A 144,179-nucleotide genomic window follows, 5' to 3' on the forward strand; every position below is an offset into this window, starting at 1 on the left:
ACACTTATAGATACCACTGCAATTGTGCAGCCTCAGGGAATTTAGGTTGATTCCCCTGCAGTTAGCAATGATCGACTCTGGCACTGCCAACAATTTTTGGAGCCTGGGGCAAAGACCCCATATGGACAAATATACACCATGTCCAAACGAGAGCTGGAAGCACTGCACACCAATATCTAAGAAAATCTTGAGAAGAGCTTCATCTATCAATCTACCTCCCCAGCAGGAAGCCAAGTCCTTTTTGTGTGGAAGAAGGATCAGTCGCTGTGCCTTTGTGTGGACTATTGAGCCCTAAATCAGGTCACAATCTGCAACCAGTGTCCTCTGTCTCTGAACACAAAATTACTAGATCACGTGCAAACAGCCAGGATCTTCATGAAGCTAGACCTTTGGGGAATTTAAGAACCAGGCACAAGTGGAAAAAAACACCTTTTGTATCCAGTGCAGACATTCTGAATGCTTAGTAATGCCATTTGGCTTAACCAATGTCCCCACAAATTTCTGTGAATGACATGGTCAGGGACATATTGGATCAATGTGTTATCAGTCGTCTCAATGATATCCCAGTGTTCTCAGAGAACCCAGAAAAACACTGTTGTCATGGCCAACCTATTCTAGAAAGGCTGTGGAAGCATGGGCTGTTTGCCACATTGGAAAAATGCCTCTTTGCCCAGTCTTCATCGAATTTTTGGGCTACATCATCTCCTAAATAATTCTCTTATTGGAGCAACTTATCAAGATCTTATTCCATTCATCTTGAAGGAGGACCCCCTCACCTGGAGACCACTTTCCAAGTGCTCAGCTAAACCACTCCAATCATGATGGATTAGTGTATTTCAATGTCTGTCCCTCCAGGCCCCCCCGCCTTGAGATACAACATCTTTGTCATGATGCCCCAGTAGCAGGACATTTTGGTCATCGTAACACTTCACACACAGTCTCCCACTTTTTCTACTGGCCCTGCCTGAAGGCTGACATTCAAGCCTATCCAGCCTATCCAGCATACCTTAAGGAACTTAAGGACCAGCTAGAGAACATGACGAGAGCTTAAAAGTAGTATGCCAACAAGGGGTGCCAGAAGGCTCTGGCCCTCTCCATAAGCCAGAAAATCAGGCTCACTTTGAAGCTTCTTCTGTCCAGTAGACCCTCCCACAAACTGGACGAGCTGTGCCAGAAAGTCAGCTCAGTTGCTTTCAGATTACAGCTTCCCCAATACATTGAGCCTAAAACCCTACACTGAGAAACACTTCTCTGCCCAGACTAACTCCTCCACTCTTAGATTGTGAAGACTATGGGGTGCATGCCATCCTCTATTCCAAATGCACGCAAGGATGCCTGTACTACCTTGTAGATGGGGATGCATATAGACCCAAAAAGCGTACTTGGGAACCTGCCTCCCATGTGCATGCCCCCAACTTGGTAGGAGAGATTTGTGAGAGTCATCCGGACAAGCCTGGCCCAGTTCCATCCTGAAAAGGAAGGACCTGAAGAGGGGGTGATGTAAGAATCTATAAAGCAGGGTCTGTAGTGGTTGAGGCAGGCATCATTTCCTCATTGCCATGAAGCACCCATGGAAGTTGCCACCAAGAGGTACTGAGAGGTACTGCAGGAAGTTGCGCCCTAAGGGGCATGTGTGACAGCCCTCCATGATTCCCTTAGTAGCTGGTACTCGCCATATAAACCAGGAAGACATTTCTGGGATGCAGACATTAAGCAATGCAGACCTCCAGTGTGCACTTACACACCACACACTGCTCCTCACTGTGACTTGCCTGGTGTCCAGACTTCTGGCTCTCAACCTAGGCTTGGCTCCTGATCCTGATCCTGGTTTACTTACTACTGACTCCGGTGAAAGACCCTGGCCCAGCCTGACCCTGATTCTTGCTGCACGCTCTTAAATTGGTAACAGTCTCTGACTTTGCAGTTTTGAGCTGGCCTGATCCCGGATTGATTTCGGATCTTCGGCTCCAATACTGAGCAACTCACTCTGTGCTCACAGGTTTCCCACAAGCTAGCCCTGAAAATGATTAGCTTTAATCATATTAGCAGTTCCATGCAGAAAGTTCTTTGCTGGAGTGGGACCTGTTTTTTAACAGCATTTCCCCCCCGGGTGACTTCAAGGCCAGCAGAATCAAACCTTGTGTCTTTATGGGATAATAAACTACCCACTTGCTTATGTAATGTTACTGTCCCCTCTTCGTGGGGTCTCTGGCATGCTGTGGTCACCAACCTTAAAACAGCACATTCTGTACCTCTACTCAGGCTGGAGGTGCTTCAGGTTAGGCCTTCAGGCTCTAGCACCTGCTGAGTCCCAAATAGCGTTCAACCAACTGTCATGCTCCTCCCAGAGCCCCCAAACACCATATTGCTGTGACCCACTCCTTGTCAACTGTCCTTCCAGCAGCCACAGAACTTCCCCCCCCCCCCCCCCCCCTTCAGGCAAACTATCTCCCTCCTGAGCAGAAGAAAGAAAGCAGCAGCAGGTTTGCCCCAAGCAGATTCATTACACTCGCCTTTGCTGATCTACTATTGAGCAAATTCATCCCACACAATAACAGGAAGGGCTGAATTCTGCATTTGGATTCACACACACACACATATCCAATTGGAGTCAAAGGGGCCTCTCTCTGGACCCACAACAGTCAGTCTGATTCAATGCGTTATGTGACCAGATGTGGAAGTTCATCCCTAAATCACAGCAATAAAAATAGTCATAATTAATCATTGAGAAATGAAACTAATCCTCAGTGTTTAATGCAATAAATTTTCAAAATGTCACTCTAATGTTAACTGAAAAATGACTATGAAATTTAAAGTAAAAATTAAACTCCACTCTACTTGTGAACAGATTAGGGTGGGGGTTGTTTTGGTGGGTTAAGTGTTTAATAAGATTTTTGTGGTTACAGAACATCAGGAGGTCTGGTGTGACCCATGGTTATTATTGGCATTACACAGGTACCTTCTCCCACTGTGTTAATATACACAATGTGTGGGGCAGGATTCCTGCATATATCTATATTAAACTATAGGTTACCAGAATCCCTATGATTGGCAACCACAAAACCCTCTCCACATGATTCCACACATCCATTATTCCTGCTTCATCATTCAAGTCACAATGTGTGTGGCTGAAGAAGGCTGACTGACTCTGAATAGTGCACAAATGTACCAAGAGAAATAGATATTGCTAACTATGTCATCTTTCCAAAATGGTAGAATATTTCTTCCAGAATCCATAAGGGACTGAAATCATCTGGTGAATACTGATAATTACTTTCAGAAGGGAGTTCTCAGCACTAGTACCAAGTTCTTCAGTTCAGCTATGTCTGTAAGACAAACTGTCATTGCAATAGATTAGCAGAGCCACTGACGTGCCACAAAGTAGTATGTTCAGACTCAAAAGTTGGAAAGTTACTTCCACTTGAAATTCTGACTGGGTTTATCCTGTCCCAGTTAGCATTTTCCCCAAACCCACTCATTCCTTTTCCATGAAATAAAGAGGACACAAGAGCCGGACCTTGAATGCACCAGAAAGCGCACAGAGATTCTCTCTCTTAACCCTGAGTAGTCTGGGGTCCCCCTTCCATATTCCTCTGGGGGTGTACAAACAGGATGGGAAGGAGGCAGAGCCACAGCTCCACAGCCCTTCCCCTGCCCCCCCGCCCCAACATAACTGGCCTCAGAGATGCGGAAGTAAGCGGTGTGTAAAAGAAGCATCTGTGGGCACACGTGCTTTGCCTGGGCCAGCCCAGTTCTGTACCAGCCCTTACTACTGTCTGTGCCTAAACAGCTCAATCAAACCCTTATTCTGCACATGGTCTATTTTTTTCTCCCTGAATGGAACAGAGAGACAATGTAATCTGATAACTCTGTTCATTTCCTTTGGGAGCTCCCCACTGCTGGCCCCCAATCTGCCACTCCTGCTTTCTTGCCTCTCTTTGCTCCCTCAAGCTATCAAGGGTGGGATTTTAGGCATATTGGAAAATCCAGTCCTTAATGCAATATAATAATTGATATTAAAAAAAACAATGCACAATTCAACATGCACAATTCAAATAAAGAAAACAGGAACTAACAGGGTGTGTCTACATTAGCTTAGGTCATGAATATTTACTGTGGTTAACCCCCACCCTTCTCCTGACACCATCACCCTTCTGCACCCTTTGTTCAATATCTTTTGGTGTCCTAGACCTAATTTAGGGCCTGTTCCTGCAGACCTTACTCACTGTGTGCATTCTTACTCATCTGAGTAGTTCTACTGATGTCATTGGGACTGTTCATATAAGTAAGTGTTTGTGGGCTTGGACCCTTAGGGTATGTCTACACTGCATTGTAAACCCAGGTGTGTGGGTCTTGTGCTTGTGGACTTGTTGTTTCCAAGCCCACCCAGACCTGGGTTTACAATTGCTAGACCCAAGTCTCACCACTCTGCTAATGCATCCATACTGCACTACACAGACATATTGATTCAGGTCTGTGGCTTGCATCATTCACACTGCAGAATGACAGGGCTTGGACAGGAGTCTCAGCAGGACTCAGGCTCAGATGGATGGGTCCTAGGACCTCAGTCCTGAGTGCTTGCAGACCCACGTCAAATAGATCTATGTATGGATGGTGGGGAGGTTAAGCTCCAACCCGAGTCTGAGCTTGGGTTCAGAATGCAGTATAGACATATCCTAAGGGTATATCTACAAAGCAACTAGACACCCGTGGCTGGCCCATGTCAGCCAACTTGGGCTCATGGGGCTTGGGCTGCTGGGATCAGTGGCACATTAGCCACTGGCCCATGGGGCCCGACCCAGGGGCCCCAGCCAACTGGGGGACCCTGCAGCACCCCCCCCACACACCCCCCTTTCCCAGCAGAAGCTGTGGGACAGGGGAAGCTCCCCCAGCAACCCTTGACACTGTCCCAAGCAAAAGCTGCAGGGAAGGGGAAGCCCTCCAAGCAGCCTCCCACCCCCTTCTCCAGCAAAGGAATCCCCCAACGCCCCGACCCATACAGGTCCCTGGCAGAAGCCATGGGGTGGCAGGGCAAGCCCCTGCACCCAACCCCGCTTTCCGGCAGAAGGGCCAGGCAGGGTGGGAGAAGCTCCAGTCCCCTGACCCTGGTCCCCTGCAGAAGCATGGGGGTGGTGGGGGAAGCCCCAGCACCTGGACCCCCACCGCAGCCTTGGGACTGGAGAAGCTCTCACTCTGAACTGCAGCCCCGGGGCCATGGCACAGGGACAGAGCTTCTCCGGTCTTGGGGCCACCATGGAGTGGGGGAGAGAAAGGAAGATACAGGTTGTGGGGTGAATGGGAGGGGAACCTGGATGGAACAGGGGCGGGGCCCTCAGGAAGGGGCAGAAAGGGGTGGGGTGTAGGTGGAGCCATGGGCCTAGGGCCCCAGGAAACCTTAAACCGCCTCTGGCTGGGATGTTTCATTGCTGTGTAGACATCAGGGGTTGGGCTGCAGCCCAAACTCTGGGACCCTCCCACTTCTCAAAGTCCTAGAGCCCAGGCTCCAGCCCGAGCCCAGAAGTCTCCACAGCAATTAAACAGCCTGCAGCTTGAGCCCCGGGAGCCTGAGCTGGCTAGCACAGGCCAGTCATGAGTGTCTGGTTGCTGTATAGACAAACCCTCAGATTCCAAGTTCCTGGGTGTAGTCTGACAAGTAAAGCTGGAGAAAGAGGGTCAGGCTTCAGAAAGGAGGACACTGAAGGCTCAGAACACAAGCTGGCATGAAACTTCTAAAACACACTGTAGAGCCTGATCATTTAACACAGACCTCTCAGCTTGCTTAAAGACCTCTTTCCTACAACTCTGCCAGCCAACAGTAGCACTTGTTGCTAATGAAAAGCCGGGGAAGGGGGCTCCCATTTTCACTGTGACTTGCAGGGCATAGCAGATTTTTTTTTTAAAAAAAAATCAAATAAAGAAGATAGTGACTTTCAATTTTTCTTTTTTTTTTTCATTTAAAAATTTGCATCTAACAACGTGATGAAACTTTATCAACTGAGCAGTGTGTCCTTCCATTGATGAACGTTAAATCTAGCTAACTGCATCAATCCCTTAGGAACTAAAGGGAGACTACTCTACAGCAGCAGCAGGGCAGGAGCTGATAAACCACAGCATCTTTGCCTCAGCTTGTCCGCATCCTCATTAGGGCTCTTAGCACCAAAGAGGGATATGTCTCTTTAAGAGGACGTCCCTTTGCATCAGTCAGGACAAACCACATCAGGTTTAGGGCTAGAGGGTCCTCACCCTGCACTAATGCCTGTGGAGTGAACTGGCTGCAGGCTTTGGTATGAAATGTGTATTTATATATTTCTCAAGACACCTACTTGCTAAGACAGGCATTTTTGCTATGAAACAAATAAAAAGCATTTTGTTTGCACTAGAACTTTCATATGCCTTGACCTTTATATTGTAAATCTTTTATGCAAAGTTATGGAGAAGAATTGGATCGTTTTCTTCCATTACAAAGTCATACATTTTTAAACTCACAGCACGTAGGCAGCCACTGTCATGTAACAATGGGAAACTGATACTATATCCACTGATGCATAAATCTCCAGAGTGCACACAGCAGAAAGAAAGCCGTAGACCCTGAAATAAAAAGTATATCCCAAATCCTACAAAAGAGCACTTGGGAAAACATGTCCGTAAACTTCTTTCTTATCCCTTCCTACTTCCTGTCCTACAACTTCACCTAATTCCTCCTAAAACATTGCTTTTGTCCAACAGGCATTACCCATGGAATCACCAAAGTTCACCGACCCTGTTTCAAAAGGCAGGAAGGCTTCCAGGGAGTGCAAACTCCATCCTCCCTTGTGATTAAATGGCCATCTTCTCCCACTTCCTCACCTGATGGCTTTGTTTACCTTACTTGTAAATGTGCTTTCCTTTATCTTTGGGTCTCATCTTGGTTAGTTTACATTGGAGACACAGTCAAGCCAGTGAAACATGCTTTTCTCTAGTTCAGCCTGGGCTTAGGCACTGCCTGCCAAGCACACTTTAGGAACGTATTTCCAGCACACACCAAAATTCTTTATACATCACCCATACATACGTCACTCAATAGTATTCTTGACCAGCCTGTTACCAGTTTGCATATTACACCTAACATGACATCTGTAAGATACAGATTATGACAAGAATGAGTTGGGGCAATGAGTGTGTCAGGTCTGATGAGAGTTACGGTATGGTGTAGCCTCTGCCAGTTGGCACTGAGGGGCTCCCTGGGTCAGACTAGAGGGCCATTTTCACAGCTGGCACAAATGGACGTAACTCCAGTGGTGAATTTGGCCTCTCGTCTTGATGCAGGAAAAGAGAATAAGGAAGCCAGTCTGTAAAACTGTGAATGTTCTAAACAAACCAACAAACAAAAATAGACATAAATATGACCATGTAAACCAGTGGTTCCCAAACTTGCTCCGCCGCTTGTGCAGGGAAAGCCCCTGGTGGGCCGGCCAGTTTGTTTCCCTGTTGCGTCTGCAGGTTCGGCGGATCGCGGCTCCCAGTAGCTCCCACTGGCCTGGAGCACCGAACTGCGGCCACTGGGAGCTGCGACTGGCCGAACCACTGAGGTAAACCAATAGATCTAACCACTTTCCAACTGAGCAACACAAATATATAGTAATCATAGTTGGAAGTTTTCTCCAGTATTATAGATCCATCCTTAGCAATAACATTTTGGTGTTATTCGTCAGTTTCTAGTCCTAACTAGTTACCATAGAAGTTTGGTAGAACACAGCTGTATCAGTACCAGGAGATCTTTTTCATTGTTAATTGGGAAATACAGAGAACCTGACCAATCCAGTTTACAAAAAGCAGGTACATTCTAATATTTTCTTGCTGGTCCAAATTCGGCAGTACTATATTTCCTGCTGATTTCAATAGGAGCTGCACCCTAAGGCTAAATGTGATCTCCATGGTCCAGTTCTGATCTGACCAAATAATCATTTTACAGCAGTGTAACTCCACTGAATCCAGTATAACCCCAGTTGAATTACTCCTGATTTACCACAGTATTATTGAGAACAGAATCAGGATCACTGTATCCAAGCATGCTGAAATGCACTGATTCATTCACTGACTCATAGAGTTTAAGGCCTGTAGGGACCATTAGATCATCTAATCAGATCTGTATAGTACAGGCCCTTAAATTTTACCCAGTTACATCTGTTTTGAGCCCAATTATTTGCGTTTGGCTAAAGCATTTCCTTCAGACCCCTGACAACTTTTTGTGGCTCTTTTCTGTAACCTCTCCAATTTTTCAACATGTTTTTTAAAATGTTGACACGAGAGCCATATGAAGTATTCTAGTGTTAGTCTCACCAATGCCTTAGACAAAGGGGAAAACGTCACCTCCCAACTCCTACTTATCAGTCCCTTGTTTTTCCATCCAAAGGATCCCTTTTTGCCACAGCATGACAATGGGAGCTCTTGCTGAGTTGCTTGTTCACTATGACCTCTCAAACCCTTTTCAGAGTCACAAAGAGGGGCGCTATCTCCTAGAAAGCAGTGGGAATAGTTTGCCTGATTCTTTTTGTCTTGTAGTGTTTTGTATTCCCTGAGGTTAATACACCACCCTACATCACCCCTAGTCATGAAAATGGTTTTAGAAAGAAATTTCCCAGTGCACTAAAGTATGATTGGCCTTTTTGGACCAGATGTAATTAATATTTTTTGCGGAAATTTTTTTAAAAAATTGTTTGTATTTTACATTTATCCAAATTTCACACCAAAACTGTGTGCGTTTTGTGTGTAAAACTAATGAAAAACTGGGGGAAACATAGTTACTGTATTTTAAAACCATTTTTGGTTAAAATTTTCAATTTGCAGTTTTTATTGAAAGAGTCATTTTTTCCTGAAAACTGAAAAGGTCACTGATGATGATTTTTTTTTCTGTGAAAATCTGTACACAGAATATGCAAGAGAGGTACACACTGTGAGTAGCAAACATCCAATCCAGAGCAAAGAGGAGAATTTTTCTCATTGACAGAAAAAATCTAGGAAAAGAGTGAACATTTCAAGGATACCAACCCATTTATATCCATTTTACAGTGCTTTCCATTTTCTTTCTTGTAAGCAGAGCTCATCCTTCCATCTCACATTCCCTTGTTTAACGTGCTCAAACAATTTAAGTTACTCATATACACTGATGGGTTCTGAATTGTTTGCAGCCACTTCGGCAATAAGATCTAGGCAGCACTGCGGGCAGCTCAATGAAGGCTTCTGTGCAGTGTGTCACAGCAGTCAAAAAGGCAAATAAGCTGTTCCCTTATTAATGTTGATGTGACCAAACAGAATATAATATGGAAAATCTCCTTAGAAAACCCTCCCAAAATCTATTCATGAAGCTACCTCCTTTACTTTCATATCCTCCCTAAAATCTCTCTTCTGCTGTCTTGCCTATGAGACATAGGAGAGGAAAGATAACAATTTCCCCTCTCTTTCCACAAGAACAATACTAAGAGGATGTTCACATGCCATGCTGAGTAAGTGTGTGATATTCTACCCCAATCATTTGTCTGTTAGTGACCCTCTCTTGGTGCCTGATTAAAACCCCATTGAAATCAGTGGGAATCTGATAGCAGTTCTATGGTAGGTACATACAGCTTGCATGCCATCCACTGTATAAAGGTCTAATTACCAGTTTTGGGTCAGGATGTGGCTCTAGACTATGTCACCAGGACAATCTCCTCCAATAATACCTGTAAAGTTACAGAGTTATGGAAAAAGAAAAGGAGTACTTGTGGCACCTTAGAGACTAACAAATTTATTTGAGCATGAGCTTTCGTGAGCTACAGCTCACTTCATCAGATGCATTCAGTGGAAAATACAGTGGGGAGATTTATATACACAGAGAACACGAAACAATGGGTGTTACCATACACACTGTAAGGAGAGTGATCAGGTGAGCTATTACCAGCAGGAGAGTGGGGTTGGGGCGGGAACCTTTTGTAGTGATAATCAAGGTGGGCCACTTCCAGCAGTTGACAAGAACATGTGAGGAACAGTGTGTGTGTGGGGGGGGGGGAATAAACATGGGGAAATAGTTTGACTTTGTGTAATGACACATCCACTCCCAGTCTTTATTCAAGCCTAATTTAATGGTGTCCAGTTTGCAAATTAATTCCAATTCAGAAGTCTCTTGTTGGAGTCTGTTTTTGAAGTTTTTTTGTTGAAGAATTGCCACTTTTAGGTCTGTAATCAAGTGAACAAAGAGACTGAAGTGTTCTCCGACTGGTTTTTGAATGTTATAATTCTTGACATCTGATTTGTGTTCATTTATTCTTTTACGTAGAGACTGTCCAATTTGGCCAATGTACATGGCAGAGGGGCATTGCTGACACTAGATGGCATATATCACATTGGTAGATGTGCAGGTGAACGAGCCTCTGATAGTGTGGCTGATGTGATTAGGCCTTATGATGGTGTCCCCTGAGATATGTGGACACAGTTGGCAACGTACTTTGTTGCAAGGATAGGTTCCTGGGTTAGTGGTTTTGTTGTGTGGTGTGTGGTTGCTGGTGAGTATTTGCTTCAGGTTGGGGGGCTGTCTGTAGGCAAGGACTGGCCTGTCCTGAGTGATGGGTTGTCCTTCAGGATAGGTTGTAGATCCTTGATGATGCATTGCAGAGGTTTTAGTTGGGGGCTGAAGGTGATGGCTAGTGGCATTCTGTTATTTTCTGTGTTGGGCCTGTCCTGTAGTAGGTAACTTCTGGGTACTCTTCTGGCTCTGTCAATCTGTTTCTTCACTTCAGCAGGTGGGTATTGTAGTTGTAAGAACGCTTGATAGAGATCTTGTAGGTGTTTGTCTCTGTCTGAGGGGTTGGAGCAAATGCGGTTGTATTGTAGAGCTTGGCTGTAGACAATGGATTGTGTGGTGTGGTCTGGATGAAAGCTGGAGGCATGTAGGTAAGCACAGCGGTCAGTAAGTTTCCAGTATAGGGTGGTGTTTATGTGACCATTGCTTATTAGCACCGTATTGTCCAGGAAGTGGATCTCTTGTGTGGACTGGTCCAGGCAGAGGTTGATGGTGGGATGGAAATTGTTGAAATCATGGTGGAATTCCTCAAGGGCTTCTTTTCCAGGGGTCCAGAGGATGAAGATGTCATCAGTGTAGCGCAAGTAGAGTAGGGGCATTAGGGGACGAGAGCTGAGGAAGCGTTGTTCTAAGTCAGCCATAAAAATGTTGGCATACTGTGGGGCCATGCGGGTACCCATAGCAGTGCCGCTGATTTGAAGGTATACATTGTCCCCAAAAGTGAAATAGTTGTGGGTGAGGACAAAGTCACAAAGTTCAGCCACCAGGTTTGCCGTGACATTATCGGGGATACTGTTCCTGATGGCTTGTAGTCCATTTTTGTGTGGAATGTTGGTGTAGAGGGCTTCTATATCCATAGTGGCTAGGATGGTGTTTTCACGAAGATCACCGATGGATTGTAGTTTCCACAGGAAGTCAGTGGTGCCTCGAAGATAGCTGGGAGTGCTGGTAGCGTAGGGCCTGAGGAGAGAGTCCACATAGCCAGACAATCCTGCTGTCAGGGTGCCAATGCCTGAGATGATGGGGTGTCCAGGATTTCCAGGTTTATGGATCTTGGGTAGTAGATAGAATACATCTGGTCAGGGTTCTATTTCACATTTGGAGACAATGTACATTAGAAAGAGTTGCTACCTCTGAGGATGTTTTTTTCTCTCTGGCCTTGTTCTTGGGAATAGAACAGGATGAAGTGCAGAATGGATCACTTAATTTATTTCAAGGTGCTGGTAGTGGAGATGAGTGTGTGTGGAAGACAGTACTTTTTTTGTAGCAGATTCTTCTCCATTTCCCCCCCCCCTTTTTTTCATACTTCCCACGCTCCTTCTTTTAGAGATCACATATAAGGGCACTACCTTACCAGTCACTTTTCTATTTTCACCAGTCCAATGAAAGAGATATTAAGTGTATTTCCACTTCTGTCCCATGACTCTTCCCTTGATGAAGCACAACAATAATATCATGGCAAATGGAACAAAAGAGAAGCAGTGGGGTCACGATACTTGCAGGAATGGAACTAAAGGTAAGACAGCTGAAGGATGGGTAGGAGCAGATAGGGGCAGCAGTAGCTAGGAGGTGCTAGCTGCATTACTGCAGTAATTACAGTAGCTGCATCTTTGGAGGTGCTACGGCTGCTATTACTTTCTCTGAAGAGGAGGTAATCCTCCCACAAGTGCTACTACCTCATAAAAAAAATTGTATTACCCAATTCACAGTGGTCATGTCCCATGACTTTTTTTTATGTCTTGCTGTCACACATCCCACCCACACCTGGCAGCTGGTTCTCAAAGTTATATACAGTAAACCCTGTGTAACCACATTGACACTTTGGACCCAGAATCCTGAGCCCAGTACTACAGTGTATCTTCCTGAGAGGCTGTTGTCTTCACCGCAGAGTTAACTGGAGTTATTGACACTCAAGTGAGTGTTGCCACACTGCAAAACAATATTCACTGCACAGAGTGACAGTATTTGCAACTCTGACTAGGTGTGCTGACACTGTAGTTTATACCTCAAGCCATCCAACAAAGAAAATAAAACATAGTAGCCCCACCCTAACCTTCAAGTGACTAAAATCACACATTAATTTAAATTAACAAGTTCAAAATGAGTGCAGCACCTAACTAGTCTTGCAACTTGAACTTGGGTTAACTAGGGGAAAAGTACAGTCATCAGCAAGTGCAGTGCTGAGCACAGGTTCAGTTAAATCTGGCCACACTGCCTGCAAAGCAAATTTTTTGCATCTAACGTAGCCCTTTTGAACTCTTCACAAATCATTAGTGATAGCTGCTTTCAACTACCTGAAAGGGGGTTCCAAAGAGGATGGCTCTAGACTGTTCTCAGTGGTAGCAGATGACAGAACGAGGAGTAATGGTCTCAAGTTGCAGTGGGGGAGGTTTAGATTGGATATTAGGAAAAACTTTTTCACTATGAGGGTGGTGAAACACTGGAATGCGTTACCTAGGGAGGTGGTAGAATCTCCTTCCTTAGAGGTTTTTAAGGTCAGGCTTGACAAAGCCCTTGCTGGGATGATTTAACTGGGAATTGGTCCTGCTTCGAGCAGGGGGTTGGACTGGATGGCCTTCTGGGGTCCCTTCCAACCCTGATATTCTATGATTCTATGATTGAACAGTTCAAGTTTCCACAAGCCAGGTTTCTGGTTTGAATACTTGTAGTTACACTTAAAAATCACTTTCAGGGAACATACTGTGATCATTGCCCTAAAAAGTCATTGTTTTGGCAAACATTCCTGCCAGTCAGCTCCTGTGCTAAAATTTCTGCAGAAAGCAAAGGCAAGGGGTCTCATAAAACAGACAGATAAACTGACCCTGCTTGGAACCTACTCATGCTTACGCCCTAATGGGATCCTCAAAGTAGGTGTTCTCTCACCTATCTCCCCTGTGGGGCTACACTTTCTTAGAGGTTAGCTACAGATTGCTGCCCCAAAACACAGCGAAGGAGAAGGTGCCACTTGGTTTTACCCAAAAGCCTAGTGGTTAGCGCACTCTTGGTGCTAAACTGCTGCTTCCCTAGATTACTTCTTACCAGCTCACTTCTCCTATAGAGAAAAGTAAAGACATTAAACAAAATAAATCAAAAGTACATGTCAGAACTACTGAGTGTCAAGAGTGCCTTTTCTCAGCAGGTCTGGTAGAGCCACAATAGGCAGAGATCCCAGGCAGCTGGACCTCCAGAACTGCTCCCTCCAACCAGCTAAGAGAGTAGATCTATTCATCTCCACTGGCTGCCTGCTACTAAGCTGGTCTGGTCTCTTTTGGAGCTCCTCCTTCAGGCCATACTTGGTTTGCAGGTGTGCCAGGGGTTGGGGTAGGGGTTACTTGGGCTCAGTGTCACTCCTTAACCCCTTGCTTTCACTGCTAAATTCAGAAGCAGCCACATAAACAACATGTTCAGGCCTCTCCCTTTAAAGCTGGGGGGAAGGAGAAGTAGGGAAGGACATCTCCATGTTACAAGCCAAAGGACTGTCCCATCTCTCCAACCTCTGCTAAATCTTGGGAGCCCCTATTCATCCAAACCCATATTCTAAGCAGGGTCCAACAACCCCAAGCTTACAACCTCTCCTCAAAGCAAGGCCCAGCAACTCATCACCACCCAGCCCTCATCAGAGCAGACCAGTAGGCTTCCAGACTAATACCCAAAGAAGGGCCCAACCATTTGAGGCTTCTCTAAGCTTGGAAATAATAAGCAGACTCATCATCCAGCAGGACAATGAGTGCTTTGGTTTAGCTCAAAGATGTCCTGATGATTTCCAGTTATCTTCTTCTCGTGTTGCCTTATAGAGTTATGAGGGCACTGACAGGCCAATTTAAAAAACAAACAGCAGGTCAGGATCACATTGTGAAAATAACATTACTAAGTGAACAATTGTTTAAATTTGTTTAATGAGCCCATTTCAAAGAATTCCCAGTTAACATGTCACAGATTTAATGAAGTGATTTGGTTAACACTTCAGACAGTTGGTTCCTTCTTATTTTCATTTTTCCCAAAAGCACAATAATACCTTTTTATCTTTCTGGTGCTAACACTTTTGCTTAGCACACATTTGTTGCCAGGCATAAAAGGTTTTAATCAAGAAATGATTGATAACCATGGTTAAACACATCATTAGCCTAATGACACACAAAACTATAGAGGAGAGTTGCTAATTTATGTACAAGTTTATTCCTTAAAGAGGAGCAGACGTTTTAAGTCCAAATCAGTTTGTCACCCTCTTTATGGATTTATTCTTCTGACGGACGCGCTAACACAAACCACTGAACTGCTCATGACTCTGCATAGCTAAAGAAACAATCAATGGTGTAGCAGCAAACTAAGACCAGGACAGGCGTCGCTGAATGCAAAGAGTGTCATGCAAACATTTCACCCACAACAAGTTTGCCCATGTGTTAGGTCAAGTGTGGAATAGACCAATAACAGCATCCGTGACTGAGACTCTGAGGTGCTATGATAACACAAATAAATAATAATTCATAGACTATCCAATAAGCATGATGTAGCATAAGCTGTGACATTTGTAGTAACAACAATACATTTTATTACTGGCGTTTCAAAGCTTATGGTTCACAGTCAAGATGTATTTCTATTGAGAACTGCAGAATTCTAGGCGCCCGGGGGGTATTCACTTCCTCCACTTGCCCCTATGGCACTGGAACCCAGATTAATTCCAGTTTGGCTAACTATGTCTATTAGTATATTTTTTAAGGTCATCGAAGATGACCAGAGCATTTGATGATGACCTTTTATGGTGGTTTAACAGTCACATAAATATAAACTTCAGCATGAAAAGGACATTTTTAAAAGCCCCTTCTAATGTATTGGACCATTTTTTCATGTTGTATATGGCTTTTGCAAATTTAAAAATAGATCAAAACTTTAGATTGGCCTCAATCTTCAAGTGAAATAGAGTGAGGTTAAATATGGCAGAAATATGTTTGGACAAAGAAAGGTCAGGACTGAGCATGTCCTGAATTTTCTAACAGAAGAAATGGCCAAGAGATCTCTCACCAAATTTCAAACCAGAGAACCTTGTAGCTGGATTAAGCGAAAGTCTATTTTTGGCCATTCAGGACTACATCTCATGCGGACCCTTCAGACAAAAAGAGACAGCAATGACAGAATCTAAAAAAAAAGGGAAAAAAAGCGAACAAACATGGGTGGAATAAGAAAAGAAGTCAAAAGCATAATGTCTCTTAATGTCTCCTGCCATCAACATTTAGGTAACACTTTGCTCTTCTCAAGCATTCCAGTTGTGGATCTCAAAGAATTTTACAAACATAACATTCACTAAGGACCAGTTTGTGGGTGGCCTTCATACTGGTTTACAAGTGGAGGAAGAGGAAAGGAATCTTCTTCCTCTGCCAAGACCACCTCAAATAAGGGAGATCACAATTCCAGTCCTTTTGTTCCCTTAGCACAAAGACTGCCCCACTGGCTTTAGCCACCCCGAAGAAGTGGAAAGGAATGGGGAAGAGGTAGGACCATTTACTCCATCAGATAAGAGGTAAAAAGCAGAGTAATAGAGTAAGAGAATAATACAGTAATAATAAAAAGATAAAAGTATCGTTCTGATTCCCTATTTGAAATATTTTACACTTCCTACAAACAAAAGAAAAAATAAAAGGAAGATTGGGCTTGCCATTCCTGATGTTACTAATAAAGTCAAGTGGGGAGAAATTCCTCAAAAATCACAAGAGATATCCACAGATATTCAGACTTTCCTCATACATCATAAAGACGCAAAATAGGCACCAGTAACAATTAAAAATCTGGAAGTTGCTATTTTATCCTTTCCTGAAGAATAATTCTTTAGACAAGAATAGTCACAGTCATTGCAGTCTAGTAATGATACAGAATATTCCTGCATTTAAAGTAATTCTTCTGAAGGGTGAGTATTTGATATCCTAACCTGGGCTTTTGAATCCACAACGGCACACATGGTTGAATAATATATGGTTACCTCTTTCTTAGCTGCAAGGTAGGATCTATGGAAACAAAGTAACTATGATAGAAAACAAAAAGCCGAGTAATAGAGTAAGAGAATAATACAATAATAATAAAAAATAGAAAAGTACAGTTCAGATTCACAGTCGACTCACCAGGGGAAAAACATCAGAACAAATACACCACCCATATAAATATGGAAAATAATGGTAAAATTATCTGAATATGTCACTAGTGCCTATTATCATGGCAGCTAAGTGCTTTAATTACAGAAAAATGATACATAAAACCAAACAGAATCAGCTAATCAAATGTTAAACAAAATAAATGCATCTTGCATCAAGCCCCAAAGGTCACTAGCCTTAAGCTTGAAGATTGCAAGTGGGGTGAGTTCCAAAAAGAAGTGACTTTTTGAAAGAAAAAACCCTGCCATTAGCTATGGAGGGTTCAAATTTAGGACCCAGTCCTGCAAACACTTATTACCTGCCAGGCATCGTAATCTATTACATGAGTAATCCCACTGAAGTCAATGAGTTCCAGTGAAGAATCCAATAGGAATCTAACTCCATCTTTGTTACTTTTAGACTTAAATATGCTCTACTTAGGGCTATGTCTTAAACAGCACTGCAAAATTCTACTCACCCACTTGGCCATGGGAAGAAGTTCATTTTCACAGGTGAGTAAAACATAATTATTTTCTTTTTCTATTTCTAGCCCATAAGTATCAATAACAAACACTCCCCAGCCAGCCTTAACTGGTAAAGGAAAGCACTCAGAAGTAGGCAGGCAGATGGGGCAGGTACATTAGGCCAGGCTTCTAAGATGACATTAGGGAAGCATTTAAAAATACTTATGAAAACTTTCTCATCCACCCTTTACAATGATGCCTGGAGATAATGAAAAAACTAAATGATATTTTACTCACTCATCAACGTAAACTGCTTGTTCTGGGTAACTGGGCAAGTAGAATTTTGCAGGGCTACTATAGGGGTAGCCTAAGTAGAGGGCACACTGCTACACTCCAGAACTGAGCTAAAACAGCTTCAGGGCTGTGTAAACCATGAAACCTGATTTTTGTAGTAACTAAGCCTGAAGGTAATAAAGATGGTATTAGTTCACCACACATAAAAATGGCGAAAGTATCTTGGTCATCTGTAGATGGTGAAAAGCATGTGCCATAGTTATGGGGCTAGCTGCACCTCTGGCCCCTTTTTGGTCTCTTCACGTAATAGGCTTCTTGTCCTTACCTGCCTTAGAGTGGAATCACTCAGCTCTTTCACTGAGACTGGGGTCTGGCTACTCCCTGTGTATCCCAACTGCTTATTACCCTGAAGGTCCAGCTGGGTTTTAGCAACTGTGTGTCTTCTCTTTAGGAACCTGTGACCAGTGATATAGCGACCAGCAGCCTTTTTAAAACAAAGTTGTTGTTTTATTTAGCAGTTGGAACAAAGCTTTCAAGGTTTAAAAACAACCAGCAGCTGCCTGCACACATACTCAGTCTCATCTAAGTTTAGACTTCGGTACGGCTCGTTTAGATGGGCTTTCCTTTAAAGTTACAGGAAGAGAACAGAACGAAATGTTGGGAAACTGTAATGAATTGTGTCAGTCAAATATATATATTAAACAATGTTGGAGAAATGAATTCGATAGATAGATAATAGCGAGATATAAAGGGATTTTTGCTTTTGTGCGTGTCCCTGCTGATGCTACACTCCAGAACTGAGCTAAAACAGCTTCAGGGCTGTGTAAACCATGAAACCTGATTTTTGTACCTTACTTTGTAAAACCTGGGCCTGTGTAAATAGCAGGGTGAAAGAGAGGGTCATGAGGGAATTATCAACTTCAGGTGCCCCCCATGACAAGCTAACAAGCAAAAACCCCAGGCCACAAGTAAGATAAGAGCAACTGGATGGATCCAGGGGAATTAACAGCAGAGAATAGATGATAGAAGTAGACAGATAAAAGTATATTTCAGTAGGCAAAGCAAAGTTAGCTTAGGTTAGTTATTGTGATTTACACATAAAAATGTTTAGTCGGGGGTTTAGAATGGGTAAGTACACAAATGAGGATGGGTAACTGAGTCTGCGCAAAGTTACAAAACAAAGTATAAAAGGCAACAAGACTGTGATTGACAACAAGAGAGTGGAGAAGGCACAGGGGAAGAACATATCACAGACCAGAGCTTTGAAAAAAGTCTTCCTGTCCCCAGGAGAGGTAATTTAATCAATTACTTTTCTTGTCTTACCTGTTTTTGCATGTACATGTAATTTATAGGCGGTAACAGCATTGTCTTAAAACATACAAAATAAAGGCTACAAGAAACTGTTTAAGCTGAAACTGGTGCGGATTTCATTTGTCAACCAACACAACTTACAGTCTTTAAAGAGGCCACGCTTCTTTTGGGACCAAACCTGGTCTCAGTTTGTCTCCCAGAATCTGGCTCTTCTTTCTCAGGGAAACTAGGTTTTCTGAAAGTCCCCACCTACAGTGGGTGTGTCTGGGCCCAATTACATTAGTGCTAAATGGTCTTTGTTACAAGTCTTCCTTCTGCCTCAGAATGTTTTTTCCCAATCTGCCAGCCAGGCCACCTAGGTGAATGCCCCATGATTGTTGTTTCATTGTTCATTGTTAGTTAGACCATCCAGCTTTATGATCACTGTTCTTGTAAATGAAACACACTGTGGGCGAGGATGTTGAAACTGTCTGCTCCCCACTGAGAGTCTAAGGCCTTAGTCTCCACTGTCACTTTACAGCACTGAAACTTTCTCGCCTGGGGTGTGAAAAAAACACACCCCTGTGCTATGCAAGTTTCAGTGCTGTAAAGTGGCAGTGGAGACAGTGCACCAGCCCTGGGAGCGTGGGGTGGGTTTTTTACAAGAGCTCTCTCCCAGCGCTGGTGCCGTGACTACACAGCAACGGTAAAGCGCTGCCGCAGCACCAAATCCAATACATAAACCACATTTTGCGATGCCCTTCAATAATCCTTACTGCACATCCCTACATTTTTCACAGCAGACCTATCACTGGTGCACTCTGGGGATTCAGGAGCAATGAATGGATCCAATAAGAGACCTTCTCAGGCCCAGCCATGTTGTGAACCATTTTGGCAAAAAATGGCCAAACACTTAAAAATTCACACTCAACAACGGCACCGACATAGCCTCTTCCTGTTCCTCCACTAAACATCGCATCCAACAGCCACGTCCCTTTCACCCAGATCGCTATCTCAACCAGACAGTGGTTTCAGTCTGTTCTTTGGTTTGCAAGACATTGGACCCTAAAAAAACGTTGTAAATGTAGGACTTATAAAACACGCCAGAGCTAAACCTCCCATTAAGTGTAACATTCAATCTCTGCTTTTACAAGATCCACATTTGGAGGAAGAGAGGGAAACATTTTTGTGGTAGGTTCTTAAGAAGAAAAGGTCAGTTGACAGCTCTTCAGAGGTTTGAAATGTTAGAAGCAGATCCCGTGAAAATTAGTGGGCAGAGTTCAGGTGAGGAGCATGTCAAAGGTAGAAAATAAATGCAGTTTATTTCATGGTTTCACAGTTTATACGGAGAGAGAGAGACATACTACATGTATATCACATACTGTTCAGCTCTCAATGTTTCACCATGAATGGGAAATGAAATATATAGGCTCTTTGCTGTGCTAAGGAATTTTTTTCCCCTTTTTTTCTTTTTGCCATTAAATAACTTATTTTTACATTAATAGTAAATGGAAATGGAAATTTTTATTCTTGTGCTGGTTCAATCTACTTTAATCCATTTATTTTTCTAAACTATACTTCCAGAGAAAAGTATATGGAGCTTATTGAGATTTGTGAGTCTGGAAAGAAAATGTGGCTCTTAAAGAAATTATGATTTTCATCAGCCCCATCAAGCTTTTTTATTTGGTTTTTGGAGCAATGAGGGTAGAAGGAAATTATTTGCCAGCTGGCCTCTTTCCTCTTCCTGAATTACACACCCTACTCACAGCACAAACGTTTTCTTTTAGTTTCAAAAATGGTGTCTTCTTCAGTGCTACAATAGTTGTTTCATAAAAAGATCTACTAGGGTAAGTGCTGTTTTTGTTTTATTTTTGCTACTGAACTTTACCAACAGATGGCGCAGAAATGTACACTTCTGGAGAACTAGCTGGTCAATACACCAGTGAGAAGAATTTGGTTCAGACACCCAGACTTGTTAATGGCTGAAGAGGGAGCTTAAAATGTGGTTCAGTTTTTTGTGATTTTTGGCATGTTGGCTGGATAATGTCAGGCTATGCTGCCTCAGGTTTCAAATCAGTAGTGATATTTGTCATAGGTGGGATCTGAACATGTACAGGATGCCAGATGTCTACAGCCACAGGTAGCTTGGTAAGCACTATTTTCTTAATTTTACATAAGAGTAAGTGAGGCCCAGAAAGGTTAAGTACCTTGACTTTGGAGGACCATGGTCTGGTGGATTAAGCAGAGTACTAAGAATTGAGACTCTGGACCTCACATGATGTAAAACAGCATAGCTGGGAGGTACAGTCATTTACACAAGGTAAGGATATGGCCCAGAGGTGCTAATCCTGGTTCTGAAACTCATTTGATGTGTCCCCTTGAGTATATCACTTAATCTCTACGATCCTTAGCTTTCTGCATCAGCAAAATGAAATCAATGATCATTTAACTGTGTTGTGAGTCCCACCTAAATATTATTTATGAAGTGTTTTATACATGCAAAGTACTTTAAAGTGAGTTAGTGGTAGATATGAGACTAGATCCTCCTAGCTCCTGTACTTGTAATCATTTGTCTTGGGCAGGTATAGCCCCCTCCTCTGGCTCCTTTTTTTCAAAATGTGGTTGTGAACTTCCATGCTTTCGGGGTTCTCACTAGTGTGATTGTGGAAAATATTCTATATGCAACTTTGTCCAGAAGTTAGGTAAAATTGACCCAATGGCGCATAAGTTTTGTGAACTTGAAAGTAGTTAAATTGTATAAAAAATGACTAACAATTCACTCAGCTCCACGTGAAAGGTCAGAATACAAATCTATCTTGCTTTCTCCTCATTTCACCAAATGCGATTTTATCAAGAGTGGGATTGATCAAAGTGAGAAGAATGTTCAGTAAATAGATGTCTTAATCTTCTTTTTTCAGACTGTAGATTATAGCTGACCTGTACTTACTGGCATGCTTTATTCAATTAAGGGTATTCAAGGGTAAGTTTATTGAATTCCCCAATTGTTTTTTAACTTGCTGTTTAAGATGCCTAAGAAGAGACATTATGATCTGTGTAAAATATTCAGAGTATGACTTCCTACTGAGACAGGCCTAGACAGCTCCTAACTGTCCAGGCAAAGCAAAGCATCAATAATTCTTAGAGGAAGTAAGAAGAGGATTACTACGGGGCAATTGCTTCAAGAAGAATTCTAAAGGGACTTTTTGTGGAGAAAAAGCAATCCCCAAAACAGAGCTAAGCATCCCAAAACTCAGTTGTCAGGAATTAACTCAAAACTAAACATTCTGCTATTCACGCCTCATATCTTCGGGGGGATATGAAATGAAGAAATGGTACAAACATTTGGTTTTATACTCCCCCTCTCTTCACTAAAATAGGTTACTGTGCCTTGTCTCATGGAGACATTGACCTGACTCTAGCCTTCACTAAAACTATACACTGTTTTAGCGCTTCACATATGTGATTCCCCAGGAGAGGTTTATAACGTTGAAGTGTGTACTTTATATATAGGGTTATAGGAATAGCTGCAAGTATACCTGTTACATTTCTAGCTTTAAAATGTTCGGAGGACCCCTGAGTGTACTCCAGATAAAGCCTAGGGTGTAGTTTTAAACATTGCTGATCTAATTATGAATTGTTTTTTCATGCAGTTGAGCAAGAGCTGGAATACAGAACTGAGCCATCTGCACAGCTGGCCAGGTGGGGGGAGGCAAAGACAATGAGGATTCCATATGACCTTCTGCATAGCTGACTTGCAAATGCTCTGGGACCCTCAGCAAGACCCACCCTGCTATAGAAAAAAATCTAGAGGGCTGTCTTCCTACTTCTCACCACCAGTTATGTAGTTCAAATCCCAGTGGCCACAATGGCAGAGAATTGTGGACAAAAGCAAAAGATGAGGAGGATACAACATGGAGTGGATGAGAGAGAAATGGTACAATTGGAAATTGTATAATTTCTCTGTAATGTTATGTTTCTCTTTTGGCCAACACCTCATCCAAAGAAATCTGATCTCATAGTGTCTTAAACAAAGATTTATTGGCTGATAGCAGAATCTGTGGGTGTGTGAAAAACCTGACAAATATCTTAAGAATTTATTTATGGCTGCAAATATCATATCCATATGGGAAAGTTCATTTGCCTTGAACTTTATACAGACATTGAAGAAGCTGTTACTGATTTAATAGTCTGCGGGAATAAAAAGCAAAACTAAAAAAAACCAACCACACATAACGGGAGAAAAGCTAATTACGATAATAAGAACAGGACATGAATAATTCCATCAAAAACCATTATTTACTTCTCTTCCTATATCATGATTTTTCCCCAGCCACAATACCCTGTTCATTAGGAGATAATTATCTTTAGTGTGGAGCAGACTATAAATGCACTGTTTAAACCAAGAGCAGAAGAAATTAGTGTTACATTTCTTGTCAAAAATATTATTTTACTGATATAGTATTACTGTATTACATCTAACAGGTTGCTAGACACAGAAGTAAGACTGCACATTTGGTAATAATTCAAAATGATTTCATTAAGTAATTGATAGATTCAGCTAAGTGGATTTTTCTGTTTAGGCTTTGCATTCCAGGCTATTTATTGGGTCATCTCTACACTACAAACTTCGGGTGATGCAAGTTAGATGCAGTAAAGCTGCTGCAGTTAATATATTGCTTGTGCACACGCATACTAGGCTGCTTGTGCTTTGCATACTCACCAGGAGTGCTTGTGTCGATGCAAAATGTGGTACACCATGAGTAGGAATCCCAGTGTACCATGCATTGCCCTCTGGTGCAATGCCTTTTGGTGGATTTTTGCAATATTTTGTGGGCTACAAATGAGTCATGCTGGGAACTAGGGGTCAGGTTCCCCTCATGCAACTTTCCTCATCCCATAATATGATCCATATCCAATAATTTTCATTTCTTTTTTAAAATTCTCTCAAACCCACACAGCACTTGTTACTGCCCACCATCTCTGACCGAAGCATGGAGCCTGCATAGCTCTGCACTATTGTCATGAATCTTGCAAACACAGGACAAATGATCCTCTGGTATTTGCAGAGTCGCAGGAAGCACCACCATAACGGGGCACATGACGATGTCTTCAAGGAGAGATTGCTAAGGTACATAGTGAAAACCAATTCAAGGTTGTTGGTGGTATTCATGGAGCTGTTGCAGACAGTGCAGACAGAAGACAGTCTCTTCTGGCCTCAAGAAATGAGCACTGATGAGTGGAATTGCATCACAATGCAGATTTGGGACAACGAGCAGTGGAGGCAGAACTTTTGGATGCAACAAGCCACACTCCTGGATCTCTGTGCTGAGCTTGCCCCAGCCCTCCAGAGCACAGACACCATAATGAGTGCTGCATTGGCAGTTGAGAAGTGAGCGGCAAGCATACTGTAGAAGCTTGTAACATCAGATTGGGACCAGTCAGTGGGAAATCAATTTGGAGTTAGAAAATCCATGCTTGGGGCCATTGTCATGCAAGTGTCCAGGGCCATTAATCATATCCTGCTATGCAGGACTGTGACTCTTGGCAGTGTGGATAGATTTGCAGCTATGGGGTTCCTCAACTGTGGTTGGGTGATAGATGGTCATCCACATCCCTATTTTGGTCCCAGCCCACCTTGCAACAGAGTACATCACCAATGTGGGCTGGTCAGGGAAGTTTCATGATGTTTGTGTTTTTAAAAACACAGGACTGTTCAGAAAGCTGCAAGCAGGGACATTCTTTCCTGGTCAGTGGATTATCATTGGTGATGTTGAAATGCCAGTAGTGATCCTGGGGACCCAGGCTCTCCCTTGCTCCCCTGGCTCATGAAGCTAGACAGTGGCCATCTCTACAGCATCAGAGTGCAGAACTACAGCTGAATGTGCTTTCAGCAAACTAAAGGGATGCTGGCAGTGTTTACTCACTAAATTAAATCTCATTGAGAAAAACATCTTAATGGTTATAGCTGCCTGTTGTACCCTGCATAATATCTGTGAGGCTGCCAGGGTGGAGAGCAGAGGTGGAGCAGCCAGCCAGACACAAAGGCTATTAGAAAGGTTCAATGCAGAGCTATGCAGCTGAGGGAAGCCTTGAAAGAGCTCCTGAACAGTCAGCCACAGTAATAAGAACAGAAGTGCTTGTGACACCTTAGAGACTAACAACTTTATTAGAGCATAAGCTTTCATGGGCTACAGCCCACTTCATTGGATGCATAGAATGGAACATATAGTAAGAAGAAATATATATTCTATGCATCTGATGAAGTGAGCTGTAGCTCACGAAAGCTTATGCTCTAATAAATGTGTTAGTCTCTAAGGTGCCACAAGTACTCCTGTTCTTTTTGCGGATACAGACTGACACGGCTGCTACTCTGAAGCCACAGTAATGTGCTGTGCTGGGCAATGCTTTAGCTGGCTCTGAAGTTTTAGGGGTTGTTAGGAACTGCATAATGCTTTCTGTACATTTATGAATATCACAGACTTTTAATGAACCTATATATTTATGTGTGCTTACTGTACATTTATGATTATTACAATATGTGTTGCATTGAACCTATGAGTTCTGTGGTCCTGTTCAATTACAATTGCTGTGTGCTTTTGGTAGTGCTAGGCATTCTGCAGTATATGTTATGAAGTAATAAAGATGAAATTATTTGCAAAAAAATGTATTGCGTAACAAAAACTGCAAAGAATAATGTGCAATTAAAAACCAATATAGTGCCAAGTTATAAAATAAATGGATGGAACAGAACTGTTAAATTAGAACACCAGTAAACATTTGTGTCCATTTCAGTGCATTTCTGCCAAACGTACACCAACAGAGGGTCTCATAGGTCAGTGTATGTGACTCTGTGGTTTTCCTTACAGTCCCCTAGGGAGGAATGGGAGGGGTAGGGATGCAGCTTCTGATGACACATAGAATGTTGGGTGCTGTAGCAAGCTGCTGAAATGGAGTCTCCATTGAGTGCAAGGGGAGGCAAACTTATGACTGTTGGATCTGCAGGTCAACAAGAGTCTGCAGTATTTGTGTTTGCTACCTGAAAAGTCCCAAAATGTCCTGGTGCATCTTCCTCTCCTTTTTCTGCTGGCACACCTGCGCCTTTCTACTATCCGCTTTTGCCTTCTCCAAGCTGTTTGCTATATTCACTCTCCAAGCCCTCTGTTCAAGGTCCAATGAAGTACTGGCTTGCAGAATCTCACTGAACATGTCCGCCCTAGCCTGCTTCTTTCTCCTCCACGTCAGGGTCAGGTGTTCTGCAGGTGTAGCAAGAGCACCCCTCAAGGCCACAATGGCACCAGCTACAGATAAAACAGACAGATGTAGCACTGTGTTTACAGTCACAGCAGAGAGAGAAAGATAAGTTTCAGAACTCTCTTCCCTTACTCCCATAAAAATGTAAAATCAGACATGCTTATTGAAACTTGAGCTTTGGAGTGCCTGTGCACAGCACCTCTCTCCAGCCCCAGCCATAGTGAGTAAGGCACACCAGGGGCACGGGTGGGAAGGGAACTGTTTGGTTGCACAAAAAAATTGGGCCCTATTTCCATGGACACAAGTACAGGGCAATGGCACTGAGTGCTGGCATTTTTTCCGACAGGATGTGGTAATTTTAGCTGATATCTTGCTTCTGAGAGTAATGAAAGCACAGAGCACAGCTGCTACTGGTGTCCCAAAGCTGCCCAGGCATGTATGCTTCTAGCTTGTTTTACTGCAACAGTGTCTGCTGAAGTCATCACAGAATAACATGGAAATGTGTCCTATTGCATAGTAAGAAATAGGGCAGCAATCCCCAGAAACCTTTGGGAGGGGTTTGCAGAGTATCACCATGAAGGTTTCACTGAGATCTCTCAGGAGGATACAAGGGACAATCCTATGAACATAAACAAGCTGCTCTGCATAGCCCCCGCCCCCATGCCCCCGAGCACCTAATCATACAGGGGAATGAAAAAGCAGATAACAGCTCTACCTCTGTTTGTTGTACCTCTACCTCTTCTTACAAGTAAATCCACGAAAGGCAGATACCTGTGCACTGCTAACTTGCAGCTGAGCCAGATGCCATCTTCACATTTGAACTTTTTTAAGAGAGAATACATGCACACACTTATCCAAAGTGCCTTCCCCTGGATCGGGCTTGTCTGTGCTCAACTGGTGGGACTGGCTAGACTGTGGTGGAGTCTCAAAAAGACCCAGACTTGCAGCAAAGACCCATACTCCACCCCCTACATGACCCTCCTCCTCTTCTTCCTCCTCACTGCTCATGGCGGTGATCTCTGTCTCAAGGCTCCATCACAGTATCCATGGTGTTCTGTGAGATGCTGGTGAGGTCTTCACAAAGTTTGGCACACAGCTTGTAAAAGCGGTAAGTCTGCAGATCGGCACCAGCCTCCCTGGCTTTCTGGTATGCCTCCTGCAGTTCCTTATTGTCATGCGGCACTGCTGCACTCTGTCATACTCCTTCACCTGCATCTCTTATGCAATCTTGATATAAGTATCCATGTTTTCATGACTGGTCTGTAGCTGTGCCTGCAGAGTCCTCTCTCCTCACAGGCCCAGGAGATCCAATATCTCCTGTCTAATCCAGGTAGGTGCACATCTAGACCCTGTAGCCAGCACGGTCAATTGGGGAATTGTGCACAAGGGAGAGTTGCTAGGTGTGCTCATCAAGCTGGGTAATCAGGGAAAGGCCTTTCAAAAATATGGGTGGGGCTTAAAGGGGAGGGTGGCTTCTGATCTCACTGACCCCTGGGCTGTGGAATTCACAACTGTGACCAGAGAAGTCATTGTTGGGTATTGTGGAGACTATTAAGGTCAACACAGGACACACAGTGTCTATACTCACAGTGTCAATCCCAATATGTTGACCACAGCTCAACACTGTTCAAGGAGGTGGGGTTACTGCATCACAGTAATGGGGTGCTTACATCATCAGGAGACAAATTTGAGTGTAGACACATGCATAAATAGTAGTAGACCAGGCCTTACTGTTAACATACCGAAAGCAGCACCAACAAGAACCATGTTTTTTCTTACTTCACCTTCACTGCTCTCTCTCCCTTTGCACATACTGGGAGCATCGAAGTAACACGCCTTGCTTCTCACTTGAGATTAAAAGATAAAATTCACAATAATTAATACTAAGCTATCTTCTTAGCAATTAGAACTGGACAAACATTAATTAATCCTCATAAAACCTGTGCAAGGCAGGTAATTAATGATCATGGTCCCCATTTTACTGATGAGGAAATTCAAAGGGAGGTAAGGTGACATTCCCAAACAGCAAAGTCAGTGCCAAAATCCCAATTGTCCGCTCTGTGGTAATTCCTCTATTTCAGGCTCTCTCTCTGTATTATAATTCTAGGCTGCCACATGTCCTTGCAAATATTGTGTGCTCCCATAAAGGAGACCAAACTTCAGTTCTTGTGTTCTGGGCTACAATCAGCATGGCTCAGATACTGGCATGGAAGGAAAAACCGTACATTAGTCACTGGTGACCCTCTGCCAAACAAAGCGTCTGACCATGGTGGACTCTAAAGAGCATTGTGTCTGCTGGATTGATGTTAGCCGTAATATGTGTAGTGTTTTGGGACTGAGTAGCATTCCCTTAAATTGGAGCAGATTCAGAGAAGAGCCACGAGAATGATTCATAGATTCATAGATACTAAGGTCAGAAGGGACCATTATGGTCATCTAGTCTGACCTCCTGCACAACGCAGGCCACAGAATCTCACCCACCCACTCCTGCGAAAAACTTCACCTATGTCTGAGCTACTGAAGTCCTCAAATCGTGGTTTAAAGACTTCAAGGAGCAGAGAATCCTCCAGCAAGTGACCCATGCCCAATGCTACAGAGGAAGGCAAAAAACCTCCAGGGCCTCTTCCAATCTGCCCTGGAGGAAAATTCCTTCCTGACCCCAAATATGGCGATCAGCTAAACCCTGAGCATATGGGCAAGATTCACCAGCTATGGGCAATGATTAAAGGATTAGAAAACATCCCTTATAATAACACACTCAAAGAGCTCAACCTATTAACTTAAGATGATTAAGAGGTGACTTGATTGTAGTCTATAAGTATCTACACAAATTTTTAATTCAATCAAGCAGAGAAAGGTATAAGACGATCCAATGGCTGGAAGTTGAAACTAGACAAATTCAGACTGGAAACAAGGTGTACATTTTTAATGGTGAGAATAATTAACCAATGGAACAATTTACCAAGGGAGACTCCTGGTGGATTCTCCATCACTGACAATGTTTAAATCAAGACTGGATGTATTTCTAAAAAGCTATGCTTTAGGAATTATTTTGGGGAAGTTCTGTGGCCTATGCTATACAGGAGGTCAGACTAGATGATCACAATGGTTCCTTCTGGCCTTGGAATCTATGAAGTAGTTTGTGAGCCTGCTAGTGGCCCTCACTGTGTTCTATGTTTCAGAAGCCCCTATAAACATCTCTCTCTCAGGATAAAGTTAGCTTACAGCACAAGATTCTAAATTTTCTATTGGTCTATAGGAGTGCAGTGAATGCTACCATAAATCAGATGCCAGCAATGTTGTGCAGGACATGATTTAAGGTCTTTCCTGGTCTTGTTAAAACCTAATCTAATGAAGCACATTCTTAAGAAATATATGCTCCAATGGCTACAAACTGATGCATCCAACTGCACAGTTTTCACAGAGGAGGAAAAGTCTGAATAAAAGGCTTTCAAAATAATTCATGGAAACCTGGAGTGATTATAACACAGACCAGAGTCCTCTGTCTGATAGGATAGAAGTGGCACCAAACATGTCCTGAAGACAATGTGTAAACCAGCTTTTAAGAACAAGTTCTGCAGGATGTTCTACACCATTGATGCTTATTGAAAATATGGAGGCTACAGTACAGCCACAGACCATGACATGTGATAGTACCAGGGAGCCTCAGGTCCCCATTTCTACTGCAAGTGACCCTAACTCTATAGAGCTGGAACATATAGCTGATTCAGCTACACCAGAAAGTACAGTTACTATTGTGATGCCTATGAGACATTATCCAGAGAGAAGGCATAACCCACTGCTCAGACAATTTGTACCATGTTGCATATTTAACTATAATAATACATTGTAACTTTTTAAAAATTGATTTCATTTTACAGCCAGGAGAATGTAGTGTATAGGAATTGGGTAGTGTCCCTTTAAATAGTTTGAGTCCTCTTGTTGCCCTCCCTGTCTTCTATGTTGAAGCCACCAGTTCCCTGCCAGGACTGCAATCAGTGTTTGTAGTTAGGCCTTGCACATTGCATATAGTTAGTAAACATGGTTATTTTGACCGCACCAGTCCTGTGTGGTTCCTGCATATTATGTTGGCAGTCTATGAGCAAAAGACAACAATATGGAACCTTTCAGTTTTAAAGAGAAAAATGGAGGAAAGCACTGTTAATGCATTTTAGGCCAAACTCCTTGGAACTACTGGTTTAGTTGTTAACAGAGTGTTCTCAAGTCAGTTTTGCAGCATGGCTTAAGAGTGTGTAACACACACACACACGTTATAAATCTACTTATACATAAGTTAGATTTTAAAATATTCAAAATATTATTTTAAAAAATCCCTATCCCTAATTTCAGCTCTCTGTTTTGTCTCTTTCCCACCCACTTGCAAATTTGCTGTTTTCACACTGGCATTTGAATTTAGAAATAGTAATAGTCATTAAGCAAAAGTAATGTGTAGTAATCCCTTTACCATAGACTTTCTAAATCCTTTATTCCCACAGGTTCGCAGAAGCCCAGTGCTGTAAAGTTAGGATATGCTCCTTATTTGAAGGATTAAAGGATTTGAAAGATGTGTCTTTTTTCTCAACAGCACAGTATGTAAAACGTCCTAGATATTTTTGCAGAACTGCTTTCTTCTCTCTCTTGCACAGTAAAGGATGACAGACCTACAGAAAGTTCCCTATAAAACAGAACAATGAGAAGGACAATGTAAACTGTTGCATCATTTCTCTGCCTGTCTCAAGTTATTTTTAATGGGAAACATCCTGAAGTGCTTAGGACACCTTCTGAGTTTTAATGCAGACAAAATTCCCACTGAAGCCAGTGGAAGTCTGCCTAAGTAAGTACTGAGTAAAAAGAGGGGTAAAATCATCCCCACCCTCTTGAAAGAGGACTAGGTGGAGGGAGGGGGCGGGGAATCTGTTAGAGTCTACTAATGCTGATTTCCACAGATTGTTCTGTTAGGGAGGTGGAGTTTGTCCCAACCCTTTGGGGAATGAGTAAGGAATGAGGAGTTGTTCTGTAGAATTAATGGACCTTGGGAATCCAGTGGCGATCAGAGCCCTCCATGTGGAGTCACTATGCCTCAGCATTGGTTCGGTCAGCCAGGCCTGGCACTACTGGGGGTGGGGGGAAGGGGTGCAAAAGAGACATTTCCTCCCTCGGCAATCTTCAAGGGCCCTCAAATTATTATCAGAAAGGCCAAAATATGTACCGTGTTAACCTGTGGAACAGCAGCAGATTGGAGAGTCTTCATCCTTTATCTACATTACAAATAGAATCATAGAATCATAGAATATCAGGGTTGGAAGGGACCTCAGGAGGTCATCTAGTCCAACCCCCTGCTCAAAAGCAGGACCCATACCCAATTAAATCATCCCAGCCAGGGCTTTGTCAAGCCTGACCTTAAAAACTTCTAAGGAAGGAGATTCCACCACCTCCCTAGGCAACGCATTCCAGTGTTTCACCACCCTCCTAGTGAAAAAGTTTTTCCTAATATCCAACCTAAATCTCCCCCACTGCAACTTGAGACCATTACTCCTTGTCCTGTCCTCTTCCACCACTGAGAATAGTCTAGAACCATCCTCTCTGGAACTACCTCTCAGGTAGTTGAAAGCAGCTATCAAATCCCCCCTCATTCTTCTCTTCTGCAGACTAAACAATCCCAGTTCCCTCAGCCTCTCCTCATAACTCATGTGTTCCAGACCCCTAATCATTTTTGTTGCCCTTCGCTGGACTCTCTCCAATTTATCCACATCCTTCTTGTAGTGTGGGGCCCAAAACTGGACACAGTACTCCAGATGAGGCCTCACCAATGTCGAATAGAGGGGGACGATCACGTCCCTCGATCTGCTCGCTATGCCCCTACTTATACATCCCAAAATGCCATTGGCCTTCTTGGCAACAAGGGCACACTGTTGGCTCATATCCAGCTTCTCGTCCACTGTCACCCCTAGGTCCTTTTCCGCAGAACTGCTGCCTAGCCATTCGGTCCCTAGTCTGTAGCTGTGCATTGGGTTCTTCCATCCTAAGTGCAGGACCCTGCACTTATCCTTATTGAACCTCATCAGATTTCTTTTGGCCCAATCCTCCAATTTGTCTAGGTCCTTCTGTATCCTATCCCTCCCCTCCAGCGTATCTACCACTCCTCCCAGTTTAGTATCATCCGCAAATTTGCTGAGAGTGCAATCCACACCATCCTCCAGATCATTTATGAAGATATTGAACAAAACCGGCCCCAGGACCAACCCCTGGGGCACTCCACTTGACACCGGCTGCCAACTAGACATGGAGCCATTGATCACTACCCGTGGAGCCCGACAATCTAGCCAACTTTCTACCCACCTTATAGTGCATTCATCCAGCCCATACTTCCTTAACTTGCTGACAAGAATACTGTGGGAGACTGTGTCAAAAGCTTTGCTAAAGTCAAGATACAATATATCCACTGCTTTCCCTTCATCCACAGAACCAGTAATCTCATCATAGAAGGCGATTAAATTAGTCAGGCATGACCTTCCCTTGGTGAATCCATGCTGACTGTTCCTGATCACTTTCCTCTCATGTAAGTGCTTCAGGATTGATTCTTTGAGGACCTGCTCCATGATTTTTCCGGGGACTGAAGTGAGGCTTACTGGCCTGTAGTTCCCAGGATCCTCCTTCTTCACTTTTTTAAAGATGGGCACTACATTAGCCTTTTTCCAGTCATCCGGGACTTCTCCCGTTCGCCACGAGTTTTCAAAGATAATGCCAATGGCTCTGCAATCACAGCCGCCAGTTCCTTTAGCACTCTTGGATGCAGCTCATCCGGCCCCCTGGACTTGTGCACGTCCAGTTTTTCTAAATAGTCCCTAACCACCTCTTTCTCCACAGAGGGCTGGCCATCTATTCCTCATGTTGTGATGCCCAGCACAGCAGTCTGGGAGCTGACCTTATTCGTGAAGACAGAGGCAAAAAAAGCATTGAGTACATTAGCTTTTTCCACATCCTCCGTCACTAGGTTGCCTCCCTCATTCATTAAGGGGCCCACACTTTCCTTGGCTTTCTTCTTGTTGCCAACATACCGAAGAAACCCTTCTTGTTACTCTTAACATCTCTCGCTAGCTGCAGCTCCAGGTGCGATTTGGCCCTCCTAATTTCATTCCTACATGCCCGAGCAATATTTTTATACTGTTCCCTGGTCATATGTCCAACCTTCCACTTCTTGTGAGCTTCTTTTTTATGCTTAAGATCTGCTAGGATTTCACCGTTAAGCCAAGCTGGTCGCCTGCCATACTTACTATTCTTTCGACACATCGAGATGGTTTGTCCCTGTAACCTCAACAGGGATTCCTTGAAATACAGCCAGCTCTCCTGGACTCCTTTCCCCTTCATGTTAGTCCCCCAGGGGATCCTACCCATCCGTTCCCTGAGGGAGTCGAAGTCTGCTTTCCTGAAGTCCAGGGTCCGTATCCTGCTGCTTACCTTTCTTCCCTGTGTCAGGATCCTGAACTCAACCAACTCATGGTCACTCATGGCCTCCCAGATTCCCATCCACTTTTGCTTCCCCTACTAATTCTTCCCGGTTTGTGAGCAGCAGGTCAAGAAAAGCTCCCCCCCTACTTGGCTCCTCTAGCACTTGCACCAGGAAATTGTCCCCTACGCTTTCCAAAAACTTCCTGGATTGTCTATGCACCTCTATACTGCTCTCCCAGCAGATATCAGGAAAATTAAAGTCACCCGTGAGAACCAGGGCATGCGATCTAGTAGCTTCCGCGAGCTGCCGGAAGAAAGCCTCATCCACCTCATCCCCCTGGTCCGGTGGTCTATAGCAGACTCCCACCACTACATCACACCTGTTGCTCACACTTCTAAACTTAATCCAGAGACACTCAGGTTTTTCTGCAGTATCATACCGGAGCTCTGAGCAATCATACTGCTCCCTTACATACAGTGCTACTCCCCCACCTTTTCTGCCCTGCCTGTCCTTCCTGAACAGTTTATAACCATCCATGACAGTACTCCAGTCATGTGAGTTATCCCACCAAGTCTCTGTTATTCCAATCACGTCATAATTCCTTGACATCACCAGGACCTCCAGTTCTCCCTGCTTGTTTCCAAGGCTTTGTGCATTCGTATATAAGCACTTGAGATAACCTGCTGATCGCCCCTCAAATCACAGCAAAACGCTGCCACAGTAGCCAAATTTGACTTTTTAAAAGATTTTCCAGGGGTATAACTAGCCTCTGGACTCCTGGAAGCGTGTTTGTTTTCTAAATAGTGACATCCAGGGGCCCCAAAATTGCCCCACTAGTAATGGGACCCTATAACCAGCCCTGCTGGTGGCCCTTGCTTAGCTATTCCCCTGCCAGGGCTGCTCATTGGATCCAGAGTTCTGCCATGCCCACTGGAAACCCAGTTTCACCTCACAGTGTGGGCTCTGTGGAAAAATGAATTCTGCATTATGTTGTATTAATCTTTTGAGCAATTCCCAGTTGGCTGCTGTGCACCCTGCACAAATTCACTCCTTGCACACACGCACTCTCTCAACCCCGCAGAGGTCCTCCAAGCAAACTGGAAATGTGTGAATGGGTAAGGGAGGAAATACAAGGTGGCCTTAATCCATCTTTGCATTTCCTTAATCTTGCACTGTCAAACCCCTAGACTGGTCCTCAGCATAAATTAGAGCAGCCTGAAGGCTACTGTAATCTATACTAGCTGCCAACAACACTCAAGGACCATTCTGGCAGCCAGGGATCACCAGGGCACAAAAGTGCCTCAATCATACCGCTTTCCGTCAGTCTCACCACCATATCGACACTCATGATGTGAAGGCTTTCAGAGCTGCTATACCACCTGAGGATTCCCCTATACAGGGGGATCCATCCAGCAACCTGCTAGGCCAGACTTACGTCCAGTTGGTGCCATCAGAGTGGCAAAAAATGTCTGGAGTGCAGGGCAGGGTCTGGCCCATAAAGCCACATTCTGCCGTAAGAAGCATAGACATGGCTCCCCCTGAATGTAATGGGAGCTAGTCATACATATTTCAGGTCAGAATCTATTCCCTCCAGTTCGCAACAGAACCTTCTCCATGTGTTTTGTCATTTGTTCCTATTTTGTCCTCTGTGACTTGAATAGCAATTCTGATTCTGATGTGAATATTAATGGTGTGAAATTTGTCTAGCTACCTGTCTCTATATTTGATGACAATAGTCTTTTTAGAGGTAGCTGATTCCGAATTTGGAACAGAATCTGGAAAAGAATTTTGTTCCCATTTAAGCACATACCTGCTACAGGTGCTGTTAGCTGTTCAAAATATTGAAACATCTTCAGGTAATTATTTTCCTCTTTGCTGTGATTCTGGCTTGTTAAACTTAAGTCCCCGAGATTGTTAGGTTCCTGCCCCCGCAATTCTGATATCAGAGGTTTACGGTTGCTTTTCTGAGGGAAGGACACATCCCAAAGCTCTTGAGAGGAGGGATGGTCTTGTGGTTAAGGCAGTGGACATAGATCAAATCATGGCTCTGCCACAGATTTCCCAAAGTTCCCATGTGACCACAGGCAAATTTTTTAGGGCCAGATTTTCAAAGTTAATTAGGTACCTAAAGATGCACATAGGCACTTAGTGGGATTTTCAAAAGCATCCAGGCTGGTTAGGCACCTAACTCCCATGATTTCAGTAGGAGCATAAAAGAAAATACTCACCTCTGGAGCACCCTTTGGTGGCCTGGTATGGAGAGGCAGTTATATCTCTGCCTCAGTCTCCCCTCATGGACTTTCAGTAAGTTCAATGAGGCTAGTATACAGGTTAACAATGCCCCTTTAGGGGTCCAGTTTATTTAATCAACTGCCAGATATAAACAAGCCTTCTCCTTCTGTGGTAAATCCTTAGGCTTCTCCACTGCCTGGAGCTCGGCAGCATCTCCACTGACTCAGGGTATCACCCAGTCTTCCCTGCCTGAACAGCTTTGTAGTGTATCTCAAGTTTTCTCTCTTTGTGTTCTGGGAGATGTTGCTCTCTCCAGGAGCTCTTGCTCTGCAGGGAGGCACCAGTGGAAGTAGCTTATTAGCCAGCTCCCCTGAGGAGTTCTTTCCCCAGGAGCTTCCTCTCTGTACTCTGGGCTTCTGCCTAAGCCCTCATAACCCTTTATAAAGCTCAGATGTTCCTTAACTAAACTTAACTACTCCTATGTTCCGATACAAGTTCTGACACTGAAAGATCACATCCAGAAATATATAAACCTTAACTGCCCAGGCAGTCTCTGGTGACTTTCAGCTAGCAGCCATGGTAGCAAGTTTGAAGAGCAATAAGTTATAACCTTGCAGGTGGCCAGTGTCACACATGATGTCATTTAACAATAGTACAGCCATTTCCAGCTGGAAACTAGAAAATGAAAAGATTAGTCAAAAAAAATTTTGTTTGCAGTACAACAGAGCTTACATATGTTGAAAGACATATTTCTCATCATGTTTCAGAGTAGCAGCTGGGTTAGTCTGTATCCGCAAAAAGAAAAGGAGGACTTGTGGCACCTTAGAGATGAACAAATTTATTTGAGCATAAGCTTTTGTGGGCTACAGCCCACTTCATAGGATGCACAGAATGGAACATATAGTAAGAAGATATATATATATACACACAGACACACACACACACTCACACATACAGAGAATATGAAAAGGTGGAGTAAGAGGCTAATTAATTAAGATGAGCTAATATCAGCAGGAGAAAAAAACTTTTGTAGTGTGTGACGGGGCAAGGCCAGCTGGCTATAGAAAAGTAGTGGGAGATAGATGTATTAGCTCCAAGCTAAACAAATCCCTGCTACCAGGATAAGTGAAATGGCAGCTGCTCCAGGTCAATTAAGACACCTGGGGCCAATTAAGAACTTTCCAGAAGGCAGGGAGAAGGCTTGGGTTGATTGGGACACCTGAAGTCAATCAAGGGCTGGCTGAAACTAGTTAAAAGCCTCCCAGTTAGTCAGGTGGGTGTGCATGTCAGGAGCTGTGGGAGGAAGTTGTGCTGTTGGAGAGGCTGAGTAGTACACACCATATCAGGCACAAGGAAGGAAGCCCTGAGGTAAAGGTGAAGTGGAGCCTGAGGAAGTGAGGGCTGCTGTGGGGGACGTAGCCCAGGGAATTGTACATATTATGTTTCTAAAAGGTCAGCTACCATAGCTGATACTATTAGGGTCCCTGGGCTGGAGCCCGAAGTAGAGGGAGGGCCCGTGCTCCCCCCCCACCTTTGCCCCCTGATTCATCACTGAGACTGGGAGACAACAGAAACTGTGCAAGGAAGGATAACTTCTTCTCACCTCCCTTGCTGGCTTATGATGAAAATGGCTCAGTAGACTGTGACCCTTGTCTCTAGAGAGAGAAGGGTTACGTGCAGGGTCACAGTGAGCCTCTGAGGCTAGTGAAATCCACCAGGAAACGCAGGACCCACAGAGGCAAGGACAGAGCTTTGTCACAAGTGATAATCAAGATAATCATTTTTGAATGTTATGATTCCTGATATCAGTTTATGTCCAAACCACACAACAAAAACACTAACCAAGGAACCTATCCTCGTAACAAAGCCCGATGCCAACTCTGTCCACATATTTATTCAAGTGACACCATCATAGGACCTAATCACATTCAACATGCCATCAGGGGCTCATTCACCTGCACATCTACCAATGTGATATATGCCATCATGTGCCAACAATGCCCCTCTGCCATGTACATTGGCCAAACCGGACAGTCTCTATGCAAAAGAATAAATGGACACAAATCTGACATCAGGAATCATAACATTCAAAAACCAGTAGGAGAACACTTCAACCGCTCTGGCCACTCAGTAAAAGATTTAAGGGTAGCAATTTTGAAACAAAAAAGCTTCAGAAACAGACTCCAATGAGAAACTGCTGAGCTTGAATTAATATGGAAACTAGATACCATTAACTTGGGTCTGAATAGAGACTGGAAGTGGCTGAGTCATTACACATATTGAATCTATTTCCCCATGTTAAGTATCCTCACACCTTCTTGTCAATTGTCTAAATGGGCCATCTTGATTATCACTACTAAAGTTTTTTTTCTCCTGCTGATAATAGCGCATCTTAATGAATTAACCTCTGACTCCACCTTTTCATATTCTCTGTATGTATATATATATCTTCTTACTATATGTTCCATTCTATGCATCCGATGAAGTGAGCTGTAGCCCACAAAAGCTTATGCTCAAATAAATTTGTTAGTCTCTAAGGTGCCACAAGTCCTCCTGTTCTTCTCACCATGTGAGCTTTTGAAAGGTTATGCCAACCAAAATCAGAGCAGCTTTCTATTAATGGAGTTGGTATTCCTAGATGGAACTGTCTAACTTAGTCACAAAACCTGACATTTCAAAATGAAATTCCGCCATTAAAAAGATTTTCAATGAAAAATTCCATCAAAAATTTGAAATTTGTGAAAATTTTCACCAGCTCTAATGACTTTGCACTTATGAGCATTTCTCAGCTCTACATTTTTTACACCTTTTACAGGAGAGGTTAAGTATTATTCCCATTATACAGATGAGGAACCTGAAAGAAAAGTGCCCAGAAGTTATTTCACCCATCCCACTCATATAGTTTCCTGGTTTACAAAAGCTAGTGCTAGGCTTGTATTTGAACATAGAGTCCCTTGCTTTCAGTCCCACTTTTAGTCAACTGGAAAACACTGCCTGTTGACACAATGTCACAGAGTAAGACAGAAGCAGAGCAACAGATACAACTCTTAACTTCAAGTCCAGCTCTCTGATCATTGGACCACGATGTCTCCTGTTCCTATGTCTCTGTTTGCAACAAGAGGCAAGATCCAGTCTAATTTTATTTAACTATTTGTGGGCAAATTAAATATTATTTTCACGTGTTCAGCTTTATGTAGGAGGCAGACAACATTTAAAAACGTGTTTCTCCCTAGTACAGTACTCAGGTTTGCAGTTTCCAGTTTGCTCTTCCTGCAGTTGACTGGCAGGCTTATTCCTTTTACTGATTTGAAAACGTTATTAAACTCGAGAGAGCTGCACACTTCATAGCTTCTGTAAAATGAATGCATTGCACCAGGATTGGTTCTAGGGGTGAAAGAGCAAGGCAGATGCACAAGGCAGATGCGCAAGGTGGGGTGCGCAGCCCTAACCTCCCCAGCATCAGCAGGGTGGGCTGTGCGGCCCCAACCTCCCCAGTCCCAGAGCATGGGTAGGGCAGGCTGTGTGTCTGTAGCTTCCCCAGCCGCAGAGTGCCAAGAGGGTGGGCTGTGCAGCCCTAGCAGCCCCAGAGCAACGGAAGGGTGGGTGGCATACGGCCCCAGCTTTCCCAGCCCCAGAGCGTGAGGAGGGTGGGAGGTGCAGCTCAAGCCTGGGTCCCCCCGGGAGACTGGAGCTGTGCCAAGTGGAAGCAGGATGGGGCAGGGCATGGGCAGGGCTATACCTGGCTGTTTGAGGAGGCACTGCCTACCTCAGCCTATGATACCCGCCGTCCATGCAGCTGGATACAGACTTCATACCCAGCTGGGGAACAGCAACAACACAATGTATTTTGGCCACTCACTGTCCTTGACCCCCACACACCCCATCCCTGTACCCAACACACCTTCTACACCAGACTGAGTGGAAGGAAGTGTATGCTGAGGTCTTCCCAAAATGAAGGAATTACCATCAGGGGATTTGCATCTAGTTTCCAACCCCTTTGCGTTGGAAAGGGACAAAAATCTGTCCCACAAAGTCTTAATTTAAGGTGACTCAGTGTACCCTGTCACTTGCTACATTTATTTGAATACTAATTTATTTGAAATTTTTAATGCCATCAAGATTAAACATCTGTATTTTCATAGTCTTTGTATCTTGGCCCCACAAGCTTTTCTGTTCTGATAGAGTGAAGATCTGATTTCACAGCTGTCAGTAACTTACAGACTCTGTTATTTAAGTCTTTCTCCTCCCCACCCCACCCTGAGAAACTGTTCATTACAGTCTTAACAAGCACTCGCTTAGTAACACAAAGCTAAGGACAAGTTAATGTTGTTATAAATTAGTCGTTATGTTAAATGATCAGTTTTCACAGTACAGTATTATTGCTTTATCGACTCCTACTTAAAGATTTATCTCCATATTGTGCTTACAGGCCACACAGGTGTTGTCATAAATATAAAGGGAAGGGTAAACCCCTTTGAAATCCCTCCTGGCCAGGGGAAAGCTCCTCTCACCTGTAAAGGGTTAAGAAGCTAAAGGTAACCTCGCTGGCACCTGACCAAAATGACCAATGAGGAGACAAGATACTTTCAAAAGCTGGGAGGAGGGAGAGAAACAAAGGGTCTGTGTGTCTGTCTATATGCTGGTTTCTGCCAGGGATAGACCAGGAATGTAGTCTTAGAACTTTTAGTAAGTAAGCTAGCTAGGTACGTGTTAGATTATGATTTCTTTAAATGGCTGAGAAAAGAATTGTGCTGAATAGAATAACTATTTCTGTCTGTGTATCTTTTTTGTAACTTAAGGTTTTGCCTAGAGGGATTCTCTATGTTTTTGAATCTAATTACCCTGTAAGATATCTACCATCCTGATTTTACAGGGGGGATTTCTTTATTTCTATTTACTTCTATTTTTTATTAAAAGTCTTCTTGTAAAAAACTGAATGTTTTTTCATTGTTCTCAGATCCAAGGGTTTGGGTCTGTGGTCACCTATGCAAATTGGTGAGGCTTTTTATCCAACATTTCCCAGGAAAAGGGGGGTGCAAGTGTTGGGAGGATTGTTCATTGTTCTTAAGATCCAAGGGTCTGGGTCTGTAGTCACCTAGGCAAATTGGTGAGGCTTTTTACCAAACCTTGTCCAGGAAGTGGGGTGCAAGGTTTTGGGAAGTATTTTGGGGGGAAGGATGCGTCCAAACAGCTCTTCCCCAGTAACCAGTATTAGTTTGGTGGTGGTAGCGGCCAGTCCAAGGATAACGGGTGTAATATTTTGTACCGTGGGGAAGTTTTGACCTAAGCTGGTAAAGATAAGCTTAGGAGGTTTTTCATGCAGGTCCCCACATCTGTACCCTAGAGTTCAGAGTGGGGGAGGAACCTTGACAGGTGTAATGCAGGTGGGTGTAGTTCAGTTTATGCTTCTTTTTATGTTTAACTGTATTACAAACCTGTCGTGAACAGAAGAGAAAAAAAGCTGGGGCCACATGAATGAGAATGCAAGAGCCCAGCTACTGTATGGAGGTGATCAGCAGGATAGTATCAAGTTGGCTGTGGAGGGAGGAGAACACACATCCTCCTCTTCCCCCTCCCATGGTTTCCTCTGTGTTATTGTTCTGCAAGTCAGTTATATTACTGCCACTTGACAGCTCATTTTCCTGCATGAGAGCCAGTTTCAGTTCTCACTACACCAGCATGCATGCTAGAGGAGCTCCGAATTATATACTGGTGTGACTGAGAACAGCCTCAGAGTTTTAAATCCCCAAACTCACCCTGGGAACATAGTCAAATTGTGCTACCCTGATCCATGCAGCGAGGGGCCACTTCATGTGCAGATCTCTTCCCTTCTGTGTGGAAGAGGAGTGATTCATCCTCCCCTGTGACAGCACTGTCCCTTCCCCTGAATCCTGCAGAGGGAGCTCCATAGGCTGGGATCTGGGGGGGGAGGAAGGAGATTGAACAGGCAGGGAAGGTAGCGCACTGTCTTGCAGTGATTGGAGGTGGGGCAATGGATGTACATTGTCCCTCCATTAATTCTGCAGAGATGATTTGGGAAAGGAATAGAGCCCGGGGGAGGAGAGGGCAAGTCCCAAAGGCAGCCAAGTCCAGAGGAGTTCCGGAAAGTGCAGTGGTGCAGAATAGTTTGCTCCAGAGCCAGTGTAGAGGCACAGAACCTTTTCAGAGATGTCTCTGGCCTCCTATGGATCCTCTAGGATATGCAAAGGTGCCAGAGGATCTGCAGGGTTGGGTCCTGATGATCATTTTGGGAAAGGAGAGCAAACCATATTTTCCCAGCTAATGGAAGGTGAAAGAAATTGGACAGGGAAATCATCACTAAGTTTTCCTCCCATTAGCCCACTCCTGTGGGTTTCACTATGTGAGAGGATGGTCCAGACCTTGCCTTCTTCTTCTTTTCATCCCAGAGTACTTTTACATGCAGGGGGAGCTATACAGCATTGCCATTCATTCCTGTCCATGGCTTATTTCTCCATTAAGCCCAGCCTAGTTATTGTCCCTGCATACAATGTCCTGCCATCTAGTCAGTGGCCGACACTTCAGAGTAGCACCCTGAAACCGGCATATTGTCATACTGTCATATAATTATAATATGGTTTCTACAAAGTATCGCTTGTGACATATCATTTTAAAAGTCTTGATCTGTTGAACATTAATATCCTGTTGGATTGTATGTGCTATCATCATATGTGAAGTTATGAAGTATTTCTGTATGTGTCACTAAAATATGTTGTGAGATAGGGAACACCCACAACCAGCTTTTCAGGTACAACAATGGAGTAGCCAGGCAGCAGTTAATGGATCATCAACATCCATTAAGGAAAGAATACACTATCCCAGAAACTGTATACAATGGAGACTTCTCAGAAAGAATATGTATGCAGTGGAGACTGCTTGACCAGTGGGGACTGACTGACCTGCATGTCACAGCATTGACCTTTCCAGCAAGCTGGAAGAAAGTATAAAGGAGGAGAAGTGACATCATCACTTGGCCTCTACCCCTGCCTCCCAAACTCAACACCTGGAAGAAATCTCTGGAGGACAAAGACTTTGAACTGGGGAAGGGTGGTCCTGAGCTGGAATGCAGTGTCAGCCTGTCTATTGAGGATCTGTGACCTGTTTGTACCATCTGTCAGGGTGAGACACTGTTTGATTCAAATCCTGTTAAGTTTGTAGAACTTAGACTGAGAACTTATTTTTATTTCTTAGGTAACCAACTTTGATTTCTATGCTTGCTACTTATAATCATTTAAAATCTATCTTTCTATAGTTAAAAACACATTTTATATTTTACCTAAAACAGTGTGTTTTGACTGAAATGCTTGGGAAATCTCAGCTCAGTTTACAAAGGCTAGTATGTGTCCACTCATACTGAGGGAGTGGCAAACTGGATAATGAATTTACATTTGCCAGGCTTCTTACCAGTGCAAGACGGTACATTTCTGGGGTGCAAGACTGGTGAGCTGGGGGGAATTGGTTGGAGCCTCTCTATTGTTGGTTGATGAGGGCTAGGAGATCATTCATGTAACTAAATTGGGTGCGTCTCTGCCTGTGGATGGCTGTGTAAGTGCATTAGCTACCAGAGGTTTGGAACTTGACATCAGCATCTAAGTGTGAGAGGCAACCCAGGTTGTTGGGTTTGAGGGTCTCAGGAATCCCACAGTCAAGGTTGCACCACATGGACCCTGTCATAGGCCTCTAGTTCAGACTGACCTTGCTTGTGTTTGCATTATTTTCTTTGGCATCCTATCCTCTGCGTTCTGCAGTGTCCCCACCATCAAAATTTTTTTGATTGTAGCAAATCCTGTACTCCAGTGATTTTATGTAATACATTCCTTCTAACTTCCTTATTTGTCTTGAAATTATTCCACTTAACACTTGTTATCTTTCAAAGAATTCTCATCTCTACTGTCTTCACCCTTCTGATATCTGTTTCATTCAATGCAGTGGTTTTCAGGTCAGAGAGTAATGGCTGTAAGTACACTGGTTTAGTTAGTACATTTTCACTTTGGTACCAAACAATGTTTTTAATCAGCCCATAATTTCTTCAATTTCTGTGCAGAACTTGTAAGGCACATCTCCATTTAACCTCATCCTTGATGGAACTGTCGGTACTGGTCAAGCTTCCGAGGTATACATAAGATCATACTTGTTCTATGACTTCATTGCTGCTGCATTTCAACACTTTGTCCATTATGCCTTTTCAAGATGCAACCACTTCAAGTTCTTGGCATTATTTGTAAGGCCAAGTTGTCTACCCCAATTTTTCCAAGGTAGCAAAGGGTATCATCATTAATTCAAACATGCCTGCCAGTTGTACAATGTCATCTACATAAGTTTATGAGCTTAGCTCTAGATCACCCAAAGTCATACCCTCCAACTCATCTAAAAGTCCTAATGTCCAATTTAAGAGCATGATGAAAAGTGACTGCCATTCCCCTTTGTCTCACACCAAATTTCAACTTGAAGCAGTTGATTAATTTTCCACCAATTTTTATGGCATTGCAGGAATCTTCAATTTTTATAATTGCAAATATCTTATTTGGAACTCCAAATAATTTTGCTTCTTTCAAACCAAATCAAATATCTTTGTGAAGTCGATGAAAACAGCAAACATCTTTAATGCCCATTTTTGCTTTCCACCCCACCCCTCATCAACTGTCGGAGTGTGAACATTTGATCAGTGCAACTTTGGCCTGGCCTCAAGCCACACTGTTCCTTGCCTACTAGTTCCTCTAAAACTGGCCATAATTTGTTGACAATTACTTTTATCATGATTTTCCTGGATATGACAATAAGCTTATACCTCTATAATTATATGGATTGGCAGGATCTTCCCTTCCCTTCCCATCCCATCCCATCCCATTAAGCTTTTAGCATTTTAGAAGCCAAATGTGAACAAAATAAGTTGGGAGAATATGTGAACTTCATGAAATGCTGGTTTTTCAGGGTACTGTATCTTGGGAACCCCTTGGTTGAATGACCCCAAATGTGGCTCAAATTGCTAGACAGCCTCTCACTGAGACACAACAGATTTCAAAGCAATCGAAGTACCTGTGATGATATTAGAGCACTTGGAAGAACTGAGCTTTAAACAGAATAATATTGTAGACCTTTACTATAGTAGACCTGACTGTCCACTATAATGCTGAAAGGGGAGATATTTTAGCAGGGACAGAGGAAGGATGGAGAGAAGGGGCTCTACATATCCACCACAGGAGACTCAGAGATGTGTGAAGTTACCCATTCATCTTAATGAGATGTTGTCCGCTGAATGAGAACACCTAGTGGAGATCAAGAGCGATAAGGTGGCTGAGGTAATATATTGTATAGGACCAACTTCTGTTGGTGAGAGAGACAAACTTTCGAGCTAATATCCTGGGGCCGACATGGCTACAACACTGCATACAATGGAGATGAATACAGCCTGACAGCTGCTTACCCCATTGCAAAAAAAGAGACCCATAGCAGCAAGTTTCAGAGCATGACTCAACTTTGCCAAGTTCATGTATTGAACACTGGAACTGAGGCTCTGAAACCTGGTGAGGCAAGAGAGTCTCAGAGCCCAAGTTCCAGCCTGAGGGGGAATGTCTACACTGACATTTTTAGCCCCATAGGGTGAGCCCCGTAAGCCTGAATCAGCTGAGCCAGACTCTGAGACTCTATGCTGCAGGTCTTTCTTTTCTTTTCTTTTCTTTTCTTTTCTTTTCCAAGGTAGCCATAACCAGAGTGTTCATAGTGCATGCTCCCAGTATGCCTGTTCTCAGCTTCACTCCCAGAGGGGTAGGGCTTCCCCAGATCTCATCTCCCATGAGAAGGGTAGGGAGATGAGCTGACGCACCACTCCATCAGGCAGAGAACCCCAGATATCACAAAAGGGTGTGGGGACAAGGGTTCAGAAAACTCTTGAGGGACTAGGCCCCCATATCTTAGCTGACATGACAGAGAAGGGAGAGGGGCTCTGATCTCCCCTACACATGCAGGGCTTCCAGATCCTAGCATATATGCAAAGGTAGAGAGAGTAGGCTCAGAATCACCAAGAGAGGCAGCTTCTCCAGATCCTGGCACAAACATGGGAGGGAAGACTGTAAGGCTGACAGGTGTCCCTGCCCCTATTCTTCCTGCCATGCACCTCCATGTCCCCCTCCCAATGGCCCACCTCTTTCCTTCCCTCCCCCAAACCACCCTCCCACCCATTCCCATTTATCCCCTTCCTCATAATGTCCCACTTGCTGCAGCCCCAAACCTCTCTAGTCCCCACTCCTCTGCTTCCTAATTCCCACTCTCCACTTAGCGAAGGGATAGTGGGTGCCATGCACTCCCCGGGGGTAATCCTTAAACAAGTGAGACCTTTTTGTCAGGATCAGACCCATTGTTCAATCCATAGATCTGGGCAAAAATACGTTGGTAGAATATGTCAACTTTAAGAAAAGCTGGGGCTGTGGGGGTCAGGGAGATGTCTCTCAGGATCCCTTGGTCAAATGATCCCATATTTGGCTCACTAACCATACCCCATACTCCTATGAGGCACACCAAATTTCAAGGCAATCCGAGTAACCATGAAGATTTTAGAGAGTTGAGCTTTAAACAGAAAGCTCATTTAAACCTTAACTAAACTAAACCTGATGGTCCATTATCATGAGGCTGCTTTAAAGAGCAAAAAGAAAAGGCCAACTGAATAGGGAAGGTGGACTATGTAGCCAACAGGCAAGAGAGTTTGAGCAGCAGGCCTGGTCCTCATCTCACTTACACCAGCATAAACAAGGAGTAACTCTGCTGGAGCCAATGGTGTACACTTGTGTATACAAGTGGACAACTAGACCCTTTATAGCTATTTTAAGGAAGTCTGAAAAATGGGTATTTTGGACATAAATGCAGTTACACACCCAATTACGGTGGTATTTACATCAGGAAATGCATAAGTGATAGCCAGCAGATCAAAGCAGATTACATAGTAAATAAACAAAAATGCAAACTAAGCCTAAGATATTAGAATGATAGAATATAAATTAGCAAATTCTCACCCTGGCTGATGATACAAGCAGGCTTGCAGATTCTCAAGGCCCAAGCTGCACTTGTGTTGCAGCTTGAGATCCCCAAGTTTTCATACACTGGATAGAAAACCCTTTAGCCTGGGTCCAGCACTTCCCCCAGTTCAGTCTTTTTGTTCCTTAGGTGTTTCCAGGAGTTTTCTTGTGTTGGGAGTGACGAACCACCGATGATGTCACTCCCTGCCTTATATAGCTTTAGCATATGGTGGGAACCCTTTGTTCCAAACTTGGTTCCCAGATCAGTTTGTGAAAAAATACAGACATCACAAAATGGAATCCAGAGTCATATCTTGCTGAGTCATAGTAGCCATTATTTACAGGCTGTCTGGAGCATTCTCAGGAAGGCTTAAGAAGTGGGGGATTCTCCTAAGGCTTATTGTTTTTCCTAATGCTCCATTACCTTGAATAGGCCCTTCACAGCTGGCTATCTAGACTGGGAGCATTTTGCCTAGTGCGTGTCGCCCAGGTGTAACTACATTTGAAATACAGATACATAATCAATATTCATAACTTCAGATTCAAAAACGATATGTGCATAATTTTTTCAATGACATCTTACATGCCCCGCCTTGTACAAAATGCATTATAATTATGGCATAATCATATCATAATAATTTCACTATGAAGAATATGGAGTGCAGTGTCATACATACCACTTCTGGATGTATATGAAGATTTTGAATCAAGTTATCACAAGGTCAAGAGTTGTGGTATTATTAAAATGTCATGGTAGTCAGGACAAAAGACATAGCAATCATTCTTTAAGTAAGGATGAAATTAGCTCCACTGAACTGGCTCCTTCTTTCCTAGGCAGAGCTACTGTTCATATTCATTTTGTGGTTGTTTCTTTTTCCATTGATGCATTTAATCCTAGCCACAGGGGAAGAAATCATAAAGAGGAGAGAAAAAACAAATATTGTTAAACTTTATTTAAATTGATGCTTCAAAGTGTTTCAAAGGATGACGGTATCTTCAGTAACAAACCTCCATTGTGATGCTAAAACCATACCCCAGCCATGAAAATTGTGGATACTGTCTTAAATCAGGATGAATTAAAAAGTTCCAAAGAATAGAAGATAAAAAATAACTTATAGCAGTTTGTATACATTCTTATGTCAACAACATATAAAAGATCACTTACAAAAAAACAATAGCCTGATTGATTAATGAAGTTACAGTGGTTTATTCTGTTCTCACTCAGTTGTTTATCAGATTCGTGACCAGAATATGCCTTGTGTCTGGCTGGGATAAGCCAAGTGACCGACTTGTTGGTTGGCAGATGTTGTTCCTAGTTAGGCTGTTTCATTCTTTAGACTGCCAGCAAGACAAAATTTATACATTCAAGCTAGACTTAGTCTCAATATTCACATCTCTGAACCTGAATATGGCAGACTAACAATATCCTGTAATATCCTGAACCAACCTTATGAAAATAAGATAAACTTTATTGAATGAAGTTAAATCTTATTGAATTAGGGTTGATACCTTTGGGGTACATTGTATTAAAAATGCAATTGTGTATCTTATCATGTCATTGTATGTTCCTTCTTTAGTAGGAGATGGATGCTAATGTAGTTATCAGCCCTTTGAAGTCACCCCCTGAAGATGTTGGCATGTACTAATTCAAACTGCATTCTCTAGGGACCAACAGACAAAGAAAGGATTCTTGGATAAATAGCCTGGTTTTAAACAGGCTCAGGGCCTTCTTCCTGATCCAGCAAATTGGGGCCCTTTTGGAAGGGTTGGAAGGACTGGGCCTACTGAGGCCTCCTAGGAGTGAATGCTTGTTCTGAACTAAATATGTGATAAACTTGTAACCATAAGGAATCCCCTTGGGTGGGCATTTGAGGGACTGTTCCTGCCAGAGCCCATGATAGGGTTGGGATGATGTCTGTAAGCTTATTAGCATATGTGTGGGCTCTTTTATTGTTTTTAAATCTGTTTTCTCTCTACTGTTTTTTTAACTTTAAGAATAAAATAGGCTTGCATAGAAAGAATTGTGTGGTAACTTACAACCGTGGGCAATCGCTCTTATCGGTCTCTGAAGAGAAAGCAAGAAAGAATTGTGTGGTAACTTACAACCGTGGGCAATCGCTCTTATCGGTCTCTGAAGAGAAAGCAAGCAGGTGTGCTTGGGCAGCCTGTCTCTGCTGGGAATAACACAGTGAAGGCAGCAGGCAGGGAACTGTGCAGCCTGAAAGGCCTTGGTCAGAAGCTGTGTCAGACACAGGTCTCCAACCAAGCGAGGCAACAGCTTGGGAGCTGGAAGGCAAGAGCAGATGCCCTTGCTGGACCACTGAGGGGAAATACAGTGCAGTTGTCCTGAACTGTGACACTGAGCATCACAAGCAGCAATGTACGATGACAAGATGGAAGCTACAGCTCAGTACAATAGAAACATCTCTCTCTGTGGCAGTTAATTGGCTTGTGTCTGAAAGTAAAACCAAACACTTGCTACCCTTTCTGTATTACAATATATACAGTGAAAGTGCTTAACTATATTCAATTTGCAGTTAACCAACTTCAGTATACGCAATATTTAAACTATTTCCTACAGTATGGAAAAGTACAAGGATTTAAGATAAAGGATGTACATGCCTAAGCTGAGTAGCTATGTAATCAAGTTGCTCTAGCTCTCTTCTTTCATCAACCCATTCTTTACCCCGCCCCCCATCACATTTTGTCAACCTCATTCATGTCAAGTCCCATAGATTTTAAGATCAGAAGGGACCATCATGATCACCTAGTCTGACCTCCTGCACATTGCAGGCCACAGAACCTCACCCACCAACTCCTGTAACAGACCCATAACCTCCAGCTAGATACTGAAGTCATCAAATCATAATTTAAATAAGTTACAGAGAATCCATCATTTACACTAGTTTAAACCTGCAAAAATACCAGGGTCTCTGCCAATCTGACCAGGAGGAAAATTCCTTCCTGAACCCAAATATGGTGATCAGTTGGACCCTTAGCATGTGTGTAAGACCCACCAGCAAGACACCTGGACAGAATTCTCTGAAGTAACGCAGAGCCCTCCCCATCTATATTCCATCACTGACAGGTGAAGATATTACCAGACACAGATCGGCTACATGCCATTGTAGGCAGACGCATCATACCATCCCCTTCATAAATGTATCAAGCTCAGTCTTGAAGCCAGTTAGGTTTTTTGCCCCCATTACTGTGCTTGGAGGGCTGTTCCAAAACTTCACTTCTCTGATGGTTAGAAATCTTCATCTAATTTCAAGCATAAACATGTTGATGGCCAGTTTATATCCATTTGTTCTGGTGCCTGTAGTAAAGAAAGAGAGCCTGGAGCATTGGGCATGTTGCAAGATTTGAGGCCTGAGCCAGAGGCTCTGAACCAAAGTCAGGCCATGTAGTAAAACAGATACTTACAAATCCACTGTCCGGTACATGAAGTTGACATAGTTGTTGTTAAATTACTAGGAATTAGATATTGATGTAAATATATTCCAGTTAGTATAGATACATTTTAATCTAATACAAGATCAGATGGTTTGACAAGATGATGCATAGGGAAGTTTTGTCCAAAATATCAGGAAGAAGGGGAGGTAACAAGCAGATGTCATGAAATAAATAAGGTGGTGTGTAACTTGTGTATTCTAGTTGTTTGCCTCAGCCTATAAATGTCAGGGTACTTCACCTTAACCCTTTGTCCAGCCTAAGGGGTAGTGGAAAGTCCTGCTGCCGGCTGAGCTGAGTCCATTGTAATGAGCATACATGTGTTAGTGTAGACATTGACCCCAGGAGCTAGTACTGTGGTTCACTGACAATAAACCTGGCCAAGCACCTTCACCACTGAACCGTGCCCTGTGGTCTTCCTTTATAAGTAGCATTGAGGTCTGCCGAATTAATGTGCCACACTATCTACCAATAACATCGGAGCCCCAAGGAGAAAAGCTGTGGGCAGCTTAAACAGCACTTCCAAGGCAACAATATTCCAGCCTCCAGCACTTAACCACATTGGGTAGTACTATCGAGGTCTGCTGAACCAGCTATCTACACAGAGCTGGGACAGCATAGGGAAAGAACACACACACACACACAATTTACAACAGAATCCACACTGACACTTAACTTAAATAACTCCTTTCTCTCCCTGTTATTTATCCCTCTGATGTGTTTATAGAGAGCAATCATATCTCCCCTCAGCCTTCCTTTGGTTAGGCTTAACAAGCCAAACTCTTTGAGTCTTTTCTCATAAGGTAGGTTTTCCATTCCTCTGATCATTCTAGTAGCCCTTCTCTACACCTGTTCAGTGTGATTCATCTTTCTTAAAGATGGGAGACCAGAATTGCACACACTAATCCAGATGAGGTCTCACCAATGCCTTGTATACAGGTACTAACACTTCCCTATCTCTACTGGAAATACTTCTCCTCATACATCTTAGGACTGCATTAGCTTTTTCACAACTGCAACACACTGGTGGCTCAGTCATCCAGTGGTCAACCAATACACTCAGATCTTTCTCCTCCTCTGTCACTTTCAACTGATAATTCCCCATTTTACAGCAAAATTTCTTGTTGTTAGTCCCTAAGTACATGACCTTGATTTTGCACTATTACATTTCTAGCATTATCTTCTAGAACGTTCTTCTGGCAGCCTGGCTCCTCATATTATAGTGTACCTCACCTAGGGCTATTTTTTATGTTTTACACCATTGTTCACTGAATATGAGTTTGAAATTATATGCTGTATCTCCAGGAGCCCAGGGGAAGAGAACAAAAGGGTATCTTTATGTCACCTTTGTGCCCTCAGGATTCTGGAGGCTTCTCATTGCTCTAATCTACAACCTGAGCCTTAGGAAATCGCCACAGATCCCCAAGTTACAGTCCTTCCCCTAGAGTCCCCTGTGCTGGGATTTGCAGGGGCTAGGAAGAATCCCACCATGGGGCTGCCTTGCATGTGGCATCTAGAGGCCAGATTGGGGGACAGAATCTGTCCCAGAAACACTGGTAAAGACACAGAATGTGAGCCTGCAAGCTGACAAAAATTAAATAAAATAATAAATAACGAAAAAGAATGGGAAGGTTCACATGGACTAGTTTCTCACAGGCATGTGCCCTAGACTTGCTCAGCCTTTTGACCCTATAACAGGTTTCAGAGTAACAGCCGTGTTAGTCTGTATTCGCAAAAAGAAAAGGAGTACTTGTGGCACCTTAGAGACTAACCAATTTATTAGAGCATAAGCTTTCGTGAGCTACAGCTCACTTCATCAGATGCATAGCGTGGAAACTGCAGCAGACTTAATATATACACAGAGAATATGAAACAATACCTCCTCCCACCCCACTGTCCTGCTGGTAATAGCTTATCTAAAGTGATCATCAGGTGGGCCATTTCCAGCACAAATCCAGGTTTTCTCACCCTCCACCCCCCCACACAAATTCACTCTCCTGCTGGTGATAGCCCATCCAAAGTGACAACTCTTTACACAATGTGCATGACAATCAAGTTGGGCTATTTCCTGCACAAATCCAGGTTTTCTCACATCCCCCCCACCCCCATACACACACAAATAGCTGCTGTAATCTGAAAGGGAAATGCTGTGAGAGAGAGAGAGAGAGAGAGTCCATGTTGAGATGGCAGCTGATCCTGAACAAAGTCTTGAAACACCAGGGGCTAAAGCTTTCACAGACTAAAAGAGTTTCATACATTTTTAAAAAAAAGAGTTGTTTTTTCCCCTTCAACCCCCTTCACAATTGCTTTTGCAGGGGGTAGGGAAACTCTAGCTCTGCATTATTTTTATGGCAATGAATTTTCCATGATGTCATGTTCTCAAAGCAATGGGGGGATTTTTCCACCACTCTGCTGCAGCTCTTATTCTACCTGTATGTAGAGAAATATTTTTCTCTGCTCTTTTGGCCAGTAAAGTCACCCACTACTCTCCTGCATTGAATAGATTGGGTGTTAAATTACCCACTGCAGATGATTTAATAGCTATGGCTTATTCTGGAGGACTTCTAAATTGATTTAAAAAGTCATCCAAAGGCATTTTTCACCTGTAAATTTCTATATTAACCTAGCCAAAGGCTTGTGGGTCTGCTGAAATTTCTGAGGTACATGGCCTCTAACATCCCCTTGCAAAGAGAAAAATAAAACCTCATCCACTATATTAGATAGGAGTAGAAACTTGGGAGCCTATCCTTCATCTCCTAAGACCTGTCAAATAAGGAGCCTCTTGGTGAAACCTTGGAAATGCAGAGTTTGAGGAAAGTTGTTTTTAATAGACTGATCCAACACAAACTACATACAATCATTCACAGTGATAACTAATGACAATCACTCCTCTGGCTACACCTTGGTTTATAAGAGCTGTGACAGGGTGGGGACACCCAATCCAGTAAGTTTACCCTGTCCTTTGAGCTGCCCTCTGTCTCTAGGCAGTGAGACCTAAGGGCTAAAGTCAATAGGGTTTGCAGGGCAGCAAGGCCTAGCAACCAGAGTCAAGAGAGTTTTCCTCCAGGTTGGACTGTATGGCCTAGTGGCCAGTTGGGGTATGTGGGCTGCAAACTGGGGAAAGGGGTGGCAGCCAGAGTAGGGGGACTCAGGCTTTCCTTGCTCCACCGGATCCCAGCCCAGAGTGCCTGCCACTGAGTCAGCAGGGATCCATCTGCAACACGCTGACTATCATCGGGACAATGGCTAGAGTCCCCAGGCTGCTTCCTCCTGTGATACTCATGGTGGTGGTCTGTGCATCTTTGGGGTCTCCGGGTTCCTCTGCCAGTGCCACTCCCTATAGCTCAGACCTCCCTAGGGCATCCACAGGTAGCTGGATGCCTTCTTGGGTCTCGGTGCATTTGACTTCCTCGGTCTGGAATTCCAGCTGCTCCCAGGCAGGAGCCAACAAGGAGTATCCTTCCTCTCTGGCAGTCAGCCCAGACTGAGCTGGGCTGCTCACTCTTATACTGGTGCTACATCTTCAGCGTTCCCAGTAGGAACCTGGAAGTGTGGCTTCTTCAGCCCACAGTGAGGAGTTAACCCTTCCCCATCCAGTGAAGAGTGAGTTCACCCCATCACAAGAGAGCATATTGATTAATAACTGTCTCAATTTGAGTTCACCCTAAAAATATCAACTGAAAAGGCCAGATCATCTGTTGGTCTAAATCAGGGTAGCCAGTTTACACCAGATGAAGAGCTAAGATAAAATCTCTTTATACTTGTCTTAGAACCCATCAAAGCCCAGTCTTTGAACTAGAGTGAATTGAAAAATAGGGTTTCTTCCCCTTCCCAAAAAGATTTGACAAAAGCATGTTTTTCTCATTTTCATTGCAATTTTCCATGGCAAATATTAACTTTTCAGTGATATATTGAAAATCAAACACATTTTGGCTGAAAACCAAAAATGTTTTGGTTTTGGGGTGTTTGGTTTTTTGACAAAACATCAAAATTTCCCCTAAGAAGCAGACACCTTTAATGAAAAATTTTCTTTAGTTGAAAACCCAATTTTCTGTTGAAAAACAGTTTATACAAAAAAGTCCGAAAAACCTTAGTTTAGACTCTACCATACAAACTGCACTTTAATAGTCCACCAAATCAAAAATTATGTGTAAGTAAGTCCTTTGCTTTTAAACTGTCACCTGTTTCTTCAAATAGTTAACTCATAGTTACAGTGGGGATGCAAAATATAATAGTTAAGTCTGGTGTGTGAGCTTTCTTTTCTTACTTTCAAATATCAATAGTATTTTTTAAAAATATTTTAAGACTACATGGAAAAGAATGAGGGTGTGCTGAGTAGAGTTGGAAATTCTGATATTAGAAGTGCTCTAAATGTATCATTCAAATCATTTTTGTATGAAAAAATGGCCTTTATTGAGATTTTGTTTAACAGAAAATTTTCATTTCTTTCAAAATTTTCTAGTTTTTTTGTAGAAAAAAGCAAACATTTCAGTTTTTAAAAAATTGAATCATTTCTAGCTTTTAATACAAAAACAGGTAAATTTCTATGAAGATTTGAAAACACTCACACACACACACATTTTTCTTCTTTGGAAATTCTTTGCATAGAATCTATTTTCCTATGAGCTGTAGTTTATGTACAGATTGTTCTTTTTAAATGAACTGTATGAATTGGTATGTGTCAGAACTGCATTTTTTGTTGTATTAATATATTTATTTGGATTGAGGGGAAATGTAGAGAGTAAAAACAATGATAGAGTGAAGATATTTGGGCAGATTCTGTGCCCCATTCCATTCATTTTGTGCTGCTCACCTGTGATTGCCCTGCCAATTCTCTGTCCCCCTATCTGCAGCCCCAGAGCAGGGAGTACATCAGGGCAGAGAGGGGGTGTGGTTGGAACCATCCCCAGCTGGTGTTCGGTCCCTTGGGGACCTTTGCCAGCTGGCTCCAGTTAGAGTAGCATCCTGGCTGTTCTAACCCAGGGCAGAGAGTCAGGACTGGTGGTAGAGAATCAGGGAGATGTAACTGGCTCCCGGATAGCACCCTGGATGCAGTAAGAGATGTGGCCCTTTGTCTCAGTAAGATGCTGTTTTATACCCTCTTCTCAAGTATTGTTTCCAGGTTCTATGATACTTTAATATTTTGGATACTTGCTATAATTGTCACCATATCTATGAACCACTAACATTTATTTTTTATTTTTTTTAAAAAAGCTGTCTTCTGTTTGCCGCTACAATTTATGCCATTTGGGCATGTAACTTTCTGATAGGAACAAAGAACGTAGGGCATAATTACAGAGTGGGAGACGCTGTCCTGGGAAACAGTGACTCTGAAAAAGTTGTGGGGTCATAGTGGATAATACAGCATTGTCACATAAATTTCACAATAATATTATTGAGCAGTGTGTTATTTGTTTTCAAATGATATCTTACAAGACATATGTTGTACAAATATCATTATAGTACCAAGTAGGGTGTGTATATGAGGTATCTTGGGTCACAGATGCATAAATAGGAGAATATCAACAAGGAATAAAGAGGTTATTTTATCTCTGTATTTGTCACTGGTGCAACTGCTGCTGGAATGCTGTGTCTGGTTCTGGTGTCCACAATTCAAGAAGAATGTTGATAAATTAGAGAGGGTTCAGAGAAGAGCCACAAGAATGATTAAAGGATTAGAAAACATGCTTTACATTCATAGGCTCAAAAAGTTTAATCTATTTAGTTTAACAAAGAGATGGTTAAGGGGAGACAATTACAGTCTATAAATACCTACATGAGGAACAAATATCTAATAATGGGCTCTTCAATCTAGCAGAGAAAGATATAACAGAATCCAGTGGCTGGAAGTTGAAGCTAGACAAATTCAGACTAGAAATGAAGTGTAAATTGACAGTGATAGTAATTAACCATTGGAGCAACTTACCAAGGGTCATAGTAGATTTTCCACCACTGATAATTTTTTAAAATCAAGATTGGATGTTTTTTTTTCTAAAAGATCTGCTCTAGGAATTATTCTGGGAAGTTCTATGGCCTATGCTATGCAGGAGGTTAGAGTAGATGAACACAGTGGTCTCTTCTGGCCTTTGATTCTATGATATTCAGGTGCAGTCAGGTGAGCAAACATATGAGACATTCATTGTTAATTCTTCCCACAAAAATGAGGATGCAAAAAAGGGGAAGGAGGGAAAGAGATGAGTTAAGGCTGAAAATCATACCTTACATATAGTTTTCCTTATATATAGTTTTATATATACCATTTGAGTGATAGTGATTGTGACATAAATGGCAATATCCTGCAATAAATTTAAATCAATAAACATTTTCAAGGGTAAATAACTTTGGAGTCCATTGTATTAAATATATTGAATTATGGTTATGTATTATTGAGGGCCTGGATGATCAAAGGACTAAATTGAACAATGTGGCAGAAAAGAATGATCTTTTGGGACAATATCTATGAAGTGGAATTCCTTGGAAACATCTCAGGGGAGGTGAATGCAAACCCCTTCCACTGGTTATTGATAAATGCAACCTTTTGAAACTGTACCCAGAGAAGAGAAGAATTGTCTGTAATCACCTGTTCCTAAAGTTTGGAGCTTAAAGGCCCAAGCTATGTAAGGAAACAGGCAGATTTATGCAGTCTGGGTGCTTGTTCTGAGCTGAGGCTGCTATGAACTTGTAACCACAGAAAAACCCCTTGGGTGTTCTGACACTGGCAAACCAGCTGACCTGTATATGGCCCATAACAATTTAACAAGAGCTATTACAATTGTATCAGGACAATTCACTTGTATGTGAATTTCAAAGGGATATATTAGACCAGAAATCACTAACCCATTCATTTGTAGTAATAGAAATCAACGGTAGATGTTTGTCTGTGTATCTGTATCCCAGCGATCGGCAACCTTTGGCATGCGGCCCATCAGGGAAAGCTGCTGGCGGGCCAGGACAGTTTGTTTACCTGCAACATCCGCAGGTTGGGCCAATTGCAGCTCCCACTGGCTGCGATTCACTGTTCCAGGCCAATGGGGGCTGCAGGAAGCGGCGTGGGCCAGGCCACCTCTTCCCAGCCAAAGGTTGCAGATTCCTGCTGTATCCAGTTAGAAGTTTACCAATGTAACCAAATTAACTTTTAGATACTAAATCCTTTTCATGTCTTAATTGTCTTACATTATGTATGTGACTGTGCTCAGTTAATCTTAGGATCAAAGATGTGAGACACAGCGGGAAACTAATAATATCTACATTATCTTCAGCTTATCTATCCCTGTTATAATGAATGACCGGCTGTTGCCTTATGTAGATGAGTGTAATTAAATTACCTATGTATGCTTAAAGAACAGGAGTACTTGTGGCACCTTAGAGGCTAACAAATTTATTAGAGCATAAGCTTTCGTGTGCTACAGCCCACTTCATCAGATGCATAGAATGGAACATATAGTAAAATATATATATATATATATACACACACACACACACATACAGATAAGTTGGAAGTTACCATACAAACTGTGAGAGGCTAATTAAATAAGATGAGCTATTATCAGCAGGAGAAAAAAACTTTTGTAGTGATAATCAAGATGGCCCATTTAGATAATTGACAAGAAGGTGTGGGGATACTTAACTTAAGGAAATAGCTTCAATATGTGTAGTGACCCAGCCACTCCCAGTCTCTATTCAAATCCAAGTTAATGGTATCTAGTTTGCATATTAACTCAAGCTCAGCAGTTTCTCATTGGAGTGTGTTTTTGAAGTTTTTTGTTTCAGAATTGCTACCCTTAAATCTTTTACTGAGTGGCCAGAGCTGTTGAAGTGTTCTCCTACTGGTTTTTGAATGTTATGATTCCTGATGTCAGATTTGTGTCCATTTATTCTTTTGCGTAGAGACTGTCCGGTTTGGCCAATGTGCATGGCAGAGGGGCATTGTTGGCAGATGATGGCATATATCACATTGGTAGATGTGCAGGTGATGGTGTGGCTAATGTGATTAGGTCCTATTATGGTGTCACTTGAATAAATATGTGAACAGAGTTGGCATCGGGCTTTGTTACGAGGATAGGTTCCTGGGTTAGTGGTTTTATTGTGGTTGCTAGTGAGTATTTGCTTCAGGTTGCGGGGCTGTCTGTAAGCAAGGACTGGTCTGTCTCCCAAGATCTGTGAGAGTGATGGGTCGTCCTTCAGGATAGGTTGTAGATCTTTGATGATGCGTTGGAGAGGTTTTAGTTGGGGGCTGAAGGTGACGGCTAGTGGCGTTCTGTTATTTTCTTTGTTGGGCCTGTCCTGTAGTAGGTGACTATTCGGTACTCTTCTGGCTCTGTCAATCTGTTTTTTCACTTCAGCAGGTGCGATTGTAGTTTTAAGAATGCTTGATAGAGATCTTGTAGGTGTTTGTCTCTGTCTGAGGGATTGGAGCAAATGCGGTTGTATCGCAGAGCTTGGCTGTAGATGATGGATCGTGTGGTGTGTCCTGGATGGAAGCTGGAGGCATGTAGGTAAGTATAGTGGTCAGTAGGTTTCCAGTATAGGATAGTGTTTATGTGACCATTGCTTATTAGCACAGTAGTGTCCAGGAAATGGACCGCTTGTGTGGATTGGTCTAGGCTGAGGTTGATCGTGGGATGGAAATTGTTGAAATCACGGTGGAATTCCTCAAGGGCTTCTTTTCCAGGGGTCCAGAGGATGAAGATGTCATTGATGTAGCGCAAGTAGAGTAGGGGCATTAGGGAACGAGAGCTAAGGAAGCGTTGTCTAAGTCAGCCATAAAAATATTAGCATACTGTGGAGCCATGCGGGTATCCATAGCAGTGCCACTGACTTGAAGGTATATATTGTCCCCAAATGTGAAATAGTTGTGGGTGAGGACAAAGTCACAAAGGTCAGCCACCGGGTTTGCTGTGACATTATCGGGGACACTGTTCCTGACAGCTTACAGTCCATCTTTGTGTGGAATGTTGGTGTAAAGGGCTTCTATATCCATAGTGGCCAGGAGGGTGTTTTCTGTAAGATCACCGATGGATTGTAGTTTCCTCAGGAAGTCACTGGTGCCTCGAAGATAGCTGGGAGTGCTGGTAGCATAGGGCCTGAGGAGAGAGTCCACATAGCCAGACAATCCTGCTGTCAGGGTGCCAATGCCTGAGATGATGGGGCGTCCAGGATTCCCAGGTTTATGGATCTTGGGAAGCAGATAGAATACCCCTGGTTGGGGTTCTAAGCATGTGTCTGCACAAATCTGTTCCTGTGCTTTTTTAGGGAGTTTCTTGAGCAGATGGTGTAGTTTCTTTTGGTAATCCTCAGTGGCATCAGAAGATAATGGCCTGTAGAATTTGGAGTTAGAGAGCTGCCTAGCAGCCTCTTGTTCATATTCCAACTTATTCATGATGACGACAGCACCTCCTTTATCAGCCTTTTTGATTATGATGTCAGAGTTGTTCCTAAGGCTGTTGATGGTGTTGTGTTCAGTACGGCTGAGGTTATGGGGCAAGTAATGCTGCTTTTCCAAAATTTCAGCCCGTGCACGTTGACGGAAGCAATCTATGTAGAAGTCCAGCCTGTTGTTTCAACCTTCAGGAGGAGTCCACGCAGAATCCTTCTTTTTGTAGTGTTGGTAGGAAGGATTCTGTGGATTAGTATGTTGTTCAGAGGTGTGTTGGAAATATTCTTTGAGTCTGAGATGTAGAAAGTAGGATTCTAGGTCACCACAGAACTGTATCATGTTCGTGGGCCTGGAGGGACAAAAGGAGAGGCCCCAAGATAGGACAGACTCTTCTGCCAGGCTAAGAGTATAGCTGGAAAGATTAACAATATTGTTGGGTGGGTTAAAGGAACCACTGTTACGGCCCCTTGTGGCATGTAGTAGTTTAGATAGTTTAGTGTCCTTTTTCCTTTGTAGAGAAGCAAAGTTTGTGTTGTAAATGGCTTGTCTAGTTTTTGTAAAACCTATCCATGAGGAAGTTTGTGTGGAAGGTAGGTTTTTTATGAGAGTATCCAGTTTTGAGCTTGAATTAATATGCAAATTAGATACCATTAACTTGGGTTTGAATAGAGACTGGGAGGTGCTGGGTCATTACACATATTGAATCTATTTCCTTAAGTTAAGTATCCCCACACCTTCTCATCAACTGTCTAAATGGACCATCTTGATTATCACTGCAAAAGTTTTTTTCTCCTGCTGATAATAGCTCATCTTAACGAATTAGCCTCTCACAGTTTGTAAGGTAACTTCCAATTTATCTGTATATATAGAGAGAGTCTTAGTCTTTCCTTGCATTTTACAAGGTATGCGAAATATCTACTTGGAGATCCCAGCCCTATGGCTTGGATCTTTTCCTGTTTAAAGTTCAGCAGACTAGTGACATACATATATATATATATAACTATTTGTTCCATTCTATGCATCCGATGAAGTTGGCTGTAGCCCACGAAAGCTTATGCTCTAATAAATTTGTTAGTCTCTAAGGTGCCACAAGTACTCCTGTTCTTTTTGCAGATAGAGACTAACATGGCTGCTACTCTGAAACCTGTATGTATGCATAGGAAATTAAATGTTAACTTCAAAGTGGTGGATGAGTATTTGCTCAACAAAGAAGAATTCTCAGTCATGTACTGTTCTCAAAATACTTGACAGCCTGCTTCAGCTATAAAAGTGAAACCTCTGGCCTGATCCTGCATCTCTAGTCTGCTGAACTTTAAACAGGAAAAGATCCCCAAGCCATAGGACTGGGATCTCCAAGTAGATACTTGGCATACCTTGTAAAATGCAAGGAAAGACTAAGACTCTATATCTAAGCTGCACTTGGATTCTAACCTTTTGGGGTGATTCCAGAGAGACTTTTGCAAGAAAACAGACTCATCCATCACTGCTACAAATCTGATCTTCAGATGATGTCTGCCAAGGGGGTTCATTGGTGAGTTTTTAAGTGACTGAGAAGCCGAATTCTTGCCCTGCAGATTTTCCCACAGAAGTGACAGGTGTAATCTTGGAGGAGACATAGTTGTTGGCTGGACAGTATTCTTGTAGTATTCTTGTCAGCAAGTTAAAGAAGTATGGGCTGAATGAATGCACTATAAGGTGGGTAGAAAGTTGGCTAGATTGTCGGGCTCAACGGGTCGTGATCAATGGCTCCATGTCTAGTTGGCAGCCGGTGTCAACTGGAGTGCCCCAGGGGTCGGTCCTGGGGCCAGTTTTGTTCAATATCTTCATAAATGATCTGGAGGATAGTGTGGATTGCACTCTCAGCAAATTTGCGGATGATACTAAACTGGGAGGAGTGGTAGATACGCTGGAGGGCAGGGATAGGATACAGAGGGACCTAGACAAATTGGAGGATTGGGCCAAAAGAAATCTGATGAGGTTCAATAAGGATAAGTGCAGGGTCCTGCACTTAGGATGGAAGAACCCAATGCACAGCTACAGACTAGGGACCGAATGGCTAGGCAGCAGTTCTGCGGAAAAGGACCTAGGGGTGACAGTGGACGAGAAGCTGGATATGAATCAGCAGTGTGCCCTTGTTGCCAAGAAGGCCAATGGCATTTTGGGATGTATAAGTAGGGGCATAGTGAGCAGATCGAGGGATGTGATCATCCCCCTCTATTCGACATTGGTGAGGCCTCATCTGGAGTACTGTGTCCAGTTTTGGGCCCCACACTACAAGAAGGATGTGGATAAATTGGAGAGAGTCCAGCGAAGGGCAACAAAAATGATTAGGGGTCTGGAATACATGATTTATGAGGAGAGGCTGAGGGAACTGGGATTGTTTAGTCTGCAGAAGAGAAGAATGAGGGGGGATTTGATAGCCGCTTTCAACTACCTGAGAGGTGGTTCCAGAGAGGATGGTTCTAGACTGTTCTCAGTGGTAGCAGATGACAGAACAAGGAGTAATGGTCTCAAGTTGCAGTGGGGGAGGTTTAGGTTGGATATTAGGAAAAACTTTTTCACTAGGAGGGTGGTGAAACACTGGAATGTGTTACCTAGGGAGGTGGTAGAATCTCCTTCCTTAGAAGTTTTTAAGGTCAGGCTTGACAAAGCCCTGGCTGGGATGATTTAGTTGGGGTTGGTCCTGCTTTGAGCAGGGGGTTGGACTAAATGACCTCCTGAGGTCCCTTCCAACCCTGATATTCTATGATTCTATGGACTATTGTGCCCTTTCTTTCCTCCTTTGTTGCTTCTCTGTCTCATGAGCACATCTGTTCTCCTACAAGTGAGCTGTGGCTTTCTGCATGGTGTGGCGCCACTGTGTTCCATTCAGAACATACTTGTGGAACAGAACAAATCTGATATAAGGAATTTGTAATGTATGTAATCTTTTAACAATTCAATAACTCTCTTCTTTTCTTTTATTAATAAATCTTTATTTGGTTTACTAAGGATTGGCTGACAACATGATGTTGAGGTAAGAGCTGAAATATATATTGACCTGATGGTGTGTCTGGTCCTTTGGGACAGTTAGAACCTCACATATAGTGAATTGGGTTTTCAGTAACCTCTCACTATATTAGACCAATTTGTTTGGATGGGAACCAAGGGCTGGAATGCCTAAAGGGGACTGTGTTTGGCTTCTTGTTAGCCAGTGTGGTGCTACAGAAGCTCTTTTGTTACTGGTTTGGTGAATCTAATTATAGAATGAACCACCAGTTTGGGGGGATTATCTACCTTGTTTCATGAAGTCTGCCTTGAGGTGGAGTTCTCAGTGTGGTCCATTCCAGGCACCGGTCACAAAGGGTTCAAAGAACTGACTCCAACCAGAGCCCTGGTTGGAGTTGGGAGAGTGATCTCTGGTAAGAACATAAGAACGGCCATACTGGTTCAGACCAAATGTCCATCTAGCCAGGCATCCTGTCTTCTGACAGTGGCCAATGCCAGATGCTTCAGAGGGAATGAAGAGAACAGGTTATGATCCATCCCATGTTGCCCATTCCAGCTTTTGGCAAAGAGAGGCTAGGGACACTTCAGAGCATGGTTTTGCATCCCTGCCCATCCTGGCTAATAGCCATTGATGGACTAATCCTCCATGGACTTATCTCGTTCTTTTTTTAAACCTAAGCTTATTAGCATACCTGTAGGTTCTTTTATTGTTTTTAAATATGTTTTCTCTGTAATGCCTTCACCTTAATAATAAATGTACTTGCTTAGAAGGGCTGTGTGGTAACTTGAAACTGCAGGCAATTAAAATGTTCATAGCCTTCAGAGAGAAAGCAAAGCATAGACATTGGCCTGTTTAAACAGTCAGGTTTCCTGGGGAAATCACAGTGTAGACTGTGAACTGTGCAGTCTGGAAAATAAAACAGTAAGGAAGGAGAGAGACACAGGACTCTGCCCAGAGATGAGATAGCTGAGAAGCTGGGAGCCTAGAGTGGACCAGTGAGGAGAAAATACAGGTGCAGTTGCCCTGAACTGTGATAGGGATGTCTATGTGACAGACTGCAAAGCAATGTAATAAATGGAAGTTATAATTCACAGCTGACTACTTCGGCTCACTAATCCATATTTCCAGGACTACTTCTAACATACCAAACCTCTTTCCAGCTTTAAGCAGTCATTTAGTAAAAATCTGTTTTTTTGGGTTTTTGGGGGGTTGGTTTGTTTAAGATTCCCCCAAATGTGGGTTTTCTTCAATAATATTACACCTTCTGGAGGCCAGGAATGGGCAACATTTCGTTCTGGAACAGTTACATGTTTAAAGCCTGGTATGTCATGACACAACAGGGCTGCAAACTTGAACTTTACCCCCATAAGAAAGTCAGGAATCTCCCTTTCTAATGGTTTTAGACTTTTGTTCCTAATCCTGATTCCACATATCATAAGGTTCAGGACCTAAAAATCAGTGTCGTTCTGTATGGAAAGGCTGGCTTAGCTTAAGTAATTATTAAAGGTTTCTAGGTTTCTAAAAATATATTGGTTATAATTTGTCTTCCCAGTCTTTGACTCTTATACAGCTGGACTCATGGTACCAAGGAAGCCCAGAGTTGGTGAGATACTAAACAGAGTACTCTCTCAAACTTTTGTAAAATATTATTCTGTAAAATGTCTGGCATACACAGACTATATGATGGTGTGCAGCACTCATTTGGGATGACTTGGTAACCCACTGGTAACTTCACCAACTTCATCAGACCATCATGTAAAATATATTAAATCTGTTTTTTCACCCAAAACTCAAATCCAGCCAACTGCAAGAACACTTTAACAGCAATATTACATAATAGTTTAAGACAGAAAATTAAGAATAAGGAATAAAGCTGCAGATTTGTAAGCAGTGTCTTATTTTGCCAGCAAGGTTACTTGGAACTCTCCCACTTCTGAAATTAAAAAAAACTACATTCTTTACCCTGCTCCACCCTTGTGAAATAATTTCATAAGGCCTACATTTACCATAAAATCAATAATGGGACCAAGCTTGTTAGGCAAGGTAACCAGATAGAGGTGTAATTAAACAGAGCTAGTTGAGAGTTTCTCCCTACTCATTTTCCAAAAGCCATCTGAAGCAAGTTAAAATAAATCTGACAAGATGGCATGAAATAGTGACTGCCCTGTATTCTGCCAGCATTCCTGGAAAAATAGCTCATAAAATACACTAACTCCTATAAAAGCCTTCAAGGGTCCAATAAGGGGCAGAGAAATTAATCTTTTCTTGATTTTCATCTGTTTTACTTCAGTGATGAAACCATATTCCTTCTATTCTTCTACAAGATAAGAATTCTTATTCAAAGAGGACCTGATTCTGCAACCCAATCTTGTAGAGTAGCTCTTCAACGGGATTTCAGTGGGATAGTTCACATAAGAACATACCATTCAACATGAATAAGAGTTGCAGAATTGAACTTTCAGCTTTTGTTACTGCTGTCGTCATTTGCAAGCTGGCAATCACCTGGAATTTGAACTGTCAAGGAAAACATTTTTTTATCCCTAGTTCAGTAATCCTCTAGAGACTGCATGCCATGCCAGCTTAGGGCAGCCTTTGCTTGACCTAAAAGATGCATAACAATAGTATGCTATCCTGTACAAAAATAATACAGGACAGGGCAGTTCACTATTAGAGTATGAGCAAACAGAAATTTGAAAGACTGCATTGCACAAAGCTGCCAAAATCCATCTTCTCGTCTACTGTTAAAAAACAAACTGGTGTCATTACATAAAGGGCTCCTTTTTGGAGGTCATGTGAGCATTTCCTGACATTTCATCCAACATAGAAGGAATATTGTCATACATTAGAGAGTTTTCTCCATAGTTCTTTTTTTAAAAAGTAAATATTAAATCCTAAAAGCAGACATGAATTATGACCTGATGTACTGTGTGATAAACTGGGAAATATCTTTATATGTAATGAATATTGTTATGTTCACAGCATACACAGAGACGTTAGATAAAAGCAGAACATATTCTTGCTGGAAGGTAGCAATATAGCACTACTTTATTTCTTAGAATTCAGAATGATAACACAAAAGAACCAAAAACCCAGAGACACACAAAGCAGGCTGCTCCCTAAAAAAGCTAGACACAACTCACCCTACCTTACTCTAGGCTAGCTCTCTTCAACCCCCAAACTAATGTAGAGAATCAGCTGCATACTGAGGACAGCATACTACTTCTCTGTTCAACTCTGGTGAGATGACACCTAAAATACTGAATTTTATTTTGTTCACTTCAGTCCCAGAGCACTGTAGAGAAAAAGTAAGGAGTTCAAAGAAGAGCAAAGGATGATATTTACCTGTGTGTTTGTACAGCACCTAACACAATAGGGTCCTGATCCTGATCAAGACTACGGCTATCTCAACAGTAAATCGTGGATTCAATTTATTTTCACTGTCTCTTCTCTAATTCTATTGGTGTTCACAACATTGAAACTGACTAGAATGAACTTTTGGTGCTAATGTGTGTGTCATACAGGATACAGTTTAATAGAAATTCACCTTTTGTTTAGCAATAATAAATATTTATTACATATAAGCAGCACATGATATTTTGCATTTTTATTTATAATCTCATCAAGCATTTATATAGTTATTATAAGTACATATTTTTATTTAGTTAACAGCCTAGAAGACTATGTGTAAGTCTTAGCTTTCTAGCCCAATTCTCTCCCTTTTTAATGGTACATAACAGATATTTAATATCCCCAAAGAGTACACATCACTCTATATTTTGGGCTAAGCATCTCAACATCCCACATTACTGATTTGTGCTATTTTTTCCATTACTGAATTCCAAATCACCACCTAGAATGGACTCCATTGCAGAGACATGAATAGCTGTTAATGGATAAGTGATTTACATTCTACCACAAGAGTGAGTGAGCATCACATCAATGAATCAAAGTGTGTCCAAGAAAAAAATATGGCATACATTACAAACATATTATCATAAAACTAACCTGATCAGTGAATATTTGACACTTCCAAGCAGCCTGCACCAGTACCACTTCCAGTGAGAGCCACTCCACTCCAGCAGAAGTTAGAGGGGATGGCTGGGTCAGAACTGTTGGGCCACTTCAAGAAGCACCTTGTGCTGCATTTCAGGAGGAGCTGATCCAAGTTCAAGAGAAAGTAGAAATGTAAGAGGAAAGTAAAATATGAGATGAAAGAAAAGAGAACAGGAGATGATCCACAACAGAGTGGGAGAGGCTTCATTTTTTAAATATGGAACCCTAAACTACAGATAAATAAATAAAGCTATGGGCCTATAATCTGACATGTTGATGTTGTTGGACCTCTCGCACTTTCATATGCTCCCTCATGGCCAAGTGTTTGATAACAGTGGCCTTGCCTCAGTTTCCCTTTTGGTATCAATTCCAAAATGTGGCCTATAAAGCTCAGCCTCACTTTATGACTCCAGCCCTCTTGCTAGGTCAGTTGAGTCCCCACCCCCTTTCAGAGTAATAAGGGGTCTCACCCCCAGGTCCTAAGGGTCTTGTGATAGGCCTCCAATCACTAATCCTGATGGACACTTGGCTATTGCTATTTTGGTCCATCTGTTAAGAGAATCCATGGAAAACGCCAAAGCAACAGTTGTTCCTGTTATCATTGTTATAACTATTAGCATATCTCAGCATATCTGAGGAATATGAAGACCAGATTGTGTTAACACTTAAGGTGTAGGCTATTCAGGTCAGAGTTCAGACACACAAGTGGATCGATGTGGTGAGGCTCACATTGCTGCTGCCCAGGATATTCCAGTTTAGTGGATAAGCTGAGGACTACAGTTTCCAGCACTATCATCATAGGGGCAGCAAGACTGTATGCAAGACTTGGGGCAGGGACCATCTTTTTGTTCTGCATTTGCACAGTGCCTAGCACAATGGGGTCGTGGTCCATGATTGGGGCTCCAAGGCACTATGCTAATACAAATCATAAATAATAATAATATTTAGCCATCAGCTTACTCCTTTAAGGCTTCTGCAGGTCTGGACTAGGCTTCAAGAAATTTCAAGCAAATTTTTGTCATCAGTCATATTGAAACTCTTGACTGATAACAAGAGTAATGCCAGATCATCACTATACATTTGTCTCTATTTGTGTGTGTGTGTGTGTGTGTGTATTTGCATAGCTATTCAGATGAGAAGAAACAAGGCAAGGACACCAAATTAAGTGCTATTCAGTTGATTTCGTTTTGTTCAATCCATTTAAGCACCGTTCACATTATACATTCCAGAAACTATTGTGTTCAGATCAGTCAAGGGTCTAATAAATATATGCTATCTTTTAATAATCTGTGAACAAGATGGATAAATCTGCTAGCAACTTTAAATCTGTCTCAGCTCAAATCCTGTTTATATGAAGGTTCATGTACTTTGGCTTTGAGAAGAGTATCTACAATCTGGTTTTTAGAAATGCACTCATTGATTATTTCCATGTAGTATACAACTTCTGTATTGAGACAGTGCAACTTTTATAAACTTTGTTCTCTAATATATTCTTTACACAAGCCACCAAATTGACTGGAACCTTGTATGTATAATTGCTCAACCTATTATTAAGAATGCAACACAAAACTATGACATGCATTTACGCAGTGAAGAGGAATTTTTTTCTTAAGCCTTTATTATACTTCATTTAAAAAAGCTCCAACTACAATTGAAAAACTAGGGCTCCAATAAAAATGACAACACAAATCAAACAAATAGATATTTGCCATAAAGGTATCACTGGGATCAATTCAGCAGAATAAGGCTTCAAAATAACTGTAATAAACAACATGTAAGACACACAAAGAATGTCCATTGATAAACTGCACTACAATTTTAATTAATATTATCTTACAAAATTGTGAGTTTCTATCTGAAGTACTTTGATTAAGGTCCATCTTCACTTAAGTAACAGATATGCTATATTTCATGCTTAGATAGCGGTGCGGCTGTCAAGGTAACATGTTCTTGCCTTTCCCCAAATGTTCTTATTTAAAACAAACAAAAAAAACCCTGCATTTCCTCAATGAATATCTCCAGCCAAGACACTAATTTATTTTCAAAGGTTGTTAGGTTCATTTTCTGATGCTAATATCCCTCAGTGGCTACACAGAACCAATAACAGGGTGAGTAACAGAATAACGTTTATAGTGATCTTATCTGTCACACCCTATGTTCTTTGAATATATATAATGCTGATTTTACTATTCCTTCTTATTAGATGAATTTATATTTGGCATAGAAATTATATTATAGCCTCTTAACCAAGCGTTTTTGCTATCTAGATGAACTATATAACATATTGTATGCCTGCAGAATAATAATGTGATAAATATTTGCCAATGTGAGGCTGTTAAAAAGGATAATGTCAAATAAGCTATTTTCATTCTTTGGTAAGATGTTATAAGAAGCTCGGGGAACCCAAAAGTAATTTCTCAATTTTGAAAAGACATTTAGTGCTATGCAGTATTCACTTGGTACACCTCCTTTGCCACCTCCCATTCCTTCTCTGTTTCACTGTCCTAAAAAAAGGCCTATTTGACCCCTCTTCCTCCCTAACCATAGGACCATTTTCAGTCTCCTTCCCTCCAGATTTCCAGACTGAGGTGTCATGTGGTCGGGAAAATAGGGTTTGCAATATAGAGGCTATTTCTGTCTGTGAGCTCAATACAGAAGCTCAACTTTTCATTTATGAACAAGGCCAATTTTTCATCTCCAACATATTCAGAAGCTTCAATTGTCTCTTTCAGCTGGGAACATTGTCTTGGTGAACTGTGCCATGGTGAGCTTTAAGATGGATTACTATATTGCTTTTTCTTTGGGGAAATCCTAAAAATCACTTCCAGTGGAATCAAGAAAATTAGAACACTGAGACGGTTCAAGTTTGGAGAAACAAGTATCAACCCTGTGTTGCATAAGAGAAAAATGAAGATTTCCTGGACAGACATGAGGATCTGCTTCTGCAGGCACAACATTCTGAAGAATCAGAGCAGGCTGTGCAGTGGGGACAGAAGGACACTGAAGAAAATTGGCCGCATGTGACCTCCTGAAGAAGAAAGAGGAGCATCCATGTACCAGCAATGCAGATACAGGTGAGTAACCATTTTCATGTTCTCTCCACAGGTACTAATGAGGAGAGTGGTCTAGATGATACATCTGAGGGAAGGGAGCAGAGGAGACTCCACCAATTAGAAGGCATGAGATGCACTGTTCTAGGGATGGGGGTTCCATGACCAGCACTCTCAAGAGAAGGAGATGGGTGGTGGTGGTTGGGAAAGCCCTCCTAAGGGGGACTGAGTCATCTATCTGCTGTCCCAACCGGAAAAGCCGAGAAGTGTGCTGCTTGCCAGGAGTTAGGATTCACGATGTGACAGAGAGACTGCCGAGACTCATCAAACCCTCGGACCACTACCCCTTCCTGCTTCTCCACGTGGGCACCAATGATACTGTCAAGAATGACCTTGAGTGGATCACTGTAGGCTACGTGGCTCTGGGAAGAAGAATAAAAGGAGTTTGAGGCGCAAGTGGTGTTCTCATTCATCCTCCCTGTGGAAGGAAAAGGTCCAGGTAGAGACCATCGAATCATGGAAGTCAATGAATGGCTATGCAGGTGGTGTTGCAGAGAAGGCTTTGGATTCTTTGACCTTGGGATGGTGTTCCAAGAAGAAGAATTGCTAGGCAGAGATGGGCTCCACCTAATGAAGAGAGGGAAGAGCATCTTTGCAAGCAGGCTGGCTAACCTAGTGTGGAGGGCTTTAAACTAGGTTCACCGGGGGATGGATACCAAAGCCCTGAAGTAAGTGGGAAAGTGGGATACCAGGAGAAAGCACAAGCAAGAGAGCGCAAGAGGAAAGCAGGACAATCAGCAAATTATCTTCAGTCCCTGTACACAAATGCAAGAAGCCTGGGAAACAAGCAGGGAGAACTGGAAGTCCTGGCACAGTCAAGGAATTATGATGTGATTGGACTAACAGAGACTTGGTGGGATAACTCACATAACTGGAGTACTGTCATGGATGGATATAAACTGGGAGGACAGGCAGGGCAGAAAAGGTGGGGGAGTTGCACTGTATGTGTAACCCCCAAGGAGATTACATGGATTCCTGGGGCTCTGTCTGTTGGCAGCTGAGAGAGAGGCATGCTGTCCTTGGTAGGGAGGGGGAGCCAAGGCAGACTCAGAGTCTGCCCAGCAACCAATAGGGAGTGAGAGGCCCTCTCAGGGAGAAGCCATTTTGTAGTCAGTCTGGAGCCAGCGAGGGAAAGAGCAGGACTGGCTGTGTGGGGAGCTGGTGAGTCCCAGGCCTGTATGCAGGGTACCCCCTGAGACCTGGCCTCTAGCGACCTGACAGCAGATCCCTCCGCTGGGATTTTCCTTCCCCACTAATGATTCCCAATTTGTAGCGTTTGCTGGGAAACTTCCCAGCCAGGCTGAGTTCACCCTCCAGCTACCTAGGTGAGACCAGTCACCACATGGTCAGCTCTGCTCTGGCTGCTAGTCCAGAGAAGCTGCCTGCTGAGCATGTGACTGGAGGCTGGGCTAGGAGGCTACCGTTTGGAGGCTAGTGTAGTTGTGTAATCTGCACCTTGAGCCCCCTTTGTGGTGAGGGGAAATCCTGGGACCGACACAGCCCAATTCCTGCCTGAGGAGGATCCCTGCCAGCAGAGAGCAGCCCCTCTGCAGTGACTGAGGAGTCCAGAGTCATCTTCGAATCTGAGGATCATTCATGGAGTTTGTGAGTGCACCATCTTTTAGTTAGTTAGTCAGGGAATTTGTTTTGGGGACCCACTACTCCCTGAACTGTGTCCTCAAGCCAGGGAGTAAGGGTTTGAGGATTTTATAGCCTGCTGCATATTACATCTGTGGATTTACCACCTTCTCCCACTTGTGAGTCCTTTGGGCTGTACTGAACCCAGTCAGCCACGCTGCTAAACCACTGCAGAGAAGAATTTTATGGTTATAGGTCATCAAGAGCCCCAGTAAAGTATGCGTATCAACAGGACACTAATTTTACATTTGCTACATCAAGTCACGGGTATTTTCAGTGTGGGCACCGGTTTTACCCTGTTATGTTGTATTTGTCTCCTGTTTAATATAATTATTATGTTGAATATATTTTTATGTGTTTGTGTTATTTCTTGGAAGTCTCCAAGTAAGTGGGGCCAGTAAGTGGGGATTACTCTGTAGCTAGAATTTTCCGCCCACGCTGCCCTGGTGACCCTGCCAGGAAAGAGCAAGGGGGGTGGAGGCACCGCCAAATGATTTCATAGGAAAAAAAGAAAGAAGATACACCCCGCTGAGTGGGTGGCAGGATCCAAAAGAACCCAGACCTGTCCATCAAAACCTGTAAGTGGATTGGCATTAAAGGAGGTAACCAGGTGGAGAGGGGACACTACATTGGAGGCACAGCTGGGATCCCATCTTTTAAACTCAGACGTTAAATACACCTCTGCTGTCTTCCTGGGAAATTAAGTAAATTCCCAGTATGGATTACCAGAAGAGGCTTGTAACTTGGTGTGAGCTGGAGCGAGCTGACCCTGAACACCACTTCCTGCTCACTAATGTACCCACTGAATGGGAAGTTAGACAAATTGAAGATTGAGGGACATGATCGTTCCCCTCTATTCGACATTGGTGAGGCCTCATCTGGAGTACTATGTCCAGCTTTGGGCCCCATACTACAAGAAGGATGTGGAAACACTGGAAAACGTCCAGCAGAGGGCAGCAAAAATGATTAGGGTACTGGAACACATGACTTATGAGGAGAGGCTGAGGGAACTGGAATTGTTTAGACTGCGGAAGAGAAGAATGAGGGGGGGATTTGATAGCTGCTTTCAACTACCTGAAAGGGGGTTCCAAAGAGGATGGATCTAGACTGTTCTCAGTGGTCGTAGATGACAGAACAAGGAGTAATGGTCTCAAGTTGCAGTGGGGGAGGTTTAGGTTGGATATTAGGAAAAACTTTTTCACTAGGAGGGTGGTGAAACACTGGAATGCGTTACCTAGGGAGGTGGTGGAATCTCCTTCCTTAGAAGTCTTTAAGGTCAGGCTTGACAAAGCCCTGGCTGGGATGATTTAGTTGGGGATTGGTCCTGCTTTGAGCAGGGGGTTGGACTAGATGACCTCCTGAGGTCCCTTTCAACCCTGATATTCTATGATTCTATGATAAGATGAGATTGCTAATGTTAAAGAATGGGGAACCTGTGTGGTTCAGAGTCAGATGCAAGCAAAAGGGGAAGCTACTTTATCCCTTCTTGTAGAGAGCAAGATTATACTGTCTACTCTAGTGACTCCCCATGTAATTCTGCCAGATGGAGAGAAGGATGGATGGAAGGTGACCATACAAGCACAATCACATTTTCACTTCCCATCTGCCCCACCATCTGAAACTATCAATTTTCAGTCCAAATTGGGGGACTTCCTTAGGCAGGAAGGGAAGACCATGACTGAATTAAGGACTCTTTTGGGAAGTAGTCCTGTGCCTTCTCCCAGTTTTACGGACCAAATAATTTTTGCTATGGGACAAGCAATAGGGGAGTCCATAAAGACAGCATATGAATCAGGCCCTTCCAGAAAGCTGAAGTTCTTTTCAGGTATTAAACCAGTGCCTGTAGGGGAAGATGACTATGACACTTGGAGGCATCAACTAAATCAGGTGTTGCAGGAATGGCAATGTAGTGATGCTGAAAAGAGGAAATGTGTAGCAGAAAGCCTGCGAAGACCTGCAGGGAATGTAATCTGTGCATTAAAAGCCAGCAAGCCTGTTGCCACTGTTGATGACTAAGCGGATTGGCATTAAATGAAGTAACCAGGTAAAGAGGTTTTAGAGTAACAGCCGTGTTAGTCTGTATTCGCAAAAAGAAAAGGAGGACTTGTGGCACCTTAGAGACTAACCAATTTATTAGAGCATAAGCTTTCGTGAGCTACAGCTCACTTCCTCAGATGCATATCGTGGAAACTGCAGCAGGCTTTATATATACACAGAGAATATGAAACAATACCTATTCCCACCCCACTGTCCTGCTGGTAATAGCTTATCTAAAGTGATTTCCAGCACATTACCAGCAGGACAGTGGGGTGGGAATAGGTATTGTTTCATATTCTCTGTGTATATATAAAGCCTGCTGCAGTTTCCACGATATGCATCTGAGGAAGTGAGCTGTAGCTCACGAAAGCTTATGCTCTAATAAATTGGTTAGTCTCTAAGGTGCCACAAGTCCTCCTTTTCTTTTTTCAGGTAAAGAGGGGGGCACTACATGTGGAAGAGAGCAATATGACTGCTCAGAGCTCCAGTATGAAACTGCAGAAAAACCTGAGAGACTCTGGATTAAGTTTAGAAGTGTGAGCAACAAGTGTGATGTTGTGGTGGGAGTCTGCTATAGACCACCAGATGAGGGGGATGAGGTGGACAAGGCTTTTTCAAGCAACTAACAGAAGTTACTAGATCACAGATGCTGGTTCTCATGGGGGACTTCAATCACCCCAATATCTGCTGGGAGAGCAATACAGCAGTGCACAGACAATTGAGGAATTTTTTGGAAAATGTAGGGGACAATTTCCTGGTGCAAGTGCTGGAGGAACCAACTAGGGCCAGAGTTCTTGACCTGCTGCTCACAAAGAGGGAAGAATTAGTAGGGGAAGCAAAGTGGATGGGAACCTGGGAGGCAGTGACCATGAGATGGTCAAGTTCAGGATCCTGAAACAAGGAAGAAAGGAGAGCAGCAGAATACAGACCCTGGACTTCAGAAAAGCAGCCTTTGACTCCCTCAGGGAACTGATGGGTAGGAACCCCTGGAGAATAATATGAATGCTACTGTTCTGGGCTCTATGAACCCCTCTAAAATAGATAAATATCATTTCCATCTCAGATGAGTGTCGGGAGACATTACAAATGTTATATAGTTAAGTCTCATTTTTGCAAAGTATTTTTAGAACTGGTCACTGGCAGAGATTAGGAAAAAAACCTCGGGAGGTCCTAGCTCCAAGCTGTGCACTTCAGTTGCTGAATACATATGCCAGCCAGGCAGCTGTTGATCAAAACCATCCAAAGTGTGGAAAACATTTACTGCCTAATTTTGTTAAAATGCTTTGCAAATGTGAAAACTGGTGCATGAAATGCTATGTTTTGGTGGAAGTTTCAACAGGTCAGTCCATTCCACTGAAAGAAAACATTTTGCTATGAATATTTTCCGCAGCTCTAGGAGTGACATGACGTCTCACAGGGCCAAGTGAAAAGCCATCATAGGCCATGAAAAGAGGTTGGAAGGAGCTATTCAAATCAATTCTCTGGAGGCCTAGAGAAGCCCTGAGCCAAGAGATAAATCAGGCTTGCAGGAAGGCAGCCTCAGGGAAGCTGCAGCAGGAAGGAGGGCAGGAGAGCAGATAAGGGAACTCAGCGTGCATTAGACAGAATCTGGGGAACCTAGCATAGCAGCCATAAACATACAGACACACACACTGTATAACAATTAGTATGGACTATGAATCAAACCCATTGCAGAAATCTTCACCTGTTCAAAGAGCATATCCATAGTGCAGCAGTTCTCAGTGGGGTCATCAGGGCTGGCATTCGACTTGCTGGAGCCTCAGGCTGAAGCCGAAGCTTGAGCCTCGCAGCCCAGGGCCAAAGATGAAGCCTGAGGGCTTCAGCTCTGGGTGGTGAGGCTCAGGTTACAAGCCCCTGCATGGAGCTGAAGCCCTTGGGCTTTGCCTTCCCTCAGGACGGCAGGGCTCAGGCTTCAATCCACCCTCCTGGGGTTGTGTAGTAATTTGTGTGGTCAGAAGGGGGTTGTGGTGCAATGAAGTTTGAGAATCCCTGGCACAGTGGATTCTTCGGTGTGCTGAGAATCAGTCTTAACTGACATTTTGTAATATGGAGTTTGCACTTTTTTACATGTGAGAGAAAGACACATACATGGTAGCTGTTCTATTAGATGCACTTTTCCTTTAAATAGTAATGCACATGCACCACATCTTGTTCCAGGCATGAGCACTGGATGCCAGAAATGCAAATGAGCATCTGCCCTTCCCAGCCCTTATTTTGGGTTTTACATAGTTGGGAGAATCTTTCGACCTTAGAGCATATTTATTCTTTGATTTCTTTTGGAAAACAGTCTGCAGCCTGGGTAAACACTGACAAGGGAATTGAGCCAAACTTTGTCTACAAAGCATTTTGTTACTCTAGTTTTCAATAAGATTTACAGCAGTGTTTTTGTAAACAGGCATGCTCCCTGATGAATCACTTCCGTCCCACACAACAAAACCGAAACCAGTGAATGTCCCATCCCACTTCCAGATTCAACCTGTTCAATTGTTTGCCCAAATCACAATGATGATCTGTGCAAGCTCCTGAACAGTTCAGGCTGTCAAATGCATTCAGTGCAATCCCACTTACAGTAGGCCCAATTCTCAACTCAGACCAGTTTCAGACTAATTTCAATGGAGTTATTCCTGATTGACAGCAGTACCTAAGAGCAGAATCAGACCCAACATTTCCATAGTCAAGCAAAGAGAGTACTCTCTGTTACATCACTCTGCCTTACCAGTAAACATTTGAAAAAGCTTCATTTAGCAAGTTATTTAAAATCTTCCCCTTTAATAAGAATGCTGATATCCTCCCCCTTGAAGGTGAGGCTATGTAGATTAGTGATTGAAGCCTGAGCCTAGGAGTCAGGAATCTTTGGTTTGAATCCCAGGTCTGTCATATATTCTTTTTGTGACCTTGGACTGCAGACATCAGGCAGTGCTCACCTCCCGAAGCCAACTCTGCTCGCTGACATGCGCTTCTGGAACGTGCAATTTCTAGGTTCCATGGGTGAAATCTTGGCTCCACTGAAGTCAATGGGGGTTTGCTATTAACATCAAGAGGGCCAGGATTTCATCTCATGGTTCTTGTCTTTGACAGAGGCTGGAAACACAGAAGCTGTAAGCCCCCTCCTCATTCTTTTTCTGTCCCCCATCCAGTGGCGCCAATTAGAGTGGGTTGTGGAAGTGGTGAATGCCCCCACAAGGTTTTTGCACTTGCTCACATTTCCATAGGCCACAGAGATGCGGGGTAGGGAGGGGGGCGAAGGGGCATGGCCTGATCACTTTTAAGAAGAGTTCCTGTACTAAATCAGCATGGTTGCTGACAGAGCAGTCCAAAAGCACTGCTCTAGCTGCTTCGTCACAACACCACTGAAATTTGACCAGGCCTCCACCTCCCCCCCACCCATACAAATGGACGGGTGGCCAAGCCAAATTTCAGTGAGTGTCATTGTGACCTGGTGTACAGGATCACAGGGCGACTCAAATTATGCGTGGCTATTCCTCCATTCAGATGGAAGGGTGTTCAGGCCAAATGGTGTTGCAGCCTGGTGCATGGGATATCTGTTCTTGTAGGGTGGAGTGCAGAGGAGTCTACAAAGAACTCAACTCCTGGCAAGAGAAGGGAGGCTGGAAGGGAGGTGAGCAGAGACTGCAACAGAGTCCCTGCCGGTGGAGGTAATGGGGACCAGAATTTGCTCCGCCCCCAAGAAATATCTCAGTTAGTGACACGGCTCCCATCCCGCTCTCTCCCTTCCGCCAAGGTCACCAAGAGGGAAGCAGTGCCCTGATGGTCCCAGTCCAACAGAGTGGCACTTCCCTCCACTAGACCTTAGCAGACCTGTCAATTGCAGAAGGTGCCGAACCACATCAGACCCCAGAGCCTTCTCTGTGACCTACCCCTTTCAGTTCAATGCTCTTCTTGTGACCCACCCAGCTCTGCCACACAACTCCTTCACTGCCTTTTGGAATTACCAGAACTCAAGCATTGAAAACTTTAAGTGCAATTGCTTTGTAACTAAAAAAATTTTACGCACTAGGTGATTTACGTTTCAATTGCAAAGTGCCTGGTGGAGATCCAGTCTATTCTGATAAACATTGTTATATAGAGAACAGGGTGCATTTCTTCAGCATCTCTCTATAATGGTGAGGGGGGCTGTGTTATCCGGGCGGGGAAAGGAGTTCAATCTAAAGGACATATGCTGAAAGTCAGTAGTAAAACGACCTTGGAGTTAGAAAATTATCATCTAAAATTTTTCAAACAAAAAATTACATCCAAGAGAACATATTATATAAAACCACATTCTGATGGATAAAAATGACTTGATCAATTCAATAAAAATTTGTGATTCCAAATTCTCACTTCCACCTTGTCCATATGCATTAGGATACAGTATATAACTACATAGTCATATACTACTTTTTCAGTGCACTGGAGGGATGCTTAAGGGGGCAGAATTAAGGGTGCACAGGATAATAAAAATCATGCACTTCCTAACTTGCAAGTTCTTGACTTTTGCAACCTAATTAATTTTTTGCTAGAGTAGCTTTTCATCTGTAATGTTCACATATGTACCGTTGATATAGCACTCCTGTAACATTGTGTACCCCATTGGAAAGCTGCGTAGCTGCCTTTTCCAATGGCATAAAGTTCCCATATCTAGCTCTGCAGAATTTCAAGATATCTGATATTAAACCTATTACTGGTCCAGGATTGAATATTGTCTGTGCGGTGTGCTTTGAGCCAACATTATTTTTGAGGGGATTATAGGGATTCTACATTTGGAGGAATTAAGAAAATATTTGTGGTAAATAGATTTCTTTATAAAAAATGGCAGACATTGGAAGTTTTTCAGAAGTAGAGAATGTTCAAAGCAGTCCCAGAGGAGATGCATTAGTTGGCAGATTATAGGTGAGGCTGTCAAATGTGCATGATAAGTGCAATGTATCCCTACCTAACTGATAAATTTATGGATGTTGACACCAGTATATATTTATGTCAAACAGTCTTTGAAGGTAGTCAAATAAGGACATTTCCTCTAACAGGTTTATTTCCCTTGTAATCTTAGTAAATATCATGGGAAGAGGGAATCTGTTAGTGCTACAATAATTGTCAAAATTAAATACATATTCTGTTTTGTTTCTGGGTGAATGTGCTTAATACAGTTACTGAAAAGATTCCAGGCAGCAGAGAATAGATAGAGGAGGAGTAGTAGTTTGTAAGTTTATAGACCTAGATCAGGGGTTCCCAGACTTGGTTTGTGGCTTGTTCAGGGTAAGCCCCTGGCGGGCCACGAGATGCTTTGTTTACCTGAGTGTCCGTAGGTACGGCCGCTCGCAGCTCCTAGTGGCCGCGGTTCACCATTCCCAGCCAACGGGAGCTGCGAGAAGCGGCGCAGGCCGGGCCACCGCTTTCCTCAGCTCCCATTGGCTGGGAACAGCGAACCACAGCCACTGGGAGCTGTGAGTGGCCGCACCTGCAGACGCTCAGGTAAACAAAGTGTCTCACGGCCTGCGAGGGGCTTACCCTGAACAAGCCACAAACCAAGTTTGGGAACCCCTGAGATAGATAGACTCCTGCAGGCTTTTTGGCCTAGAAAAGTTTAATAAAATTAAAAAGAGCACAGAGTGCTTTACATGCATTCTATAAAAAGGTTTGACTCATACAAGTCTCTTCATTTTCTCTGTATGTATGCATCGCTTGCTATGTGTTGGAATACACGGGATAGCTGATAAGAGAAGTCCTAAGTACTGAATAATAGATAACTGAAAAACCAACACTTAAATTCTGTAAGACTTTGGGGAAGAGAAAATCAATTTCATTTCATTCAAAAAATATTATAATAGATTTTCTGCTGAGGTAAACTAATCCTAACCATTAGCATCATAATGTCTCTATTTTCTTAAGGCTTTGTTTCTCTGAGTCATAAAACGAAAGGCTGCTGTATCATTTTCTTCCTGCTGCCCTGGGTAATGTTAAAACCACAAACAGATGATCACAGGAGACTACAGAATAAAATCATGCAAAACTATCAACCCTGGGATATGTCTCTGTGAGATGCATACCTGAGGGATGCTGTTGGTCTCTCCCTCTTGCTGTTTTAAGTTTGAATCCACATTAAGTCAGAAAATGAAATAATTTAGTGTGTGTCAACTGCTCTCCTGGTAGACTATGGCTGTTTCTCAGTAGGCCTATTCCATTATCATTTGAGAACTTCTGCCAGGACCATAAATTTACATAATCCCTGCCTACACTGTACCTGAGCTGCAGAAAAGGAGAATGCTTCCTGTGTTTAGTATAGTTTATAGGCCTATAATTTCTAATAAAACTTTCCAGCGGACAGTTTCATCCGTTCATCCTGGAGACTTGGGTTTTGGTAACTGTTGAAATGACTTTGGTGGTTTCACAGTCTAATCTCAGTGCCCATTTGAACTCAACATAAGAATTCCAAAGAATTTAGGACAGACTATTCCAGTGGCACGTCAAAGGGAAATAAATGCTTCCTCACCTTGCCCGGCTATTGTTCATTGCTGACAATAAAGAAGGCATGCTCCTTTGAAATTATGAATTATTATATAATTATTACCAAGAAAGAAAGGGGACAGAGCAAAAGGAGAAATGACCATGTTAAACTGGAGAGAAACTTTTTGAGGGATGGTCTACACCCAGAAATTGCACCACTTTAACTAAGTCTGTTTCTAAATTGATATGCTTAAACCAGTGAACACTCAGACTGGGTTAAGAGTGGCTAAGCATGATTTAGCCTAATGAAACTAGATTGATGTTAGCCACTCAAATTGATTGAGCATCAACCCAAGGGGATTGCACTGATTTAGTCACATGAATTTAGAAACAAATGTAAAATGATACAATTTCTGGATGCAGAGCAGTCCTTATATGCCACAGTTGCATACGCTTGCAGCACTAATAATAGATGGCTATGGCCATTCTCCATTTTCAGTTTTGAAAAAAGGCTGTAGCTTAATGATTTCGAGGAGACAGAACTTGTTTTTTTTTTCCTTTCTAATGAAATTTATTTTATTTTCCATTTTTGCTTAAATCAGCACAAATTGTTTAATTGTTAAGGCATTTTTAAGGCACTAAATAGAGAGCCAGTAACATAGCATGTGGTTCCTTTCTTCATCCTCTTCTTTGGATAGCCATCAGAGATTAACATCTTGAGGTAGAACCATCTGTTTACATGGATACTTCCTTGGGTTTTGGTATTAGTTTGATTTCCTCAAGGTCTGCCATGTATTTAGTATGTGGATAGGGTGTCTGGATTTTTTTACGGACGGATTTTGTGTTTACTATTTTTTAAAATAGCTTCATGGGATCCCTTGTGGGGCATATATAAAACCACTTTGATGAAAAACACTTGCTGGCATAAGCAATATCCAATGAATTTGTCTTTTAGGGTTTTATTTCTATTAAAAATAGCTTTGTTACTTAAAGTGTGGTAAAAAAGACTGTGTAAAACTGGCAAACTCTTATTCCATAGATCTGCTCCCTGTGTGCAATCAGTGTCGGGGTTCTTCCCTTTGGTGACAAAAATAAGTTTTTAATCACTTTTTTTTTTTTTAACTCTTCTTGGCCCTGCAACGCAAACACAGAGAAAAGAGAATGAGCCCAACTCTGCTGCTTATTGTGTATCAACAGAATTGTTGGGCAAGTTCCAAACAGGTACACTTGTGCAAGCCCAGTGAAGACAATGGGGGTTGGACATGTGTCACAGAGGACAGAATATGGCCTGCACTTTTCTCTTTTTAATTAACCAGTGCTTTTAAGAAAGTCAGAATGCACACAGCTTGCCTTTCAAATCTCAGGCTGAGTTTGCAGCCTTGACAGATGGAAAACTCCACCTTTTAACTTGTAAACTGAGCACATTTGATGTGGAAATTAATGAGAGGAAAAAATGTGGAACCACGGGGTGTCATTTTTCAAATTAGACCTTCATTTTAAGCCAGAGACTATCACAGGGTATGCATTCCACATGGTAAAATAAAAAGGAAAAAAACTAAACAATATATGAGCAATCAGAGTATTCGTGAGATGTTAATCACGCATATAAGTAGGTTCCTGAAGCTAAAAATTTGTGTTGCTCTTTCTCCATTGTCTTTCTGCTCCTGTATATTTAGCAACAGTTGTGGTACCTTCCCACTCCCAGGTAGATAAATGAATAGCTGTCTCCAGTGCCCATAGCCATATTGAACCTCCGACAACAAAAGTTACCCTCCTCTGCTGAGACAAAGTGTAGCAAAACCAAGTTGGCCTGACCGGGGTTGGGGAAGATGACAGAGAAAGAATATTGCTAGCTCTGCAACATATTACCCATTCTCTCCCTCTCCCAGTGCCCCAATCCAATACAAGCTTCTACACAGGTGTTGCATGGGGATCAGCATTTTAAAGGGAGAGGAACTGCAGTACCAGCCCTTACCACCGAACCCATAGATCATCATGGCATAAATTAGTTCTGTGGAAACACAAACCAATAATTTCCATGGGTTTCCCCTCTCTGCTATGACTCACCCTGTATGAATGGTTGCATTCTACTGTGGATCTCAAGGAATCTGTGGTTTTTGTAGGCTGAACCACCTGCCACATCTGCAGGGGTCAAATCCCACCCTCCTACTGAGGGAACAATGAAGAGGAAACTCCATGAGTGAGAAAAAGCTATGCAGGGAAGCTTCAGGAATCTAGGTGGCAATTCCTGGCTAAGGGAATGAGAGTTATCTCGGTAGTTAGCTAGATGGCACTAGCCCTCAGGCTGCTGTAATAATGTGAGTGTTTAAAGTCCAATCCTTGCTTTCCTAGAAGAAAAAAGATTCTTAACCTGTTGCTGTGTCCTAATTACAGTAATTAACAATGGTCTCTGTGATATTCGTTTGCCCAAAAGCTGAGGGGAAAGTTTCCTTCTCACAAACCCCCTATCGACCAAGAAAGTACGACTTGCTATTCTGTGGCCTGATTTGAGGATGTGATAATTTGCATTAAAACTGATTGATCGCCTGGAGAAAATGGATTGCTAGCTAATCTACATGATTAATATTTTTGGACAAATCGATTGAGATTATTTTAAAATCATATTTAAAGTTCGCGCCCTATTTAAAATTAGACTGAACAAGGCATTAGAAAAATATACTCAGGGGATGATCCTGTGCCAGCAGGATGATGGACTGCATGCTTCCTATATCTTATTTAAGTTATTCTGTGATTCCTTAGATGGTCATTGACCCTGATGGCAAGCTTCTTGCCACACACTATATAAAATAATTTCCTTCAGAAAGACCTATAGAGAAAAAAAGTCCTTCTTTGTAGTAGTAAAGACTGTAAAGCAGTGGTAAATGCAAGATTGCTAGAGCAGCTGTCGGGGGTGCAAACACACACAATGGAACAAAGCTTCACAGACTAGTCTATAAAAAGGGGAATGACAATAAATACTGTGTAATCAGGTTTTTCACTTTTATGATTATCCACATCTATCTAATACTAGCCCCTTGGACACAAAACTGCACTATTTGAATGGAAGCACTGGACAACATCATAAAACTACAAGTGCTTTTCAACTGCCTCACATTTCCTGACTGATAGAGGGGAGTTTTGCACTTCAAGGAAGTTTTTTTAAGCCATATGAAAGATTTTTTTAGAGTGAGAAGAGGGAACTTGTCATCTCTGCAGTCATTCTTCCTCTCTGAACCCATAACATCCCCTCTGCAACTCCTCCCAGATATCTCAGTAAATAATACATGCTTTGTGAGTGGGTAGGATTTTTCTGTAGTCCATCATTTATAACTGCCTGTCCCCAAAGTATTGCAGAGCAGAAAAAATATCTGCAAAATCTGGAAAGCCCCAAAACAATACATTTTTCAAAATTTCTTAGCTTCATTTTCTCTTTCTCTGTCCTGAGTGAAGTATTCAAAAGAAATCTGCACTATAACAACTGGCAGAGTGAAGACTGACAACTCAAACAGTAATATTTTTTTCTGTCAGATAGGGAGGAAAAGTTCTCCATGTGAACAGAAATGGGTAATAAACCCCCAATGCCTGATTTTTACTGGGACCTCAGCACTTGGCCCAGGTTCTCTATGGCATTCATAACCCCATCACACTGCTCAAGGGGTGCTAAGGGGTTGTAATCTGGCCATAATATACCCAGCAGAGAATAGCCCTGAAAGAGGGGAATCCCTCCTGGCACAAGCATGCAGTAGCCAGATCCTGTGCCCCATTCCCCCCTCTCCTGCAGTGAAGGGGAATTGTTGAGGGATGGAGGGTAAGTGCCCGAGCTGTGGCAGAGTTCCACAACACCAACCCTCCACTGGTACAGGATCATTTAAGAACTCTTGCCAGTGGCATAATTTTAGAGCAGCCCAGAAGCTCATCTAAGTCCCTTCAAGGCAGAGACAGATCCCCGACATGCCCCTTCTTCCCTCCCCCCACCATCCCACTCCCCACATACGAAGTGGTGTTCTGGCACTGGAGAGAATCATAGAAGATCAGGGTTGGAAGAGACCTCAAGAGGTCATCGAGTCCAACCCCCTGCTCAGAGCAGGACAGAATCTAGCTATGTAATTTTAATTCTTGCAGACACAGCTATTAGTACTAGAAAAGTAAATACACAGCTGGAGACCAAGGTCTGAAAACAAGGCCTATGTATCCATATGCTTGTGCTGATTTCTGCTAAGATAGTGATGTGCTGGAAGGAGCTCATGGAAGCTCCTGGTTAATATTCAGTTTCCCCACCAGAAGGAGCTGTGCAGCTTTACACAAGGCCATCAACAGGAGAGACATTTTAAACTCCAAAAAAAGAAAAGTAGGACTTGTGGCACCTTAAAGACTAACAACATTTATTTGAGCATAAGCTTCTGTGAGCTACAGCTCACTTCATCGGATGCATTCAGTGGAAAATACAGTGGGGAGATTTTATATACACAGAGAACATGAAACAATGGGTGTTACCATACACACTGTAACGAGAGTGATCAGGTAAGGTGATCTATTACCAGGACACCACCTTTTGTAGTGATAATCAAGGCGGCATTTCCAGCGGTTGACAAGAACGTGTGAGGAACAGTGGGGGGGGAATAAACATGGGGAAATAGTTCTACTTTGTGTAATGACACATCCACTCTCAGTCTTTATTCAAGCCTAAGTTAATTGTGCTGAATTGGAATTAATCTGCGAACTGGACACAATTAACTTAGGCTTGAATAAAGACTGGGAGTGGATGTGTCATTACACAAAGTAGAACTATTTCCCCATGTTTATTCCCCCCCCCACCACTGTTCCTCACACGTTCTTGTCAACCGCTGGAAATGGCTGCCTTGATTATCACTACGAAAGGTTCCCCCCCTCCTCCTGCTGGTAATAGCTCACCTTACCTGATCACTCTCGTTACAGTGTGTATGGTAACACCCATTGTTTCATGTTCTCTGTGTATATAAAATCTCCCCACTGTATTCTCCACTGCATGCAGCCGATGAAGTGAGCTGTAGCTCACAAAAGCTTATGCTCAAATAAATGTGTTAGTCTTTAAGGTGCCACAAGTCCTCCTTTTCTTTTTGCGGATACAGACTAACACAGCTGCTACTCTGAAACCATTTTAAACTCCAGTTCTCTCTACAGAGATGAGAGACAAGGTGGGTGAGGTAATATCTTTTATTGAACCAATTTCTGCTGTGTTTGCACCCCCTCTTCTTCAGGTCTTCTCCTCTCTATAGGCACTGGCAGCTGCTTCCTCTCTGCCTCTGCTCACCTTCTTGCTAGCTCCTCCGCTCTTCCCTCCCCTTTGTGTTTCACTACAGCACAGCAAGTGTGGAGGAGCTGGCAGAGGGAGATCAGAGAGGAGATAGCTGGCGGCATATGACAACATCAGCTGACCTCAGCTTATCAATCCAGCGTTTGGGGATGGGGGAGGAGGTAAAGTTCAAATAAAGCTGCTCATTAGGTAAGGGATAGAAGGGGCCCGGAGAGAAACACCCTTTGCCACTGAGAATAGCAGGGCCCTAGTCTTTAGCATGTTTCATAAATCAGCTTATAAAGAGTTTACACCTAAGTGACCAGAGAAAATGGTGCTCGCTTGCTAGCAACAACTGAATTTAAAATGGGTCTAACTAATGTTAATTGAATTAGAGCACATGCAACAGTAAACTCAAGCGGCAGATATTGACCCCATCATGTCATGGAGGTGCATCTTTTTGTAACTAACTTTTGTAAATATCATTCTATTACCAGCATCCCTGTGTGGGTCACACTTTTATTGCAGTACACAACAATACAAACACGCCGGCCTTGTGCTATGGATCATACATACCCTATGTGGGTACTGGTTCTTTGTTTAAAGTATGTATGTGCAATACCAGTGTTCAGCCTAAACAGAAAAGAGGGCTGAATTCCCTGCCTCTGATAGAGCTCAGCAACTTTCTGCAAAGACAGACTGTCATCGGTGGGTTCATAAAGCTGCTTCTGAAGAGCAAATGGTCTGCTTTTGGAATGCATCATATTGCAGCTGTCAACTATTTCAGAACATTCTCCTGAAACCTCCCATCCTTCAGTTTTCAGGATATCCCAGGGCCACCCTACAAGCATTTCTCTCACACACAGCACTTCAAATGACACACGTTGAGCACTATACTCTACTTCCATATAATCCGTATATTTTCTTTTCAGGAACAAAGCATAAACATTTCTAGCCTGTGCGCTTACGGCCAGTTGTTAAAAAGTCCTTAGCACTCAGCAGCTCCCATTGACATTAATGGGACCTGCTAGGTGCTGACCCCTTGAAAATCTGACTCAACATATTGCAAGTTGGGTTTAGCAAGTGAGGGACCTCCTGGGTGGTTATGAGAAAATGTGTTTATTTAAACTGGAAAATGATAATAGATTCCCAGTCCCTCATCTTTCCTGTCTACAAGCATCCTCTCTCCATCTAGGAACTTATAGCATATGCATCCCTCTGGTATCTGGGTGCCTCACCATGGTATCTGAGAACACTGTCTTAGCACAAGGAAAGGTGTGCCGGAGGGGGGGGCATGTACTGTTGTTATTTTGGAGGGAAGGGGGCTTCTTATTAAAATACTGGCAGCAATTCCCTGGCTAGTGTCATGTGGGTTCTGAAAACACAATAATACTTTTGTAGGTCTGGGAATTCCCCTCCCTCTTACCCTCCACCCCCTTCACTGTTTGGTTGCAGATGAAGTTAAAAATTGAAAGCTTGTAGCTGGAGGGAATAAACTGTGTATCTGTTCCCAAGTTCAGAAATTACTGAAATCAGATTGTTTATGGCTTTACAAGGACACTGCCGTGTTTTAACAGTCAAAGGCCAATGACAATGCTGTCTTGTTCCTGTTGGAGCTATAGTACTGCTTTTCCTTTTTATGTTCAAAAATTATTGCACGGCCGTTTGTTCCACAAATTAGTAGGATGTATTATGTGGTATAGCTGCTTAATTATGCATATAAGCGTTCATTTTATCAAAACTATACCTTTCACGTGTAAGTCACAGGTAAGGCTGTTGCTTACATGAATTAACCTGACGGAACACACTCATGCATCAATATAAGGCAATACTTAGATCACAATATCACGGCATTCACGGCACATTACATCAGCATGTGATAGCAATGCAACAAAATGATGCTATCTTGTAGTGACATTCTATCAGCCCTAAGATTTGTATTCAGTTATGTTCCACTAGCTAAGTTCAGGATCACCCCCATCAAAATCACAATCATCCTAGACGAGCGACAGCTCTAAGATGCATTTCTGGCACAAGGTCATCACCACATAACACTTGTTGGTGCCCTGCCGTTCTGGAACCTTAAAATTGCCCATTTCTGGTAACCCTGAATTCCTGTAAAAAGGTACTCCCTCCCTCCGGTCAAGCAGAATGTTCAGTGGTATAATGGTCTCAGGGCAGTTCTCATGAACTGCCATCCCCACTGACATCCTTCAGAGAAGTCCCAAAGACTGACCTACCCTCTCACTCACAAATTTGGCCCACTCACTCTGAAATGAGGCATCTGGATGGAATGGTGCATGGAAACTGGCACTGCCACTTTCGGTGTGGTGCCTGGGCTGAGGCTGGGTGAATTCAGTTTCCAGTGCCATCAGTCTGGCATCTTTCACAAATGGCACTGGAGACTGAGATATACCTATGAGATCGCCTTCGTGTTTCAATTGCCCGAGTTGCACTGAACCTTGGAGGGTTACTTGTCAGTTATCACAGTCCTCCTTGATTCTTTTCTATGAAATGAGTCCATTTTGCTGGACAAAGAATGTTATGCTTCTCGGAAGCAACTAAGTTCTAAATGATTTTCCTTTTGGCCCATTAGCCTGTTCCTGCTGTTAAGAAAGGACACCCTGCTCATGAGTTAAATGTCCACAACAAGTGATGAAGAATGCTCAAGAGATTAGCTTGGTTCATCTCCATTTTGTCCACATTTCGTATGAAATTTGATGTTCTTGCAGATGACGAATTACATAAAAGTCCTTGAACTAGTGCCAAGCAATGTCTTGAAGGGTGGCCTGTGTGTAGTGTATCAAGCCAGATGGGCAGGACAAAGGCTGAAATAGAAAAGCAAGATAAAAAGAAGGGAGGGCAGGACAATAGAATAGTGATAATTAAATAAAGCAGCAGTACAAGATGCTGAGGACTCAATTCTGTGTTTAATTACGTGACTGTGCGTCCTACTGATTTTAACAGAAGTTACACTTGTGCAACTGAGGACAGAATTGGTCCACTGAGTGTAAACAGTGGTGTAGTAAGAGTGCCATTCTTCAACTGGCCAGCAGCATCTGAGAACTCGATGAAGTAACCACCAATGGCTTTAATTTAATGAACCTTGTTGTGAGATACTGACTTTCATCACCATCTTTGTCCATCACTCCACTAAATGGGAATAGTATTGCTTTAAAGACAACAACCAACAACACCACCCAGAAAAAGTTTTTTAAAAAATGGGTCAGAGCACAAGGCATAGTTTAGACAGGGACCTCTCCCTCCTCCCAATGAAGAAAAAGGATGCCTTTTAAGAAACAGTTTCCAGGTGCGAAACTTAAAGACAAGGATTCCTCCCTCCTACTTCTAAAGGTTAGACTGGGTTTGACCGGGTAATCCCCTCTTGAGTTACAATTCACCTACAATTCCAATATATTTTGGGAGACACAGATTTTATTCACATTTTCTAATATGTGCAAGAGAAATATTTTCTCATTTTTCAGCTCTTACATAAACAATTTATTTATTTTTCCCTGTTGACAGAATTTTTTTTCCTTCAGCAGGGATATTAAATGTAATGGGCCAAACTCTTCTCAGTTACACCACTCTAATAATAAATAAATGTATAAAGCACCCCACCCCGCAAAAAAGTGCTCAGGGTGGTGAACAACAAACAATTTCTCGTTAACTAATGAAAAGAACTACCCCAGCCTCAACAAATTTCCAAACAAGGGAGAGTAAACAAAAATCAATAAGAACAATGAAATAGCAACAGTGGTTGTAATTTAAAAACAATGCTGAAAATAATGTAAGTAGAGTCAGAATGAGCTCTACCCTGACATCTGGTGGTGAGCTGTGGAAAAGGACTTCAGGGGCTGATCTCATTTGCATGGGCACGCCCACCCTGCCTAGCATGATGGACTACTTGCCCAAATGGTCACGTTGGCTGCTGTGGGATCCCCAGTCTCTTTGTTATTTGGGGCAGGAGTAATAAAGGGTTGTTATCCTGGTTATGTGAATCAAGGACAGTAGAACTGTACTTGGCATTTTCTGACAGAGAGACTCGTCCTCAACTAAGGAGCACTCACTAGGCAAGGTAACTGGGTTCCAACTCCCACTGAATGGAGAGGGTGGGTTGACTGAGTGGTAGACAGTGTGGGTCCCCAACATTATTTTGTCTCTCCACTGTGTAATAACAGAGCTAATTTTGGCTCCCTTAGGAGTCTGTTACATGCTGCAGAGCTGAAATCACTGATACCTAGGTCTAAACATTAGACCTACTTTGGGCGTGTGGTGCACCAGCACTGAGGTTCCCCTACTACCAGCTAAAAATCACTGAGAGCTCAAGTTACAAAGCGCTGAGATCACTGAGAGCTGTGTTAAGGGGTGGGGCCTGAAGACAAGCTGGTGAGCAGACAGCAGGGAAGAGAGTGGAGCGGGGAGCTGGCAGAGAGGAGCGGACAGCAGGATGGCTAGTGGAGAGGTGCAGAGAACAGAGTGGATTGGATAGCAGGGCAGCTGGCAGAAAGGAGTGGCCAGCATGATGGCTAGCGGAGAGGTGCGGAAAGGAGCAGGTAGCAGGGCAGCTGGCGGAGAGGTGCAGCTGGTGGTGAAGACTGCAGCAGAACCCCCATGGAGAGGTGTGGCACTCGGCTGTCAACCTGAGCAGCGGAGCATGTAAGATGCCCCCCATACCTCCCTCCACTTCCACCCAGGCTGGGAGGTAAACTCTGCAGAGGAACTTCTGAACTCTGGGGGGTGGAGGGGCCTATTGGGTTGCTGGACTTAAAACCCTGAGGGGAAAAGGACACTGTCAAACTTATTTGGGGGTGGGTCTGTTGCTCATGGCTGGTGTTATGAATCCTGTTAGTGGTGTTTCCCTCCTTTATTAAGAGGTTTTTGCTACACTCAGACTCTGTGCTTGCGAGTAAATTTAAGTATTGCCTCTTAAATGCACCCAGGGGGATGGTATAGGTCACTGGGTGGGGGCTCGAGCCGGTTTTGCATTGTGTTATTGAAACGGAACCCCTAGATACTGAACCCGGCCTTTGTTGCTGCCAACTCTGATGGGCAGAAGGGTTACAATAATAAGCATTTAAGTATTTTTAAATGTGGGGAGAGATAAAGAAAGCTAGATTTCAGCAGGGAGCAAGTTCCACACTATCAGGGCTACCACAGCAAAAGCTCAGTTGTTTACCGACTTCAGGCATGACGACGTCCCCAGGCACCGAGAGGGATGTGAGTGCAAAACTGCATTAGCTGGAGGTTCCAGGAGAAGATCTCAAATCTAGCCAGGGCTATTCTTCCAAACTAGTTTTCTGTTCTTACCATCACATAAAATCTGTTTATAGCTACTTTTGGATTTGAATCAATCAATCTAATAATCACACCGGTTTCTCCATTTACAGAAAATGAGCACGTCAATGGATTACCTGACTTTGTGGGCTTCATAAAACACCATTTTTTATTAAATATTGAAAAATCAGGATTTATCACTAAAATTAGTTAAGATGTAAAAGCAGATTGTGACTATGATTGCTACTTCCTTGTAATCCTATAAACAAGGAATATCTATCCTACTCATAATGGACTAAATTCATCCCCAGCGTAACTCCATTAGTCAATAGATTTACATCAGGGATTAATTTGGCTCATAATGTTTAGGTATTACATGGATATAAATTAATGTAATTGACAAACATATTGGTGATTAGCTCAAAGCCTATAGTGAAAGTCCACCATAGCCACTAACACTCCGTAGAAAACAAAAATAAAACAAACCCCATAGCCCTGCATTCTCCCATCTGCTATATTTTATGTGGTTGTGGTGTAATGAATTTTATTTGTGGGCCCATCCTAAAAATCCTTACCCTCAAAGTAGTCCTTATTCCTGAATAGTTCCATTGACCTATTGGGATTGTCTGCGGGAAAATTTCTGCAGGACTGAGCCTTTCGGCCCCAATCCTGCAAATGCGTGACTTCAGTTACACTTGACTCAGTGACTACACACATGCATAAAGTTAAGCAGGTACATAAGTGAAGGATTGGAGCCTTAGTTTATAAGCCTTTAGGAGCAGGAATGTTGCCTTCTTACATGTTTTGTAGAGAGATGAGCACACTATGGGGGATAAAAAAATCGTTTATGTATTTCTATTAAAATTTTATAAAGAGATAATGATGTTTTAAAAAAATTAAAAAGAGCCCTCGGTCCTCAGCGAGACTGGTTTGTCATCACTGCACCACCCTCAGACACACTCCCATGACTCCACAAGTCAACTGAGGCCAGTCCTGCCTCCACAGCCCTCATCTTACCATCCCATGCTGAGTGCTAGGCAGAGAATACATGACACCTTAAAACCAGGACGCAGCTATGAGCTGACAGTATTACTGGTTTCTGTATAGATGTAAGCAGTGTCAGGATGAGCTCCACCCTGACATCTGGTGGTGAGGTGTGGCAAGTTGTGGAAAAGAACTTCAGGGGCTGATCTCATTTGCATAGGCACACCCACCACGCCTAGAATGAGACCATAGCTGCCCAAATGGTCACTTTGGCTGCTGTGGGATCCCCAGTGTCTCTGTTATTGGGGCAGGAAGAATAAATTGTTATTACCCTGATTATGGGAACTGTGCTTGGAACTGTACGTGGCCTTTTGTTATGATGGAGGGATTCACCATCAACTAAGTAGCACTCGCTAGGCAAGGGTCATGGGTTCCAAAACTGTGTGAATGGAGAGAGGCTGGGGACAAGTATTAATACTTGGTGGCATGGGCCCCTTGGTGAGGGCATTACATGCTGATTGCACTTCCTCCTCTCTCCACTGTGGAATATCAGAGCTAATTTTGATTTCATTAGAAGTCTAGTTATAGGCTGCTGAGCTCACTTTGGGCTGACAGTGCACCAGCACTGGGGCTCCCCTACTATAAGCTGAATTCACCTAAGAGCTGAAATCACTGAGTGTTGTGTTAAGTAGTGGGGGAGCCTGAAGATATATTGTGGAGCAGGTTGCGGGACGGCTGGTGAAGCAGTTCGACACGGAGCAGTGTGTGGATGGCAGGAGCTGCTTGTGGGCCGTGCAGCTGAGCGAAGGAGTTCGTGGGGCGGCTGGTGGAGCGGAGTGCAGCTGAGCGAAGGAGTTTTGTGGGGCGGCTGGCGGAGCGGAGCGCCGCTATGGAGCTATGGGGCGGTCAGCTTCAGATCACGTAAGGTGCCTCTTACCCCCGTCCCATTTCCACCCAGGTTGGGAGGTAAAGCTCCGCCGATAAACTTTCGAACTCTGGGGCTGCCCTGACCAGGGACAGAGACTTTTGGGGCATTGGACTTTTGGGACTTTGGGTGATTTGGGGTTGCTGGACTCAAGAACCAAAGGGAAAAGGGCATGCCCCAATTTGCCTGGGGGGGGGTTGTTTTTGCTCATGGGTTGTGTTATGAATCCTGTTGGTGGTGTTTCCCCAACATAATGCCACATTGTTTCTCTCTGTTATTAAAAGGCTTTTGCTACACTCAGACTATGTGCTTGCGAGAGGGGAAGTATTGCCTCTTGGAGGCGCCCAGCGGGGGTGGTATATATTTGTCCCAGGTCACTGGGTGGGGGCTCGAGCCGGTTTGCATTGTGTTATTGGAATGGAACCCCTAGATATTGAACCCGGCCCTTGTTGCTGCCAACTCTGACGGGCAGAAGGGTTACATATATATTAGACAGACAGAAATCAGTGAGCAGCTTCAGTTAACCCGCAGTGTAATTCATCATAGTATATTGCAATACAGCTAAGGCAGAGGGGAATTTAATTCCTACAGCAGCAGAGGACCCTAGCAATTAGAGAACTATGAAGAGCAGGATTTAAATTCATTCAGCAGCACATCAGTATTTGATACCATAGCCAAATATTATACCTTTACTTCATCCTACCATTCCAGCAAAACAGAGGATTATTTATTTTCCCACAAGCATGAGCGTGTTGCATTTTTTTTGAAAGGCAGAAAAATGGAAGGGGTTCAGGGGTGCAGTGTGTGAGAAGCAGAGTAAGAAACAGACACAGGGTAAGGGCCTGATCCTGACATTTTTACTCACATGAGTTATCGTTATATACACAAGTAAATGGCACTGCTCTCACATGCAAGGATTTCCTGCAGGAGTAAGAGTTGCAGAATCAGGCACCACTATTTTAAAAAATGAAAAACAAATCTCTAGTATATCCCATCTACACACACACACACACACAGAGAGAGAGAGTACATGTTTTGGAATCACCAGTTTTAAAACCAAACCCAGTTTAAATTATTTTTTAAAAAAATGCTTGAAGGTATGGATAAAAATATCCTGCGAACCATTGGTGCACATCTAATTATGTACAATAGTTAGTGCTGTGATAGTAACCATTTAAAGGCAGTGATGATTCTGTTGCACAGTAGGGGAAGTACAAAAAGGTCTGATTTTCAGGAATACAAAAAGAGCCAAATGAATGTGACTTGAAATAAAATTCAGCTTTAACGCTGTTGGAAGCCAACCCTGTGACCTTCTGTTTCGGAGTACTGCACCACCACACCCATAGGCCTCCATTTCATGTTTCACCCTAGACAGTCCCCAGGATACCACAGCTGCAGAATTCCCTCCCATTAGCTGCAGGAATCCAGGATATCCATGGCAACCAGTCTCTAACCCCAGGGAGAAGGCAGCAGAATTGAAAGGCTCCATTCTGTTTCTACATCTACAGCTCAGTAAATTGACAGCATAGTAGTTTCCTTAGCAGCATTAGATTAGGATGTGCATTTCTATCTTTTCTTTGTTTCCCTCAGCCTCTGCAGCTCTCAGCATAGGTTGGTGAATTCTTCACTGGAGTGCTTTCCTGAAAAGCCCTCAGATACTGCTAATTTTGCTGGATTGGTTTATGTATAACAAAGCATACTTTTTGCTGACAGTCTTTTCACACTCTTAAATACTCTAGTATTTAATAGGCATGCCTTGCAAATTACTGACAAACATATAGGTTCCAACCATGCCAAGTCTTTTGTAGTGCGGCTCCCAGAAACCAGGCAGCTACATAATAAATAGGGTTTTATAACACAATTAAATTGCAAGATCAAATAACTAACCATTATAAAGTGATTGTTTATGCCACAGATATTTAGACAGGATAACAGATTGCACATTGCTTTCTCTGTCTTTGCCAGTGTAGCCTGAATAGCTAATTTGCACACCATAGCCCTGTGGAATTGCAGCGAGACCCCAATGTATTTGCAGAAAACCTGTCAGCAGTAGACCATTCGGTCCACAGACTCAAAGAACTCACTGGTATAGGCTTTAACATTGATTTCTGTTCATTTGTTACATCAGTGGCCCGAGAATTACAGGACTGCCAAAAAATTCTGAACTCTGTTCAGGAAGTTTTTTCATCTTTTGTTAATTATCTGATATTTTTGGATATCTGGCTAAATCTGAGTTTCATTTAGGATTTGTATTCCTTGAATGGCACTTTTTGTTTCACTCTGACACACTTCTTGCCAGCTTTTGAAAGAAAAAAAGCAGAGTTTAATGTGAATATAGCCTCACCGAGCAGTCCTGACTCCCTGAGCATGCAGCAAGTGATAACAAATTTCTGTGTTCTATCAAGGTTGGTTCCGATTTCCGTAATGCATCACTTTAAAGGGGACTGAAAGTCAGACATCTTAGCTTATCCCTTCCAGGGGGAGAACAGTGAAAAAGACTTTTGGAATTACACATGCAAGAATTTGACATTCCTTTTCCTAGTTCACACAAAGTACAGTACATCTATGCATACTTAATGAAGCTCCTCCAGTATTAATCAGGGGCAGGGTAGACCATTAAAAAATGTGATTCATGCAGCCTTCCTGTCTCACCCGTTAAAAAGTTATTAACTGTCTTCATTATATCTAAGGGTAATGGCTGGCTAGAGTTCTATCACACATTGCTATCAACTTTTTTACTTTGCTGGCATTGCAAATTAGGGCTTCAGATTGTCAGCAAAAAAAAAAAGGTTTGAAGAGCTTGGAAAAGGAAAGTATTCGATGTGATGTTTGCAGAAGAGCTAAAAATAGAATCAGAGTAACAGTCACCCCTGTACAGGGGGCTAACAAGAGCTACATATAAATCCCAGTTAAGCCCTTAGGGCTTATAATTTACTGTGTTAATATTACCCCTTTTTGACCCAAGCGGCTAGTCAAGTTCAAGGCCCTGGGGATGTTCCAGATGGAAATAGTAGTTGATGGAGTCTGGTATTTTCTTTGATGCAGTCTTGTTTATGTACAAGGAATGTATGAAGTCCTGTACCTCTGAACACAGAAGGAGCCAAGAAAAAAAAAAAAAGGAGCAGTTTCTTATTGTACATCCTCCAAGCCTCTTTAGCCAACGCCAGATCCTAAAGCTCTTGCTCTCTCTCTAGCTTTTTCCAGGGTCACACTGTCCATACAGGCTCCTGCTTGACTTTCTTGTCTCTCCTTTTCTCTCTGTTCTTGTTTGTTCTCAATTTCTGTGTGAACTGTCTTCCCTGTTACCTCACCCCACCCCCACATACATACCCAAAACAATACTCAGCCAAAAGTTACCCGGCAGGTTCACTCACATACCTTTTGTTTTAGGTGGGGGCTTAAGCTTCCAGTTATATTAATTGAAGGGTGAGTGCACACCTATCAATCTCAATGGGGTTCTAACTCAACCCATAACTAGGTTTTGCCCAGCTCAAACCACCACCCCCATCTCTGCTTTGCTCATCATCCTGATAAGGCCTAAAAGCGTTACACCCAACAACCCATCCCAAAACAGAAAAAAAGAAATAATTGACAAATTTAAAATGATACAAGATTTACTGTTCACATATATACAGTGGCTTTCTGTCAAGATGTTTTCACATCATTGTGACTTACCCAGGGTACAATCCAGACTGAGCAGCTGTGTCACCCCGTCCTCCAACCTGGGGTGCCAATTACACTGCTTTGCTGCTGTAGCTTCCAGCCTGGATTGCTCACAAACACACGTATGTCACTCCCACTTATGTCTGAGTGCGTGCTTCAGCCAGCCAGCCAAACCAAGGCTCTTACCAGGCTGAATTATACTGCAGGGTGGTCCCAACACCAATCCCAGTCCCAGATATTCCCCTCCCAAAACGTATGTCCTGTACTGCCCACCCCTCTCTTCGACAATACAATTGAAATAGGTATGCAATTTCATCAATGGAAAAAGTATGCACACATTTTGCTATCCCCAATGGAGTTTCCCAAACACTTCAGTTTAAAGACATTGGATTAGATAAAACAATAAAACAAGTTTATTAACCACAAAGAGATGGATTTTAAGTGAATACAAGTAATAAAGCATAAAAGTCAGAAATGGTTACAAGGGAAAAAAATGATAAAACACAACTAATGCCTAACTTAACAAACTGTGTGGAAATCAAAGCAAAGTTTTCCTCACCTCATGCTCTCCATAGTCTTACTGGCCAAATATCTTCAGTCAAGACCTCTTCTTCTGTTAAGCAGCTGCTACCTTTGTCCGTTCACATGCAGTGAATTGATGGACAGAAAGTGAGAGAAGAGGAGGGGTGTCTTGGGGTGTTTGTCCTCCTTTTTAATAGGGTCAGTCCCCCTCCCCCTTGGAAAACATTTCCAACTGAGATTCAGGAGACAGAAAGTCTACAGGAAAGGGTGCCCCCTGCTGCTTTTCCTCACCTGTTGGAGGTTCTTTTTTTTCCCTTCCTGCTTGATGACTCTGTTTACTGCTTAAATGCAAATTAAGCAGAGCACACATTTCTTTGACTGAGACAGACCTGTTTGCCTCAGTTTGGAACATCTGTTAAGAACAGCATGCAAAATGTTCTAACTTCACATACGATGTTGCCACACATTTTATCAGGAGAATGTGGACCAGCAAATTATGACTTTTCAGATGATACCTTGCAAGACAACATACCTTATACAAAGATTATTACAATTGGGTGTGGACACTGGGGTATATTCTGTCACAATCACCAACGCAAAATGAATTTTATTCCCATCTAAATCTCTGCAAAGAAATCCACAGAGAGAAAAGCCAAACAGCCTTTGAGGAGTGCCTATTGTTGCTGTGAAATTTGGTGACTGAGGCAAATATTGATTGCCAGCCTGTTTCAGGCAATGGTGCAAGAACATCAGTGGGGATGTGCTCCTCTGGTGCCCCCACAAACTACTATAGCAAAGGGCTTCTCTCAGTTTTAGAGTGGGGGCCCTTCTTAGCAATGCAAGCATCACATTTCCTGTGCCACTTTTCTACATCCTGATTGTGTTTTACCCAATAGAAATTCTCCCTTAGCTTAGCTTGGGCTTTTGCAACCCCAGAAATGTTCAGTAGTTTTAAAATCATGACATAACCTCGGTACCCCCTTTTTCAATGCATCTGGTGCAACCAGCTGGCACTTGTATTGTTCACCCACTGGTTTCTCCCATCTCCTATATGATATTGCCCACAGTGACCAGAAAGCTTTTACTGGGGTGTTGTGAAGGCACTATATTCCAGGGTGGCTGCATTTGCTGACTGATTTTCCAATCACACACTCTCCTGATATCAGGATCCTCTCTTTGGTTTTTAGTTGATCCTCTCTTTGGTTTTTAGTCCATTCCTGCCACCTCATCCACATTGTTTCAGTGGATGGACCAGGACCATGGGCTCTGGGAATTGGAGGAGTGGAGGGACACTTCTCCCCTTGAGCGTCTAATTCATTACTTTCCTGCTCAAGGAAGTGCTTGCAATTAGTCACCCACAAGGCTGTCTGGACAAGAGACCAGCATTCTTATGCTCATGGCCAGACCCATATGTGATTGCAGTGCTATAATTTCACAGTTTTTCCAACCACTTGATAAGCTGTCCCACAGGATTCCTGAATCTAAAGAGTCATTGCAAGGAAGCATGATCTGCTATAGATTTAACCCAGGCTAGGAGTTCCTTCACATACTGCAATAATTTCTCTCAGGGATTTAGACTTTTGCTATAATAAACTACCACCCTTTCAAGCTGCTTGTGTCACTAGTGCCCCCAAACCATAAGCAGTAGCATCTGTGTCCAGTATGAAAAGGGGGGTTGAAATATGGATAGGCCAAGATCGGAGCTGTCACCAGAGCATTTTTCAAACACTGAAAACGCTAATCAGTTTCCCTTTCTCACTCTACCTATGCATGGGTTTTGCAATATTAGCAAACCCAACAATAAACCTTCTGTAATAGGAGCAGAGCCCTGTAAAAAATGGGTGTTTGGGGAGCTGACCGGCTCTGGCACACCTCAATATTCTTTTTCCTCAGTGGAAATTCCCTCCTCACTAACTGTGTGCCCAAGATACATTATTTCTTTTTGAAGCATCTCATGTTTCCTTGGGTTCAATTTCAAATTGGCTGCCTTCAGCTTCTCCCAGATCCTTTGTAAATGCTTTAGTTCCTGCTCAAATGTTTTAGCATTTGATATCACCTAGATGGTACAGACAGGCTGAGAGAGGCATGAATGCGGCTGATGTGTTTCACAAGTCCAGAGCTGTCATAAATACAAAGGGAGGGGTAAACCCCTCTGAAATCCCTCCTGGCCAGGGGAAAGCTCCTCTCACCTGTAAAGGGTTAAGAAGCTAAAGGTAACCTCGCTGGCACCTGACCAAAATGACCAATGAGGAGACAAGATACTTTCAAAAGCTGGGAGGAGGGAGAGAAACAAAGGGTCTGTGTGTCTGTCTATATGCTGGTTTCTGCCGGGGATAGACCAGGAATGGAGTCTTAGAACTTTTAGTAAGTAATCTAGCTAGGTATGTGTTAGATTATGATTTCTTTAAATGGCTGAGAAAAGAATTGTGCTGAATAGAATAACTATTTCTGTCTGTGTATCTTTTTTGTAACTTAAGGTTTTGCCTAGAGGGTTTCTCTATGTTTTTGAATCTAATTACCCTGTAAGATATCTACCATCCTGATTTTACAGGGGGGATTTCTTACTTTCTATTTACTTCTATTTTTATTAAAAGTCTTCTTGTAAGAAACTGAATGCTTTTTCATTGTTCTCAGATCCAAGGGTTTGGGTCTGTGGTCACCTATGCAAATTGGTGAGGCTTTTTATCCAACATTTCCCAGGAAAGGGGGGGTGCAAGTGTTGGGAGGATTGTTCATTGTTCTTAAGATCCAAGGGTCTGGGTCTGTAGTCACCTAGGCAAATTGGTGAGGCTTTTTACCAAACCTTGTCCAGGAAGTGGGGTGCAAGGTTTTGGGAAGTATTTTGGGGGGAAAGACGCGTCCAAACAGCTCTTCCCCAGGAACCAGTATTAGTTTGGTGGTGGTAGCGGCCAATCCAAGGACAAAGGGTGGAATATTTTGTACCTTGGGGAAGTTTTGACCTAAGCTGGTAAAGATAAGCTTAGGAGGTTTTTCATGCAGGTCCCCACATCTGTACCCTAGAGTTCAGAGTGGGGGAGGAACCATGACAAGAGCCATCACTTTAAATGGCCACCAGCCTGGTCCTGCTGAGAAAGCAGCTTTTCCCGTCTTTTGGATCCACTTCCACTTGCTAATACCCACTTTTAAGATCCAGTGTGGAAAACCAGATTGAACCTGCTGCAGCATCCAGGCTATCATATATTTATGGTAATGGATAAGAATCCTTTAAAGCAGTGGTGGGCAACCTGTGGCCCACGGGCCACAAGCAGCCCATCAGGGTAATCCGCTGGTGGGCCGCCAGACATTTGTTTACATTTCACGGCCGCCTGCAGCTCCCAGTGGCCGCGGTTCGCTGTTCCCAGCCAATTCTGTGGGAAGTGACATGGGCCTGGCCGACGCTTCCTGCAGCTCCCATTGGCCGACAACAGCGAACCGGGGCCACTGGGAGCTGCGGGTGGCCGCGCAAATGTAAATAAACAGTCTGGCGGCCCACCAGCGGATTTCCCTGATGGGCCGCGTGCCACCCATGGTCCGCAGATTGCTCACTACTGCTTTAAAGTGTCTTCCTTTATTGTCTATAGTCCACACAGAGTGTGGTTCTGCCATCTTTTTCTTAACCAGAGCAATGGGTGAGGCCCCACTTATGCCCTCCTGATGCATTTCCTTGATGGTCTGTAGTGCCTCTTCCCTTTTTGCTACTGGTAACCAGTGAGGTGGGTGTTTAATGGGTCTGTTTCCCCCACATATCAATCTTGGCTGGACCAGTATTGTACAACCTATATCTCTGTTGGCGCAAGAGAATAACTGCTGATTCCTAACCAGAAAGTCTCAGACTATTCTGCTGTTCCCCATTGAAGTGTACAGCACTGCACTGGAACAAATCCAGTAGAAACTCTGGGAGTCACCTTACCCCTTTCCTCTTTGTAGTCTTCTTCTATACCAATATTACCAGCTCAAATTTTGTAACTGCTATTTCCTTTTTACTATTTTCTCTTTTTCAGAAACATTCTGCAAGTAAATGGATCAGTTCATGTATCAGATCCACAAGAGCTTTAGATTCAAGATTCCCCTGATATCCTGGGTCTCAAAACCAGTTTCAATCACTCTTCATCTTTCCCTTGCTAGAATGGTACCACAGCATGTAGCTGATATAATGGTTTCTTCCCGAGGGGGCAGGACAATTCCTTAATTGCAAACCAGTTGCCTACAAACCATGTGTCTCACGTGGGCCATATCTTTAAAGGGAATTTCCACGACACCTATCCTGGCACTGAATTCGCAGTTAATAGCCATAATGAAATCCAAGCCAATTATTAGCTCATCCACTATTTCAGCAACTCAGACTTCTTACTCAAATTTTAGAGGTCCAATCTTCAGACACAATTGTCTCTGTTTCTGGACAGTTGGCCCTGCCCTAGTCTCCATTTCAGACGAATTAGGCAGTTCAGGTTTGGATCCCCTGTTCCCTGTCCTTTTTCGCCTGTATGGTCTAATAAAAAATTATGTTTGAGCCTGTGTTAACTATCCCCTATACACATCACAGATCCTATTACAAACTCAATAGCCCAACTCCATTGTTGTTGTTTAACTGCCCAGATCTAAACAAAAACTGTGGAGTTAATGCTTGTATCTCCAAATTTTGCCCCTTCAGCTTCCCCCATTTCCCAAACGGAGAGAGAGGCTTTCACTAGACACCTGTGACAAGCAGTCTTGGCCTACCTTTAATTTATAAGGATCCTTCTTTTTGTGGCCAGTTTTGTTACTGTGCCAGCATTTATCTGAACTGTCTCCTTTAATTTTTGCATTTTTACCAATTTTCCTGGTTTTAAAAACCAAATTTATCATCTGTTCTAATAGTTCAAAATGGTCATGAACCAGATTAGTCTCCCCGTTAGGAACCAGGGCATAGGCGGTCAGACCTAGTGGTCAGAGCAGGAGCTGGTGTTGGAAGGTAAGCCTGAAGTGCTGCCCTGTCTAGCTTCTTTGAGGTGGTGAGAAGGGAGCGTTAAAGACCCAGAGCCCCCGCCGCCCTGGGTTCAAGATATTCCAAAACCGAGGACTTGTCCCCATTGATCCCTACACCCCCATTTCATCATACATATTAGACACAGAGCTGTACTTACAGGGCTTATGGCAATCAGCTTCCCTCTTCTTCACTAGTAGTTGCTTCCTGTTCTGGTGAACTACTATAGAGAAAGATTTAAGTACTTGGTGGCAAACCGAGCCTCTCAAAGCATCTGTGGCCTCCTTTTGCTGATCTAGATTTGCAAGACACCTATCGTAGTCCAGCTGTGCATTTATCAATTGGTCCATTGCCAGTCTATCCTAGAACACCTCATGATACCCAGGAACACAAGTCTCTGCAGGTCCTCTGCCAGTTCAGGTGAGGTTTCTTCTTTCTCCGTCCTTCTAGCTCTAAACTGTGCCCTGGCCAGCTCAGATTGATATTTAGTTCCATACTGCATGTGAAGGGCTTGTACATGGTCTGGATAACTCTATCCTCTTCTCTGGGGATAAGTTCTCCAGAGCTGAGCCACCCAAGTTGACTGCTAGTAACCCCTCTATCTTCCCAGCCATTGATTTGAGCTGTAACACTGCACTGAGCCAAATAAGCCTCCCAGGGAGAATTTCCTTAAAGGTATCAAGCTTTTGCATTATTTGAGCTGGGACAACGTGACCTCTTCCCTCTGGGCCTCTGTGGGTTATAAATGGGGTAGAAAAGGGTCATAAATGTCCAGTCTTACCCTTGTTCTCTGCCTGGCTCAATTCTTCATCCAAGTGGCTGCCTTCCACTGTGATTTGCTTCTGGAGCTGAACTTCCAGCTCCTTAACTGCTTGCTACAGTTCATCTCTGTTACCAAGTTCCAAGGTGGCTAAACCTTACTTGGTTCCCACGACTTCATGGAAAAACTTTTGGCCTATGGCAGGTCAATGAGATGACCAGCAATCAGACTGTCTTGCCATTCCAGCCTGGGAGCTTTCCAGCTGGGCTTCCTAACCTCTCCAGATTCTTTGCAGTTGTTGCTCCAACAGAGATTCGATGTTCATCTGTAATTCAACCCTCAGCCCTTTCTGGGAATCCTACAGACGCTGCTTTAATTCCTTTTGTGAAGCCTCCAGCTTCTGTTTCAGGTCTTGTTTTAAATACTGCTGGCTATTTTTTTTCATTTCTGCAAACACCTCCATTGTGTGTTCCAGCCTGGTTCAACAGGAATCCTCTCTATCTCTTTGTAAAATTGATCCTGCACCTGAAACCAGTGTTGCCCCCTTTTTGACCTGAGCAGCTAGTTAAAGTTCAGGGGCCTTGGAGATGTATCCTCCTTGCGGATGATACTAAACTGGGAGGAGTGGTAGATACGCTGGAGGGGAGGGATAGGATACAGAAGGACCTAGACAAATTGGAGGATTGGGCCAAAAGAAATCTGATGAGGTTCAATAAGGATAAGTGCAGGGTCCTGCACTTAGGACGGAAGAACCCAATGCACAGCTACAGACTAGGGACCGAATGGCTAGGCAGCAGTTCTGCGGAAAAGGACCTAGGGGTGACAGTGGACGAGAAGCTGGATATGAGTCAGCAGAGTGTGCCCTTGTTGCCAAGAAGGCCAATGGCATTTTGGGATGTATAAGTAGGGGCATAGCGAGCAGATCGAGGGACGTGATCGTTCCCCTCTATTCGACATTGGTGAGGCCTCATCTGGAGTACTGTGTCCAGTTTTGGGCCCCACACTACAAGAAGGATGTGGATAAATTGGAGAGAGTCCAGCGAAGGGCAACAAAAATGATTAGGGGTCTGGAACACATGACTTATGAGGAGAGGCTGAGGGAGCTGGGATTGTTTAGCCTGCAGAAGAGAAGAATGAGGGGGGATTTGATAGCTGCTTTCAACTACCTGAAAGGGGGGTCCAAAGAGGATGGCTCTAGACTGTTCTCAATGGTAGCAGATGACAGAACGAGGAGTAATGGTCTCAAGTTGCAGTGGGGGAGGTTTAGATTGGATATTAGGAAAAACTTTTTCACTAAGAGGGTGGTGAAACACTGGAATGCGTTACCTAGGGAGGTGGTAGAATCTCCTTCCTTAGAGGTTTTTAAGGTCAGGCTTGACAAAGCCCTGGCTGGGATGATTTAACTGGGAATTGGTCCTGCTTCGAGCAGGGGGTTGGACTAGATGACCTTCTGGGGTCCCTTCCAACCCTGATATTCTATGATTCTATGTTCCAGATGGAAGTAGAAATTGATGGAATATGGTATTTCTTTAATGCAGCCTTGTTTATTTACAAGGAATGTACAAAGTCCTGTATCTCTGAATGCAGAAGGAACCAAGGACAAAAAGGGGCAGTTCCTTAGCTTTCAGCCCCAAAAGGCTCCTTAGCCAACACCAGACCCAAAAAGTCTCTCTAGCTTTTCCCAGAATCACACTGTGTTGATAGACTCCTGCTTGACTTTCTTGCCTCTCCCTCTCTCTGTTCTTTTTTATTCTTAGGCCTTGTCTACCTGACAGTTTTGTCAGCAAAAGTCAGCTTTTGTCAACAAAACAATGGGGATGTACATGCTACAATGCTCCTCCAGCCAATTTAACTTTCCTGCTATGTCGACAAAATAAAACCACCTCAATGGTAGGCATAGAGCTTTTTGCAACAAAGTTAGTTTGACGCAGTATCACTGTGCTTGCTTATGTTGCCCTAACTGGCCTCCAGGAGGTGTCCCACAATGCCCCTCATGACTGCTCTGGTCAGCAATTTGAACTCCGCCGCCCTGAAGGTACACAGGCATGCATCCCTCCCTCATGGAAAGGCCCAGGAATTTTTGAAATTCCTCTTCCTGCTTGCTCAGCATCGACAGTTCACACAGCATCTTCCCAGCTGAACATGCTGAATTTCCACAACAGATGTGCTCCCGTATAGAGTACACTGGAGCTGTTGGATCCGCTGGGTCGGTGGGGAGAGGAGGCTGTGCAGTTGCAGCTCTGCTCCAGCCATAGGAGCTTTCATACCTACGGGCTGATAGCTAGTGGGATGCAGAAGAAGGGGCACAAAAGGGACACACCGCACTGCCATGCTAAGGTCAAGGAGCTGCAGCAGGCATAACAGAAGGCAAGGGAGGCCAACCGTCACTCAGGTGCAGCGCTGAAGACATGTCGCTTCTACAAGGAGCTGCACGCCATCCTCAGCAGTGACCCCACCTCAACCACCAAGAGCTCCGTGGATACTTTGGGGGGTCTGGAGGCAGCAGCCAGCAGAATCAACCCTGATGATGAAGTGAAGTGGAGTTGGAAGAGGATGTGGAACACACAACACGGTCATCCGGGGACATGGTGAGTCAGGACCTCTTTTTGACTCTGGAGGTATCAAGTCAATCCCAGTGTGCCAGCTCTGGTTTGCCTGAAGCAGGGGACACAAGCTCTGGTTAGCATGCATTTTGCTTTGATACTACACAGTGAGAGAAGCTTAGGCTCTCATGTACTTTGTTATATGGTAGAGGAAGGATAAGGAACAGAAGTTAACAAATGAGCCTATGCAGCTACGCAGTGGGGGGCCCTGCATAAAAATTGTGTTAATGTACACTGGGATGTCCTGGGAATCCTCGATCATGATCTCTAGGAAACTTTTCTGTAAGTATTCTGCAGTCCTCTGAATGAAGTTTCCTTAACCGAGCTGCCTTGTTTCTCCCCCTGTCAAAGGAAACTTTGCTGCACCAACTGGCAATTACTTCTGCGGGGACCAGAGCAGCACACAGACAAGCAGCACATGGACCCACTCTAAAGCTGCATGCATTCAGGAGATGCACTCTTGCATCCTGGGTTACCCTAAGGAGAGAGATGATAGGTTTGATTACCCCAGCCTGTGGAAAAGGGTGCCAATATTCAGAATACTCTCCCTAGGTCCACATAGTGACCCTCATCCTAAGCCACCAAGACCCTTTGTCCCAACTGCCCTCTCCTGCCAAACTCACCATATTTTGGACTCTCACCGAACTGTGTGCTAGCAAAGTGAGAAAGGTGTGTGTAGCCTTAGAGTCATGGCTGTAAGCAAACTCATGATACTGTCTTTGATTATTGTTTCTTTGGCTTCTGCAGATGCGCCCTAGAGGGCCTACTCCTCCACACTGATGCACCACTTCTATCAGATAAGGCGGCTAACCAGACGGAGTAAGGAAGATATGTTTCGCGAAGTGCCGGAGTCAATATATGCAGCACATAGCAAAACAAGAATGTAGAGGGAGACAATCAATGAATGACTCAGGCTGGATAGCTTAGAAAGGACACAGGGGCAGGAGCAGATGATACAGCTGCTGGAGGGCCATGCAGAGATGTTCAAGTCAAGTCCTTCATTACACTGCAGTCTGAGCACATCTATACACAGCTCCCCCTGCAGCCAACACAGAACTCTGTTCCATGTGTGACGGTGTCCCCCATAAGGGTTTACGAAATATGCTTATGAATGTATATATGACATAACTGGAATATGTTTTATGCCACCATATACCATGTAACATATCTCTGAAAAGGTTATGATCTACTGAATCTATTCATCCTATTTGTATGCATGTGTCATTATCATATTCAAAGTTATGAATATTGGCTGTATACTTGTTTGATTTTAAATAACCTTAGTAAAGCATTTAGTCAGCTTCTTCAGAAAATAATTTGCAAGTTAAGTGCCCAATCAAGAAGCACTTAACAAACAATGGATCTTGGAAGGCTCCAATCCACATAAGTCTACCTGAGGGCGTTCAAGGTAGCAATGGCTGCTGCCTGTAAAAACTGAGTCATGCATGGACATATGACTCCAAAACTCCATCTTGTAGCTGGACTTTGCATAGAGAGGAGAGGGTTTCCACCCACAAGAGAAAGTCTATGTAAGCCCTCCATTTTGTCTTCAGCTGGCTAAGGAGAGCCTCTCCACCCCCAAGGATACCTGAAAGAAACTGGAACAAAGGACAGGAACTACAGAGGGTGAAAGTGATTGCTGGACCCAGACTAGGAGGAGAGTAGTCTGTAAAAGGAAGCCTACTTGAATTCCTCCGAGGGTGAGATTTTTATCTGCATTCAGTTTTCTTACTCTATTAGCCATAGACTTGCGTGTTCTATTTTATTTCACTTGGTAATTCATTTTGTTCTGTCTGTTACTACTTGGAACCACTTAAATCCTACTTTCTGTATTTAATAAAATCACTTTTTACTTATTAGTTAACCCAGAGTATGTATTAATACCTGGGGGGGCAAACAGCTGTGCATATCTCTCTATCAGAGTTATAGACAGTGAACAATGTGAATTTACCCTGTATAAGCTTTATACAGGGTAAAATGGATTTATTTAGGGTTTGGACCTCATTGGAGTTGAGCATCTGAGTGTTAAAGACAGGAACACTTCTTAAGCTGCTTTCAGTTTAAGCCTACAGCTGTTAGGGGACGTGGTTCAGACCTGGGTCTGGCTCAAACCAGGCAGGGTACTGAAGTCCCAAGCTGCCAGGGCAGGAAAGCAAAGACAGAAGTAGTCTTGGCACAGCAGTTGGCAGCCCCAAGGGGGTTTCTGTGATCGAACCTGTCACACCATGCTCTTCCCAAATTCCTCCATCCCATTCCTTGCATGTTCTTGGTCCCTTACAATACCCCATGCACTCTGCCCATATGGCTGGTTTCACAATGAAAGCTGGAGTTACACACAGCTGAGAGAGCCGTAACCGACAGACTGTTCCTCATTACCATGTCTCCTGTTTGACAACATTTTTGTGTTTTGTCCTGTTATTAAACATAGTCTTTGAAATAAAATGAGTCTTTATTTGTGCCATGCACACGTTAATTGGTGCGAACGTTCAAACACAGTGGCGATAGGCAAGAATATTTGCTCAGTATAATTAACTCTGAGGAAGCAAGCACTACAGGGGTCATTCAAGGCAGCAAGTAAACATTGGCTGGCCAAATGCATCACATAAATACACATTACTGGGAATCATTGTCAAAATGCTCCTTCAAAGCCTCCCTAATTCAAATAGCCCCCCCATGGTGCCCCTCTAATTGCCTCGTATCTGGCTGCTCAAAAACCAGCAAACTTTTCCCCCTTCATTTCACAAATGTTATGCAGAGCACAGCAGGCTGCAATGTCCATCAGAATATTTTCCCTCACTGAGGTCTAACCTGCCAAAAAGGCAGCACCAGTGCCCTTTTAATCAGCCAAAGGGGCATTTAATGGTAAGTCAGCACCTGCTGAGCCTGTTGTTGAAGTGCTCCTTGCTACTGTCTAGGTTCCCTGTGTAAGGCTTCATGAGCCATGGGAGCAAAGAGTAGGTGAGGTCTCCCAGGATCACTATGGGCATTTCCACATCCCCCATTTGAATCTTCTGCCTGGAACTTTTTCTTCCAGACATGTAGCTTTTTATACTGTCCAGTGTTCCTAAAGATGCACACATCATGCACTTTCCCTGACCACCCCGCATAGATGTCAGTGAAATGGCCCCAGTGATCCACCAACATCTGCAAGACCATGGAGAAGTAGCCTTTCCAGTTGATGTACTCCATCACAAGATAGTCTGGCACCAAAATTGGGATGCGTGTTCCATCTATCGCCCAGCTGCAGTTAGGGAATCCCATCACCTCAAAGCCATGAAGTATTTTCTGCACATTACCGAGAGTCACAGTCATTCATAGCAGGATATGATTAAAGGCCCGGCACACTTGCATCACCGCAACCCCACAGTGGCCTTTGCAACTCCAAACTTATTAGCAACTAACTGGTTGCAGTCTGGAGTTGCCGGCTTCCACACAGCGATTCCCCACTCGCTTTTCCACAGTGAGGGCAGCTCTCACTCTGGTATCCTTGCACACAGCTCCACGAAGATGGATTTGTGCATCCGAAAGTTCTGCAGCCAATGCTCATCACATACATACATTGCATTGTGATCCTACCATTCAGTGATTGTTTCCTGAGCTCAGTACCAATGGTCCACCATGTGCAGCTACTCTTTGAATGCCATCAGCAATACTGAATTATTTCTTTCCACAGCACAGAGCTGGGCAGGCACCACCAATTCACTTTGTGATTCACAGCTCATGAAGTACTGCAGTATCAGATGCATTGTGTTCTTAACGGTTATTACCAGACTGGTCAGCAGTTCAGGATCCATGCTTTCAGGCAGAGTTGGTGGGTGTGCAGTTAACAAGGGCTGTTGAAAAATGGCACAAAATGAAGTTGGAAGTCCATGGAATGATGGGAAGGAAAGAACTGCATATGGGACAGTAAGCACGCCCCCATGATGCACCACAATCCATTCCCAGAAGCAGAGGATGGCAGAGAGTAGCGAGTTGCACAGTGGGATAGCTACCCACAATGCAACACTCTGTACATGCAAAACTGCCAACTGTGGATGCGCTTTGCCAACACAAGGAACGTTGTGTGGATGTGCACAACCAATGTAATTAAAGGCACTTATGATAGCAGACGTAACTTAAGTCAACTTTACTCTGTAGTATCGACATAGCCTCAGTTTGTGGGTGATCTCTCTTCCACACACACACACCCCTACCCAACACAATACTCAGCCAAAAAATCCTGGGCAGCTTCAGACACACCTTATACTTATAATTGTGTTAACTGAAGGGTGAGTTCACATCTATCAGTCTCAAAGCGTTTATCTTAACCCAGAACTAGGTGTCACCCAGCTCATAACATTATATATTCTGGTGGCCAAACTGTAAAAGAGCCACATGCAGCTCGTGAACCACAGTTAAAGTGGATCTTGCAGAACCACACCCACGTAACCCCCACATTCTCTACCTACCAGACGGGGCGGGGAGGGGGAAGAGCTTGGGATTTCTGCCTTGCAATGGGGTGGTGGGATAGGGGCTTCTGTCCAGCAAGGCGGGGGGGGGGGGGGAGAGGAGGGAGCATCTTGAGGCTGCAGCCCCACTGGGTGCACCTGCTGGGGTTTGGGGCTTCAACAGGAGTGGGGGCTGAATCCCCAAGCCCCAGCAGGTGCTTTCCATGAACTGAAGCCCCAGCAGTTGTGCTGCAGCTCTCAACCTTCTGAAGATTGTCATATGCAGCTCAAAGGGTCAGTAATGTGGCCACGCTGTTATAGATCATGTATTAGTCCTTAGTATGAAGAGAATACCACCCTTTAAGAATAACTTGGGTGTACGTAGTATTTACCATTGGCTCCAAAGAGATCCAATGCAATGTCAGCATATAGTAACACTAAATATTGTGAACACAAAATGCATCTAACTCTAGAATCCTGGAGGAGTCTCTAGCAAGGAATTTCCTTGTACAAGAGGGAACAGCTATTATCAGACAGCAGAACATGGGCTACAGAAGGGATTATTTTTCTGTGCTAGAGACCCAGTTATAGAGCTAGCCCACTTTCACGTTATTTATTATTTGTATTCTGGTAGTGCCCACTAGGTGTTAGCATGGCTGCACAGCCACAAAAACAGAGCTTAATTTTCCCCTATAGCCGAATTCAGCTTTGACAGAGGATGGGATTCCGCACAAGTCTGGCCCCAGTGGTAGCTAGAGCAGCCACAGGACTGCTCTAATGTACACCACTAGCATAAAGTCTAAAAGGGGGATCTCTGTCATGCCCCTTCCCCACCCCCAGTATGCTCCCTGTGCTGGAGGTGAGGGAGGGAGTGCTAGGCTGGGTCCTAGATTCCCAAGATAATTCACTACAATATTTCAGAAGCACTAAGGTAATTGAGAAACTGTATGCTCTAATTTTACTGTATAAGTCTTTGTTATACAGCAGCTGTACTCCAGCTTCCAGCCTCATCTGCCTCCGCAACCTGACCTATGCTATGGCAGTCAAGCTCCTTGGAAGCCTAGAGAAGATGTGTAAAGTTTAGGGGTGTAGGAAACACACATAAACTAGTCTAAGATTAGAATCAGCCTTAAGATTTATCTAAAATTTTAACCTTTGGCTCAGAACAAAGGTTAACAGACTGGGGGGGGGGGGGGGGAAGAACTAGAAATTGAAGCACCAAGCTACCACAAGAAAGGTTACTTCCAGTCTAGCCCAAACCTCACCCCTTCCCTTTGTTTACTAGGCTCCAAGCAACTTGAGGCAATAACCTGTCATTGTATTTGTCTGTGAAGCATCATGTACACCCATAGCATGGTATAAATAATAGAACATTAATAGTAATAACCACAGTAGAAATCTCTTGTGAAAGCCTGTTCTTTTTGGTCTTGAAACCTCCAAAAAGAACAATAAATTTAGAAAGCTTCAGATAACCATCCAAAGGTTTTCCAGGACTTGAGGGATACACAAAGATTCACCAAGCATCATTAGTGGGATCTGCAGACTGGGACAAAGATAACAAAAAGAATATTTTGCAATATATGTAGCAATTTGATTTAGAAAATTTACGGTCAATATTTCTCCCCACTGTTTTGGAAGGCATTGATGTTCTGTAAAAAAAATTTCCCTGCCCAAAACTGAGCTTCTCCTCCTGCTTGATCCTGCAGTGAAGTCATCATAATCCATCATTATGACACCACAGTCTGTTGCCATGAAAATGATCACAGTGTCAAATTCAGCATTATAACTTTACTGCGGAATGAAGGAGAAAGTGACAGGGCTGTCAGAGGGAAAGCAGTGGATGAAGCAAACAAATCTGATAATTAGCTGGAGGGGCATGAAAAAAAAAAGAATCAAAACCTATGAGAGGTAAGTGAAAGTGTGCTGTGACACAGGTCAAAGTTATCCCCAGTGTGAAAGTCTTTTATGAGACGACTCAGAGCATTTAAATCACAAAAGACAGGTCTGCACAAAAGGTGTAACATATGGAAATGTTTGCTATTAATTAGGATGCGCCCATGGCAAGGCCATTACAGTTGGATTTGCTTCATTTCAGAAACATTCAGTTCAGCACGCTGTCTGTGAATTCAGACCAGAAACCCAAATGCATTTCTTCAGTGGCAGGGCTAGCAGAGCCATATGCACCCCGGGTAACAGTCAGGAGGACACAAAATGAGACAGAAAAGGTATTTCTACTTCCAAAGATCTAGAGACTAATGGGAGGCAGCATTGTTTAGTAGAGAACATGGGCTTGGGAGTCAGGAGATCCAAGGTCTGTCTCCAGCTTTGATGGTGACTCCAAGTACCTCAACCTTGCTGTGCTTGAGCATAATGATACTTATTTACCTTTCTGAGGTGCATTGAGATTGGCAGATAAGTGAGAAGTATGGTTTTCTCCATTTTTGCCAGCACTCCTTTATCTAGGTATGAATTTAAGATGTTTGGTTAGGATGTGATAGTGTAGAATAAGGTAGGATCCGTTCTTTGCCCATTGGCTTCCTTTCATCTATTGTAAGAAACTCAGGCTTGGAGTCTTGCCCTCAAGATCCTGCATTCTTCTGCCCCCACCCTGCTCCTTATTATATTGCACCCCATCCCATCGGCTTTGCCAATGATGCCAGACTCAGCAAGCTCATTGTCCCCTGCCTCATCAAATCTCTGTACCTTCTTCCATCCTCTCCTCTACTTGCAGGGCAACCTGCATAAGGCCAGTCCTCAAGGCTATGGCATGCTTCTCATCCAAATCCCTCCTGCAGAACTACTTCAACCATGATGCCTACAAATAACTACCGTCCAATAGCACCATGGTAGAAACATCAATTGGAGTAGCCTACATAACTTTATATATTCTATGTAAACAAAACCAAACAAACCAAAAGCCATGTCTTATTTGACATAGCCAATCACATCACCTTACTTGTTTGTTGTTCCTTTTCCCTCTACCAATCACCTCCATCTTGCTTTTGTCTTTTCGAGAGTAGCTTCTTTGGTGCAAAGATCATGCTATCTTTCTGTAACACATTGTGGAAAGTCCCAGAAACAAAACTAGAAAAATCAATATAATCCAAAATATGAAATCTATTCTGTTGTGTAATGTTCTTCCAAAGGACATATTGGATTCTCAGTTACTGGAGACATTTAACTATTCAATGAAATGCATTGGTCCCTGCAAAAAAAAAAAATATATATATAAATATAATTTAGTATTGACCAATCATGCACTAGATGAGATACTAAAAACTTTCCCATATTGAACTTCAAGTCTATGATATACTCCAATGAAATTCCCAGTAGTTAAACTGCTAATTAATGCAAGGTCAGAACATACGAATATAAGTAATAATTTTGTCCCTTCAATGACATCAGGAGCCTTGCACAATTTTATTTTCTTCTTCAACTTTGAGAACTAAAGCTCTTCATACACTGGTGATTTTATGAGCTACTTTATGGGCCTGATGCAAAGTCCAATGAAATCAATAGGCTTTGGATGTCAGCCAATGTGACTACATCAGTGGTTAAAGTTTCTCCATGGCTCATATTTTCAAATGATCCCTCATGTATTTTATGGCCCTGATGGGATGAAACAATACGGTGTGGGGGGGCCCCCCCAACATCCTCAGAAGGTTGAAGACCTTCAACTGGCCTGCAGATTTAGCAACAGGGAGGAGGGTCTATGAAAATACATTCTAAGCAAATAGCCATTTTAATTGAAACCCATCACCTTATCTTGAATTAGTCCAGATTAACATTTTAAATGAGATGATAATTTGAGGCAGATCCAAGTAGGTGATCACTACTTTATCTCAGTCTTACCAGGGAAAGGGGATGAATGAGGCTGGGGCATAAATACAAAGAGACAAACTAACAGAAGTGCCAACTTTGCTTACCTGAGCTCCTGAGTAAAGAAAGGGAGACTTTAGAGAGTCTCCATTATAAGGATATGCTCCTTTCGAGAGCAACCTTTGACTATAGCTTTCAGATTTGCCATGATATGTGAGGTGTGAATCAAATGAGGCTAGGGTGCTCCGAGATGTTCCTATCTGCACGCTTCCATTTTCTTTCAGTGTTATGGGTGTAACCCAGGTAGAGTCAGCAGCAACAAAGGCCAGGTTCAGTATCCCAAGGTTCCTCTTAATACAAAAAGAGAACTGGCTCAAGCCCCCATGTAGTAATCTGGGAAAACTTAACCCTACCCTTCAGCACCTCTCAGGCAATGCAGACTCAGTGTCTGCAAGTGGGGAGGTGTGTAAGAAAAGGGAACTTATTAAAAGGGAAAGGAAACCCAGAATTAATTTGGTAAAACACCACAACCACATTCAAAAGCATGTGACCATAAGCAAACCCAACCCCACAGTGAATTGGGTAGTGTCCTTTACCTCAGTTTCCCACCTTGCAATGGGAAAGTCCAATGAACAAACATCCCTTTAACACATCACTCCCCTCTCCCTGCACTGCACCCCACTCAGTTAGCTGGCCTTGGTTAGTGAAGATGCAGAGTTCAAAGGTGCATTCCTGGGGTTCACCTTCCACCTGGGGTTGGGGGGGGGAGAAGAAGAGAAGAGGTGTTGAGCAATGTCTCTGCAACTGGCTCACTGCTACCATTTTTTGCTGCTGCTCCTCTACCACCACTAGCCGCCGCTGCTTGTTGCTTCCACAATGTCATGTTCTGAGGTTCCAGCAGTTAACCCAGCTCTGTGATTTCCACAGGTAGCGGGGAACCTCACAGCCAGTGCAGTTTCTATGCTGTCTTTCACTGTCCCCACACAAGCTCAGCAGTGATGTCAGCTCTAGGAATCACCAAGCAAAAACAAGAACTCTCAAATGAGTCCAATCAGAGGTTATTAAATCTGAGAGAGGGACCTAGGACTTATTGGCCAGAGTCTACACCTCAAGGAGGAACACCTGTCTCACCCACATTTCTCCCCACAAGGATTTGGCATCCCTACCCCCCACTTAGCAAGTGAGGTTTGGTGTAGGGTGACCCCCTCATTCAAGGCATGCCAAGCACGGTCTGCTGCCCTGTACTCGTACACTAAGGATAACGACGTCTCATTACCCCTTGCGATAGGGCCACTTATCTCACAGGAGAGCCCTTGCCAGCCAGGTGTGTCTGCACCTGCACTCTCTCCTTGCTGTGACCCCTGTTAATAGTTAAATTTCTCGAGCAGTTTTCAGTGGCTTGATCCTCCAGCCAAGTCACACCGTCTGTAGGTGTGCAACAAAACAGACCTCTTCTGGGGTACAAATCCCACAGTGCCCTCTGTAACATTTCAGTCCATAGCTCTGTCTCTGGGCTTGGTTCTCAGTCAGTCTAACAAGGCCTATCACAGTTCCCTGATTAGCCTCAGCCCCTTCTGGGCTAGCTTTCAAAGCCTCTTTGCTCTGTAGCAAGCCTTCCTGCCCCCAGCTGAGTCACTAGTTCAGTTCAATCCCCTTGTGAGGTTAACACAGTTCAACTAAAGGCTGACCTTCTTCAGGGTCTTCTGCCCCCTTATCTGGGTTTGGTTAAGCTCCCTTCCCTTGGCTCAGGGCACTCTGCCTGTAGCAGATGGGGGGAGAGGGAGAGAACCCAGGCCTGCCCACTACTCTGGGTCCCAACCCAGGGAGCCTCTATTTAGCTCCCACTGGCTGCTTCCCTTCAACTACTTGCTGCTGTGCTTTTCTGGGCCACTTCCCTTCTTAGCCCCAGCACTTTCAGCTTCACCCTTACCTCAGGGCTGAAGTCTCTTGCTTGAGTTCCAGTCACTAGCCAAGGCCACCTTCCTCGCTTCTCTGGCTTCAGCCAGCCACTGCTCTGTCTAGGTACTGCAACTCCTGCACCTAGCCAGGAGCACAATCCTGGCTCCAGCCAGAACTGATCTGTTCTGTCAAGCAGCTCCTTTTTATATGAGCCTGCTGGGCTCCGACTGGTTGCTCCCTGCAGCCTTTCTGTGATTGGCTCCTTCCCCCCAGCCTCTCTAGGCAGCTTGGAGGACTCACCTCTACTGCTCTTTTCTGGGGCAGGGTATGGTAGGACCACAAGGCTTCCGAAAGGGCACCTCAAAGGGCCTGATACACCCTGCATTCGAATACTAGAGTGATTTGTCATGTAAAACGAGCCAAAATTGATCATTTTGGCAAAGCAGCTCTGTCTGCTGCACCCCTAAACAGAGTAGGCATGTCTTTGCAATCATGGTCTGCTCCTGAAGTCTTTTCCCCAAGCTTATCCCTAGATGTCAGAGGAGAGCTCATTCAGACCCCACTTACACATGATTATCTTGTATATAGCGCGCACACAATAATTTAAGAATTATCTGAGAATCTATGCTATTTAAGTGGATCTGTTCATCCCTGTTAGTTGTGTATCCAGGACAATGCTTAAGACAAACTCCAGTGCAAAACATCTGGTCTCATTACAAGAGGAGATGTGGAGACTTCACAAGAGGTGTACAACCCCAGTATATCCAAATAAGGACTAGATGAAGACATCACTATTTTCTAGCAGTGTTGCAATTTTGTTGTTGTAATGATTTAACAATGCAAACCTATGTTAAGTTGCACAAGTTCTTCCAAAAATAGTGTTCACTGATAAAAACAGATGTACTTCCATACCTTGTTATATCTCAAACACCATCACAAATACAAATAATGGGCATTGTAGCCTATATCTCACCTCTGTAGTATAGCCAAATACACAGAGTTAAATTCATTCTGTGGGCACACATCATTAAACATGGGAATCCAGAGAAAGACACTTACACTGAACTCAGGAAATAGATCAAGGCAGCAAAGATTATATAGGCAAGCAACCACTGTTTTTGATCTGATTAAGAATAGTCAAAATGTTTTTCAAATATGGTAGTAACAGAACTTTTACCATTTTATATGTATTATATGTAGGGCTGTCAAGCAATTAAAAAAATTATCACGATTAATCGCACTGTTAAACCATTTATTTAAACGTTTGTATGTTTTCTACATTTTCAAATATATTGATTTCAGTTACAACACAAAATAGAAAGTGTACAGTGCTCACTTTATATTTATTTTTATTACAAATATTTCCACTGTAAAAAACCAAAATAAATAATATTTTTCAATTCACCTAATACGAGTACTGTAGTGCAATCTCTTAATCATGGAAGTTGAACTTACAAATTTAGAATTACGTACAAAAAATAACTGCATTAAAATATAAAACAATCTAAAACTTTAGAGTCTACAATTCCACGCAGTCCTATTTCTTGTTCAGCCAATTGCTCAGACAAACAAGTTTGTTTACATTTGCAGGAGATAATGCTGCCTGCTTCTTGTTTTCAGTGTCACCAGAAAGTGAGAACAGACGTTTGCATGGCACTGCTGCAGCCAGCTTCGCAAGATACTTACATGCCAGACATGCTAAAGATTCATATGTCCCTTCATGCTTCATCCACCATTCCAGAGAACATGTGTGCATGCTGATGACAGGTTCCGCTCAATAATCCAAAGTAGTGCGGACCTACGCATGTTCATTTTCATAATCTGAGTCAGATGCCACCAACAGAAGGTTGATTTTCTTTTTTGGTGGTTTGAGTTCTGTAGTTTCTGAATTGGAGTGTTGCTCTTTTAAGAATTCTGAAAGCATGCTCCACACACCCCATCCAGATCAGATCCTTAAACCTTAGGTCAAGTGCTGGAGCTATCTTTAAAAATCTCACATTGATACCTTCTTTGTGTTTTGTGAAATCTGCAGCGAAAGTGTTCTTAAAATGAACAACATGTGCTGAGTCATCATCCAAGACTACTATAAAACATGAAATATATGGCAGAATACTGGTAAAACAGAGCCAGAGACATACAATTCTTCCCCAAGGAGTTCAGTCACAAATTTAATTAACACATTATTTTTTTAATGAGCGTCATCAGCATGGAAGCATGTCCTCTGGAATGGTGGCTGAGGCATGAAGGGGCATACGAATGTTAGCATATCTGGCACATAAATATCCTTGCAATGCCGGCTACAAAAGTCCCATGCGAACGCCTGTTCTCACTTTCAGGTGACATTGTAAATAAGAAGTGGGCAGCATTATCGCCGGTAAATGTAAACAATCTTGTTTGTCTTAGAGATTGGCTGAACAAGAAGTAGGGCTGTGTAGACTTGTAGGCTCTAAAGTTTTGCATTGTTTTGTTTTTGAGTGCAGATATGTCACAAAAAAAATCTAGATTTGTAAGTTGCATTTTCACAATAAAGAGATTGCACTACAGTACTTGCATGAGGTGAACTGAAAAATATGATTACTTTTGCTGATCATTTTTACAGTGCAAATATTTGTAATAAAAATAATATAAAGTGAGCAGTGTACACTTTGTATTCTGTATTGTAACTGAAATCAATATATTTGAAAATGTAGAAAAACATCCAAAAATACTTAATAAATTTCAATTGGTATTCTATTATTTAACGGTGCCATTGAAACGGAGGTTAATCACGATTAATTTTTGAGTTAATCATCTGAGTTAACTATGATTAATCGACAGCCCTAATGATATATATTTCCCACACATACACACAATAAAACTGTATACCGTATATGCCTTTGAGATATCCAGTAAGTGCAGAAAAATATATTATTTCTTAACTACTTACTTCATCCTTTCTTTCTACCATGTTTCAGTTAGTCTCTGATTTTTAAAAAGTTTATTCTAAGATCAGTGTCACATGACCAGAAAAAACCGATATTGTGATGGGCATGTAACAAGGGTTGGAAGTTTCATTTAGATAAGGCTGGAAAAATACGGATATTTATGAGAAACTTATCTAAACTTTTGGGTAAAAGTAGATATTGGAGACAAAAATACTTTAAAAAATCTGTACTTTCAAGTTTGTCTTGTTCTTCCGCCACTAACCACACACTCTGAAAAACTCAAGTCTTTCTAGGCAGACACTAGACAGTTAATGTACTGTATTTATGTTCATTGCCACCAGTATTAAGCAAATGATTTTTCTCTGAAAACAAATTAGGCAAGAAATGTTCATTTATGGCAGGGTGCATTTCTGATAAATAAGTATGCAGCATGGTAGATTAAGAGCTGTGGTCCCTCCACATTTGACCCTTTGGGTGTATTATTTTTCAGTGACCATCAATTGATTTCTCATTGTCTGCTGCTCTGTCTATAGGGGTTGGTCAACGCTGAACTAGTAGATGCGGGGGTCTACTTCTCTGCTGACTCCATGCAGGAGAAAGGAAAAGAAAGGAGCTGCTCATCTGAAAATAGTACCCCCACTTCCTCAGTTACAATGTCTACAGTTCTCCTCTGTGTTTGTCGGATCAGCTGAACTACATGTGTATGTTTGTGGTGAAGGGTTGTTCAAAGCAGGATATTTTTGCTGCTTGTGTTCCCACTTGTTTTCACCTCTTTCTCACTCCCATAACAGATCAAACAGCCACTGTAAGCCCTGCATGGAGCTTTGTGGAAACCCACTAAGGTCTCCTGCAGAGCTCCTCCAACTCACTCTCCCATTTTCTTTCAAAGAAGTTCTTTTTCCCCCAGGCTGCCCCTCTTTTCTCCCTGCCCCCAGTCTGCTCCACATTCTAAAGATACAGAGATACTTTTTTCTCCTCCTGATACAGCCTCTGCTGTCAGTCATTTGCACCTGAGCAAAGTGGATGTAAAATGGTATCATGTGTGGAAGTGAGTGAAGGAATCTCATTTGGTGGTGGTCTTATACTCTCTTTGCATTCACTCTGTAAAGGTGTAAATGATGACACAAGGGGCAGTGAAGGCCCTCTTCATCTAACCCAAAAAAGCCGATCCACATATTTTTTATTTGAGTGATTCTGAAAATCTCATCATAATTGTGAAATCCAGATTGCCTGTTGTTCCTAGTGGGCTCAGTCAGAACAGCAGGGATCATAGGTTTCAGATACAAGTAAATCCAAATCGATGATTGAGTATCTCCCTTGGCAAGGTCTCATGGAGGTAGAGTTCTTGATATCAAGGAACAAAAAAATGCTTTTCTATTGATGTGAAGACCAGGACTAGGGAGGAATTATCACTACCAAAATAAACAAGCTTGGGAGGTAGAAGGGATCCTATGGGACCCTAAAAGATTTCTGGTTATTATTTGGATAAAACAACTACACAATGAAAGGATTAAATTCTAAACTAGATCCACCAAGCTGCACCCTGGACTTCCATTGGGCTTCACACAAGCATGCCCCCTGCATGTCTTGAACTCACTGGTGCATCCAATTTCTGGATCTAGCCCAGGTATTGTACCAGAAAATCCCAATGGCTACTATATGAAATTGGATGCAAACATGACTAAAAAAAATTAATATGGAAGAAGTGCATTTTCCTCTCCCAAATCCACTGTTTTATGATTCCAGAACACATACAAAAATAAGTTTTTGTTCAATAAATATTGTGGCTATGCATGTGTGACTTCAACATTAGTGACTTTTGCAATGTTCTTGAATTCATAGAATCATAGAATCATAGAATATCAGGGTTGGAAGGGACCCCTGAAGGTCATCTAGTCCAACCCCCTGCTCGAAGCAGGACCAATTCCCAGTTAAATCATCCCAGCCAGGGCTTTGTCAAGCCTGACCTTAAAAACCTCTAAGGAAGGAGATTCTACCACCTCCCTAGGTAACGCATTCCAGTGTTTCACCACCCTTTTAGTGAAAAAGTTTTTCCTAATATCCAATCTAAACCTCCCCCACTGCAACTTGAGACCATTACTCCTCGTTCTGTCATCTGCTACCATTGAGAACAGTCTAGAGCCATCCTCTTTGGAACCCCCTTTCAGGTAGTTGAAAGCAGCTATCAAATCCCCCCTCATTCTTCTCTTCTGCAGGCTAAACAATCCCAGCTCCCTCAGCCTCTCCTCATAAGTCATGTGTTCTAGAACCCTAATCATTTTTGTTGCCCTTCGCTGGACTCTCTCCAATTTATCCACATCCTTCTTGAAGTGTGGGGCCCAAAACTGGACACAGTACTCCAGATGAGGCCTCACCAATGTCGAATAGAGGGGAACGATCACGTCCCTCGATCTGCTCGCTATGCCCCTACTTATACATCCCAAAATGCCATTGGCCTTCTTGGCAACAAGGGCACACTGCTGACTCATATCCAGCTTCTCGTCCACTGTCACCCCTAGGTCCTTTTCCGCAGAACTGCTGCCTAGCCATTCGGTCCCTAGTCTGTAGCTGTGCATTGGATTCTTCCATCCTAAGTGCAGGACCCTGCACTTATCCTTATTGAACCTCATCAGATTTCTTTTGGCCCAATCCTCCAATTCAGCAGTCATTTACCTGGTTGACATCCTCAGTATCATAGCTAGCCACTCTGTGGATTATCATAGTGATGTCCAGTGCTGGTAGCTTCCAGCTGCCAACATCAAAATGGAATTATATTCCTGCACATTTTATTTGTTTGAGTCATTTTAACACAGTGATACAAGCTACCTAATTAATTCTGAGACAAGCAACAACAATATTCACAGATCACTGAGAGACTGTGTCTCCTGGGGAAAAAAAAAAACTAAGTGACAGACTACAGAGGAAATTGCAGCAGAAAAGTTTACACTATTTTAATACAAGGATATTTCTTAGTCCTCCCACCACACTGTTAAAGTTCACCAAATGTTTTCAAGGCAGATTAGAATTTGAAGCATACAAAGGATACTTTCCATCCAAACATATTGAGTGTGTCCAAGATCAAGTGCAATATCTGTTTAATACAGATACATTCTTTACCAAAAAGAAAAGGAGTACTTGTGGCACCTTAGAGACTAACCAATTTATTTGAGCATGAGCTTTCGTGAGCTACAGCTCACTTCATCGGATGCATGCCGTGGAAACTGCAGCAGACTTTATTTATACACAGAGAATATGAAAAAATACCTCCTCCCACCCCACTGTCCTGCTGGTAATATTACCATATTACTATTACCAGCAGGACAGTGGGGTGGGAGGAGGTATTTTTTCATATTCTCTGTGTATAAATAAAGTCTGCTGCAGTTTCCACGGCATGCATCCGATGAAGTGAGCTGTAGCTCACGAAAGCTCATGCTCAAATAAATTGGTTAGTCTCTAAGGTGCCACAAGTACTCCTTTTCTTTTTGCGAATACAGACTAACACGGCTGTTACTCTGAAACCATTCTTTACCAAGGCACTATAATTCTGCACTTGCGGAGAGATGGACATAGCAGGTCTTTTCCCTCTGTAACTTCAGTCATCCTATACATCCCAGGTGTACCCAAAAATGTGAACCTCTCAAACATTAGGCTTCGTAAACAGGAGAAGATTTTTTTTTCCAGGACTAGACACAGCTATAAAGATTTACCCACAAGGGAATGCATGTTAGAACAAACATAAAATAGAATAAGAGAAACAAGTAAATTAATTGGATGCTGTCAGGGTTCCTTCCCCACTCTGAACTCTAGGGTACGGATGTGGAGACCCGCATGAAAGACCCCCTAAACTTATTCTTACCAGTTTAGGTTAAAACCTTCCCCAAGGTACAAACTTTGCCTTGGCCTTGAACAGTATGCTGCCACCGCCAGGTGTTTTAAACAAAGAACAGGGAAAGAGGCCACTTGGAGACGTCTTTCCCCAAAATATCCCCCCAAGCCCTACACTCCCTTTCCTGAGGAAGGCTTGTTAATAATCCTCACCAATTTGTACAGGTGAACACAGACCCAAACCCTTGAATCTTAAGAACAATGAAAAATCAATCAGGTTCTTAAAAGAAGAGATTTTAATTAAAGAAAAGGTAAAAGAATCACCTCTGTAAAATCAGGATGGAAAATACTTTACAGGGTATTCAGATTCAAAACACAGAGGATCCCCCTCTGGGTAAAACCTTAAAGTTACAGAAAACAGGAATAAACCTCCCTCTTAACACAGGGAAAATTCACATAAAACAAAAGATAAACTAATCCGCCTTGCCTGGCTTACCTATAGTGTTTGCAATATTGGAGACTTGGATTAGGATGGGTTGGAGAAGATGGATTTCTGTCTGGCCTCTCTCAGTCCCAAGAGAGAACAAACAAGTAAACAAAGAGCACAAACAAAAGCCTTCCCCGCCCCCCCAAAGATTTGAAAGTATCTTATTCCCTTATTGGTCCTTTGGGTCAGGTGCCAGCCAAGTTAGCTGAGCTTCTTAACCCTTTACAGGTAACAGTATGTTGTCTCTGGCCAGGAGGGATTTTATAGCACTGTATACAGAAAGGTGGTTACCCTTCCCTTTATGTTTATGACAGGTGCAGTGAAGAATAAGAGGGAGGGGGGATTTAAAAACAGCAAAAAACAAAATCTGCTGATTTTTCAGGAGTCCAACCAATAACTGCAGTGAGAAGACAAAGATAATTGAGCCTGAATTGTTTTAGTAAGCTCTTTCAAAAGGGAATAACAGGTCACAGTGACGTGTTCCATGGAAGATGTAGTTTCTCAATATTCTCCATAATATCAAGAGTGAATTCACAAAGAAAGCCATGCCCTTGTAAAAAAGCATGAAATCTTCTGTTTAATATTTACATCTTTACAGAGTGGTAATATGGAAAACAAGCTTGGGGAATGTAAAAGCAGGCAGCTTTGGGAATACTCTAAACTAACGGAAACCAAGCAACTGAAACCCTGTATAGAGACATGGAGCCATCTACAGGCATAAAATGGAATTCAAGAAACAGCACAGGTTTCCCAGAAGCTGCCACGATAGAAATTAATGCCTCAAATTAAACAGCTTTGCTTGACACCAGACTATTCATACTGGCCAACATCAGAACAAACCTGTCTCAGCAAATACATGTTTCTTCTCTCCACTAACATGTTCACATAGCATCCAGAAATAAGCAAAGGAAGATGATTTTAGTAGAAGCATATGATGTATAGACATGTTGGAGGTTTTCAATTTCCAGTTGTGAAACACTCCCCCTCCCCTGCAAATGTGCATAGTTGAATTCACAATGAATCCCTACAGACCAAAATGCAAAGAGTTCTAACAATGAAGGACAGTTAAAGGACACCAGCAGTGCAAATTGGAGCAATGGGATTATACTGCAGGTAGCCAAATATCATATTATAAGAATACCACAGCCTAAGATAGATCTGAATAGCGCCCACCTGGAATGAGAAAAAACAAAAGCCTTCCTTTGTGTTGTGCGTTTCTGCAAACATCAAACACAGCTCCCCTTTGTGGCAGACCAAGGCTTTCCCCAGGAACAGAGAGGAGACAGCAAGCTCTCCAGGCTGCCCCCAGGGAATGGCCTATTTTAAGCCTGCCTGCAAACATCTCCCGTGTATGCGCTGTACTTTCATGGAAGAATAATTTAATCTTCATTGCCATCATTATTTTTTGACGGAGGACACGGTACAACATCCTGTTTACAGCCCACTAAATCTCTATTATGTAGCCCGCGCTTACAGAAAGAGGAACAATTTGAAGAGCTGTGTTAACTTTTATGATACATTCTAGCACTGAAATACAAATGCATGATTAAAGTTACCCCCCAAAAATTAATAATACTGCATTAGCATTTTGTTATACTGCTACCAGAGTCCCAACCAGGAAAATCTTATCTAAATAAAAGGTGTAATGCAGCAAGGGCCATTAAATAATGTCTAATATAGCAGGATTTATCTTTACCACAATATTTACTGTATTGCCCACACTTCAAATGGGAGATATAGGGAGTGGTAAGCGTCCAGTACTTGGGAAGTGGCCATTATAGCAAAACAAACATGCTAAAACAGATGTGGAGGGGTCATCCTAAAGGAAGGGGTTTTGCTAACATTTACTCCTGCTCTGATTCCTGTACATTCACACGCAGAGTTCTGCACCGAAATGCTGGTTCTGTCATTCAAAAAAAAAAAACACAGTGAAAACTTCTGAGTTTCATCTAGTTTTACGTGGGGAAAAAAACACATATAGAGCCATGAGTGTTTGCTACAGAAACATAAATCATTCTAGACCATGAGAGGGGCTTGTAAACATTTTGACAAATCCAGTCTGAGGCCTTGTGTACATTAAGGAAATTTGTTCCACTAACTGCATCTGTGTAGCTACATCAGTGCATAACCCTGCAGTGACACAAAGAGGGCTGATACTGCTGCAGTGGCATCTGCTCGTAGGCCAGGGCGGTGTTTACATCTGTACCTTACCCGATTAAGCGGCAGCATTGTCAGCCCTGGTTTGTGTCAGTGCAGCGTGTCGACACTAGATATTTGCGCTGATGTAATTACACCACCACCAATTTCCTTAATATACAAGAAGCTGGTTTTCAAGTTCAGAATGAAATTTGATCCCAGAGGAGTTTAAGTATTTCCAAGCTGATTGAGAGAATGTCACATGGGTTCTTCTCCATAAGGTCCTGGTCCTCAGAAATGACAAGCACTTGCAATTCCATTTGTTACAGGAAAAAATGGAAGACTGTGGATGGGAAGAGCATCTCAGAAGTGCTCATTATTCCTGTGGGAGACTGACCATCTTGTTTCTAAATTTTACACTGTTTTTCAATCTCTCCTCCGAAATGCTTTTAAGTCCAGGCCTTCTCAGCAAGAGCTGAAGGCAGTGGTGCCACTTCCCCCAAACAACCCTATTCATAGTAAATTATGGGTGGCCATGCAATTTTGTACATCCAGTGTCCTATTGCCTTGTTATGTATTCATTCTATTTCAGAGGTTTGTGAGCCTTTTCTTAGCATGGACACCTCCCCGCCACATTGAGATAAAACGTGTCAGTTTAATATCTGGTATATCCTCTGTCTGGGGACTCTATCATTTGTTTACAGAGCATGGACTCAGTAACATACCAGAGATATTTAAGCATTGTACAAATCAACGTTTTTGTGAGTTAGACATTCAGACCCAGTCGACAGGTGCTACTCCGTAACACAGCAGGTTTGCAATACAACATTACAACTCCCCTCCACAGCCCCATCACTTTCCTTTCCTGCACAGAAGAGTACATAATTAAGGTTTTGGCTAGGCTATGTACTGACTAGGCAAGTGGCCAGTAAGTAATTGCAATCTATCATTGTTTATTTCTTATAGTTAAATTAAAATAATAAAAATGTTGAATGAGCTAAGACTACCTACATGGACATAGAGCTAGTCTCTGTAAACATGTTCTTAACACCTAAATCCTTCCTCCCTCACTTCCTTTGTTTACTTGTTTGTTCATTACAACCACTTGTTGCATCTTGCCTTAGATATGATTGTACTTCCTCAGGTACAACATGTCTCTTATTCTTGGTTTGTACAACACTCTGAACGATGGGGCCCTGATCCTGACTGAAGCCTCTGTATATACTGTAATGCAAATAACAAATATATCCTGCAAAGTTCACGTTGGCCAACTAGCACGTGAAACAAGGCACTGTAATGATGCTTTCTTTTCTCTGGGTGCCATGGTTCATTCAAGTGGTACTAGAAAAGATAGGATCACATGTATTGTGTGGAATAAGCAAGACAGATGTTCAGAGGCCAAAAATACTCATAACTTGGCAAGGCCGCCTATCGTTATTATGCTGTTTGATATATCCATGTAGTTGAATCAGTCAGTCTAACACCAGAAGTCCTTATGCTTTCTTATGGCTTTTCTGCCCTATATTAATTTTTTTCATCATCACCATAACCAATTCACTCACCCCGACCTTTCCCCACAAACCAGAAAACAAAAGATTACTCTGGTGCGGTCTAACCATGGCAAGCTGATTTTCACTGAGAGATGGAAAAAACCACCACCACAGAGTGGGTTAGTTAAATTTGCATCAAAATCCTGGAACTTTAACAGGGAGCCAGCTGTCACGCATCATCTTCCTTTGCTTGTGTGTAAACTGAGCATGAGTATGCCAACTATCCCTGAGTAACTGACAGACAAGGATATCTGCCTCTTCATAAGCAGGGCAGAAATTCCAATGCCCATGGTGCTCTCAGAGATAGAATTCTCAGGATGCTGGATGTGTTCTATTTAGAGGTGTCATTGTGCTCCCATTGTACGAAGCAGATAAAGTCAGCACAAATCAAAGAAACGGCCAAAGAACCTTTGCTATTCTTAAGCTTTCTTTTCCCAGCTCTTCTGAAGAAAAGGAGAAGGGGGAGGCTGCACAATTGGGGAGCAGCTATTCCAGAAGAGGGGAGAAAAACCACTACAGACACAGACAGCAGGAGAGCTGAATGCAAAAGATCAGAAGGCCAGAAGGGAAAAGGAGATGGGGTCACAGAAGAGAGCACAGAGCAATAGAGAGAGCAACAAGCTGGACAATTGGAAACAGAATGGGAAATAAATTGGAAAAAAAGAAAGACAGGAAGAAATGTTTGACTCTCAAGAAACAGAAAAGCAAAGACAAACTAATGGAGGGAAAAGAAGAACAAATAAATATTATGGAAATAATTAAAGCAGATGATGAGATCTGAGAATGGAGGAATTGGAAAACAGGGAAGTGGGGGACTTGTAAGGTTCTCCCCATCTGGTTTGGGAACTAGAACCAAGGGAGATGCCCATGCACTGCCAGAGGGGTGGATTACCCCCATCTGTAGCATATCCTGGATCTCCTGTTCTATAGCAGTTTTAGCTTGAGGAGACACCTGGTAAGTTTGGACTTTAATTGGGTGAGCATTACCCGTGTCAATGGAGTGGTATGCCCATTCAGTCAGTCCTGGGCTGGCTGAGAACGTTAGCGCATAGCTAGCGCACAGCTCCTTGATCTGTTGTCGCTGCATACGCCCAAGGGTCATGGAGAGGTTTACCTCTTCCACGCCACCAGCACTTTTCCCTTCGTAGTAGACACCTTCAGGCCACTCAGCGTCATTTCCTCCCTGGGCTGTAAACTGACAAACCTTTAATTCTCTGGAATAAAAGGGCTTTAGAGAATTAATATGGTACACCTTAGGCTTTCGGTTGGAGGTGGGGAATGCTATGAGATAATTAACAGTTCCCAGGCGCTCCTGCACTGTGAATGGGCCTTCCCACGACGCTTCCATTTTATGGGCCTGGAGCACCTTTAAGACCATGACCTGGTCCCCTACTTTGAAGGAATGCTCTCTGGCATGTTTATCATACCAGGCTTTTTGCTCTTTTTGAGCATCCTGTAGGTTTTCTTTATCAAGGGCTAAAGAGGTTCAGAGGGTGTTTTGTAGGTTGGTTACAAAGTCCAGAATGTTAGTTCCTGGAGAAGGTGTAAACCCCTCCCATTGCTGCTTCACCAACTGTAATGGCCCCTTAACCTCACAGCCATACACAAGTGAAAATCCTAAACTGGGATGTGGTACAGCTCTGTAGGCAAAGAGCAACTGCTGCAACACTAGGTCCCAATCATTGGAGTGCTTATTTACAAATTTACGTATCATGGCTCCCAAAGTTCCATTAAACTTCTCCACTGTGCCATTTGTTTGATGATGGTAAGGAGTGGCAACCAAGTGATTTACCCCATGAGCTTCCCAAAGGCTTTCCATAGTTCCTGCCAGGAAATTAGTTCCTGCATCTGTGAGGATGTCCGAGGACCAACCTACCCTGGCAAAAATATCTGCTAGTGCCTGGCACACACTTTTAGCCCTGGTGTTGCTTAGAGCTACTGCTTCCAGCCATCCGGGAGGCAAAATCCATGAAAGTCAGTATGTACTGCTTCCCTCTGGGTGTCTTTTTCAGAAAAGGAACCAGAATACCCACAGCTACTTGCTGAAATGGAACTTCAATGATGGGGAGTGGCTGGAGTGGGACTTTGACCTGGTCTTGGGGTTTTCCCACTTTTTGACATACCTCACAAGACCGGACATAGGTAGAAACATCCTTGCCCATTCCCTCCCAGTGGAATGACCTCCCCAAACGGTCTTTGGTCCTGTTCACCCCAGCATGACCACTAGGATGATCGTGGGCTAAGCTCAAGAACTTTACCCGGTACTTAGTTGGAACTACCAACTGTCTCTGAGGGTGCCAGTCTTCCTGGTGTCCCCCAGAAAGAGTTTCCTTGTATAAAAGTCCTCTTTCTACAACAAACCTGGATTGCTCCGTGCCACCTTCCAAGCTCTCTGGAGGCTTTCATCTGCTTCCTGTTCGGTCTGGAACTGTTCCCTTGATGCTGGAGACATCAGTTCCTCATTGGATTGTGGACCTATGCTTGGTCCCTCTGGAAGCGATGTAGGGAATGGGGCTGTTTCCGCTGACTGTGAACCACTCTCCGCTGGTGCACTATGTTGGGGTCCAGGCTCAGGTTGAGCTTCTGGTGTAGGGTTATCGGCTGCTGCTGGTTCAGGTTTAGTGGGGCCCTCTGGTGTTGGGGTTGTAAGTACTAGATTCAGTGCTGGCAGTGAGTCTGGTGCTGGTTGTTCCGCCGGTTCCGGTTCTGGCTCTGTCTGGGTCTCTGGGACTGGATCCACTACTGCTGTTACAGACATTGGCCGGGGGTCTGGGTCCATCACCTCTGACTGGGTCCTGGTAGAAGTTTCCAGAACATAGCTAGGCGTGACGGCTTGTTTAGCCTGGCTGTGGGTGTCCTTTCCCACCCTCTTGGCTAGCTTCACATGATTGGCCAAGTCTTCCTCCAACAGCATGGGGATGGGATAATCATCATAGACTGCAAAAGTCCACGTTCCTGACCAGCCCTTGTACTGGACAGGCAACTTGGCTGTAGGCAAGTCAAAAGAGTTTGACTTGAAGGGTTGAATTGTCACTTAGATCTCTGGGTCAATTAAATTGGGGTCCACTAAGGAAGCATGGATAGCCGACACTTGTTGTCCCGTGTCCCTCCACGTGATGACCTTCTTCCCGCCCACACTCACAGTTTCCCTCTGCTCTGAGGGTATCTGGGAGGTATCGGGGCCTGAGGACCTCTGGTGTGATTCCAGTGCAATGAACTGTAATCGGTTGGGGTTCTTGGGGCAGTTGGCCTTCACATGCTCCGGCTCATTACATTTAAAACGTTGTCCAGCTGACGGATCACTGGGGCGAGGTGGGTTGCTGGAGAAAGGTGTGGCGGGACGATAAGGTGTCTGGAGGGTTCCTTGGGGGGTAGGTGGGGCCTTGGGCGGCCCCCGGTAATAGGGTGTGGTCTGAGGTTGTCCTTTCTGGTATCCGCTCCAACTGCGACCAGTTTTTTTCTTTTCTGCCACCTCCACCCATTTGGCTCCAATCTCCCCCGCCTCGATTACAGTTTTGGGCTTCCCATCTAGGATGTATATTTCTATTTCCTCAGGAACACCCTCTAAGAACTGCTCCATTTGCATTGGGAAGGGCAAATCTGCTGGAGATTTAACACTTGCTCCTGATATCCAGGCATCCCAATGTTTCACAATGTGGTAGGCATGTCGGGTAAATGACACATCTGGTTTCCACCTTAGGGCTCTGAACCACCGATGGGAATGCTCGGGTGTTAGCCCCATTCTGACTCTTGCCTTGGTTTTAAATAGTTCATACTTGTTCATGTGTTCCTTAGGTATTTCAGCCGCCACCTCAGCTAAGGGTCCACTGAGCTGCGGCCTCTGCTCTACCATGTATTGGTTTATAGAGATGCTGTACCCAAGGCAGGCCCTTTCGAAGTTTTCTAAGGCGGCCTCGGTATCATCGCCTGCCTTGTAGGTGGAGAACTTCCTGGCATGTGAAGCGGTACCTGGAGAAGGATTGCTATTCTGCTGACCCTTTGCCTTCTCCATCTCCAGTGTATGCTTCATTTCTTTTTCCCTTGCCTCCATAGCTCTCCTGTGGGCAGCCTCTTGGGCTTTTTCCTTTGCCTCCATAGCTCTTCTGTGTGCAGCCTCTTTGGCTGTTTCTGTTTTGGGCTCTGTCATGTTTGCCTCTCTGTTTTTAACTAACTTTACATCCAAGAGTTAGAAATAAAACAAACAAAAAACTTGGCTTGTAAAATTTTGCTGTGCTGTAATCAGATACCTATGTTCTCTGATGGTGATTGTCAGCCTCAGAAAAATCCTTTAAAAAAACCAAACCTGACACCTTTGTCTCCAGGCAAATAGACAGAAAACCCCTCTAGTTGCTCTTAGGTAAAAAAAAAACTTCTTCAGGTCTGTGAAGATTTGTGAATTTCCCTGCAGGAGGTTAACTACCCTGCCTTTAGGTAGAGAAAACTCCAGCTCACAAAAGACAATTCCCTTTTGACTCTGCTCTGACCCCCAAGCAGAGACAAAAAAATTCTAACTGCTTTCAGCTGAAAACCTGCTTTCCAGCAGCCCAAAGGAAAAATAAATTTCCCTTTTTAAAATCTGTGCTTCTTATTCAAAAAATCTCAAATTGATCTCAAAATGATTTCAAGTTAATTCCACCGCTCTGCCACCATGTCAAGGTTCCTTCCCCACTCTGAACTCTAGGGTACAGATGTGGGGACCTGCATGAAAATCCCCTAAGCTTATTTTTACCAGCTTAGGTTAAAACTTCCCCAAGATACAAACTATTTTACCTTTTGCCCTTGGACTTTATTGCTGCCACCACCAAGTGTCTAACAGGGAAAGAGCCCGCTTGGAAACGTCTTTCCCCCCAAAATCCTCCCAAAACCCTATATCCCCTTTCCTGGGGAAGGCTTGATAAAAATCCTCACCAATTTGCATAGGTGACTACAGACCCAAACTTTTGGATCTTAAGAACAATGAAGAAGCAATCAGGTTCTTAAAAGAAGAATTTTAATTGAAGAAAAAGTAAAAAGAATCACCTCTGTAAAATCAGGATGGTAACTACCTTACAGGGTAATTAGATTCAAAACATAGAGAATCCCTCTAGGCAAAACCTTAAGTTACAAAAAGACAAAAAAACAGGAATATACATTCCATTCAGCACAGCTTATTTTATCAGCCATTTAAACAAAACAGAATCTAATGCATATCTAGCTAGAATACTTACTAAGTTCTAAGACTCCATTCCTTTTCTGTTCCTGGCAAAACAACACACAGACAGAGAGAACCTTTGTTTCTCCCCCCTCCAGCTTTGAAAGTATCTTGTCTCCTCATTGGTCATTTTAGTCAGGTGCCAGCGAGTTTATCCTAGCTTCTTAACACTTTACAGGTGAAAGGGTTTTTCCTCTGGCCAGGAGGGATTTTAAAGGTGTTTACCCTTCCCTCTATATTTATGACAGTGGTGCATTTTATTTTGTTTGTACATGTCAGTGAGGGGAAGAATTTAGATTTTGATTAAACCAAAGAAAAGGGAGTTGGGAGATCTGGGGTCTATCCCTGGCTCTCCCACAGACTGTTCATAACAAAGGTGCCCCATTTCTCCTAGCTATACAAATGGGAATATATATATGTATATATATATATACACACACACACACACACACATACATACATACACACACACACACCTACCCCAAGGGGTTGTCATAACGTTTAATTTATTAACATTTGTAATGAGCTGAAAGGAGGTTTTGATTTTTTTCCCCCTTAGTACTGGTGAAAACTCCTTCCTCTCTCTTAGGTTCCCTTACTCAAAGCTTTAGGCATCTCAGCAGCTAAAATAAGTAACTAGAACCTTTCCAATTGTTATTTACATAAATATGTAATACCAGAAAATTACTTGGTAGATTCTCTCTCTCTCTCATCTGTAGTTACCTTGGCATAATGCAAGCTGCCTCCACAATTTTTATCTCAACATTATTAATGTGCAACAATAATCATAGGTCCACCCACAGCCCATCCATTTCAGCAAAGTGCAGAAATAGACATAAAACCTATAAATGTCAGAATATATCTTCATGGCAGACATTAACATTATTTAAATTAGGTTTTGAATGGTATTCCCTCAATGTGATAGCTTTCAAAATGGTGGTATATTGCAAATGACCTGCCCTAGACCTGCTTTAAGCATCTTCAGCCCATTAGTCCTGGCCATAATTTGGTGCTCTTAGGAATGCAAACACATCATAAAGTAGACGTGGTCTCTTTGCTTATGTCCAGAAGTCCCCAGGGAACCACTGATGCCATAATTACCTGAGCGTGATTCAAACATTATGGCTTTGTTTGGTAGGCAAACATGAATCTCTTTCATTAGCCAAACACATTTAGTCATAGTTGTGTCTTTAGAGTTATAGCAATTGAAGCAGCATCTTGTTACCCTGAATGTGTTTCCTGCTTTTTAAAACAGATGCAACACCCAAAGCCTGTTCTGTTTTAAGACGAGAATAAGTTTAAATTGTAAAATGAACCTGGCAAGTGTTGATTGCTCAGTGGTCTCATGAAAAAGGGTTGGGAGGAAATTCCTTGATTTCAATTCCTTGATTCCTTGTTCAATGAAAATGACGGTGAATTAATGAAAATAAAATTTGGGGAAAATTTCCAACTCTTTGAAAATGTACAGTACCCCCATCTGACTCAAAACAAAGGGAATTCCACTGCAAGTAGAGCCTATGAATGTAAGTGTTCTAATGGGAAATTACATTGTTAAAAACCTGTGTAAGGCCCTCATCCTACCCGATAGAAGTGAGTTGGGGGCTTTGTCATTGCTTTCAGTAGGGACAGCATTAGCCCCAATGCCCTATTTTTTCCCCTCTGTGGATTCCTCATTTCCCTTTGGAATACAAAGCTTTCATCTTAATCCATAAATATTAGTGAATTGGAAGCTAACTTCCTTCGAGGCCATCTCGTGCTCCACTTCTGCAGAGGGACAGTGCAACTGGAGACACCACGTTCAGAGTCCTGGTTGCTGGGGGAGCACAGTGTTTTCTGTAAGAGGACCATCTGTATACAACTCCTTGCCAGAACTCATCAGGTTGAACCCAAGCCTGACTGTGTCTAGGTCCAACTATAAAGGACCCTCTTTCTGGAAACCCTTCCCCAGGAAGTTCCTATTAGAAAAACAATTATTTGACCAATAGAGGCACATTGTACGGTATTGTGATAATATAAATAAAATGTTATATTCCATCATACATGAAAATAAATGAAGTGTCTTGTTTAAAGCGGAATCTTGGTTCTCTGTAAGCACAATGTTTTGCATTGTTCAGACAGAGCATCTGGAACAGTAACTAAACTAAATTTTCATGAAAAGAAAATAAAGAGACAAAGTAGGTGAGGTGATATCTTTTATTGGACCAACTTCTTCAGGTGAGAGAGATAGTTTTCGAGATTACCCAGAGCTCTTCTCCAGCTCTGTGTAAGCTCAAAAGCTTCTCTCTCATATCAACAGAAATTGATCTAACAAAAGATATCACCTCCAGCACCGTGTCACTCTACTATCCTGGGACTGACGCAGCTACACCACCACTGTGAACATGAAAAGAAAATGTCATAAGTAAAAACAGTGACATCTAATGGCCAATTTAGGGATAAAAACTAGTTGGAAAGTACTTTATGGTCCTCCATGTGTACCGTTTATTTTTGCTGAATTTTCAGGATTTATTGTTAGGAAAATTTTGATAATACTACAGACACTGCGGTAACCTTGTCTACTAAGGCAAAATTGGAAAGATTAAGGGCAAGAAGCTAAATTAATAATGTTAGTTGTAAAATACATTGCTAAATCATTTATTCCAGTAGGCAAGTTTAAGAAAACTAATTTATCCAATTGTCTTTGTGTAATTATACTCATTAGAATGATCTAGAAATAAGAATTTTAATTTCCCCATTATCAAAATATCGGCCCATACAGCCTTAATAGCTTCCAGGTCACTGGACTTGTTACTGTAAGGGAGTGTGCTGAAACGGTCTTCTTCCCCGATAGTCCAAAACACCATCTCAGAAACATGAACCATATTTTAGGTTGGAGATCAATATTTGTAGTACATAGAAACTGTGGAACTGTAAAATGAGATTTTATTCTGGTACAAGTTCACATAGACCATGAATGAGCCTCCATCTTGATAAAACTTCCTCCCACACTGGCTGGAGCATGCTCAGTAGAGTCTTAGGGCTTCTAAGAGTAAATAGCTCTTCTCACTGTGGCCATCAGGTGGTGATAAGCATAACAAAAATACTAAAAACATTACATTCCTCCCCCTTTAAATTATTAGTAATCATAAACTTTAAACATCAACACAACAAAATAAAACATCCTAACTAAGAGGTTGGGGTGAACTACCCTAATCCACAGGAAATTACAAGATTAAAATTACAATGCCTACAACAGTGTTCGCAACAAAGTGCTGATTTGCCTTCCCAGGGAACCCCCTGAGGGGGGGGCCATGGGGGTGTGACATTCCCCCCCTTGACCCCGAATCAATATTTTGTTGTGAAGGGTCACCATTTAGGTTTTGCACCCTCCCTCTGACACGCTGGCTACGGTCACTGTTGATCTCCTATATAAACAGCAATATAGCACAAACAAAATGGTTAGAGCAGCAACAATTGCATACACTAGCCAGTAGTGGCTTCTGGCTTTATTAGTAACATAGCATAACACGTTCCCTTGTTGGCATAGATGCCCCATCCAGATGGCTGTGGTAAAGGCAGCTTTCTCCAGATTAAACGTGTGCTGCAACACGGTAAAGGATGAAGCATTTGTATTGTTTTGCCCTGATGAATTTTGCAGGCTTGAAGCAGCAAGAGCAGTCCCACCATTTTTGTTCAGGATGTTCCTGGGCTCTCACTATTACTGCCTTTTCCTGTTAACAAAGCAAGAGGGAAAGAAAGAGAACAACATAAATGCGCCTATTGGGGAAACTGAGGCATGGATGAAAAACTTTTTAAATTAGTTGTCCCATTACAACCCTCCCTGGCTTTTGTCATGGATGTTGTTTGCCTGGTTTAGGAGGTTACAACAATAATATTACATTCTGAGATTAGTAATTGCTATTGCTTGCCAAAGGGCTTCCCATTTTACTTTTATTTTAGACCACCACAGGAGGAACAGGGTATGTCCCAGTGGGATCCAGGGGAGGTTTGAGGCCACCCACCAGGTATTTTGCTGTGGCCCTGCTGTGTTTATTCGGACTATGCACTGTTTTTACAGCACCTTCCCTCCAGCTTTGTGCCACAGTGTGGCTTGGGCCCCATCGGCAGCTCCAGCTAGGGAGAGCCTCTGGAGGTATTTTTCCTTTTTATAATTATGATTTAGATAATTCCATGGAAAGCTGGAAACCCAGATGGTCCAGGTAGGTGACTGGTTCACAACCGAGGCCCACAACGCCATGAACAGAAACCTTGGGAAAAGCATATGTTTTGAGCTGATTGGCAGCGCCCATTTTAGTTTGCCTGGTAGCTGAAGCTGGTACACTACCGGGGAGATGCAATTCACAATGGAGTACAGACCCACCCACTTGGCGTCCGGAGTGTGGGCTGCCTTTTCCAGCTTTTGCAACATTACCTTGTTTTTAATTTGCCATCCCCGGATGTTTTTAACAACGATTCCCTTATACTTGGCCTTTTCTTTATTTAAAGTGGCCTTTATGGCTTTGCAGGTTTTTACATAGTTCCTCCCTCCACTAAGCAAAGCTAAGACTTTTTTTTTTTTTTTTGGTTGTGGCAAACAGTAAATGTAATTATTGGTAAACACAGTACTTACATTACATTTACATTTGTTTACTAGCGGGTTGCTAACACTTCCATCCTCTTAAAACATCTTTACATTTAGTAAAATGTCTTTACTACAGGGCTTTGAAGCAACAGGCAAGGACAAGCATACCCACTTTTGATGAGTCCACTTGGTACAACCCCTGGTGTCCAGTAGCTTCCCTCCCTCCCCAGCCCACTGGCTTGAGATCTGTGGTAGCCAGAAGGATTCCATGTGCCATCTGAGAAGTGGGTTAACTTTTTATATGTTTGCTTTCAGAGCTTGTTGGTGTGCTTTTTTAACAACAATTTCCCAATTAAAAGGTCTGGCCTTACTATGCCAGAAACATACTGCATTAATTTGTATTGATCAGTATTAAACAGCGATTTTTTGCTTTGCTTTAGCAAGTGTATTAATACCTTACTGTTTCCTGATATTACCCAAAGCATTTTGTATTTCAAGGTGGACAAAGCAAGTATCAGCATTTCAGTACATTCCATGTGCGATAGCAGTATGATCTTTTATTTTCATTTGTTTTTGTATTAGGCTGTCCTGTAGCTGGGACAGAGAACTTAATTTATTTTTAATTACTTGCAGGTCTACAGTATTTATAATTCCTGCTCCAAAACCAATTTCTCCTAATATGGTGTTTGCTACCTGAGGAGGTTTTTCTGCAGCATTTGGTACACAACAGTGCTAGCTACAAGACAGACAACACAAGATAAAACATAGAACACAAAACACCATTTTTATTGTTACAGTAGATTTCTGATATTTTGGATTGCTCTTTAGCTGGTATCAACTTTTCCTGTTGTTCTGAGAGACAAAAAAACCCCCATATTTTTACCCCTTTGGGGTGGCAGATTATTGATTAAAATGTTTCTTTTTTTTACAAATACCCTTGCTGATTGCAGGCAAAACAGAGGAATTACCACTATATTTTCTTGTGTTTGTTTTATAGCCAGGCCAGGTTTCAATGGCTTTTACCTTTATTAGTTAGGTAATTTGTATTAACATAAATGCTTTTTGGCTTGCTTTTGGATTCGAAGCCATCAGCAGCTCAGAGACTCTGTCTTAAAAGGGACACAATTAACTTTCACCAGAGTTCTGATTAATGTTCACTTTCAACTCCTGCTTTTAAAACAAAAAAATTTGAAAAAGAAAACACAACCAATTGTGGCTCCCTTTAGAGCCCTAATAGGATTGTAATTAAGTAGCATGTTATGTTTGCATTTTTTTTATCCCTTCTATAATATACACTGCTCTGTTTTTACATAGCTGTATATAAATTACATTTTTTTATACATTTGGAGCAGTTAAGTTCCAATAGAACCCCCTTATATTCTTTTAGCAAATTTGATTAAATTGTCCATAGTCAAATGATTTTAATTAGATAGTCTCTTTGTCTGGCTTATTTACAGACATTCCTTTGGAAAAGGGCCCATTTTTCCTTCAGAATAGCTGCAAAGAAACCAAGAATTTTCTTTCTATAATACTTTTCCTTTTTAACATTGTTACAACATTTAACTGCTTAATTCCCTCCAGCCTCTGCAAAGTTAACTTTTTTTTTAATTACTTGCTTATTTCCCAAACTGACACCTTTATTAACTCAGATTTTACCATTCCAAGTACTATTTTAGGGATCTGAATTTCCCATGCCTGTACTTACTGCTTCCTTTACTCCTGCCACTATGCTTTTAGGGCTTCCAACCTGTTTTCTAATATTTTTATTTGCTGCCTGCCTGCTTGTCTGGGCCCGATTCTTTTTTCTTGCTGCACTGTCCCTTTCCATGGGCACAGACTTTGTTCCACTACCAATTTAGTAAGGAAGGTGGGCTCCTTAATTAGCTCCCACCCCTCCTGGTCCCTTTCCTCTTCATGGCTTCTTCAGTTTTCCCAAAACATCCTGGCTTTAAGGACACTACATCAGTTGTTTTCCCCCTCTTCGGCCTTCACTGTCTTGCTCGGTTTTGCAGCCACTGCAGGTTTATGAAGTTGAATCTTTTTTTTCTTGTGGCTGGTCGGAATTGGAATCCAGGGCCCCCCCTGCCATCTTTCTTGGCAGGCCACCGAGCCTCGGTTGTGTGCTGTAGCCTTGAGCTGGAGCCAGCATCTTATTTTTGGACCGAGCTAGCCGAAGTGTTGAGTTAACTCGTTTTCTGCTCTCTCCCTCCCTCTTTGGTCTTTTGCAACCTGCAAAAGGAGCCTTTTACCCACACTTACACCTTTAACCCTTCCCAGAATACTTTGCAATGCCTACAACAGCGTTAGCAACATACAGTGCTGATTTGCCTTCCCAGGGAATCCCCTGGGGGGGGGGGCATGGGTGTGTGACACCCTCTCTAGCATAATTGTCTTATTACTACAAATCCAGTCTGTCTCTGCCTTAGGGAGACCTTCTGAAATGGCACCAAACAGACCTTTAAGTTTATGATCTCAATGTAAAATAAAATGCCTGCCATATAGGTAAAATGTGGCAATTCTTTACCCCCCAAACCACTCCTAGCCCTTCTCGTTCTAGTTAGGAATTTTTTTCTGCTGAAGCTAATGACCTTGATGCGTAACTGATGGGATGCTCAGATCCCTCTGACATACTGCTCTCACCCCATATGGTGAAGCATCATGAGACAATATTAGTTCTTTTTGGCTATCAATGGACTAAATGTTTTGATGACTTTAATAATTTATTTGCTTCTGCAAAAGCTTTTTTTTGTTTTTGACCAGACTGGAGATTTTATTCCTTTCTATAACAGTTGAGTAGTGGAGCCAATACAGATGCCAAGCTGATTAAAAATTTACCATAATAATTTAGCAGGCCTAGAAAGAATTTCAGTTCAGACACTGACTTTGGTGGCCTTCTCCTCTACTGGTTGTAAGCCAGTTGCACCAATTTTGTGTCTCAGGTAAATGACTTTGGCAGCCTGCAAGATACATGTCTCCCTCTTAAGACACATATCTGCATCAGCCAATTTTTGTAATACCTGATCCAAATTTTGCAAGTGTTTTGACTCAGATTCCTCTGTAATCAGACTATCATCAAGGTATACACAAACATGCAGCATCCCTTGGAATAAATTGTCCATCACCCTTTGATAAATACCTGGAGGTGCTGACACTCCAAATGAGAGGCAGGTGTAATGAAACAACCCTTTCATAGAATCATAGAACTGAAAGGGACCTCAGCAGGTCCTCTAGTCCCGTCCACTGCACTCATGGCAGGACTAATTATCTAGACTATCACTGACAAGTGTCTGTCTAACCTGTTCTTAAAAATCTCCAATGATGGAGATTCCACAACCTCCCTAGGCAATTTATTCCAGTGCTTAACCACCCTGACGGTTAGGAAGTTTTTCCTAATGTTCAACCTAAGCTTCCCTTGTTGCAATTTAAGCCCATTGCTTCTTGACCTATCTTCAGAGGTTAAGAACAACAATTTTTCTTTCACCTCCTTGTAACAACCTTTTACAAACTTAAAAACTGTTATGTTTCCTCTCAGTCTTCTTTTTTCCAGACTAAACAAACCCAATTTTTTCAGCCTTCCCACATAGGTCCTGTTTTCTAGACCTTTAATAATTTTTGTTGCTCTTCCCTGGACTCTCTCCAATTTGTCCACATCCTTCCTGAAATGTGGTGCCCAGAACTGGACATAATACTCCAGTTGAGGCCTAATCAGCACAGAGTAGAGTGAAAATATTACTTCTTGTGTCTCGCTTACAACTCTCCTGCTAATACATCCCAGAAGGATGTTCACTTTTTTTGCAACAGCGTTACACTGTTGACTCATATTTAACTTGTCCACTATGACCCCCAGATCCCTTTCCATAGTACTCTTTCTTAGACAGTCATTTCCCATTTTGTATGTGTGCAATTGATTGTTCCTTCCTAAATGAAGTCCTTATTAAATTTAATCCTATTTACTTCAGACCATTTCTCCAGATCGTTTTGAATTATAATCCTATTCTCCAAAGCACTTGCAACTCCTCCCAGGTTGGTATCATCTGCAAACTTCGTAAATGTACTCTCTATGCCATCATCTAAATCACTGATGAAGATATTGAACAGAACCGGACCCAGAACTGATCCCTGCTGGACCCCACTCATTATGCCCTTCCAGCATGACTGTGAACCACTGATAACTAATCTCTGGGAAAGGTTTTCCAACCAGTTTTGCACCCACCTTATAGTAGCTCCATCTAGGTTGCATTTCCCTAGTTTGTTTATGAGAAGGTCATGGAGACAGTATCAAAAGCTTTACTAAAGTCAAAATATACCACGTCTATTGCTCCCCTCCACCCCCAATCCACAAGGCTTGTCACTCTATCAAAGAAAGCTGTCAGGTTGGTTTGACAGAATTTGTTTTTCACAAATCCATGCGAACTGTTACTTATCACTTTATTATCTTCTAGATGTTTGCAAATTGATTGCTTAATTGTTTGCTCCATCATCTTTCCGAGTATAGAAGTTAAGCTGTCTGGTCTGTATTTCCCTGGGTTGTCCTTATTTCCCTTTTTATATATTGGCACTATATTTGCTCTTTTCCAGTCTTCTGGAATCTCTCTGGTCTTCCGTGACTTTTCAAAGATAATCGCTAATGGCTCAGATATCTCCCTCAGTCAGCTCCTTGAGTATTCTGGGATGCATTTCATCAGGCCCTGGTGAATTGAAGACATTTAATTTGTCCACGTAATTTTTAACTTGTTCTTTCCCTATTTTAGCCTCTTCTGATCCTACCTCATTTTCACTGGCGTTCACTATGTTACACAGCCAATCACCACCAACCTTCTTGTTGAAAACCGAAACAAAGAAGTCATTAAGCACCTCTGTCATTTCCACATTTTCTGCTTTTATATTTTCCCCCTCCTTGAGTAATGGGCCTACCCTGTCCTTGGTCTTCCTCTTGCTTTTACTGTATTTGTAGAATGTTTTCTTGTAACCCTTTATGTCTCTAGCTAGTTTGATCTCATTTTGTGTGTTGGCCTTTCTAATTTTGTTCCTACATATTTGTGGTTTTTATATTCATCCTTTGTAATTTGACCTAGTTTCTACTTTTTGTAGGATTTTTTTTTTATTTTTAGATCATTGAAGATCTCCTGGTTAAGCCAAGGTGGTCTCTTGCCATACTACCTATCTTTCCTACGCAGTGGGATAGTTTCCTCTTGTGCCCTTAATAACGTCTGTTTGAAAAACTGCCAACTGTCTTCTATTGTTTTTCCCCTTAGACTTGCTTCTCATGGGATCTTACTACCAACTCCCTAAGTTTGCTAGAGTCTGCCTTCTTGAAATCCATTGTCTTTATTTTGCTGTTCTCCCTCCTACCATTCCTTAGAATCATTTCATGATCACTTTCACCCAAGCTGCCTTCCACCATCAAATTCTCAACCAGTTCCTCCATATCTGTCAAAATCAAATCTAGAACAGCCTCTCCCCTAGTAGCTGTCTCCATCTTCTGAAATAAAATATTGTCTCTAGTACATTTCAAGAATGTATGGGATAATCTGTGCCCTGCTGTGTTATTTTCTAAACAGATGTCTGGGTAGTTGAAGTCCCCCATCACCACCAAGTCCTATGCTTTGGATGATTTTGTTAGTTGTTTAAAAAATCCTCATCCACCTCTTCTTCCTGGTTAGGTGGTCTGCAGTAGACCCCTACCATGACATCACCCCTGTTTTTTACCCCTTTTATCCTTACCCAGAGATTTTCAACAAGTCTGTCTCATATTTCCATCTCAACCTCAGTCCAAGTGTATACATTGTTAATATATAAGGCAACACCTCCTCCCTTTTTTCCCTGCCTGTTCTTCCTGAGAAAGCTGCATCTTCTATACCAATATTCCCATCATGTGTATTATCCCACCAAGTCTCTGTGATGCCAATTATGTCATAATTGTGTTTATTCACTAGCATTTCAAGTTCTTCCTGCTTATTCCCCATACTTCTTCCATTAGTATACAGACATCTAAGATACTGATTTGATTTCCCTCCCCCCCAGTTCGGTCTTGTTTCGCCTTTATCCCTGCTATAACAGCCCATCCCCCCCCCCAATTCCAAACCTTCTTCCAGGACTCCATGTTCTTGACTTACCTGTGGGCTTTGGTCATCTGCCCCCTTCGAATCTAGTTTAAAGCCCTCCTCACTACGTTAGCTGGTCTGTATCTAGATATGCTCTTTGCCTTCCTCGATAGGTGGACCCCATCTCTGCTTAGCAGTCCTTCTTCCTAGAACAGCATCCCATGGTCAAGGAAGCCAAAGCCCTCCTGGTGACACCATCCTCGCAGCCAGGTATTCACCTCCAGGATGCATGTTTCTCTGCCTGGGCCCCTTACCCGTGGCCGGAAGGATCGAAGAGACCACCACCTGTGCACTGAACTCCTTCACCCTTACTCCCAGAGCCCTGTAGTCACTTCTGATCTACTGAGGGTCCTACTTCGCAGTATCATGAGTGCCCGCATGGATGAGTAGCATGGGGTAGTAGTCAGAGGGCCGGACGATTGGTGAAGTAATACCTCTTATTGGACAAACTTCTGTTGGTGAGAGAGAGAGCGCAGTTTTCAAGCTTACAAAGACGTCTTCTTCAGGGCTGGGCTGATTATAGACAGTGAAGCTCCTATATCAATCTCTATGGTTATTCTTTGTCCATTAATTGTAACATCCACTCAAGGGGATTTCTTCTTTTGGCTACTGCTAATAACAGTAAACATAGTCTTCAGCTTTTGGCTTCTCTTTCTCCTTTACAATATGATGCACCTCTCATGACCCACATTTTCCCTTCCATGTGTCTGTTTTTTTTTAAATGGTGCACATTTACAAGATGACCTCACTTCTGGCAAACCCAGCACTCAATATCCTTGTATGTTTCTCCCCACACCTAAAGCAGTTGTGTGTTCTTGAGGCGGTACCTCTGTTAATGATTCATTTGCTTTGTGTGAAATGCTGGATATTTTTTGCATGGTACCTGTGATTGGCTAGCTACATGCTGCTTAGTGCGTCTGTGTAACTTTAAAGCATACTCTGCAGCTACATCCATGCTTTGCGCTATTTCCAGAGCTTTTTTAAAATCTGAGGTGGACTCTGCCAACACTGATACCATAGCCACGGCCTTCAATGTATCTCCAAAACCACAGCACTCCAACAAACATAGTTCTGGTATAAAACCTGCCACCGATTTTCCAGGTTGGTGGGAGAAACTTAAATTTTAAACGCTGCACAATCTCAGATGGCATTGGGTTCTGATGGCGCATGACCACTTTAATTAGTTCAAAATATTTGGCACTGAGCTTTTCTAGTGCCACCAAAATCTAATTAAATTATGTTTTTGCTCCACAAACACTCAATAAAATGGCATGTTTCTTTTTATCATCCTCTGTATCATTTGTAATAAAGTTCTGGGAGAGTCTTCAAAGTACTGAGTCCAGTCCTCCTACTTTGCATCATACATCTTCATTTTCCATATACAGCCATTTTTCTTTGCAATAGAAAAAAGTTGGTCACTTATGCAAACAGTATGTAGAGCTTGCTGGTTGTTGTTTTTAGTTTATTCTTGTGGCCAACATAGCATATGGAGATCCAAGACCGATTAGAACTGGAAAAGGAAATCTTTTATTCTGGTACAGGTTCACAGACCACTAATCAGCCTACATCTTGAAAAAACTTCCTCACACAATTGTTGGAACAAGTTCAGTAAAATCTTAGGTTTCAGAGTAACAGCGGTGTTAGTCTGCATTTGCAAAAAGAAAAGGAGTACTTGTGGCACCTTAGAGACTAACCAATTTATTTGAGCATAAGCTTTCGTGAGCTACAGCTCACTTCATTGGATGCATACTGTGGAAAATACAAAAGATGTTTGTTTTTATACACACAAATCGTGAAAAAATGGGTGTTTATCACTACAAAAGGTTCTCTCTCCCCCCACCCCACTTTTCTGCTGGTAATAGCTTATGTAAAGTGATTACTCTCCTTACAATGTGTATGATAACCAAGGTGGGTTTGTTTGGGGGGTTGTGCGGGGGAGGGTGCGTGTGGGAGAAAACCAGGATTTGTGCTGGAAATGGCCCACCTTGATTATCATGCACACTGTAAGGAGAGTGATCACTTTACATAAGCTATTACCAGCAGGAGAGTGGGGTAGGGGGAGAGAAAACCTTTTGTAGACATAAACACCCATTTTTTCATGATTTGTATGTATAAAAACTAACATCTTCTGTATTTTCCACAATATGCATCCAATGAAGTGAGCTGTAGCTCAAGAAAGCTTATGCTCAAATAAATTGGTTAGTCTCTAAGGTGCCACAAGTAAAATCTTAGGGCTTTTTAACAGTAAATAGCAATTCTCATCTTGGCCACCAGGTGGAAATAAGCATACCAAAAATACTTGCTACATATTATAATATTCATCACTGAGCATTTCCACATTCACCGCACTGGCAATTCCTAACTTGATTGCTTGATTTTGCAATCTTACCGTTCTTTAATATGGTAGTTTTATATGTAATTGGCCAAACATATGGAAGCCTGGCACTCAACTTAATGGCAAGTCTCCATCAGTATATAATGCATTAACTGTTGAACTTTGCAACTGAT

The sequence above is a fragment of the Lepidochelys kempii genome, chromosome 1 (assembly GCF_965140265.1).
Source record: "Lepidochelys kempii isolate rLepKem1 chromosome 1, rLepKem1.hap2, whole genome shotgun sequence".
Taxonomy (NCBI): Eukaryota; Metazoa; Chordata; order Testudines; family Cheloniidae; genus Lepidochelys; species Lepidochelys kempii.